The sequence below is a fragment of the Aethina tumida genome, chromosome 7, assembly GCF_024364675.1.
Source record: "Aethina tumida isolate Nest 87 chromosome 7, icAetTumi1.1, whole genome shotgun sequence".
Classification (NCBI taxonomy): Eukaryota; Metazoa; Arthropoda; class Insecta; order Coleoptera; family Nitidulidae; genus Aethina; species Aethina tumida.
Genome location: NC_065441.1, coordinates 7321079 through 7429046, shown reverse-complemented (window position 1 = coordinate 7429046; position 107968 = coordinate 7321079). Strand labels below are relative to the sequence as shown.

Below are 107968 nucleotides of genomic sequence, written 5' to 3'. Positions count from 1 at the left end.
ATTAGGAATATCTAGTTTTATTTGTAGGATATGCATATTATCTACTCCTATTAGACCGTCAAAAATTTCGTGAAATTTAAATAAATGAAATGTTATCACCTCATTACTATTAAATTCTGGAAATGCCTTTATTTGCATGACCTCGTCGTGTTTGGATGATGCAAATGCTGTTGTAACAATAAATGGTTCTTTGATTATTTTGTGAGGGTAATGTTTATGAGCGATTAAAGGATTAAGAAAAGATTTTGTAGAGCCTGTGTCGATAAGTAATTTTAATTGAGGGTTTTTTATTTGGATGTAAGGAAGTTTTTTTCCGTTGGGATTTGTGTGGAATTCAATTACTTTGTCGGTTTTGAATATTGGTCGTCCCGAAAATTTTCATAATAAGGACTCTCTTCGTTAAATTCGTAAGTAGTCTCGTTTTGATTGGTTTTAGTGTCGACTGGATTATTGTTTTCTAAGTTATAGAGCTCTTCAAACTGAAATTTAGGTGACTGATTTTGACGAGAATTGATTGTTTTGGCTCTAACGTGGGATACACCACTCATTGGTGTAGGGTGTTGGGTTCTGTTTTGTTTAGTTCGAAAATTTACAGGGTTACGGGGAAAGTTTTGTTGTCTGTTGGGGACGCCTTGACCATGCTGGCGATTTTGGGAACCTTGGGAAAAATTTTGATTGAGTGGTCTATTATAATTTCTTTGGTTTTGGGAACCTTGGGAAAAATTTTGATTGGGTGATCTATTATAATTTGTTTGAACTTGAGAAGCATAGTAATTGAATTTTTCTTCGCTTTTTACGAATTCAAGAGCTTCTAACATATTTCTTGGACTTTTTACCCTTAACATTGAGGCTAATATAGTTGGTTTTACATTTGCTTGGAATACCGTTAGGGCGCTTTGGTTAAAATGTTCTAATTTCATGTGTCGCATTTCTGGATTCGGTTCATTTAGGGTTACATAATTATTAAAAATATTGCATAATTCGTAAATTTTATTGTAATAATCCGAAGCGGTTTCGCTGCGGCTTTGCCGTAACTGGTGAAGATCGTACAACAAACTATGCTCATTTCTAATATCACCAAAGTGTCTAATCAATTCCGTTCTAATTTGTGTAATCGAAGTTGCGTTTGAGTTTTCAATAACTGCGAGGGCTGGGCCTCGTAGTTTATTAGTAATAGAAGCGGTGATGTAGTCGTTTATTAAACTTTCGGGGTCCTTAATATCATAAAATTTGTTAACTACTTTTTCCAGTCTCCCAATAAAAAATCGAAGTTTGGACGAATCACCATCAAAGGTAGGAATGGTATCCATCATGTCTTTAATTGTAATTTGAGCCATTTTGATTTACTTGTTTGTTTTTACTAGTTAATAAATTTAATTTTGAAATTAATATCGAGTTCTAGCAGTTTTTAGTACTCTAATTCTGAATTGCTTCAATTTCAATTCTTTAAAATGTTAATGGGAAAACATGAGTTACTTACATAAAATTTATAATTTTATCCCCGTTGCGTGGACTTCTCCTCGATGGACGTAGTTCAGCGTGTGGGATGGTTTAATTTGTGGTTTCCTTCTGGTTTCTCCGCGATGGACGTAACTAGTTGGGAGTTCCACTTGTTTGATTTCCTGAATCTCTTCTTACTGGTTTCTCCACGATGGACTTAACTCAGTTGGATTCTCGTAGATTCTTCTTGTTGTGTTGCATCTATGTGTTGCTCTGGATTTCCTCGATGGATGGTCCTCGGCTGATTGTGTTTAATTGTAGTATTTGTTCCTTAGATTTTCCTTAATGGATGCTTCTTCGGAATGTGGTTCTTTCACTTCCAAACGATTGAAATCGACGTGATAGTTTCACTGAAGTGAACCGTACGACTGCGCCAGTTAAATAAGTATATCTAACAGTTTAGATAAAACTTTATTTTCTACAATTTACACTGTTCAATATAGGATGCTTTATGTACAATAATTTCTGCTAGACTGCCATCCATCCCCTTGGATGGGCCTATTTAAAATAGGGAATGTTTACGTTAACCCCATTAAGGGATACTCTTAATAAGTGGGCGAAAACATTCCCATGCCTAAACCACGAAGAGATAAGATAACTAACTATATACAAAACTATATCTAACATAAACACTAATATAAACACTAATACATTTAACTCGCATTATATCTTAATTCATGGGGCCCCAAACACCTTACTAAAGGCAAGCAAATTGACTTGTGACGTGGTCATAACCCAAACAATCTGCACAGTTAAAATATTGCTGAAAGGCAGTTCTCACGGGATAATCTTAAAATGCATAAGTGTGGTTTTTTGCAACCAGCCAAAAATTCGGATGCAACCCCTAAAATATAACATTTTTTATAGAAAATAAAATTTTAATAATCAACCTCGGTTTATATCAAATTAAGTCTAAGAATTAATAATAAAAATACTTGAGAATTTATTTTACTGTTTCCCGCCTTGTGTTATTTTAATATTAACTTTTAATTATGGTAAATTAATTAAAATTTTTGAATAAAAAGGATAAAATATTTTAATCTATAGGTAATTGAATTTTAATTAAAAAAAAAAAAAAAAACAATTACAATGAACATTATAATTTAATTTCAATAATATGAAAATAGAATGGAATTAACTTACTACTAACTCATTAAAAACATCAATTTAATAATTAATTGTTAAAATTTTATTTTTTATTTGTTTTTATGGGAGCTTATTTTTGTATCAGTTTATTAGAAATAAACTTTTTGCTGGTGTCTATTTCATAAATATATTTTATATTGCAACCAGCTACAAATGATCTTGAGAACGTTACATGAGTCACATCCATCATATAAATACGAGCAGATTTCAGCGGAAGATTCATTCCAACGCTTCCTTCCCGAAGTGTTGGATTGGTACTCTAAGTGGCGTTTAGAAATAAACCCCACCAAATCTGTCGCTATATTCATTTCGGATAAGCGACTCACCCCTCCCAAAATCCACATCAATGATCATTTCATTGAGTGGAGCCCCCAAGCCAAATATCTTGGCGTTATCATCGACCGGAAACTTTCCTGGTCAGCCAACATTAAAGCTGTGAGAAACAAAATTCTTGCCGCCTACAATTCCCTAAAATCTTTCTTCAAGTGTAAGAAGATTTCCTTTCCCACAAAATTGCGTACCTTCAAAGCAATCATCCACCCCATTGCCACTTATGCGATCCCAATCTGGGGTACCGCAGATAGTCTCCCCCTTCTTCAAGGAACATATATGCGATTGCTCAGGAATTCCCTGGGCATCCCATATTATGTTCGAAACACTCAGATCAGGAGAGAACTCCAGATCACTTCCCTGGCAGATTCTGCAAAGATTCTCGCCAGAAATCTCCGTGCATCTGTCCTTGCCCACTCCAAACCCGAAATCTCGGGTTTGGTGAACTATCGCCCCCGGAACTATCCAGACAGATACAAGAGGCCCTCCCTCTTGGCTGTCTGAATGAATAAGTTCCCATCTGCCCTTCTGGGTTATAGCTTTTAGAGCTGGTCCCCGATGGAGAGTGGTTTTTAGTGAGAATCGGACACTAGCCTCCGAATTCCGTTCAGGAGTGCGTCTATTAAGATTTTCCACTCTCTAGTCCAAAAACAAAAAAAAAAAAAAAAAAAAAAGCAGAAGATTCATTTACAGTCGACTGTCATCAATAGTTACACTATATTTTCCCTTTGTGAGTTTAATAAGCACTCCGTTTTTAAAATGGATAAATACGCTAAAGACAATAGAGGCAAACAATTAAACCCCAATAATCCTGCGTATAAGGCTGGCTGTAAGTAAATTCCTTTACTTAATTTTGATTCAATTTTTCCTTCTTGATTTATGAATCGTAAGTTTTTATTTTAATTTTAGCTACACTCAAACCAGGTTTCAAAGGTAACAAAAAAACTTTGGACAACCGGACAAATCAAAAGAACCCGAACAACAGCGCTTATAACAGTAGTCGCCAAAACTAGGTAAGTACATTTTTACTGTTACTTGTAGTGATAATGATTATTACTCTTTTCAGACTCTGCCCACCAGATCTACGAAATTTTATATCCATAATGTAAAATTTTATGAAAAATAAAATGTTTTAAATATTTTGTTACGAATGTTTACCAATTTGTACTTTTCACCATTGTAATTCAATAATAATAAATGAAATTACAAATGTGTGCCTTTTTTCTACTTTTAAACCCAATTGACAATTATATTAATATTTTTTTTCTTAAGTTAACAATTTTGATCATCACAAAAAAAATAATTAATTTATATACAATAATTGTCTTATACTAATAAGACAAAGCTAGAAATTTTCTTAAAGTCTTTAAAGATTTTGTTCTAAAATAAAATGAAATGAGCTACGGAATCATAATATACATTTAATAAAGAATACTACTTTAAATTGGTACAAAATTGGCTTGAATGAAGTTGTAGTTCCATCGTTTATTCTTTAATAAACATAATTGCCTATTAGAATCAAAAATAATATGGACATTTATTATTTAATAATTACACTTCTTAATTTTTGAATAAAATAAAAGTTCGATATTCGAAATTTTCCTCTTCAATGATCATTTATATTAATTATAGTCACATAAATAATGTACTTTGGTCCTGACAGGATACATGAAATTTTTGGTCTATAATATATACATGTCTTATCTATATACGATATTCTTACTTCAAAGGTACGCAACCCATATTTGCATTTCTTTTTTATCTTTTATCTTTCGTAATGCTTCTAAATGTGCCATATACTATTATTTTTGAATTAATGAAAAATAGCAACATCGAGTGTTATTCAAATCTGTCCTTTTTATAAGGCAATTTGAATAACACCATTCAACGAAGGCACCAAAATTTTACATTATAAATAAAAAATTTCTATATTTGAAAATTTCAAATCTGTAAACCAGTGATTAAATTTGAATTAACTTTTATGTTCAGCCAATTGACCAAACTAACGTAAAATTTAATCAAAAAAGGAAGTAATTTACAGAAAATAAAAAGAAAAGTTAAAAATAAATATGTACATTTATTTTTCTTAATCATAACCACCTATTTACATTGATAAGATAGTGACAATTACATAAACGTTTAAATATTAATCAGTCATGGCACTCTTACAATATCTTACATTTTGTTTTTGATGATTCCTCAAGCATAATGTCTGCAGCAGTATGAAAAATTTGCCTAACATTAAACATAGTTTTGGCTGAACATTCGAAATATGCCGCTGCTTTTAATTTTTTTGCCATTTTTTTGCCTGTGTTCTCACTAACAGGTTGCAAATTATCATGTTTCAACATAGATACAGTTTTCGGGTCAGTTCTCAGATCTAGTTTGTTGCCTACGAGTATAAAAGGTGTGTGCGGAAGAAAATGCTTTATTTCCGGCAACCACTTCGATGAGACGTTTTCTAAAGAGTCCGGAGCATTAATTGCAAAACATAATAACACTAAATCGGTTCGTGGATACGACAAAGGTCTTAATCGGTCATAATCCTCTTCGCCGGCGGTGTCCCACAGCAATAGTTTGACTTCCTCATCATTAACCGTGATAATTTTTTCACTTGTTTCGTATATGGTCGGAGCATATTCTTCTGGAAATCGACTCTCGGTAAATGTTACCAAAAGACACGTTTTCCCGCAAGCACCGTCCCCAACAACTACGATTTTTTTTGTACGCATTTCACAACAAATCTTTATAAAATCTTAACTCTAAGTGAACGTTATCACGTATAAATTTTTAAATTTTATCTTATCTCATTATTTTCACGAAATCCCCAGAATGTAAATAAATGTAAATACCTTCCTTCCTCTATGACGTATTTAATTTAAACAGTTATTTTTCATTGCCCATAAAATTTGTATTTTTTGTCAGATTTTGACTGAACAGTCCACAAAATAAACTAAAAATAGTACGTATATTTAGTATATTTTTCAACAAAATTCATAAAACTCAAATTTTCGTAAGTTTGTGGTAGAACTGATTCAAAATAATTGACGAAAAAATATAATAAATGTACTGAATTTAATGTTGAATTAGTGAAAGCAAATACAATTTGGGTATTATTATTTGCATCAATAAAGGAAATCTAAGTCTTTAATGAATTTTTAGAAGATTTTTATTTATTTATTCAGAGAAAAATAGAATTAAATAATATATTTTTTAGATGAACCTATTTATTTAATTCTAAAACTTATCAGAACATAATTTAGTGATTTTACTTCTTATGTGTGTTGTGTTTTACTTCATTAAATAAATTAAAAAATAACGTGACGTTATAGTTAACTACATTTTATAGCTGCTTCGTCTAAATTTTAACATTAAGTAATAGTTTTTTTCCTATAATTTTATTTTTAAGGTAATAAAACTAATTTCACCTTAAAATATAATAAAACATATAGTAACTATAGTATTTGAATAGTGCGGAAATTTCTATTAGTGCTGATCAAATCACTTTTCCATTTTATTTTTCTGAAGAATAAAGGTGTCTTTATTTGTACAAACGATTTAATACGGCGAAGTACGAATAGGAATTCTTTAATAACTGAAATAAATAGAAGTAAAAAATATTAATTTAAGAAAATAGCAATATTACTTCCTTTAGTGTAGTTAGAGTGAGTGTAAAAAACTTTCCTGCTGTTAGTATTACTGGCTTTTTTGTACGCTCCATAAATAATATGATCATTTTTCGTAGAGTTACATCGGACTCGTACCAATTTGCTAAATAACATGAAGCAGACAGGCCAGTACTCTATAAATTATTGTTTAAATGTAATAAAACAGCATAAAAAACAAGAAAATAACCACCTGAAACATTATTTCGTGACCATACCAACAGTACATAGAAATCTGGCATAACATGCATGACATATAACTAATATATAAATAAGATTGATTCGTCCCAATGTCGACCTAAAAAAACTTAACCAATACCGAAATAATAACAACATTAACAAATTTTTACCAACGATAGTTGAAAACTTGTAAAGCATAAAACAAAAACAGTCGCCAAAAATTGTACAAATAGACCCATAGAAAATGTTTTTTCTATCAAATCTACATAACTGAAACAATCAAATTAAAAATTTGAGTCATGCAATTTCATTTCAACTTACTCCAAAATCTCGTTATAAAACTTTAAACTCTTGATCAGACTAGTTTTTGCTTCATCTTTGTAATCAATTTTACTCAGACTGACACAAAGAGCATCCAGACTAGCACTTCCAATGGTGATTAGCTTAACAGTTAATATATCCAGACTAGAATTATTATAGGCACTGTGACCCACCATGATAACTTGAATCATGACACACAAATAGTAATGATTTTTAATATCCCAAGGGAAAATGCCCGGATATGGTAGCTTGTACTCATCACCTTCATCAAGTAGAGGAAATAATAAGTAAAAAAGAACCACTAATACACATGAACATCTAAATCCTTTTGCAACCAAATTAACATTGCTAATGTAACCGTTGTAAATTGAGGAATTATTAGATCGAAACTCTTTAAAGAGAACGCTTTCCACCATATTTTCCATTACAATTATGTTATTCCTGTGGATCAGAAAATTTAAAAGCTTACAAAGAAAAGACGTTTGTGTACTGGCGATCAGCAACATTTCAGTCAACTCTGTTAGGTCATAGTCGATTGAAAAGATACCAAGTGAGGAGACGATCATAGAAACAGCCAAAATTCCATTAATTACGCCACCTATTAATTTTATGTAATTAGTTTGTTCGCCTCTGGACGGATAAAAACCAGTAATTGACAATAGAAGTCGTTCAATTGACAAAAAACCGTAGACATCGACATACTGAAAATATCTGATATATATATATATATATATATATATATATATATATATATATATATATATTTGGACAAAATAAATTCTTACCTCAGTCATCTTTGCAATACGATTTTAAATTGAGAGACGTATATGATACTGCGTTTTATATTCTCCTATTTCTTTAATGTTATATTCAGTTATAATTGCTAGAAAATTAATTGCACTTAATAAGTAGTTACCAACCACAATTGACTCAAATTTGCAAAAGTTAGAGCAAATTTTAATTTGATACATTCAAATACAAACAGAATCGTTTAAAAGAGAAATTGACGTATTCTTTAATTAGGACATTCAAGTATTTCAAGTAATTTCCAAATAACACTTTAATTACAAATATAATTGTTAAACAGAAAAATTAATTGAAGTACTTGCAAATAATAGAGCATGTATTTGAATGATAATTACATAAAATATGTCCATAAATATGTCAAAATATCCAGTAATTTGGGACTGATTAGAATTAAACATAATTTATCTGATCAGTTCTGGTTGGATTATAACGTACAAAATACATTTTCGGTTCTATGAGCATAATATACAAGATCATAATACAGATATACACATGGATAAAGTAAACTGCTTAATTTTATTTTATAATACTTTATATTATATACACCTTACATCCTAAAGTATATGTATATATTTTTACAGCAATAAAAAGTCAATATAAATACATCTTTAAAGTTAATTTCAGTCGCAATATTTTAGAAACACAGCAAAATAAATTTAATAAAAAATAATGCTGTTAATTATATTATTATTGAGGTAAGTAATTGTTCGTATATTTTACTTTGTTCCTATTTGATTTGATATTAGATTAATTGACTTTTTTTACATCCACTCTTTTAAGTTCTGTCTTTCGATCAAATCGTATATTTTGAAGTTGTTTATTTTTTTTCTTTTTCGACTTTTTCTGCTTTTTACTGTTGCCAACAACTTGCAAATTTGGATTCTGAAACATCTGATCAAACGACATTAATAATTCTCACTCAAATACAATTAACATTTACCTTTATAAAATCTGGAGTTGTACTAGACACTTCGCTAGCTTGATCAGCTTGTAGATTTTGTGCTGCAGGTATTACAACTTTTTTCGGAACGTTTATGGGTTTAGCTTTTTCAAACATTAGCTTATGGTTTATTGGAACAACATTTGACAATACTAAAAATATCAAAAACATGAGGTAACGTTCATTAAAACGTGACAAAAGTACCCTTTGAAGCCTCATTCTGTGCAATATTGGTAACTTGATTAGATGGATTAATAACTTCAGAAATTTCTATAGGCATCACTATTTTATTATTTCCACTCACACTGTTTTTACAATTAATCCAATCAGCTTTAACATCAGGCAGTGATAGTGTAACGGTGTTTTTTGCTATATCAGGGCTAAAATTTATATATTTATTAATGAATTATTATATGAATATGAAAATGAATACTCTTCGAATGCGTTTTGTGGTATTTTGTCGGCGTCTGAAGAAAATGCCTTCAACGCATTGGAAAGATTAAACTTCTCTTTATGTAAATACCTGATAATGAAAATGTAAAAATTAATTACAAAAAGAAATAGAGGAATTTAACAAGGCTAACTAATATCAAAAATATATAATATAAAAGGATATATATCTTTATTAATATTATTAAATATATACTTTTGGAAAAATATACTACCGTTTACTCCAGAATTTGTTAAGTCCTGTCAATTCAGACATAACTTTAATTGTCAAAGTTTCTTCTTGTTCATTTTTTGGTAATAGATCAGGTTTGACTTTGACTGCTTGAACGAAGTTCTTTTGTGTAACGTCCCGGTTCATTGTTGAAATGTGTAAAAGTTCATTAACAATGCTAAAATCTTGAAAATTTTTACCACTTAATATAAAATGTCGACTGAAAGTGTAATAAGCAGGTTTCTTCAATAAATCTTCGGAATTCTCTCTAAAAACTCCAGTCACCACCAACGATATAAGTGAATCCTTAAACAAATTTGTATTAGTATTAAGATCAATTACCTATATCGAATTTACCTACAGTAAATAACAAAAGATCAACCTTAAACGAACTGTAGTCGTGTTCGGTCAAAGGCAACTTCAAAAACAATTTGAATAAGTCTAACTTGTTTCTCACAAGTGCTTCAGTAGATCTCTTTGAAAGACTTGTATCCCTATTTCGTTTATGTTCCCGAAAATGTGAGGAACTTTGAATCTCAGTCACATTTCGAACAGTCAGCGTAAGGCTCATATATATTGTGGGATTATAAAGATTAGCCAAAAGGTGCCTTCTATTCGAATCGTAAATTTTAAAATAAGTTTGTAAAAATTCATTAACGAATTCGTAACCGTAACCAGAACAAAGAAAGTTGTCCTGGGCGAAGCATAAAGTCGAGGAAATATTTTGACCATCCTAAAACATTAAACTCAACAAAATATTTTGATGATAATTAAGGCAAGTGTACCAATTCCGTTAGGGTAGGAAATTTCGACTTAATCACTTGAATATAACTTAAAGAGTCCACAAAGCCCTCACACAATGGATTACCATCAAGATTTAAACTTTTCAGTGGCACTTGTACATCCTCTATTTGTGTTATACAAGGCAGCTGAAACAAAATAGAACAAAATCCATGTTAAAACAACAAAAAATTGTTCTAAATTGTGTTCAAATTAACACGAAAAAAGTATAAGAGAAATTGTTGTGCTAGAAATTCTCCAGGTCGCCTAATAAAAAAAATTGTTGTGTGCGTATATAAACAAATTACGACGTTGTTGCCGAAAAGTAGCGGTGCCGTCCTTATACAGTTTTAGTAGTAATTAAATAATTATTTATACATTAACGAATATTTAATAATAGGATTCGGATTTTTGGTAACTGCTTAGTTGTAGTCACTTGTTGTCCAACATGAAGAACGTTTTGCTAATCATTTGGTTTTGTATGAGTATACTGGTAAGTTTATAGTATTTTTAATTGTTTTAAAATTTAAAAACTTTAAAAATAATGTTTATTTCATTTATCCTGTTAATTTTAAATCACTAATAGTTTTAGATTAACAAGTTTAATATATATAAACTTAATTATATAATATACTGAATAATTAGCAAATCCATGTTTAATAAAAAACGTTGTTTAATTTTTATATAATTTCTGAATATATCCTAATAATGGTAATAAAATTTAATGCTATCAATATTACTTAAAAATATTATTTTGAGTCTATGTAAAACATGTCCTTGACCAAATTTGAAACTTTTTGATTTCTTTGAGGATTAGTATAAAACATCTTTATCTATTGTATATTATTTGTACAAAAATATAATATAATATTATTTTCAATTAATAAGTACCAATATTTTAATTACTACTATTTTATTAGAAGGAAATATACTTTTTAAGCATATATATATATATATATATATATATATATATATATATATATATATATATATATATATATATATATATATATATATATATACAATATAATATGAAAAAATTAATAAAAAAACATAATTTTTTCTAATTTTTTAATAGGTCCTAGCAACTTCACACCAGGATGACTTCAAATACCATCTTCAAAGCACTCCAACTATAAGCAATGGTAAATTCGATTATTTGTTCTGACGTTTTCATTCGCAATTTCGATTCAATATGTTTTAGAGACACTCAACCACAGAATAACGATTAGAGCCGCTGAAAGCGGACAAAGTTCCACAGGATCTAAATCATCAGAAAACAAATCGACACATAAAACGACCACAACAGCTGCACCCAAAGTGAAGAAAAACATGGGAAAGCGTAGAAGAACTGGTGGAGGTAAACGACGAAACAGAATTGGCTAAACATTTTTTATTTTTTATGTATTATTGATTCAATAATTAGATAAACTTAAAAAGTAATAAAACAATTTAAAATAATTTAAGAAAACTAAATGATTATTAATTTTATTTATTTTTGTACTTGCATTTTAACTTGATATGGGGCTAAACTTACCTAGTTTTATGTGGACAAATTTCTTCATTGTTTAATTACTTGCGTACATTTTTATATACATATATTCTACTATACAAGCATTTTTTACATTGGCTCTAGAGGGAATATTGGTGATAAACATTGCATATATATCAAACTAACCACTCACCTCATTATCATGCAAGTCAAGTTTCTCAAGTGTTGTCAGCTGTTCCCAACATATATCTTTAGGTAAAACTTTGATGTCATTTTTGGCCAAACTAATGGATTTTGGATTAAATTGAGCTGATAAATATAAAATAAAATTTAATAGTTTTGGCTGTGAGAGTGGACAATACTCAACTAATTCTGTAAAGACTTTATAAGTAAAACCAACAACATTAGAAGTTAATTAATTGTACCTGGGTCACTTACAAAATTTTCTAAATTCAAAAATTCAGTATCCCTATTAAACCTCTTATTCAATATTTTGCAAAAGACATCTTGCAAATCTACTTGAATTTTATTTGTGGGACAATATCTTAGAATTATATCAACTTGGAACTAAAATAAAAATAGTGTTAAGTAACTGTATGGTAGAATAAACAGAGTACCTCTTGTTTAACTCCTTGATGCAATATACTGATTTGTAATTTGTTTTCTATTAATTTTTGTATCACTTCTCCACAACACTTGCCTAAAAATTCTGCTGAACCAAATACATCTTTCTTATACTTAACTGGCAATATTTCTGCAGGGTACACAGACTCAGTAAAGCCCTTCATTATCGAATTCCTATCATATTGTCGAACATCTTTTATCTACAAAGATATATTATAAAACATATGATTTGGGTAGTAGCAGTAACTTACAATAAACTTATGCCAGAAATCTTCTTTAAATATTGCTGATTCAAAGTCTTTCAAAACATTTCTTGTTTTTAATATTGTTTTGTTGATGATTATTGTTTTAGTTTCGTTGTCACTCATTTTTAAAGTAATTTATAGAGGCCTATTGTCTCTGATACTAAATTGCGTCAATATTAAAAACACATTGTTTACGAATACAAAATGAAAATAAGTTTATAAGGTTATGTATCTCCTATAGAGCACTTTTTCTGATGGTATTCTAGTACTTGAGCGCAACGCAGGGGGCGCCAAAGCAAACCTATAACCCATTTCAAATACCACAATATTTTCATTTATTGTATATCTACAATTTCTCTGGTATCTAAATTAAGCATCGATGTAATTTTTAGAATTTTTGATAAAGCGTTCAAAAGATTGCTCTTTCATTTAAATTGCAATTTTTTGTACCTTGGCATTAACTTCAAGAACAAAATAAATATTTTAAAAAATATTTCATCTTTAATCTTTGAGTTTGAAACTACAAGAGAAAATGACAAATACTATCAACACAAATATAATGAAAATATGATCAGGGTTTATTTATTGCAACAGCGATGCGGCATCCTATAATTATAATTTATATGAAAATTAAATGAGATATTCTTGTAAAATAAATCTTATAATAAAATATAAACTTTTAAATATACATTTGACAATAAATTATTAATATTTTCTGATAGCTGGAGGTATTGAGGGGCATTCGTCTTCATCTAAGGTTTCATCTACAACCGGCTTATATGTTAAAGCCACCTAAACATTCAATTTATTAAGTCACTATAAATTAATAAAAAACAGTAAATTAATATTTACCTGACCACTTTCTAAATCTATCCAGGACAAAGTGTGTTTTCTCCAATGTTCAGTAATTGGACGTTTTCTTTGCCCCTTTACCGGTTTAGAATAATCATACTCGTCGACTCTTTCCTGTAATAAACATTATAAAGACTATAAATACACTAAGAACGGTTGGTTTACTTTATAATCGTCTCTGGCATGAGCACCTCTGGATTCTTTCCTCGCTTCCATGGAATGGATAGTCTGTAATGCTATTGGGAACAAATTGTGCAATTCAAGACATTCCAAAAAGTCAGTATTCCAAATTAAAGTATCGCCTTCACACTAAATATTATTAAATTATCGCCTTACCCTTAGATTTATATATCGCTATGTTACCTTAAGATATTTCATTTCTTTATATAAATTTCCAACTTGCTTACAACCTTCAGCGAGCAATTCCTGAGTTCTAAACACACCTGCGTATTTCTGCATAGTTTGTTGCAGTTTCAACAGCAACTGATACGGACGGTACTTCCCCCTTTTATTGAATCTAATTGCGTTGATTCTATCAAAACAGCAACTTCCAGAATCCTAATATAGAAGGCAATGAGGGTAAATAAAATATTTAAATTTTCCTTACCGGATTTAGTTTCGGAGTGCAACCTTCATTATAATTCTCCGCAATATGTTTAGCAACGGTTTTTCCAAACACAACCAATTCCAGAAGTGAATTAGCTCCCAACCTGTTTGCTCCATGGACAGAAACACAAGATACTGACCCACAGGCGTACAAACCCGGAATCACAATTTGTTCGCCATCTTCCTATAAAAAAGGATGAAGGGTAACATTGCATTTAAAATATATACAGAATTTACCCCTTGAGATACGACTTGTCCATTTATAGTTGTGGGAATTCCTCCCATTACAAAGTGCACAGTGGGAATAACTGGAATCGGTTCTTTAAATATATTAACTCCAGCGAATTCGTAAGCAGTTTTTGTAATTCCCGGAAGTTGTTTCTTGAGTTTTTCCACTGGCAGATGATGTAATTGTAGAAAAATGTGATCCTTTTTCGGACCGCATCCTCTTCCTAAAAATATTTTCGCTAGTACATTAACTTTCGTTTCTTAACATCAGTTACACCATTTATAAAATTAATATACTAAATCACACCTTCTAATATTTCCATCGTCATGCTTCTAGATACAACGTCTCTGGAAGCCAACTCTTTGGCGTTTGGGGCATACTTTTCCATAAATCGTTCGCCCTTGCCGTTTATCAAGTAACCACCTTCACCTCTTGCACCCTCAGTTACTAAAACTCCAACGCCGTAAATCCCTAATAATATAACAATCATTTCAAAAAATTTTAATTGATAAAATTAATGCCTGTTGGATGGAATTGAATAAATTCAAGATCTTCTAAGGGAATTCCTGCCCTGACTGCCATTGCAATACCATCCCCAGTAGAGGTGTGGCCTGAAGTGCATGAAAAATATGCTCGTTCAAATCCTCCAGTTGCTATTACCGTATTTGCGGCAGCAAATCTATAACCATTGTTTGTAGATCTGCATCCGTATTTAATAAATTTGAACAATACCTATGGAATGTTCCCGTTTCCAAATCCCAAGCTATGACTCCTTTACAAACGTTCTCCTCCATAATCAAATCCAGAGCAATATATTCTATGAAAAATTTACAGTTGTGTTTCACACATTGGCCGTATAATGTGTGCAACATGTAATGACCAGTAGCGTCGGCTGCGGCACAAGTTCTATGAGCCTGTCCCCCTTTTCCTCTATCCAAGGTTTGACCACCAAAGGCCCTCTGATAAATTTTTCCAGTTTTAAAACGTGAAAACGGCATTCCGGCCGCCTCCAGTTCTAAAATAGAAGCAGGCGCCTCTTTGGTCATGTGATGGATCGCATTTTGGTCTCCAAGCCAGTCCGAGCCCTTAACCGTATCATAAAAGTGCCACTTCCAGCAATCTCCTTCAGCGTTTCCTTAAGTAAAATTTTAATCATTTAAATGTCATTTTGAAAGTCATATTTAAAATGTATCTGCTCTGTTTTGTCTCAAAGATTATACCTAAGGATGCATTAATGCCTCCTTGAGCAGCAACAGTGTGAGATCTGGTTGGAAAAATTTTTGTTATACACGCCGTTTCGATGCCTTCCTCTACGAGGCCATAGGCTGCTCTTAACCCGGCGCCACCTCCTCCAACTACCACAGCATCGAAATTATGGTCGATAATATTCGACTTCGTCTAAAATTAATAAGGTTAATCTTAGCAATACTTTAACGATCCATAAAGTTTCTAAATATATGTATTCATTTATCAGGTAATACTTACTCCTTTTGAATAATTTCGTAGAAAAAATCTTAAGTTTAATGCACATCTTGAAAAAATATTCATCATTGTATGCAATTGATTGTAAAATGAAACGTTTAGTTGATTGATGTTGACAGATATTATTTTGTCATTTGCTATTGAGCCTATACTAAATTATTTTTATACGCATATGTGTAATTTTAATTTAGATTATTGAAATTTAATATTTATATGTTTTTCATTTTTTCCGAATTACTTTTTTCTGCGTTTTCCAAAAAATTGCCAAACTTAAAAAATATTTTAGCGAAATCATTAAGCGCAATGAATTAATTGTCATTCCTATTTAGCCATTAAAGTGGTATTCTTATTTTTTCGTTTTACTATATTAATTTCTCAAATGTGAGCAATAAAACTCTTCAATATTCAAAATTTCAACAGGAAAGATAAAAATGTTTTAACGTAGAGGTGTACTAAAAACAGGGAGATTTTCGTAGTTGTGGCTTAACCCATTTTTCATTTTTGCATTTTTTCAGCCCAGAGATGAGAAATTGGCCCCTCAATTGAGGTACTTCGCATTTTTGTAAAGGTATATGTAAAAAAGATATTAAAAACAGTGTTTTTATTGAAAATATATAAATTATATCTATACAATTAAATTTGTACAAAAACAACAAAATTTAGAATCACAATAAATAAATCTGACTCCAAAACATCGCGTTGCCTTGACTCCAAATGAACAATCTGTGGTGTGTAATGAAAACAAGTTTATCCATTTGAAACTATAACAACCATTTTAAGGGGCGACCAACAAAACAACAGAGGTCTTGCACTACAAATAAAATTGCTTTTCTGAAATTAGCACTATTTACAAATATTAATTTGTTCTTGAGTACAAAATTTAACACAAAAACAACTTTAGTTGCATTTTCGATATCTAAGATATCTATATTGATTACACCAGCTGTTCTGTACTGCTGGCTGATAAATCCAGAAGCCGCCAAGCTGCCCTTGGATCTGGTTCAGTTGTGTCCCGGCACAACACCCATACGTATGCCACCCTCATTACTTTATCTGGATCTCCTTCCACAACAGTTCCTTGTTTGTCTTTAACACACATCATTTGCTGTGAGGTGAATGATATGATTAAAACTGGGCCCTGGTCCATAACTTTTCCCATTACTAGGTCTACATTGTCAATGTCCAAAATTTTTGATTCAATTTTGTAACCTGAAATTTAATTAGACATGTATTTAATTCTATGAAGCCTTCATAATATTACCTTTTTTGTAGGCTTCTTGAATAGGAATTGCAAAGATGTTATAGGGTCCTTCATGGCACCAGTCTTTTAAAACTTCCAAATCCCCCCTTGTCATTGCTTCCAATACATTTGGAATAATATCAGTTTCACATTGTTTCAAAAAGCGTTTTGTATCAAATGAACTGTCTATTTTGCAAATCTCAGTTAGTGTTTCAGATAATTCAGTTTTACTAAATAATCCACCAATTACATCAGATACTTTTTCTGTTAACACCCTTGAGGCTCTAATTAATGGGTTGTCACTCTCATCATACTTTAGTTTCCAATTAATTACTTTATGCACATACTGGTTATTGTCTTTAAAATTTTGCCATGATTGATAAAACTTAGAATCCTTGTGTAATTCAACTCCCGTAGCTTCAGTATTGGCTTCATAATACTTAACATTTTGGACTGCAGATGTTTCAGTTCTTTTCCTTAGTTTAGTGGGGCTCACATAAACCCTACCTTCTATACTTGTTGTCTCAATTTCTTTTTTCACAGCTTCTGTAGCCTGAGAAATGCTTTGGAAGGCACTGGTCTTCCCCAGTTCTTGAGCTTTTTCCGTAAATGTGTGAGTAGTTTTACCAATTTCTTCTGATATTTTCCCAGCTTGTTTTGCAATATTCGATTTTCCCACTTCCTCCACAACTTCTTGAACTTTCTCCTTAATCGAACTAAATTTCTCTTTGAACACTTCACTTCCTTTGCTTGCTTCCTTTTCAACGTTTTCAAATTTTTGCCGGGCGGCTTTTAAAGCGTCACTTTGTTCCAATTTTTGTGCTTCCTCTCGAAATTTTTTTAAAGATTCTTTCATCTCCTTGTTTTTTGCCATTTCATCCCGGAAGTTATCGTATAACCGTGATATAAAGGTCTGTCGTCTTTGTTCTTTCGCATAAAACCGCAACTAAAATTTTTCACTGTTAACATCAATCCTGTTGTGTAATATAATACTTACCCCAGTTGGGGTTTTCCGTAATGAATTACGTAGTAAAACATAGTTTAATCGATGCATAATTCCTATTGAACTTGAATTTTGATTAAAGATTACCTGAAATAAGAAAATACATCACGTTTTTAACTATTTGGACATAACCTATGAGTGAAATAGTTTGATTTTATTTTTTGACAATTTAATGAATAAAATATAAGTACTATCACAATTGTAATTGGGGGTGCGGCGACTAATTACCTAATGGTAATCCAGAGTATGTTTCAAAATGAAGGTAATTATTACTAAATGAAAATTTCCAATTGGATTATGACATAAGTGTCACGAAAAATTTTGAGGTTAGGTGACATTCAACTTTCAACCTTGCTTATTAATTGGTTAAATAATTTTTCCGTGAGTATGTTTTTTTATACCTAAACCGAACTATTTAATATTATGTAATTGTTTACTAAATGGAATATATTATATTGTTCACGAGATGTTTAAATTGTGGAAAATATATAAAATAAATAACAAATGTCTAAAATAAAAACCAAAATAATTAAAAATCAATTTGTCAAATTATTTCTAATGAATATCAATAATATTTTAAATAATATTAAAAATTAATATTTCTCTTAATGAAACGTTTATGATTGTTCTTAATTCTATTGTAGTAGCTCCACAGAAAATGTAAGTAGTTCTAACTTACTAATGTTTTCACATAATCGTTGAACAAAAATGGATGTACAAAATGCTGCTATAGAAAATACGAAACTTCAAAATACCTCTAGTGAACCTACTGAAGATAATTTAAACAAAAAATCTGAGGTATGTTTTTTCTGTTTATAAAATATAAAATATAATATTTATTTTTAGGCTTCAGGTTGCCTGAATGCAGATATTGAACACTCAGGAACCACACAAGAAAATGTAAATAATTTTTAAGTAAATAGGTATATTAGTAAAAATGTATGTTTTAAGGAATTGGAAGGTGTGGCCAAATTAAGGTCTTGGTTGAATAAACCATTAAGAATTAAAATGACTGATGGCAGGACTCTCATAGGAGTATTCTTCTGCACAGACAGAGATGCAAATATAATTCTTGGGTCTTGTACTGAGTATTTACCAATTAGCCAGGATAATATCAATGATGACAGGAGAATGCTGGGTTTAGTAATGATACCTGGAAGGCATATTGTGAAAGTTGAACTGGATCTTAATGAAAATTATTCAGTGTACAATATATCTGACCAGGATGATATTGTATGAGACTTTGTAATTTAGACTTGGCAACAAGACTGTTCAGAGAAAGGCTGTATGTCTGATGTTTATGAGTAAATGAGGAAGTAAAAGATTAAGAAAAAAATATACATATAAATACAATAAATATATTACAAAATTAAGATCAAAAATTCTTTTATTCCAAATTTAATTCTATTAATCAATTTTATATATTCTATAGACCAATTTTAAAAAATTAAAGACAAGAATATAGATTTTATTGTTTTAATTGATTTTCTTTAACAAATGTAAATTTTTAGGTCTTTAATTCATTAGCAAAAGTTTCTGAAACTAGACACTACAATTTCAAATATCTATCGATTTTCTTTATTGAGAATAAAATTAAAATTGAAATATAAATGTTACATCAACGTTTTTCGTAAAACATCTATTGCTATATACCAAACTGTTGAAAATTAAATGTGCTTAGCAATTCTAAAATTAGACTTACAACAAAATAATCTGTATTTAAAAATAACCAAATTAAATTAAAATATTACTGAAGCAAAGTTTATTTTATATTTTTATGTTAAATTGATGTTTAATGCATACATTTATATAGGAAGTAAATATTAGTGAAATTAATTTTATATAACAATTATTAAAAATAATTATTTTAGGTAAAAAATGTCAAAAAAAAGTTAACGTTTCTAACATTAATACATATATATTAATAAAAATAGATATATTTGAATAAATACACAAATATAAAAAAAAAAAATAAAATTATAAATAAATCGAATATGTAATGGTTCTTAAAATTTATTTATAAGCACCTCTGAAATGAATCGCACCAACAACAAACAAAATCGCATTCTTATTAGGTTACAGAAACCACAAACTTTTGAATATATTTATACATTTATTGATCCATATCACAGCATCAGTAACTTTGATATTCTAATGACAGGCTATATCCTGATACACCCTCCGCCTTTGAAAACACCCATCTTTTATGATTTTATTTGGAATTCTGTAATACAATAAAACACAGAATAAATCTCACAATTTATTAATTACAATTCTAAGACTACAAAACAACAATTTGCGCTACTTAATGTTATTCTCATTTAAAGGCTCATACCCGTCCTTTTCGATTTTCTCCTTGAATTTCAGATAATCCCGTTTACGGTCGAAATGTTTGACCCACTGTGCCGAACACGATTTTTCATAAAGCTTCCTGAATTCTTGACACACACTTTCTTTTTTCGAATTCGTATCTAGGCACTCCCAGTATTTATCACGGGCACCCCAACATTGAGCGCGCTCCTCCTTTGTAGGAAAAGACATGACTGAAACTAAACATCATCTCGATTTAGTTTATCAATCCCACTTAATATGATGTAAATCGTTTGAAAATATCAGCAAATCAAATATAAGATATGCAGACTTATAAATAGCTCATCTAAATATTTTATATTTACATCGGGACAACCGAAAATAAATATGGTTGACATTTGCTATGGACATTCCAGAAAATTTATGACTGGTTGAAAAGGAACTTTCAAATTTATAAACTCATATATCTGGACGTTGAATTTATTAGATGGTTTAAACATTTAGTTTAAACCAATAAACCTGTGGATATTTACCTAATCTTTAAAAGCATGACGAATTTAATTTTAATTAAACCTATTTACTGATACTATTAATTTACCATACAAATAAAAATAATATGTTTTGCTATTGTTAAATTTATACAATAATTTTTAAATTATAGAGTTTGTTTTAACAAACTCTATTCTATTAAGAAGAACTGTGAACTGTGTAATTGGTCGATTTCGAAACATAATTAATAAAAATTGTACATTAATAAACATTGTACATTTTTACCACTGAAAATGTAAAAATATGACAATTTTTACTACTACAGTATACAAAAATAAGACACTTATTCATAAAACAGCAAATACACCAAAACGTGTACCTGCACGCCAGCTGTTTTACGCCATCATCCTACACTTTTGATTTGATGCCAAGATTATAATTTAACTGAAAAAATATGAATTAATCCGCTGGGTTTTCAAAATAAACCGAGTTGTTTGCTTTGAGTCATTTAATTCTAAAAAAGATATACATAATTTGTAACTATTTAACTAAATTATTAGCCATAAATCTTGTTAATATCCTTTCTGGAAATCTATTATATTTGGAATCGTTTTGTTATTTTCAAATTGTTCTAAATTCTTCTTAAACTGCACAGCAATATCCTTCGCTCTGCTTTGTCCAGAGACGTGGGGCGTAATAAAAACGTTGGGTAAATTCCACAATTCGCTCTTCTTACTCAGTGGTTCACCTTCGAAAACGTCCAAAATAGCAGCCTGAATCCAATTCTCTTTCAGAGCTTTAATGAGCGACTCTTCTGAAATTATATTTCCTCGTCCAATATTGATAAAAACGGTTTGCTTATCCAAGCAATTTTTTAAAATATCCCCACTTAGTAAGTCTGTTGTGTCATTAGTTTTTGGCATTACGTTAATTATGTAATCGCAACTTTTCAAAAGACAAGGCAAAGTTGATTTAGTGAAGTACTGTTCAACAAAATCATATTCATTTTTATCTATGGTTGGTTTCCTTCCGTACCCATAAATTGTCCCTCCTAAACCCTGTAAAATTTTCCCTATCCTGCTTCCAATATTTCCTAAACCCAGTATACCAAAAGTCATATCCCCAATCGCCCTATAATCGGAAATTTTTCCGTCTGTCGACCACATTTGTTCCCTTTGATTATCTTTGACTTTGAAAAAGTCCCGTTCATAGTTGATTACATTGGCTAAAACATATTCTCCCATAAGGGCACCAAAAGCATCTCCGGAAAATCTCGAGATTGGAAATTTCGGCGGATCGCTTTTATTAATGAACGGCATAAGCGCATCCGTCCCCGCCCAAGTGCCTTGTATCCACTGCACGTTTGGTAAGTTGTACAAATGAGGCCCAATCAAGTCGAAATCGGCAACTATAACTTTGGATTGTTTCAAATTTGTGTCGATTTCTGGGTTTATCACTTGACTGAATGTCAAGAGTGGCAATACTCTCTGCAGTTCTTTTAAAAGATTGGTAGTGTTGCTGAGAACAGATATTATTCCAGACATCCTTTAACAAAATAATCCAATCAATGTCGAATTTTTCATCTATGTAACTGTATTTTCTTCTTTGTTATTACTTAATTATAATTATTATTATAATACATTATAATTTATGTAATGTTCCATTTCAAATAAGTTTTGAACAATAAAACTGTTAAAGCAATGAATGTGAATTACTAATACTAATCCTACAGAATGTGTGAAAAAATGGTAATTTCTAACATTATGATGTATAACATAACATTAATTATCTTAATCATCTTAAATAATTGTATGTGATTTTAGAATCATAAATAAATAAATGTATTTTATTTATTCAATATTTTAATGTACAAATATAAATATGTTATTTCGCCATAACTTTATTTTTGTTTGATATACAACACTTTAAATTTCAAAAATTGTTTTAATGTTGGCCAATGTCAAAATATCGTTTTACATTGAGCAGTGTATTTACCATGTTTAAATTTCCCGCTGTCAGCATTACCAACATTTTAACAAAACGTCACTGATTAAATCAACTTCACTGAAAAAATTAAGGTTATGAATAAATTTTAAAAGTTATAATTTAAACCGGAATGAATTAAAATAATCGTAAGTCTGTATTAGTCGTTATAAATAAATATATTTAAATTTACCTTGGCACTGGTTGCGTAGTTTTTTGATCAATCTTGTTTCTCTATTCCAGGAATTAACTTTGACATCTGAAGATAAAACGTAACCTAAAAATCCCTGTCTAGTTCTGAAAATCTCATCAATATGTCCGAAATGAAGATTAGTAATACTTTGTTTTCGTAAACATCGAATTATTTACGCAACTTTTAAGTTCAAACTTCTTTAATTAATTTATAATGAATAAACCTGCTGGAAAGAAAACCAAAGTCAAGTGCCCTTCAACAAAGTATGCGGAAGAGAGCGTTAAAGACGATTTTATCCTCAATGAACACATAAATGGAGTAGTAAACGGCGTCGGGCCTGAGGATAACTTCGACGAGAAAAACAAAAAAAATCAGAAACACCTCAATGAAGATAACTGCCAAGCATACAAAGAAAAAACAATGAATGGACTGGATAGTGATTCTCTAGACTCCAGTAAAGACATTAAACATACAAAAAAGAAGAAAACTAAGTTGAAAGAGACCACAGAACATCTTAGTGATATAGATAGACAAGATCTTAGTGATATGGATTTAAACAAATCAAAAAAATTATTAGATAAGGAGTCTGATTTAAACAAATTAAGTTATAGTGAATCATTAGCATCATGTAGCCAAATTGATCCAGTTCTGCCTTCTATTGACTCAGGTTGCAGTACAAAGGAAATCCTTGATGTAGTTGAAAGTTTAGTGAGTATGCAATTAGAGAATAAAACTGAAGAAACAGGACAGATTGAAGATGATACTCCTGTTCAGTTTATGCAGTATGAGTCAGAATTACAAATGCCAATGATTATGAAGATCATTCAGAAAGATCTTTCAGAACCATATTCAATTTATACTTACAGATATTTTATTCATAACTGGCCAAAATTATGCTTTTTGGTAAGTAAGGAGGGTTACATTTTTTAATATTCTAATAATTTTATTCATATATGAGGGTTTGTTGAAACCAAATTTTAAGAATTTGTATTTTTGAAAGCTACTGTTGAAGTGTAACATTTAAATTTAAAAATATTTTTTTATTATATAATTTTTTATCTAATTAGAGTATGTTATTGTGTCATCATTGTTATCAATATTTATTAATGTTATGTAATCTTTGACACATTGAATTAATATGATTTTAAAACACTTTAATAGTAATTGTACAATTTCAAATATTGTTATTTTCAAGTCATTGAGTGTTGATTTTTTTAATGAAGAAAATTTGTATCAAAAAGAATATTCTGAAATTTATTATAAATTTACATAAAAATATGCTGCCATTGCCTAAAAAATTTGAAACATGAATATGAAAAAATAATATGTTTAATTTACATTTTCAAAATTTTTGTGCTATCCTTATGTTACGAATTCTTGTATCATAATAAAAAATCAATGTTCATGCGAAGAGCCCATTTTGTTATATAATTTTTTTTTACATTTCAGGCAATGAGCGAGGAGAAATGCGTAGGTGCAATAGTTTGTAAGCTGGACACTCACCGTAAAGTAATTAAAAGAGGTTACATTGCGATGCTGGCGGTCGACAAGGATTACCGTAAAAAGCGCATCGGTTCAAAACTGGTGGAATTGGCGATAGAAGAGATGATTCGGGGCGATGCTGACGAAGTGGTATTGGAGACGGAGGTGACCAACAAACCGGCGCTGCAGCTGTATGAGAAATTGGGTTTTGTTAGGGACAAGAGGTTGTTTAGGTACTACTTAAACGGCGTGGACGCGTTACGTTTAAAACTGTGGCTCAGATGAGATTGTGCACCTCAACTGTTCCATCTTCTCAATGCCATATTCGAATCAGTTTTTACTTTTGTTAAATTTAATTTTGAAGTTTTATTGTTGTTGTTTGTTGTATGTTTTTTGTTATAGATTATCAACTTTACAGCAAGTGAATTGGTGCAATTTATTATGAGTTGTTTCAGTTTACCAGTGACTGTACATACACTATTAGATAAATGTATATAAGACAGGTATAATAAAGGTTTAACGTGGTATGATTTTTAAATTTAAGTTTCGTTTTGATTTGATGGAATTTATACACAATTATAAATTTTGATGTTTGGATATTGAGCAATACATATGCCTTTTGGGACTGGTTGTGAAGCTCACAATATTTGACAAATGTTTGCAGTATAATTGATTTTGAATGTAATTTATTTGCTTGGAAACTTTGTCTACTGCATTGTAGTTTTAAACGCTTTATATTTTTTTTTCAAAATTTTATTTAATTTGATATATAATACAAAAAAGTAAGTTTAGTTTAAAGATGTTTTCTTGATAAGGTTGTGTAACATTCATTCAGGTTAGACATTTTAACAGCGCTCTAAGACAAAGTAAATAGGTAAATATTTAATGAATGTCAGTCATAATGTGAAATAGCTTTTGTAACTCAAAAAATATATAATAAACGGGAGAATATGCTATTGGAATTTGAAATTGAAAAATCTCTAAATTGTACTATTGCAAATAGTATAAAATTGTAGGAAAAGCATATTCTCAATAATTTTAAGTATATAATATGCTTGTATATGTTTGTATTTATATGACAATTTGTCTATAATTATGTAAATTTTTGTAAATATTTTAGTATAATATGAAGTGTTATATAGTATACCAAAATTTATAACTACATTTGTGTTTTATTTTACATAACTCATATTTTATAATTCAATAAAACAGTTTTTGATTTAGTTATTGAAATTAAAACGAATTAGTCTGATTTATTTATTTATTTTTAAAGGCTTCAGTTTTTCGTTTAACATTTTTAACAAGTAAACTAAGTTCAGCATTCTTTTTCTTTTTATTCTCCAATTTCGGCCTTTTTGCTTCATTTTCATCATCGTCTGTTCGCCGTTTAATCTTCTCCGTTATAAGTTTTTCCATACCCTTTGTTTTCTTAAAATTAGGGTCAGTGGGATCAATATTGAAATGGTGGCTAGTAAAAAGAGCAGAAAATCTATCATCATTAACATTAACTTCAAAATTATCCTTTGGCTCTTCTTCTTTTCCCTTTTTATTTTTACGTTTCTTTTTACTTTTACTCTCGTTTTCTTCATCTTGAATCTTTTTCAAATTAAAGTGTTTCTTTCCATCTTCTTCATTCATTAATAATAATTCTAACTCTGCATTGTCTTCCTTATCATTATCATCTTTTATTTTATTTTCTTTATTCTTCTTTTTCTTAAATTCTGGATTATTGAACTCTTCAGCAAAGTATGGATCATTCATATCAATATCAGAGGGAATGTCAGAATCTCCATCATCATCACCATCATCTACCATTTTCTTTTTCTGTAGTCTTTTCTCTTTTTTCTTTTCCTTCCTCTTGTCTAAATATTTCTGGAATGGTGTTTTCTCTTCAGCATCTGCTAATTTCTTCTTCACAAGCTTTTCTGCCTCATCCTTAAGACCTAATCCCCATGTAATTTCCATTTCTACATCCTTATTCTTTTTCTGATTTTCTTTTTCTTCAATGTCTTGAAGCAAGGCTTTATACTTGTCCAAAACATTTCCAGGTTCACCTTCCTCTTCTTCATTCTCCTCCACTTCTTCTTCACTCTCTTCATCACTGCTTCCAGCCAAGTAGTTTTGTAAATCATTTTCAGTTACATCATCAATTTTTCCACTGTTCAATTTTTGGGTCATCTCAAGTCTACCAGGGTCAGTTTCATCCCATGTTAAGTCAACTTTAGCTTGCTGTAATGCTGTTGTAGTAAAGAACCTAGGTTCATATTTATTTAATTCAGGTAATTTATCACATGTTTCTTTAGGTTCATCATCAAATGTCATATCATCTGGTATAAAACGCAGATCAATTTTTGTGGCACTTGATTCATACTCCATTCCATCACACTCAGTGTAGATTTTATTGGCTGAATTTGGGTTATCAAATGTCACAACTGCATAATAATACTTCAATCTATTTAGCTGATATTGTCTCAACTTTTCCATGTGATATTTTGATCCTGAAAAGTGTAAAAATATTAAAAATTGTTACAATTTTAAAATATTTTATTTACCTTCTTCAGTTTCATCTTCATTTGCCTCTTCTTGATTGCCATCCACAAGTTCTATAGGCCCTTTAATTTCTTCTTCTGCTAGTCTTTTTTTGCCAAATTCTGATGGGTATATCGCTACAGATTGAATAACTCCTCCAGGTGGTAAAAATGAATTGAACAACACCATTAAATCTGTAGCTCTTATTCTATCCCAATCCATATTACATACAGCTAATCTATATGTAGCTTCTTCCGTCGTTTCCGCATCAGCATCAAGTTCGCCCCATTTGTGATCAATGTCCTCAGTGTCTGAGACTTCACTCTCACTCTCATCATCATCAGAAGAGCTTTCTGAATACAGAGCAGTCTCACCTCTAGCATAATCAACATTTAAATTCTTTAGTTTTGATTTAATGTCACTTGTAAGATTCTTATCACTTTTGTGTTTAACTTTTAGATCATCCTGTTCTTCTTTAGGGGCTTTAACAAACTTGCCACCTTCCTCTTGCTCTTCGTTTTCAGAATCCTCGCTTTCTTCAGAACTTAATTCATAATATCGCTTCAAATCCTCCGTAGAAGTGTAACTTACAGGTCTTCCTCGTTTGTCGGTCGTATATTTTACTTTAAACTTTTTGTCATTGAACATAGACTGAAACCGCTTATCTATTTTCACTTTCTTTTCATGTTTCGGTATTCTGCGAAATTTTGGGTCGCTTGTAATGTGCGAAAAACGTTTATCCTCCATCGTAAACAGATATTAAAACTTTGTGTAAAGAGAGGTTAACTAACGTGTGTTCTAAAATTGCGACGTTGTCAAATTTTTCAAAACTCAACAATAATATGAAATAATATGTACTTAAAATTAGTGTGTTATAAATGTTCATAAAAATGTATTTTTGTATTTAATTTATGAATTATTAATTACAATTTATATTGATAAATATTATGATAATCATCTGAAATGTTACATAATTGACAACTTTGCCCTGTTACGTCGAAATTTATCTAACCTAAATCCCTCATATTGAGGTTATATTATTAAAAATATTATTTCTTGTAATGGTTTTTAATTTTATTAGGTATGTAGTTATAATGGCTCATTTGAATGGTATTATACTAATACATGCTTTGAATCACCTTCAATTAATCTCATAACAAATAACACGATGATTTCTGTTCATCAGTAATGTCTCGAAGTCAGGATGTACTAGGCATTTTAAAAGCTTTCCAACTAATAGCAGAGGCGGGCATTGAGTTACAGAAGCGCAATTCGAAAGTTATATGGCAAAATTCCAGTTTTCGTTCATTGTTGGAAGAATGCATAAAAGGTGAAAATTTAAAAAAAAATCCTGATCTCAATTTAAAAAAAATATCAGAGTCGACCTATGAAGGTGTAGACAGACTTTGTGCAGTCGCACATGGCATTAAGGTTTATTCCACTTTGGATATTGGTAAGTTTTGTATGACTAATCATCTTTTCAAACCTGTTTCTCCTTTTTTGGTAAACATCTGTGGGAAGTGCAATCACTTGAGTAATCTGCTTGTTTTTTTAAGCACAAACTGACAGGAAAAGTAGTAGTTCTGAAAAATTGGAAAATATCAACACAACTAAAGCATATGTTCCTAAAAGTACAATAAATAATACAATTGGTATCAATTTGGATATCAAGTTAAGTGAAAGTGAAAAAGAATTACTGAGAAAATTGGATATGGAGCACAGAGCAAAATTGGTGCGCGAGAAAGACAGAGATGATCTGGATGATGCTGAGTTACAGTCAATAAGTGAACAACAAAAAGTCACTGCCTCCCCTAATCCAAAGTCAAAATTAAAGGTTTGTGCAAATCATTCAATTATCAGCACAGTACACAATAATTATTCTTTAGCTGTCAGAAAACGCCAAGCAAAGAAAAGTTCCATCCTCAAGGATTGGGAGAATGGTCTCATTTGGTACTTTGGCTGCTGGGTTAGGGCTTGGTACTGCTAGTGAATATGCCAAAAGAACTTTGGGAATTTCCCAAACAGATGATCCTGCCACCCTATTTTTAACCAAAGCGAATTTGGAGAGAATTGTTGATACTTTATGCAAAGTTAGAGGTATGAGTGAATGTAAACAGTTTACTAATACTTTAATAAATATTGTTGAATTGTTTTTTTTTATGTTGTATCCTATAAGTTTATTTCTTAACCTTTCTGTTATTACATGAACAGTTAGGAGAAAATACATTCTAGGTAGATGTATTGATGTTAATAACTATTGTTAGAAAATATTCTTAATAAATATTAACCATTATTTTTTATTTAACCATTGGTACAGAAAATTACAAAAAAATAAAAACGCATTTAATAAATATATTTGTTCTTTTGTAGCATTTTTTAATAATGAATACCTTTAGGTGCTGCATTGAAACTAGGTCAGATACTAAGTATCCAGGATGATTCAGTGGTACATCCGGAGTTGGCGAAAGCACTGGAACGTGTTAGAAAATCAGCAGATTTTATGCCAGATTGGCAGGTTGAGCAGGTGATGAGTGGCGAACTCGGTCCGAACTGGCGTGAGAGTTTCGCTGAATTCGATAACCGCCCCTTTGCTGCCGCCTCAATTGGTCAAGTACATTGGGGAAAGACCAAGGATGGTCAAGAGGTGGCTGTAAAGATACAATACCCTGGAGTGGCAAAAGGAATTGAGAGCGATATTGAGAACTTGGCAACAATCATGAAAATGTGGAATGTATTTCCAAAGGGGATGTTTTTGGAAAACTTGATGGCCGTGGCTAAGAGGGAACTTGCTTGGGAAGTCGATTATGTGAGGGAGGCCGAATGCACAAAGAAGTTCCAAGGGATTTTGAAACCCTTCCACGAATATCGTGTGCCGAATGTAATAGGTATGCTTCAGAGAAATTAAAATAAAAATTAGGAAATTACCTTTTAAAGTCTTAAGATTTGATTCTTTTTATTGTGATTGAGTATTAACATAATATTTATTTGTTTATGTTTAGATCAATTGTCCACCAAGCAAGTTTTTACAACAGAACTTATGGACGGCGTACCAGTAGATCAGTGTTTCGACATGGAACTCGAACATCGTGAATTCATTGGAAATAAAATAATGGAGCTCTGTTTAAGAGAAATTATGCAATTTAGATACATGCAAACTGACCCAAACTGGGCAAATTTCTTATACAATCCGACCAAAAAACAAGTAATACAATTTTAATAATTTATAAAAAATACTGAAATTAAAATCTGTACTTTTAGATATTGCTATTGGATTTTGGTGCTAGCAGAGAGTACTCCAAAGAGTTTATGGACAAATACGTGCAAATATTGAAAGCTGCGTGCGACGGAGATCACAATGCTGTCTTAAATGTTTCCAGGGAGCTGGGATTCCTAACTGGATATGAAAGTCCTGTAAGTAGTAAAACGCTGTTTTAATTCAATTTCAAGCAATGCAACACATAAATTATACAGATATTAGAACTTGATATTGATTTAATTTCAGATCATGGAAACAGCCCACGTAGACGCAGTAATGATATTAGGCGAGGTGTTTAGATGTCCGGGAAAGTATGACTTTGCGAACCAGGATATGACCGCTCGAATAACGACTTTGAGTCAGACTATGTTGAATCATAGATTATGTCCACCACCAGAAGAAGTATATTCTTTACACAGAAAACTCTCAGGGGTGTTTTTGTTGTGTACTAAATTACAAATTCAAATTGAGTGCAAGTCAATATTTTTGAAGTTGTATGACAACTATGTGAATACTATTCAATAAGTTTTTAACTAATGGATTTTAACTATATTTATATACGTTGTTAATAAAACTAATATTGTTAATGACGTTAGTTGTTTTATTTCATTAAGTCTCGTCAATTTAGAAGTATTAGAAAAACCTTTCTCAAGTTTAAATAAAGATTATGAAAATATTTAAATATTTGCTCTAGATTTGATTCATTTGAATGAAAATCATTATATTATAAATATTGATTTTTTTAACGTACTACGCAAATATATCAGGAAGGTTTACTTTTTTCTGACATTCTAAACGATTCAGAAGGTAGTTTTTTATAATTCAGATTGAGGAATTTTTTGGAGTAAAATGTATGCAAATTAAATTTTAACTAGACATTTTGGACAGTTCATACAGTTTCCACTATTTTTAATAAAATACCAATATCTTTTCTAAATTTAGATATTGAGTATTTCTCTTTTTATTGAATGAATTGAAGTGATATTAAATTTATACTGGTAGTAATAATAAATAAATTTTTTATATTTACGTTTATTCTTTAATCATTAGAATAGAATTATAATATCCACACAATACGAAAAGTTAAGCCTTACAACGAATACAAAATTGAATGAATTAAGCTTTTTCGAACAGTTCAAACAAAGGAATGAGTACTTCACTAAACCTATCTCGGAAAGTCGGATCGGATGTAAATTCTCTGGTAATGAAGGATGCTCTATCCTGATACATAAATTTTGCAAAGTTCTCCTCGTTGGACATGAGTTCCTTGGATAATTTTTGTGATATTAAGACATTTGTACCGTATAGGCATGCTTCCACTAAGGCTGGTAAATCATATTCTTCGGCAGATTCTGCGAAATTTTCTCTTGAGATTAGTTCTTCTAATTTTATATTGTGTTTAACTAAGACATCTTCCAGTTTGGTGTAATAATATTTAAGCAACCTAGCTTTATTATTACTCAAATATGTTCTTCCTGCATTCAAATATAAAAATAAAAGTACATCAAAAACCGGAGGCGCATATCTCGTCAACTGGTAGTCCACAATTATGCTTTGGTTGTTTTCGTTAAACATAATGTTATTTGAATGAAGGTCGTCATGGACCAACACATTTCGATATTTTTTAGATGGCTTTAAGTAGTCCCTAAGTTCATTAAAGATGTACCTCTTGAATTTTTCTACAGTTTTTGAAGAATCTGAGAAAAATGTTGCTAAATCAGCAATACTGCTTGATGCTGTTTTTAACCAATCATATCTAGGATGTCCTTCTTCATAAGAAAATGTTTTCTCTTCTACTTCATCAGGGTAATGACCGTCGATTCTAAATACTTTCCCATTAACTGATTGTTGTTCCTCAAATATTAAACAAGCTCCATGTAATCCCGCCAGTGATTTTAACACAGACAAACATTGTTCTTCATTCATACGGTTTGTATTCAACACTTTGAAATTTTTTAATGCCATATTTTCCCATACAACTTTCTCATAGTTTTTCTGGTAGATAAACTTTGGTGCAAAAGGTTCATCCAGTAGTTCGTTAAAATATTTCAACAAGTTTTGATACACTTTTACCTCCTTACCGAAAACGCTCATCTTCTTCACAAATTTATTTTGTTTATCGTTAATCATTGGTACCATTTTTAGGAACAATTTGATTTCTTGAATAACTCCGTCCTTTTTATAGGTAATGGTTAAGTTGAAATGTTCCGCTAAATATCCCAATATTTCGTCGAAACTTTTGAGGTCGCAATCCACCAATTCCACTGAGGTGTCACCGAAAACATTTTGAAGAATGTCTTTGCACTCGTCGCAGGTTAATAAATTAGAAGTTAGTCTCATTTTGGCAAACTACTAAAGTATCCATCAGAAAAGAACTTTTTATATAAAATACGTGCGTCAAATGGAAAACTATTTGGACACATCTCTGTCTATAATATTATTTGTTTTAAGAACAATGTGTGAAAATAATGGGCACGTAAATCGCCAGTAAATAACATTAATCTGGATGTGTCTATGAGTAAATTCAATTGCTCATAGTAATTTATCCCTTTGCTCGTAACATGTGCCATCATAATGTCTCATGTGTACATGTGTCTATATAAATAACATTAATAAATATTTGCTAAAATATTAAATGATATTTTAATTTCGTCTGTATAAATAGTTAAGCAAAAATGTATATAAAAACAATCATAAATTTATTTATTGTAATAAGAGATTTCGGTAAGTTTAAACATACACGAATAACAAATATTTTTAGTGTCCATCAAAATTGAATAAAACAGCCTTTGTTAATTAAAGTTAAGCAACATCTTTTGTTTATTCCTTATTAAAAATACTAATTTAAAAATATTCTAAAAACTGTAATAAATTATATTAATTTTTTACTGATTTACGTGAAAATCACATAATTCGTGAATTTATTAATTAAATTTCCGATTGATTTAGGGAGTACCCGACATTTACATATTTCTAATCATAACAACCTACTCAAGTTTATAATTTTTATTGTTTAACGGCGCGTAATACTATTAAACCAGTTGATTTTTCTTTCTGTTCAGCGAATGAACTAAATGCTTGACAATGATATATATCTGACCCCTTTATGACTCCATCGAATACATGATGTAACGTATGATGGTAATTTCAATTAAAATAGTAAATCAAGTTTTTTTTCAATCTGGATTTTTATCAAAACGAAGGTGATCCGTAGGTTCATTTAACCCAAACATTGTAATTATATGTGTACCATTAAAAAAATGTAAAAATTCTATGACTGAGAACCAGTTTTGTTTTTAAAAATGCCCATTCGACACAAGGTCCATGTTTCATTGGTATAAATACCGGGGTGCAATATGAGTTGAAGTGTGTATTAATCTAACTATTGTACAGTTCACAACATCACAAAACAACTTCAATATGAAAACCATTGTAAGTAATTTCATATTATTCTATTTCTGCATTTATATCACAAAATTATCATATTATCAAAATAAAATAGTAGGTTAGATGTTGCTTGAGATGATGAGATTCAATTTGTGTCTTCTCCATTTTAGGTTGCTATTGTAGTTTTCGCAAGCTTCTTAGCTGTATCTTACGCGGGTGTAATAGGAGCACCAATTGCCACCAGTATTGTGGGAGCTCCAATCGGAATTGGAGCACCACTCGGAATTGGAGCACCAATCGGAATTGGAGCACCAATTGGACTTGGAGCACCCATTGGTCTAGGTGGTTCACTTTTAAGTATGTTTTTATCAATATGTTGGTAACATTTTGTTTTAACTTTTACAATATAATTTCAGCCAAATCCGTTTTGGCCGCCCCAGCTATTTCCACCGTAGGAATCGGCGCTCCACTGGGTTTGGGTCTTGGAGGATTGGGGCTTGGAAAGTCAATCATTGCCAGCCCCGGGCTCGCAGTAGCTTCTCCATGGGGTTAAATTTGATTTATTTTATATATATATAACTTATTTATTCAGGTGTATCCAATTAAATAAATGAGATGAGCAGTATAATATTTGTATTAATATTATAAACACGTGACGGTTATTTATGCTTCATATTGTTTTCTGTTGTGTATTGTAATTATTCTGGAATCCACGTATTTTCTCATGTATATGCAATTAATTAAATCTGTGATTAACACATTTTCATTCATTTACAGAATATTACAATTATTAATCTTTTAAAACATAGATGGTAAAAGCTTTAAAAGCTTAAATTATAGTTATAAATAACAATAATTTTTTGATGGGAATTCAGCAAAAATTTTTGTTTATATTATAGTGCAAGAACATTGTGTCTAGATTTATTTATTATTATTATTAGATCATATTGCTCAAAATCTTATAAGAAGAAAATTAGTTTTTGGTGTCTAACATTGCCAAACTACATAATATTCGATCGTGTAAAACACACATTGCTGCACTTTCCATTTGAATTACTTTTTTCCACAGTTTCGTTGCAAAGTTTCGACATAATTTCATAAAATAGCAATTGGGTGGAGCAGTTCGCCTAACCTGCGGTCGAAACATATCCGTGCCATTAAAATCACGAGACATGTAAAACCTGGGGAAATGATTTGCCGGCACGTTGTAATTTCAGCAAATGCTATAAAAATGGATTGAAAAAAAATCAGCCAGCTCGGGCGAGGCTAAATCACGATTCTTGCTAAAACACACTTCAGGTGCTTTTGTTACGATTGCCTTATTTTTTTCTCAATTCGCCAATTATTGCAGAAGGACGAAGTGTTAGTATATATGAAAGGATTTCAGATGGTCTATTCAGTTTGTTTGCGAGTTCATCACAACTGAAATCATGAATACGCTGGTGAGTTTTGTTGGTGGTGTGGTGGTGAGATACGTGAATTAATTGTAATTAAAGGATGTGTCTTAGTGTTAATACAATATCATTAAACATTAATATTAAATTATAACAATTTATTAGATATTAATGTTCTATAGGTTTTTGCTTTGTTGGGGTCGTTGACAGTGGGTAGCTTAGCCGCCCCTGGAGGAACTTATCTTTCAGGACCAGCAGGAGTTGTCACTGATCACGGCGCCTTTGGTCCAGGTGGTCATGGAGGTGGAGTGGGATTTGGATTAGGTATTATATTTTTTATACATGGGAGAAGAGCCATCAAATATTTAATATTAATAGAAATGGAACCTTTTTAACGGGCGTTTCACTATAAAAATAATGGAAAATTTACACTTATAGTGAGTTTAATCCCACTTCGATTTCGTAAGGAATTTCTTTATATATTTTTCTTCTAAAATCAATCTTTCTAATTGTCTAAACCATACTATTGAATACATTATATATGCCTTAATAAATCATCTATTTCTTATGTACATACGTATGTGTCTGTTTTTATAAAAAATATCAAATACATTATTGAAAATACAACCTTTTTGTGTTTAAAAAATCATCTCAAAAAGCAGTAACAATGATTATTCATAAAATTTGATAAACAAACTAATACAAAATACTTAAATTTTAGGAGGTGGTTATGGGGGTGGTGGTTTCGGCGGCGGCGGCGGCGGACATGGTTCCGTAATCGCTGGACCTGTGAATCCTGGTGCCGCTCTAGTAGGCCCACAAGCCGGACCTTCCGCATTAGTTGGACCTCAAATGGGACACGCTTCAGTTGTCGGACCAGTTAATGGAGGAGCCACCTTAGTGGCGCCAGTGCATCATGGAGTTTCATTTGTTGGAGGACATGGAGGCGGTTTCGGAGGGTTAGGCGGTCTAGGATTGGGACTGGGACTTGGTGGTGGTGGTGGTAAGAACACTTCTTTGATTTTTTATCCGGTTTATATAACTTGGTTATGAGCAGGTTATGGAGGTTTTGGTGGGCACGGAGGTTTTGGAGGAGGAGTCGGTATTGGACACGGGGGAGTAACAGTGAAAGGACCGGCTACAGTTCCCGCCACCATTGCTGGACCTGCCGGAAAAATTGTCGCTGATGGGTTGTACGGCGTTCCATCTCATGGACATTGGTGATTGTGTAAATTTTGCAGCCAGTTTAAAAAGCAAATCTTCGAATTAATTTGAGATTTGTCTGTGATTCATTGAGTATTACGACGTTTATTCTTACGACTTATGTATATGTATATTCTTGTATATGATGTGTTTATGTTAATGATAATTAAAAGAACTATCAAGTTTTATTACGCATTTTTTTTTGTATCACGATTTTATCAATTTTCTTCACTTAACACACAATCGTAAATTTTATAACGTTTGGCAACATGCTAATATCTAAAGTGCATCGGTCCATGAAACAGGACAAGTTCATGCAACAGAATTATGCAATTTGATCTTATGCATTTCTCGGTTAACATTTAAAGAATTCTAACAAACGTGCATATCATTCAAATTAATATTTCGTAATTGAATTTTCTTCTTAATATTATTTTCACGACCTTGTACTAATTTGCTAATTAAGTTCTGCGCATTTAAGTTAGTTAGGAAATTAATAATATTATCTTTAAAAAATAAACGAAATTATTTCCATTATTTTGTGAACTTAAAAGATTTAATAAACAAAAGGAATTAACATGCTGCAATCATTGAAGAAACAAAAGAACCAATTGTTTGTTTTATTATCTTTTGTATTATTTCAAAATATATATAATTTAGCATTTTTTGATATTTTTATAAATCAAGTGTTTGATATTAATGTTCTCTCTGTTCATATAATAATTTAATTACGTTTGATTTATCTTATTCAAACTAGAAATATGTTATTAATAATTTAAGTGAGTTGATATTTAAAACTGTAATAAATGCTTGGTAATAAATATGCACCTAATAAACTACAGTATACTTCAATTATAATTATGACTACGTTATTGCAAAATTCACTTTAATTTTTTTACTTTATTTATTTTACTGGTTTATAGTTTAACTATTTTTAATATTCATTAAATATATTAATTTTTTAATTTCACAACAGTAATAATTTTAAATAATTTTTTGTTATAAATTAATTTTAGTTACAGTTAGTTTGTAGGTATTAATAATGAATATATTTCGTTCAAAGATATGGAACAATTAATAAATATCTTAGGAGTTATTTTTAGAAACAGTTTTAACAGTTATGTACTTTAATTATTCAGAAAAGCTTACACGCTAATTTTTTTATCACATTAAATATGTACTGTTTCAATTTACAAATTTATTTCCAATTGTAATAATAATCAGTTGTATAGTTAGTTTAATTTTATTGGTTCACTTTTCTATTTTTTATAAAGAGAGTAATATAAAATTAGCAATGAAAACATAATAATTACTAGGCGAATTTTTAATATTGAATTATATAAATTTACTCACAATTTGATGATATCTACTTTGCCTTGGAATTTATTTTAAAGCTAATTGCAAATTACAGAAATAGGTGGAACAATAATTGGTTAGCCATTTACGTTTTCTTGATTTAGATGACTTTCCTTTCAATTTCTCTCCGGGGAAAGAGACAAGAATATTTTGTAACATTATATATCGCATAAGTATTTGTATTAATTTTTTTCACTACAACTAGAAGAATTCTTTTTGATTCATCACTATTTAACTATGTTTAGTTTAATGAGTTGGAATAATACCTCTTTAGTATGAGTTAAAAAAATTTATTAGCGACAGGAAAACTGGTGTCCTTCCTGTACAACCGTTACATCATACAATTCCTGAAAAGTGTGTAACCACACCACGCGTTTTTGTTTGACAACACATGAATAAATATATTATCGGTGCACCGTTATTGGCACATTTAAAAATATAGTTCAATTACTAATTCCGTACTTGAAACAAGGACGTTTATACGCATATAAATATCCGGGATTTTGTAAAATGCAACACAGTTGTCAACCACAGCTCCCAAACATGAACGCACTGGTAAGACTGAGGCTTTAAACATTAGATTAACAATAAAAAAGATTCATGAAAATAACATACCCTCGAAAAAGTGAGAACATTTTTAATTTGACAAAATAATCTACCCTGAAAAATATCTCTTGCAGCTTATCACAGTTTTGGCCACCTTGTCACTCGCCTCCGGCTCCGGTATCCATGGTGGAGTTATCCTAAAAGGACCATCCGGCATTGTGACCTCAGCCGGTCCAATCGGACCTGAAGGTCCTGCCGGAATTGGCGGAGTTGTAGGCCGTGCCATTATAGCTCCTGCAGCCGCCGCTATTGCTGCTCCTGCTCTTGCCGCACCACTTGCCATTGCTGCCCCTGCCGCTATTGCTGCTCCTGCTATCGCTGCGCCACTTGCCATTGCTGCTCCCGCCGCTATCGGTGTTCCCGCTCTGTCTGCCGGTGCTGTATGGGGTGCCCCCGTTCAAGCTGGTGGCATCGCTGCTGGTGCCGTACAAGCTGGAAGTGTCCTCGCTGGAAGAGTACAAGCTGGAAGTGTCCTCGCTGGAAGAGTACAAGCTGGAAGTGTCCTCGCTGGAGGAGTTCAAGCCGGAAGTATCCTTGCTGGAGGAGTTCAGGCTGGTAGTATCGCAGCCGGACCAGTACAAGCAGGTTCAATTACCACAGGAGGTGTTTCCGCCGGATCCATCACTGCAACTGGGCTTGTAGCTGCCCCCGTTGCCGTTGCCGCCCCTGTAGCAATTGCCGCTCCAGCTATCGCCGCCCCAGCTATCGCTGCTCCTGTTGCCGTAGGCTTAGGTGCCGCTCCAGCTATTGCTGCTCCTGTTGCCATAGGCTTAGGAGCCGGTGTGATTACCAACGGAGGTGGCACTATTGGAGTAAGTGGTCATGGAGCTGTCGTCAGAGGACCACCTACTGTTCCAGTAGCTGTGGCTGGACCCGCCGGCAAGATAGCCGCTGATGGTCTTTGGGGACCAACTTTGGCTGTTGGGGGAAAAGGATGGTAAATAACTACAGGCATGTTTCGTTCTGCTTTTTCCGTCCGACAACATTTGATCTACGAGTCATTAAATAATTTATTTTAGTCTATGTGTGTAAATATGCAAATTTTTATTGTAATTTACTTTTTTAGTTTGAATGTGTATAAATAAAGAATACTTATAAATAATATGAAGTTGTTTTAATAATAATTTCTCATAAATGTACCCATAATAATTAATATTGTTAAAAATCTGTTAATCGAAATTAATGGTAAAATAATTGCGTCTATTTACAATGATAAAATATTTATTTCTTAAAAAAATACTACAATTGTTTTTGTTACTTCATATAATGAAGTATTAACCTTCACATTCAATTCAATTTTATAATTAAATTCTTTACTAGCATGACATATTATTATAAAATTGTCCTCCATGGAAGGTAATGATTTTGCCTAACTCTCCTTCATTGTGAGTTGACTCTGGGGTTAAGCAGCAATTAATCTTAACATAATCCCATAAAGAATCTGATCTTAAAAGATATAATAATTTGTGAACTCCAGAGCCACATTGTCTTTATTAGAAACATAGATATGATTCACATGTTATCTAATTAATATTTTATTGTGTCACCCTTTATGTGTAAGATACGAATGTTTTCAACCATTTTAAACCAGTTTATAGGACAGAGTTTTATCTAATTTTAAAACAAACACTGTTAGATGATTACTGTTTTATTGAAAACTATGATAAATGTAATTTTTGGTTAGCTTAATATTTCAGTAATGATATCAACACACTACTATAGTATTATTTCTAATTAATTTATTAGTCTATTATGGCTTTAGTAATTCAGGTAAATTAGAAAGAAATGTGTAACATTGGTAATTAATGTATATAAGTTTTGAGTGAGAAAAAGTTATTTTTTTTTACTTTCTTTCTCTAAAATCGATATAGTAAAATCTTTCATTTACATTATTTATCAACTTTTAAATAAAACACAATATATATAGGCAGTATATCTTTATACTAATTCAAAACAAAATTTGAAACAATTATTTAAATCCTAGAGAGTTATATACACATACAAACATCAATATAATAAATAGGTTCCAAGTTGAGCAGTCAAAATCATCGATCACATTGCGCAGAACTCTACCACGCCTTTGCAGTCAAACCTGCCAAGGTTGGTCCCCAAAGCCCGCTAGCGGCGACTTTACCGGAAGGACCAGCAATGACCACGGGAGCGGTTGGTGGTCCTCTTACTGCAGCTCCCAAACCAGAAACTCCGATGGTACCACCTCCATTGGTGATGAGACCGGCACCTACAGCACCTACGGCACCAACAGCAACTGGAGCTGCAACAGCAGCTGGAGCAACAAGAGCCGGGCCGGCCACGGCTACACCGGCAGTTGGTCCGATGAGACTAGCACCACCAGTTGCTGGTCCAACGATGGCGGCTCCTGAGGTGGCGGGTCCAACGATAGAGGCACCCAAAGTTGCTGGTCCTACCACAGTGGCACCCAAAGTAGATGGTCCTACGACAGAGGCTCCCAAAGTTGCGGGTCCTACGACAGAGGCTCCTAAAGTAGCGGGTCCAACGACGGTGGCCCCCAGGGTGGCGGGTCCTACAAGGGTGGCACCGAGACCTATCGGGCCAGCCAGACCGACTGCGGGAGCACCCAAACCTACGAGGGAGGCGGAGGAGTAGACTGCCAAACAGGCGAAAACTGCGACAAACTAAAAAGAGAAGTGGCAATTAGGTATATGTTTAAAGAAATTGATAAAGTGAAAATAAAATTTCTACACAAATTAAAACACAAACTAGTAAATATTGAAAAGATTAAGAAAAAGGGGTTGGCTTTTCTTTCTTACCAATGTGTTCATGATTATAGGTTGAGGTGACAACTGGTACAGATTTTGCAAAATCTGATATATTTATATATAACCAAACGGCCTTGTTTCAAGTACGGAATAATAAACGCCCCGACATTTTTCAATCTATATGTCTTACCAAGTATTCCTGTTGCCTTACATCAGATTATTTTTTGAAATGCATCTCATAAAAATTTGTGTTATTCATTTTCATAAAGGCGTAAATCTTATTTTATCATATCATATTGTTCATAAGATTAAGATGCAGTTTTTGGCATTTAAGAGTCAAATTGAGAAATATTAAAAATATCAAGAAAAAAAATGAATTATGAAGTAAACATATTAAAAATTTAAATAAATATGTCTTTTTGGTGTCGCCCGTTATCGAGGAAATTTTATTAAGTATAAGAGACACTTTTTGGAAAAAACAAATTGAAAATGAATATATTAATAAAAATATTGTTGAGGATTTACTTATTTAAGTAAATATATTTCAAAATTAAACAAAGACATTTTTTCTGGTATTTCTGGTTGTTGAGGAAATGCAGTAATATGCATTTTTAAAATAATTCTAATTTTATCGTATAATTAACATTATTTGCCAATAAACAAATAAACAAAGTACAGTATTTGTGGTTTGACAATGAACGTGATTGTCCTATAACAACACAATTCTTCGGTATTACATCATCCAGTTCCTGAAGTCTCGGTACTCTGGAGCCACACCAACATTTTTGTTGGTTATTTTATATTGCACCAAGGATTTCACTCTAATTTTTCGTTAGATTGTAATTAAATCTTAATTACTTATTTATTTATATTTTATGGTTTGTTGATTTAAATTAAACTTGCTTAGATTTAGTATATTGCATAATAATCATTTTACTGTAAAAACATTGAATTGTTTTTACTTAACTTTCTTAATGCAAATTTTCTCTGACGTAAGTGATGAATTAAAATATATTGCTGTTGCACCATATTTTAACAATTTTTAACAATTTTTAAAATTTTTTATTAACAGCATAAATGTTGACAAATATTCAATGTTTTTAAATAAAAAAATATATATTCAGACATATATAAATATATGTCAACCCAATGAGGTAAAAGATATTTCTAATGATTATTTGTTTTATATATTATTTATTCACTGTTTAAAATATATTTTTTGAGAAAATATCCAAAATCGTTTAACTCTGCTTAAATGATAATACGTTTTATTTCTATCTTTGCTACATCACAACGACTCTCATCACTTTTATCAATTATGTTTTTTTATTTGAAGACAATTATTTATTAATTATTATTTATACACTTGTTTTAGGTTTTCAGATGTAAAGTAAGAATAGAAAATAATAATTGAAAATTATTAAATTAACAAAAAATTGTTTAACTAATTTTAGGTAATATTATTATTTAGTACCAAATAAACTTTTATTTCATTGTTTTTATTTATTTTATTATTAAAACAGATATTAATGAGATTAACTCATAATAATTTTTAACCTAATTAACAAATAACAATCAAGATTAAATTTAAAATAAAATACAGATGTTAATTCAAAACATTATATTTATACACATACAAACAATTGAACGACTATAATTCACAAATAAATTACGTATCATTGAGGCCCATTATAAACATCTCACAGTCCTCTACCATCCCTTTAATCCCAATCCCAGTCCCAAACCGAGTGGTGCACGGACAATGCCGGGGGCGGCCACGGCCAGAGCGGGGGCAGCAACAACACCGGTGGCAGTAATCGAACCAGCCACAACTCCTCCAGCGGTAATGGCACCAGCGGACACCGGTCCGGCGGCAATGGAACCAGCGGATACTGGTGCGGCGGCAATAGCTCCAGCGGACACTGGACCGGCGGCAATGGCTCCGGCGGACACTGGTCCGGCGGCAATGGCTCCAGCGGACACTGGTCCGGCGGCGATGGCTCCGGCGGATACTGGGGCGGCGGCGATTGCACCAGCTGAAACTGGAGCGGCGAGGATGCCTCCGGCGGCGACCGGAGCGGCGAGGAGGCCACCGGCGGCGACGGGACCAGCGAGCAGGCCTCCGGCGGCGATTCCGGGCACCGCGATTCCGGCGCGTGCTCCTATCAGTGCGGGGCCGGCGGCGACGGCCAATGGGGCGGCAATGCCGATGCCGGCTGGGCCGATTGGTCCGGCGGAGGTTACGATGCCGGAGGGTCCTTTGAGGATGGCGCCGCCAAGACCGATGCCCGAGCCGGAGGCGTAGACGGCCAAGCAGGCAAGGACTGTGACGAACTAAAAAGGATTCGGTTACTCCAAAATTAGTCGATTTAAATATTATGTATGTTGATAACATAAAATATTTACAATACACATTTCTATTATATAAATATTAATTAATATAAAAATGTTTGTTAGACTTTCTCATAAACTAAAAAAATACACAGTATAAAAAATTAATTTAATCACTTATGTAAAAAATATTTTCTAGGCTAATTGACATAAAATTAAATATATTAAAAGTGTGTGTGTATGAATCTGGGTGTAACAATGATCATTTACATAATGGTACTATTTCTTACCAATGCGTTCATGATTCTAGATTGTGGTGACTGTAACATTTTACAAAATCCCCTGCTATTTATACGAGCATAAACGGCCTTGTTTCATATGCGGAATTAATCACTGAACTATATTATATTATTTGTGTTCTGAAATATTTTTATATGTTAACTCATCTACTCCTTCAAAAAAATATCAAAGTTGATTTAATATGATTATTAAATAAAGAAATTTGGAATTTTATTAGTTAAACTTTAATTTTAATTGTCTTTTATGATTGGTATAGGAAAACTACTACCTAAAAAAATTGTTTCGTAATAAGCAACAGCTTATGTGGCTACACTATTTAAATTTATATTGTTCATTATAAGAAACTTTAATCCGTGGGAAACAAGAAAATATTTTAATTTGAGCATAGAATAATTTTTTTATATCAAAACTGAGAAATAATGTAATTTTGAAATAAGATATTTTTAAAAATTCTGAGCTTAAATATTGTTGTATGTAGATTTTTTGGTATCCATAAGCACCGAATTAAACAGAATAATTTTAATGATATTTATTAATCAGTAAAAATAATTCAAAGATGAAATTGATCCACATAAAATAAATTCTTCCGGAATCTAAATATTGATTGTGTAATTGATTTAATTGATATTTGTTAATAATTTTAACTTATTTAATTAGTTATTTATACAAATACATCTTCAATAATTAAAAATCTGGTATTTTTATCAGCAAATAAAATCTTATCAACCATCTAGCATTATTACATCATTCATTTCTTCCAAGTCAAAGGACTTTAATCCACCTAGCACACTCACCGATTTTTCAGATCACTGATAATGCATATGTTATAAATAATATAACTGTTGTCAATATTAAAAATAAAACTTAATGAATTCTCGAGTCTGGTGCAAGGCCATATGGGCTTGTATAAATTTCCTGGGGTGATAAAATGCGCACACAGTCGCCCTGGCGTTAGCCATCATGAGTATACTGGTAAGAAAGAAAAGTAGTTTTTAATTGTTTTATTTTTGTTTTTATAACAGTCTGATGTTAAAGTATTATGATAAATAGTCAAAATAAAATGTATTATATCAAATATGCTGAATTTCCACTTTTATCTTTGAGATTTACATGTAAAGCCTAATCAAGGAAGAAAGAGCTTCGTAAAAATATTGCATTAACAATTTTTAGCATTAAATTGTAATATGGTCAAATATTTCAAATGTATAGAATATTAAAACAAAGTAAAGACCTAACTTTGATGGTACCTCGTACATGAATTTCTATTAATTTTATGATGATCATTGCCACATTCCATCTCCACTCTCGACTCTTAAAGCTGAATATCATTAAAGTTCAAGGGTTTATAACTACTAAACAACTTTGCCAATTAAATTGATGCAGTATCATCTCAGATTTCTAACCATGAACATATTGGTAAGAAAGCAACGTTTTAAAACTATTAAAATTATCAAGAAATTGCCAAAATGTAATCTGTTCTAGCTTGTATCAGTGATAGCCTCTTTGGCTGTGCACGCATCAGCTTCAGGCATCGGCTTGGATGCCCTCACCTTAAAAGGTGCCGCAGGGTCCATAACAACAGGACCGTTAGCCTTAAATGGTCTTGATCTCAGTTTGGGAGGACTTTTGGCTCCTGGTTGGGCCAACGGCCTCGTTGCTCCAGCAGTTAGTGCCGGTACAGTGATCGCTCCCGCCGTCGCCGCTAAATCACTTGTAGTGCCACCTATTAGTGCCGCGTCCTTAATTGCTCCCGCCGTTGCGGCCACATCACTTATTGCGCCCGCTACGAGTGCCGGTGCTTTAATTGCCCCCGCAGTGGCTGGTAAAACCGTCATCACTCCTGCCGTCTCGTCTGGTGCGACCATTATTGGACCTTCCGTGCTTAAGGGCGCCGCTTTAGCAGCACCTGCTGCCATCACAGCTGGTGGTGCTTCAATCGTTGGCCCTTCGGCAGCTGCTACATCCATAGTGGGTCCATCAGCCGCGCCCGCAAGCATCATTGGACCTTCTGCTGCTCTTGCAGCTCCAGCTGTAGTGGGTAAAGCTGCGGCAGCTCAAGCGATTGTCGGACCAGTCGCACCCGCAGTATCAGTTGTCGGGCCAGTGGCGCCTGGAGCATCAGTTGTCGGACCATCTACTGCACCAGTTAATGTGGTGGGACCCAGCGCAGCTGGAGCTTCAATCATCGGACCATCCGCTTTGGGACTTTTGGGTCTTCCCGGTTTGGTAGCACCAGCTGTTGCTGCTGCATCAGCCGTAGCTGCTGCTCCAGCTCTTGCGTCACCTGCTGCGTTGGGTAAGCTATTTAAAAAATAGTCTTATGGTATGTTATTAATTATTTAATTTGTTGTAGGTTTGGGAAGTCTTCAATTAGGAGGATTAGGTCTCAGAACAGCTGATCTTGGTCTGGGTCTTGGAGCGATTACTGATATTTCCAAAACTATTATCACTAACGGAGGTGGTACCATAAATTTAAGTGCACGAGGTGCTTTGGTTAATGGACCAGCAGTTGCACCAACTGCTTTGAGGGGACCATCTGGAAAAATACTTGCTTAAAGAGGAATAAGATTGTGTGAACTGGCTACATATTTATTATTAATTGTAAATACATATTAGGTAATTATATATTTTTACAAAAAGGTAAAGGGGTTTTATTTAGAATATGTAATATATTTTTCACTTCTATTAAAAAATAGAACTGTTAAGTATTAAATAATGATATAATATCTAGTACTACAAAATACAAATACACAATGATTTAGATCATTTTAAATTACAATAGGATGTATAATTTGTGAGTTTATGAAGTTAATAAAGCAATGAACAAAATTTACTTTTATTGACATTTCATCTAAATTCTAAGAATTAATATTCATATTTGGTAATAGCTGTAAAATTATAATTAAAAACAAATGCAACTATAAATACTGAATACTGAATTATATTTATTCAGTGCATTTTATTTTTAAAATTTATTCTAAAATTATATTTCAATAGACCTGTGAAAGGTATGGTATAGGATTTTTTAACCAAAAACTAATAACTAAATAATAAAATAAAGTTAAATTAAAAATCATATTAAATATTACCATATTTTTTTCTGAAATTTAATTATTTATAATATATAAAATACAAATAAAACAAACTTTAATTGACATTTATTTATTTTTTTTTTCTTTTTTATATTTTGCTTTATAAAAAGTTTTGGGTAGACCCGAACTAAACTAACTTATATACAGGTAACTATTTTTCTTAATCTAATCACACAACCAATAAATTAATGTAATTCAACATTTTTCAGATCAGGCCACCCAAATCCGAGGTAATCATTGACTACGGTAAACATAAATTATAGTATTGCAGTCTACCATCCTTTTCCTCCAAGAGCTAAAGTAGGTCCCCAAAGACCATCGGCAGCTACTTTGCCAGCTGGTCCGGCAACCACGACAGGAGCAGTTGGTGGCCCCCTCACGACGGCACCATGTCCACTTACACCAATAGTACCACCACCGTTGGTGATAAGACCACCTCCCAGACCAACGACAGCACCATGACCAAGTCCCCATCCACCAAGTCCTACTCCACCAAGACCTACGCCTCCATGACCTACGCCTCCAAGACCTATTCCTCCAAGACCTATTCCTCCAAGACCTATTCCTCCAAGACCTACTCCTCCAAGGCCTAATCCAAGTCCATGACCTCCAAGACCTCCAAGTCCAATACCTACAAGTGTTGAAGGAAATAATTGAATTATCTATTAATATAAATTCAAGGGAAAGAAACACTAACCTGGAGCAACAATTCCGGCAGGAGCAGCAATAGGGACCGGCGCTGCGATGGCTGGAGCGGCCAAGATAGCACCATGCCCAAGTCCAACTCCTGCAGGTCCAGTGGGTCCAATAGGACCGGCATCTGTCACAATACCAGATGGACCTTTCAAAATTACTCCTCCAGGTCCTGAAGCGGCCGTGAAAACAACCACAGAGGCAAAGACAGCTACGAACTAAAAATATAAAGTTATAGATGGTAAGGTAGTTTAATAGATAATTTTCGAAATCATTGAAAATAACTAATGGGATAATAACATTTCCTGGTGTATTACCCCGCAGTAATTTCAATAAATTTGCACTGTAAGGTCATTGAATACACACCAAAGTGTTCATGTTTAACTGGAAAGTCTTGTGGTACTAATATGCCTCCTGTATTCAAATGTTAGTTTTATACTTTAACAACGGCCTTGCTTGGACGCATGAAATGGTATTTGTCCATAAAACAATTTTTTCTAACGAACTTGCACTGTTTTGTATCTACATATATTATCGTATATCACAAAATATTATTATTTTAATTACAGATCGGCATATTTTATTGTTTGATCGGCTGCTAGAAGTAACGGGTTTGACCTATGGTAGGAAAAGCACAATTATGCCATTGAGGGAATGATTTATTGGTTTAGTTTATAAGTTGAGTGTGCTTGTATAATACCATATTTTTAGTGCCCTCAGAAACGTTAAATGTCTGTTTTAAATCAATTCAATCTGTAACTACTTTGGATAATTTAACAATTAATAGGAACTGAATATTTAAATCAAACAGTATGAAAATACTAATTATTTCTTCATAAAACAATAAATCATGTAAGTTTTACAATAATTTAGTGTGTTATTTCGCTGTAGAATAGTAAAATTTTGATATAGATATTAAAAATATTGACCAGATTATTTGCGATCGACTTTTTCAATTTTATTTACAATCTGTTAATAAATTGAGTGAATTTTTGTCGTTATACAATAGCAGCAACACACCTACACGGCCTTGAAGGAGTTTCCGTTTTGTTCCAAATAGCTGTGCAAATAGTAAAATGCGATGGATAATTGCATCTTTGATTATTTAAATGAGTCACATTGTGATATTGATATTGTTCTAAGACTATGTAATTACCTTTTTTTATTGCTTTTTTTATTTTCATTCTTTAAGGTTAAATTATTTTATCTAAAATCTTTAATATAATATTAATTTCTCCTGAATCTTCTCAATCTCTGGTTCAACATGTTTAAATTTGTTATGTATTATGTTAAAATATGTAGCTACAATTCAATATAATAAACTTGTTCCATAATGACACAGTAGCGTAGATTGTGGGGGATGTTTCTATTTTTTTGTCTCATTTTACTTACCAATGAATATTTTTTAAAACTATTAAGCTTTTCATATTCTTTACACAATTTAGAAGAAAAAGGTACTCTTTATTCATATTGATTATCATAGCTTTTTTTAAGATATTTCAGTTTAAATCTTGAAAGAAAATTAAAGTCACAATAAATATGTATTATCTCAAAAACGGTTGTGATAATTAAAGTCAAGAGTGCCTTTTACCTTAAAAATTTTTTAAGAATTTGTAAAACTTAATAGTATAAATAAAATATATTCAGTGGCATAGAAAAATGGATGAGGAAAAGAGATGGACCCTTCATAATCAACGCCACTGTAACAGTATGGAAAAAATGTATTACATTGAATTGTGAGCATCTATTTCAGGATAATACATATCAAATGTAAACATACATACATGTTATAGATATATGACAAAGAAATTTAAATTTAGGGGTCTCAAATTGTGACCACCCATTTTAGAAACAATTTATAAAATTAAAAAAAGCATCGTTTTTGAATAAAATATCTTATTTTGTTGTTAAAACAAAGTTGTGAATGTTTTATAAAATTAAATAAAAAAAATATTTTTTGGGTGAATTAATAAAAATTAAACGTTGAACAACTTTTGAGCCTGATCACATTCAATGAGCAATTCAAATAAACTGAAGTGTAACGTACCCAGTTTCTTTTATACATAACTAGTGCAATTTTTATTAAAGGCGTGCCCATCTTGATTTTCCTATTAGCAATTTCCTCCATAAATTATCACCTTCGCAATGATTTGCTGTTTAATAATTAGATCAAGCCCCTCACATAAATGTTCATTGAACATTAATCTATCATATGAAGTCATATAGAAATTTTTTTTTAATGACGATCATTTTCTTGAAGGCCAATGTCACCACACGCACCTAAGATGATTCAAGGTATATATAGGATTCCATAATTCCTATCATCGCAGTTCTTCAGATCGTCAGCTTCCACCAGCCACAACATGAACGCATTGGTAAGTTAAAACCATTTAGTACTACATCACACTGCCATGTGATTTATTTATTGTAGATTTTCACCCTTCTGTGTGCCCTTTCCTACGCCTCAGCCGCACCATCCTGGGGACACGGAGCCATCGTTGCGGGACCCGCTGGAATTGTGACTGGACACGGAGCCATTGGAGCTTGGGGTGGTCATGGTGGCACCATCATTGCCGGTCCTTCATCAGCCGGCGCCGTTGTAGCAGGACCTGGACTCGGTCTTGGATGGGGACACGGCCTTTGGGGACATGGACTGTGGGGCCATGGGGTACGTGTACAGGGACCCGCCGTCGTGCCAGCCACCATTTCTGGACCATCCGGTAATATTATCTTTGGTATGAAATAGATTTTGTGGCTAATGAGCACGTTTATGCTTAGGTACTATTCACTCACCTGGTACTTGGGGCCATCATGGTCACATTTGGTGAGCCTAAATTGTGAGGATATCCAAAAGAACATAATGAGTAAACTTTTTACTAACACTTGGATTCGACTGTTAAAAATCTCTTGTTCACGGTGTTAGTAGATTTGTTTATGACTAAAGAAAACTATGATGACACTGCCTGAAAACTGATTAACGTTTTTATTTATTGTATGTATAGCAAAATTATAGTGTTCAATAAAGAATTAAAGAATTCTCAAATTAATCTTTTATTTGCATTATAAATACATATATAGACACATCTGTCTGTGGTACCCGTAAAACATTATGAAAACTAATAATTCCAAGTAATTAATGGAGTAAGAATAACTTAAAAATCAATTTCTTGTCATTATTTTTTAAATTATTAATATATAATCATAGCTTCTCTCGCTTCTATATAAATACAAAAATAAATTAGTTAACAAATTAACATTAGCAATTGTTTAGAATCATGCCCCCACCTATTTTCAGCCATAAAAAATCCAAAAATTGAGCTTTCGACAAATTTTGAAACTTATATGAAAAAAAAAAAAAAAAAAAAATACTAATTTTTATTTTTTTATGAATTTTTGTATATTTAACAATTTTTATTAAAATGAAGTTTCATAAAAAATCATAAGAGATTATTTGCTATAACACAGATTTAATTTGACGTGTAACAAAATAATGCGATTTCTCTTAAACCACAAGATTTAAATCGCACCTATCTGAAACTTTCATTTGAAATTAACGATCGTGAACGGGAACATTTGGTCGAAAAGTGCCCGGACTTAGTCCGGTGCCCCATAAATAACTTTAACGATAAGCCAAAGCCATTCAACCATGAAACATACCTTTGAAATACGGTAAGGTTGTCTAAACATTGAAAAAAATATGCAGACACAAAAACATTTTTTCCGTTGCCACCATTGTGTAAGTACACGTGAAGTGATCACGATATTGCAAAGTACGCATAATCGTGTTTTTTTTATATTAATAATAAAAAAGATCACGAATTAATTCACGCTTGTATAATTAATAATTGCGAGCTATTAACTTAGATAATTTGCAAGCCTTAATCTACATTACATATTTGTAGGTGTATGTCAGGGATTTCAGTTTTACATGCAAATTGCTGGAAATAAATTAAATTTTTATGTTTGTATTAAAAATTGCCCTAAAAACATTTTATTTTAAAATCTCTGATAATATGTTTAAATTTAATTGTAATCAAGATATTTTTTAAATAATAGTGTTTTAAAACACCCACATTAAATCCTAAATAAGAAATAATTGGTTTTTACATTCAAAATGAATAAAACATATTTATATAAAAACAATCAATATAATCAGAATTAGAAACATTTTATTAAAATACCATAAACACATAATATATAATATATATATATTAAAGAATTAATCAGCATTTACATATAAAATGAATATAAAAACATATTTACATAAAAATAATTAATAATCTTATAAGCTCTACATTTAATTTATTTTATGCAAGGAAACTATGTTAAAAATATTGCATGCCATTGGAAAATTAGAATAATTTGTTAGTTTAAAATAAGCAAAAATAGTGGTTAATAAAATCACTAATAAATTACCCTTCGGGAACAGGTTTTCCTTAAGATTACTATATAATTCATTTCATAATTATTCATTTATTCAGTTTCTGTTACATTATCCTGTTAAAAACTCGCTATACAATGACAACAATTACTTAAGTATAAATTGTTATAGTGCTTAAATTGCATAATAATTATTTTAATTGAGAAAATTATTTTAATATCTCACTTTTTTATCTAAAGTTCAATTAGACTTTTAGCTTTTTGTGTTCCATTTAAATTCTATAGCCAATAAAACAGTACATAGTTATTTTAATTGAAATTTATATACCAGTGGGCAGTTTTATGTGACTGCTTTTTCTAAAACAAATTATTCTCCAATTTAATATTCCATTGTCTGTTTTGCAGGAATATATAATTTAAATATCCGTCGCCATTTCAAATGATCAAAGTAATAATAATTATGTAGATCGATATAGCAAATATTAACAATTATATGTTCCCATGCAAGTCAACCTACTTTGTGAAATAGTTCAAAGCGTTAACTAGAATGTAAAATGAAAATCATGTCCGCATGAACCTTTTTTCAGCGACAATTCCGTATAGTTTAAGCGAAGGTCGTAATTCGAAATGACCAGAGTATATAAGCTGGGGTAAATGGTTCATTCAGCATATTGTTTGGTTACGGACATTATCGATCTCTTAGGAATATGAATACCTTAGTAAGTAATTTAAATTTAATATTAATTTTTGAAAATTATTTAAATTTTCATTAGAAAAGTAACATTAGTTAATATTTTTTAGCTCGTCACTTTGTTCGCCGTTGTGGCCGCAGTCGCAGCTGCTCCATCAGGCATCGGTCTTGGACTTGGACTTGGCCACGGTGTAGGACTTGGACTTGGAGGCGTAGCACTTGGTGGACTTGGACACGGAGGCATAGGACTTGGCGGTCTTGGACACGGTGCCCTCTTGGCAGGACCAGTCGGACATGGTGCACTTTTGGCAGGACCTGTAGGACCAGCTGCTTCTATCGTAGGACCATCCACCCACGGAGCTGCCGTCGTTGGACCAGTAGCCGGACCAGCTTTGGTTTCTGGACCAGTTAACCATGGCGCCGCTATCGTAGGACCAGTGGCTCATGGTGCTGCTCTTGTGGGACCAGTTGCTCACGGTGCTGCTCTTGTTGGTCCAGCTTTGGCTGGCCCAATTGGTTTGGGTGTTGGAATTGGACATGGCGCTGGTTTGATCACCAATGGAGGTGGAGCTATCGGAGTCAGCGGACATGGTGCCGTTGTCAAAGGACCACCAACTGCTCCTGTTACCATCTCTGGACCAGCTGGTATGTTATAACATAACATAGTCAACTGTAATCTTCATGTGACTAATTTATTTTTAGGTGCCGTTCATGCTGACGGTTTATGGGGACCAACTCTTGCTGGACTTCATGGAGCTGCCGGTCATGGGGGTCATGGTTGGTAAATCCATTACCAAACAATAGTATTCCATTCAAAATTATTGTAAACTGTTTTATAACATGTTAGTTAATAGAAAATTTCACTGGAGATGTCGATCTCTTGGAGAGATTTTTGTTTCTGTTTGTTATAAAGCAAGTTACGTTCCGGAAAGACTTACCTATATACAACAACTACTGCCTCTTCCATATGACTATGATTTTGTAAATTGTGTATATTTATTATAATTTATGACTGCAAGTGTAAAGTGTTCAATAAAGGATTTAATTAATATTATGGTTTTATTCTTATTACTTGTGTAAATTTGTTAATAAAACATAAAATTTGGTTTCATATATATATTTTATATAGAATTACATTATTATTTAACATACTCATTATGTTAAATTTCACATTTCATATTTATTTCATACATCCATTCAAAATATTATCGTTTCATAATCTGACTAATTAATTAGTCAGAATAGTCGTACTCCAAAACAATCTCATAACCCTTATAATCCATTTTATCTAATAATGATTTTATTTCCTTCATTATTTGTTTTATGAAGGCAATTTTCATCTTGAATTGTTCGGAAAAAAGGGTCAATCTGAAGCGAAAGTCTTGCCTTTTTATCACAGATTCTTCTATATCATCACAAACAAAGCTCTGGCCAACACTTTTATCATCCAGCTTGATTAGAATATCTCTTATTGATAATTTAACATTATCTATGTCTCCGAGGAAGTCGGATTCGAAGGTCGGTTTCAACGTTGTATCAAGACATTTCACCTCATTCATTTTACCTTTGTCCTCTCTAATTATTAACAACAAATTGAGTCCTACAACGGAATGCGGGTCGAAGTAGTGGAGGTGATTATCAGAATATTTGGTTTCCAAAAATTTTATAATGTTATATAAAAGATTCTTGTCCATCGTGGTGTCTGTTGTCTTGGTAGAAAGCTTGGGTCAATACTCAAATATTAAATATAATTTGGTTCAATATATAGTGCATAGGTATACTTCTAATAGAAACCAGGCAATATTACCTGATTAAAAATAATTTAATCATCTAGGTGAAAAATTTACCACATTAATTGCCTGTGGTGATTAAATGTGTTTTCAACATATGCCTGTCTTAAACCATGTTCTAGTTTACAAAAGAATTATCTTTTCTGATTTTCAAATCTCTTTATTACATTTTAATATTTTCTATTGAATTCTGTTTGCTTCCTTGAATTACAACACCAACTTCAAAAAATAATTTAATTTTTAGTTCTAATATCACTTTTTATTAATTAAACTCAAATTTGAGCTTTTCCTTAACTCAGTAAATATTTGAAGAATTTATAAACTATTTACAATTGGTTGTAGGAAGAAATTAACATTTGTATGAATGATGTAATGGATAATGCAGTAATTGATATTGAATAATGTTGATTCAATGGGTCAATGCATTCTAAAGTAGTACACGAAGACGTTCGTTATGTCTTGATATGTGTTGTATATTAAAAATAAAAAACCTATATAGAACAATTTGATTATTATTTATGATATGTATTAAAACGAAAAACTAATGTTGAATAATGAATAACTTTTAATGATCCCTTTATTGCTCATGTAATACTAATATATGTGTGAGCGTATAAATTATATGACAAAGCTATAAAGTAGTAGTATATTTTCATTTATATATAGGTGGTTATCATGTAATTAAGAATGATAATTTCTTGAAGAAGTAGATACAAAATGTCGCCTCGTAATGAGAAGAAACAAAGAATTCTTTTGCCAATTTATAATTTTCTTCTAATAATTTATTCATTTTCCATAACCACTATAATATTTATTAAAAATTTGTACTTTGTATACAAATGTTAAATTAAATATCACAAATTTAATCGTTAAAAATCACCTACAAAATTAAAATTGCTGTAACCATGCTCAGCTCAATTAAGAAAAATATATGTAAAATTTTATAGAATATGGTAGTTTCTGTTACTCTATAAAACGACAATAAAAAATTAGTATTATTTTAACAGCTCATATTAAATAAAACATTCACTCATTCATTTTAAAAAGTTTCTGTGATAATGGCCACTACTGTATATCTATTCACATTATTTTAATATTCTGTTTTTCAACATATTGCAAGCTCATAAAAATCCATCAACTTTATGATTAACAGTGATTTACTAAAAATATTCTTATATTTTTAAAACGTTGAATCTTTCAATTAGTAATATATGTATTAATATTAATTATAATTTGTAAATAATTAATATTACAGGTCTACGTATACATGTCACATACGGTTAATGACTATTGTGAAAGGTCGTGAGTATATATATATATATATATATATATATATATATATATATATATTAATAATAATTATTATATTATTATAATATAAATTCTTATAAATAATTATAAAATTAAAACTAAAATAAACATTGAAATCTGTACAAGAGAATGAGAAAATATTTTAAGACATTTTATTAATATTAATATATTTAACAATATATATATATATATATATATATATATATATATATATATATATATATATATATATATATATATATATATAAAATATGTAAAAATAAAACAATTAAATTTAATAAATCATTTATTGAACACTTTAGGGTTGCAGTCATTAATTTTTATAAATATACAAAATATACAAATCATAATCCTAAGACAGAGGCAGAAAGTATAGTAGGTTTTCCTTAAGGTAAGTTGTATTGTAAAAAGTAGAAACAAAAATTTCACACAATATATGTGGAATATTTTATATTAACTAACTTGTTACCAAAAAACTTACGGAACTTTTGAAATGATTAATTAAATCATTTACCAACCATGAACACCATGGCCCCAAACTCCACCATGGATGGCACCTAAAAATATAATAAATATATTATAAAGCCAACATTTCAAATACAAATATCTTACCGCCGAGAACTGCTCCATGATGCACGGGTCCTACCAAGGCAGCCCCATGATGAACTGGTGCGACCAAAGCGGCACCATGATGTACCGGGCCGGCGAGAGCGGCGCCATGATGTACTGGCCCGACAAGCGCAGCTCCTTGGTGAACGGGACCGACGAGTGTGGCTCCTTGGTGAACTGGTCCGGCGAGGGCGGCTCCTTGGTGCACGGGACCTACGAGGGTGGCCCCGTGATTGACGGGTCCGGCGAGGACAGCTCCGGGATTGATAGGTCCGGCCAAAACGGCTCCGTGGTTTACCGGTCCGGCCAAAAGGGCTCCGTGACCGAGACCGATGCCGGATGGGGCGGCAGAAGCTGCGGCGACAATTGCGAACAGAGTGACGATCTGAAAGGTATTTTTCGTCTTAGACTACTTGGGTTATATTAATGAATTCACTATTTTGTTAGTGGATTTCTATTCAATGTAGTTCTGCCTTACCAAAGCGTTCATGATTACTGCTGGTTAATGCACAATAAAAATAATTTTACCCCGCATTATATAGTTTAGTAGTATCAATTGTCACTTGACCTTCGTGTTTCATAATTGCCGTTCAAATTTATTCTTATTTTATTAAGATTATTAAGAGACCATGTCAAATTTGCAATGCAAAAGCTTAACAAATGCATAAAAAAATATAAGAAGTATATTGTATTTCTTTTCTCAGTAAGTATTAATAAAAGGTATTAAAGAAATATTATATATATACCAATATATCCTTTATTAGTAAATACTTAAATTACATAATATTGGAACATGAAAAATAATTTCCTTATTTTCAGTTGTATTAATAGAACTCGTTGAGTGAGACGAACTAATCAAATGCATTAACAACTGGAACTTGGGCGATGACCCAAGAAAACTGCATTATTCAATAGTTGTTTCCGCATAGTACGTTACATCATTCATAAAGATGCAAATAAGATCCTACATAAATGATGCATTAAAGATACGAATTTTTGATAAATTATTTAATTAATTTCTGAAAAATTAGTAAAATTATTTTCTGTTTTATTAAATTATTAATGTAATATATAAAATATACTATAATGTTTCAGATATTTTTCTTAAACAAAAAATATTTTTTTAATAATTAAAATAATCATTTAATATGTAAAATTCAGTTTTAACATTTATATCTCAAAATCAAAAGAAAAAGATTATTTTTTTTTTTAAATTCTATCAGTTCATCTCTTCATTATTACTAATTGCATTTCTCCTCTTTTAATTAGTTATTTTACTTTTTGTTCTCTCCTCAATGATCAATTACTATTATAAGTAATTATTTTGCATTCTCTTTTCTTTTTTTTCTTAGTGATAAACATTTCATTTATCATTTCTTTAATACTTATTGCTTATTTAGGTTTAGGTTGACATTATTTACGTATTTAATTCAATTAAAATTATAATTATAATTTTTTACATATCTATTTATTACTTATATAATTTATATATTTATTTTATGTATTTTATATATTTTATATATTTATTTTATATATTTTACATATTTTATATATTTTTTATATTTTATATAATTTATATATTTATTTTATGTATTTTATGTATTTTATCTATTTTATATAGTTTACATATTTTATATACTTTATATATTTTACATATTTTATATATTTTATATATTTTATATATTTTATTTATTTTATATATTTTATATATTTTATATGTTTTATAAATATGTATAAACATATTTTAAATATTTTTATATTTATATATATTTTTTATATATTATGTATTTTATATATTTTACATATTTTATATATTTTACATATTTTATGTATTTTATATATTTTATATATTTTATATATTTTACATATTTTATATATTTTTCATATTTTATATATTTTATATATTTTACATATTTTATATATTTTATCTATTTTATATATTTTATATATCTTATATATTTTATATATTTTATATATTTTATATATTATACATATTTTAAATATTTTGTATATTTATATATTTTTTATTTTACTTTATTTTTTATATAAATTGAACAAAACTAAATGTAAACTTAAATTATCTGAACAAAGTTACTTATAGTTTCTATCAGCAACATTACTTAAGACATACGAATATTAATTGACTTATTTAAATGTCCTATTATTAAGATTATATTCCGCCTATGGGAATAAATTTTAACGGCAATTGTGAAAGGTCGTGTCATGAACTATCTGGACTATATAAAGCAGGGTAAAAATTATTTTTGCAGCACATTAAACTGTTACAAACATGAACACTTTGGTAAGAAAACATTTCTTGTAATTAAATCAATTTTTTTATTATTAATTAGTGTATTATTCTCTTGATAAAAGCTTCTATTTTGTTCACACATAAATCATACAACTCCAGTTATCCAATAATTTATGTATCGTTAAAAGTATCTTGTTTAAATATATTATTTTATATGTAAATATCTATTATAATGCTATTTATTGAAATTTTGATATGTAAATTTCTTTACTTTCTCAATAAAATAATAAATTTTAACGACAATTATGAAGTTTGAAGGTCATCTACCGATATGTGAGATATATATAAATTGAACTGAAGTAAAATTGTAGTACGTAGTAGTAGCAACTAGCAAAATGAACACTTTGGTAAGGCCTTAACACGCCAACCCCATTTTATGTCGATTAAAAATAAACTTGCATTTATATCCGATAGCTCGTCACTTTGTTCGCCCTTGTGGCCGCAGTCTCTGCCGTTCCATCAGGTATCGGTCTTGGACTTGGTCATGGAGCCGTTTTAGCCGGAGGTATTGCACCTGGCGCCCTTCTGGCCGGTCCCGTGAATCCCGGGGCGACCATCGTAGGACCCGTCAATCCGGGAGCGGTGCTTGCCGGACCTGTAAATCACGGAGCTACCCTCGCCGGTCCAGTCAACGGTGGAGCCGCCCTCGTAGGACCAGTCAACGGTGGAGCCGCTCTCGTAGGACCCGTTAACCATGGAGCCACCCTTGTAGGACCCGTGAACGCTGGTGCCGCCATTGCCGGACCAATTGCCGGAGCTGGTTTGATCGGAGCTGGTTTGGCCGGTCCCGCCATCGGTCTTGGAGGTGCCATCGGTCTTGGTGGTGCTGGTTTGATCACCAATGGAGGTGGAGCTATTGCAGTAAGTGGACACGGTGCTGCTGTGAGGGGACCACCAACTGCCCCTGTTACCATTGCTGGACCTGCTGGTAAGATAATTGTACATTATCACAAATGAGTCGAATATCTATTGGAATAATTTAGGTGCCGTACATGCTGCCGGTTTGTGGGGACCAACTCTCGCCGGACTTCACGGTGCTGCTGGCGGACATGGAGGTCATGGATGGTAAACCACCAGATTATAAAAATTTCAAGAAATCTCATGACTGTGCTTAACAAAAATCACTGCTTCTGTTTAGGACAACGACTTTGTACATTTAGTGTATATACGTATGTTAATTTATGACTGCAAATGTAAAGTGTTCAACAAATAAATAAAAAGAGAATATATGCATTATTTATTTTCAAATATTCAAATAAATTAACTGCAACAACTAACAATTTTAAATTGTTAAATCATGGTAAAACGTTCCTCCAGAAAATTAATAACTGAATTAATTATATGAAAACATTTTATATATTGATTATTGTACATTGAGTCTGATTTATTCAAACATTTTTTGGGATCTCCATTTTTTAAGTAAACCAAATGATCGAAGGCTCATTATAAACTAATATTATTGAAACAATTTTTATGAATTTTTTTGTCATTGTGTGCGGCTATTGTTAATTATAAAAGCAACAGAATGCGTTGGCACGCACCTTTCATTACGTTGCCGGATATAAATATATTATTAATTATTAAGCTCGACCTATAAAAATCTAAATATGTCTCCAGGTGTTTTTCGTGACAACTACATATTATGAAGGTCAAGCTACAGATTTTCCTCAAGTATAAAAGCAGGGGTAGCCTGTGAATCACTTATACTGTTGAAGAGACATTATCCATCACTCATCATGAACGCTTTGGTAAGAAAGAAAGCCAATTTTTTAAACATTGAGTAACCATAATCTACATCAAAAAAATAATATTTCAGTTGGTAACGGTGTTGGCTCTCGTGGCAGCGACAGCTGCAGTCCCATCAGGAATTCTCGGTCTTGGACATGGTGCTGTTCTAGCTGGAGCTGTCGGTCACGGAGCTGTGGTAGCTGGACCGGTGGCTCACGGAGCAGTTGTTGCGGGGCCGGCGGTCCCTGGAGCTGTGGTCGCTGGACCGGTTGCTCATGGAGCCGTCGTAGCTGGACCCGTTGCTCATGGTGCTGTTGTTGCCGGACCAGTCGCTCATGGTGCTGTTGTCGCTGGACCTGTAGCTGGTGTTGGTCTTGGACTTGGCCTCGGTGTTGGTCTCGGTCATGGTGTTACCGTTGCTGGACCTGGAACTGTGCCAGCCACTATTGCTGGACCATCCGGTAAGAATTTTAGTTCTTCTACAAAGACGCAAATAAATATATTTGTTTTCCAGGTACTATCCATGCTGCTGGTCTCTGGGGACCCACTCATGCCGGTCTTCACGGAGCAGTTATCGGCCATGGCCATCATTGGTAAATCATATAGCACTGGAAAGAATAAAAAACCTCTTAGTGACATAGGACTTAATATAAAATTTTGATTGAATTTTTGTGATAATATGTCACTGATTGTGTTGAACTGGAACTGAGAAAATTGGACAACAACCACTGCCCGTTAAAATGACTATGAAACTAAATTTAGATTTAATTATTTATTTGACAGCAAATAAGGTGTTCAATAAAAGATTTATTGAGTAATTAAGTATATGTTTTATTATCAAAAATTCATAATTGTCCCATAATGTGTATATAATTTGATTGTGGTATTTTAAATAAATTCATAATAAAAATGAAAAAAAAAATCATTTAGTGTATAGCTATTAAAATATGAATAAAATAATATGAGTCAAATAATTGACTGTATTATTGAATAATATAATTTTTATAATGTATAATACATGAATCTAGTACTGTAGCTCTGCTCTATAGTCATTAGTTAGTCCCCTTACAATTCTGCTCAATAGTTCACATCATTGCAAATAACTTAAAGCATTCTGGATACAGATTCCATTTAATAATGTTTAAGTTTTATGTCAACTTTCCTATATATGTGTTGACTCTTGATTGCCCCCTGTCCCAGAAGCATCCTGAGGGTTGTAAGCAATGATATTCTATATGATTTTTATAATATATTTCACCTAACATTTTCATAATTTTAATTAATTGCATATTTAAGATATTATAATATATTTAGATATTTAAAACCTAAACATGTTTTCATAACATTAATATAATTTTTTTTAAAGGAACGTTAATATTCTACAACTCATGTTATTTAATTATTAAAAATTTACATACTTAATAGAGCAAAAATATAGTCAACAATAAAAATTTGTTATGTGACAGTTACGTATTGCGAAGGTCATGATACAAACAATTGCTGACAATAAGTATAAAAGCAAGGGTTGTTGATAACAATATCGTAGACTTTGAAAAGATCTATTCTCCACTGAAATAATGATGAAATTACTGGTAAGAAACAAGGCAAACCAAACGAAAAAACCAACTTTCATATATATTATTTTTAGCTTGTAACCTTCTTCGCCCTCATCGCCGCTGTGTTGGCCGTTCCCTCCGGTATTATTGGCCACGGCGCTATCCTGGCTGCCCCCGTCCATCACGGAGCTATTCTGGCTGCCCCTGTACACCATGGTGCTATTCTAGCCGCCCCCGTTGCTCACGGAGCTATTATTGGTCATGGCCATCATGGCTGGTAATGAAACTATGAAATTTGTAAACCGCCCAGTGATATATTACTCAATGTAAAATTTTATATTAATTTTTGTGACGATCTATCACTGAGTGTTTTAACTCGTAATTGATTTTACTGAAGCATAAATACCGCCTTAATTTACGGATAATGCTGTTTTAAAAATTATAGTTTAGTAGTTGAAATACGGTGTTTAATAAACATTTATTGAGTACGTTTGTTTTTTTTAAAAAAAGTTCATACATTTTCTATATATTGAAATAAAAAAGCCCGTAGTTATTTTGGTTTCCCCAGTGTCATGTCAGCCATTCCCAATGAGTTGCTTTACTGGTCATAGTCAACATGACTGATATATGAATAAAACCTAAACTTATAAATCATTTGGTGATAAATTCCTCAATGTACATTTTTATTAATTTTTATGACAATTCATTGCTGGTTTAACCCGGTATATGTCGGGGATATTCTAGCCAACCCCCTAGCTCTTTGAGCTATTATTGATCATAGGTAACTATGATCAAAAATTTGAAATCTCCTCATAAAGTTGTAAATCCAGTGATATATTTCTCAATATAAAATTTTTGTGATAATTTACCATTGGGTGTTCAAACCAACGTGATTTTGTTGAAGAAATATCGTCTGATTTTACGAAAAATGTTATAAATATCATATTAATAATCTTTGTAATGTGACTAGGCTTAGGTAAAAAAATAAGCAATAAATTTATGGATTGTATATATGAATCTAAATATTGAGATAAAAAAATACATAATTCAGATATTTTTTTTATTATTTATTGTGATGGTTACATTGCCAAGTACTGTAGAAATATGCAGGATGACTCAATAAAAAAGCGTGTCTAATAAAATTAGGTGTAAATTTAATATTTAATAATGTTCACTATATTTATCCACTAAATTTACCATAACTGTAGTTCTCTTAGGTGCCTAGATATTGATTAACTAATAGTTAATGTCAGATCTTCTTAATAGTTAAGTGAATATATTTATTTACCACACTTAAACGTCGAAATAATAAGAGTCCTTTTACTTTACTTACATTTTACAGCACATTTTAAACATCATAATTATTTCATTACTGCTTATTACCAATTCAACCATATAACTTGGCAAGTTTCGCATAATGTTCTAATCGAGCATTAAATGTAACAAACACCATGGTTCTGCAGTGGACCATTAATATACCCATAATTTAAGGTTAAGGTTTTCATGTTACTGGTAACAGTTACTAGAGATAATGATGAAATAATTGTAGGTTGTTACAGAAAACGAATCAACAAAAAAGCTGCGTGTTATTTATATTAAAGACGACTTTTTTATATTAATTAATATGTGCTTTTTAAAATGAACAACAATAAACAAATTTAAGGGGATTTTTTTGTTTATAAGCCAGTTTATTATTATATAGATTTACTCATTTTATGGATATTAATAGATTTAAAAAGAGATCTTTGAGTGCACAAGTCTTATAAACTTCTTCATCAACAATATTTTTCTTTCCAATGCTTTAAAAAATATTGATACATTTAAGATTTCATTTAAAGAAAGTTATATGAAAAGTAAAAGGCTGTTAAATATTTGGGTATGTACATAATGAATAACTTTCAAAAACATCATCTACATTCGTCTGCATAATTTTCTTGCATCATGTCTTGGATCACGTTGCAAACCGACTAGTTACTATCGCAATTCGCAATTTCTACACAGACAATTAAATATGTAAACATAATTTAAATGGAGAAAAGTATCGCGGCATTTGAATCGGGTGTCACGTGTGGGTAGCAACAACAAAATACATTTACAGTTACAGGGGCTGAAGCAGTTTCCTACGTACTCCTTCAAATGCCAAGTGTGTCGCTTTAACCTGCCTCGGAACCGACAACCGGCCGATTTATACAAAGAAAATTCCGGTATCGTTTGTAATTTCGTAACAGTGAATAATTTTACATTTATGTGGATAAATAGGCGTGGTACGTGGAAGAAAAATGTTGCAAGGTTATGCTCCCGTATAAAACAGAAGAATAAAGATATATGTAATAGTTAAGTTATATATCTTAGTTCACGGATCCGAGATGAAGTATATGGTAATTATTTTTTTATTGTTTTCGTTAAGTGACTGTTCAATGTGGTGGGGGACCGTTTTTCTCTTGGTTTATGTAACGATGGGTGTGGAAAAATTATAAAAAAAACACGGTTTCGTATAAAATAAATTTTCTTGAACTGGAACGCAATTGTTAGTTGCAGGCCATTTACGGGAAAACGTGGCCGTACAACAATTTATATGTTAAAGTATCCGGTTACAGGAAAGGTTTTCCTTACTAATTAAACTAATGCTGTGCTTAAAATAAATCTTATTCTTATTTTATATTTAGTTTACTTAGTCAGTTTATTTTTTATTATTTAAAAAATATTTATACAGATATATATTTAAATATTTTGTTTATATTTAGTATTTGTATTTGTGCAAAATTGTATCATATACATAAATAATTACTAATTAGACACTATTTTTCAAAATTTATAGGTTTTCAATATTTTATTTTATTTATATTATATTATAATATAAATTAATAATGTTTTAGTCTTTTCCAAAAATTAAATATTTTTTATATTCTTATTTATAATTATAAATATTTATTTTATTTCTATTATAAGAGATTATTCAATTGTATAATAAACATTTTAGTTAGTTTTTAAAATAGTTTTAGTTTACTTATGTATATAATTTATAATATATAAAATATTTGTAAGAAGCAAATTAAATAGAAAGGAAATAAATCTATTTTTAATTTAATCCTAGTTCATTATTTAGTTTATCTATATAAACTTTCAGAAATCTTTACATACAGACTTTTTTGCAGTATTTATTTAAACATTAATAAAATTATAAATTTTCAAAAGAAAACTTTCCATGTGGTACATCAATTCAGTTACAAAAGAAAGCTTTGTTCTGTATCAAGCTTTTCAAATTACTCATTTTTAAATCATAATTAATAGTTCCTTCATTATTTTTTTCAATAAATTTTTTATTGATAAATAAACAATTATTGCAGATCTTGCTACTAGCCTTTGGCTACGTAGTAGTTTCAGAGGCGTCTCCTAGCTATGACGAACTGCCAGTTAATCCTGGAGGAATCGGTGGACTGTTTCGAGGACCTAACTCGGAAACCATAATTAAAGGTAATCTAATTGATACTTAATTTTGATAAAATATAGTAATTAAACTTCCTTAAACCTAAAGTTGAATAACTTTTACAGATAAACTCCACATTTCCTCAGTTTGTAACTTTTACAAACATTACTCGTTAAAATTAACTAAATTGGATAAGTTCAAATTTTAAAATAATCAATTTTCTAGGTCCTGATGGAAGTGTAATTACTGCAGAAGCTGAGGGAGGTGCCGTTCACACCGGAACAGGAATAGACACGATTGTAGCAGCAGAACCGGTAGCAGTTGCCCCGGCAATTGCATCCGTACCCCTTGCTATTGAAACAGTGGTATGAACCTTTATATTATTGTTTTCGTCCAATTATAAATTGTTATATTTTTAAGGCACACGCTCTTCCTGTTGTAACTGAAACAATATCGGTTGGGAAGCCCATAGACCTTGAATTAGTTGATGCCCCTGATATAGAGCCAGATCAAGCTTCTGATTTACATGGACCATCCGGGTCTATTTCTACTCGCGGTTCTTCTTCTATAGTATCGGGGCCAGCTTCAACCACTATTTCTGGTAATAACAAAATATATTTTTGTGTAAAAATAACAAATTTTATTTATAGAACCTGTTAGAACAATACCTTTGGTTGCTGCCGGAGTTCCTGTGGTCGCCACTACAGAAATAAGAGGGGCTCCATTAATTGATGCTGGTGTCATTCAGCCACTAGTTGGAAATGTTGGAGGTGTAGCATTGGCAGAACCTTCAGTGGGTATATCAACTGGTACCGTTGTATCAAGCACACTGTCACCCCTGGTTTCTGACTCTGTCTCTTTGGCTCCAAACACTATTTCCTCCACCCTGCGACCAGATTTGTTGCAGCCATTGTCACTTAATATTGGAGAAGTGGCTCCAAGTTTAGACGTTCAAGCTCTGGCCAACGAGAGAAATAGACAGCTGGCTACACAAACAGCTATTCAACAAGCGGAAGCTGAAGCCATTGCTAGAAGCAGACAAGTCGCCGATGACAGCATTGCAAGATCTCAGGCTGCGATTCAACAAGCCGAAGCTGAAGCAATAGCTAGGAGCCAGCAAATTGCTGATGCAAGAGCAAACGAGTTGATTCGTCAACAACTTACGCAGTCTCAACAACAACAACTCGCATTATCTCGAGGACTCCCAGGCCCACAAGAACTTCCACCTCAACAACAGCTCCCATTACCACAGCAACTGCCACCAAATCAACAACTTGTACCACCTCAACAACTTGCATCACCACAACAACTTGCACCACCCCAACAACTTCAACCACCTCAACAACTTCCACCACCTCCACCCCCTCAACAATCATCTCCACAAACAGCACAACAAGAAACAAATCAGGGGGGCCAACAACAAGTTAGCGGTGAAGAAGCTGTCCAACTAGAAGAAACGAGAAGAAAGGCTGAAGCCAAAGCCGTGGAAAGAAACCGGCAAATAGCAGCGCAGGCTGCAGAAATTGAAGAAGCCAAACGAAGAGTTGAGGTGGACACTTTGGAAAGAAATAGACAACTTGCTGCACAAGCTGCTGCCGTTGAAGAAAACAGATTAAGAGTAGAAGCTGAAGTAGCTGCAAGAACCAAAGCACTTGCTGAGGAAGCGGCATTAGAAGATAGCAGACAAAGAGCTGAGGCGGAAGCAATTGAACGAAGCAGACAAATTCTTGAAGTCGCGGCTAAAGAACAAAACAGAAGGGCACAGGTCGCGGCGGACGAGGAAAAAAGACGATCGGAAGCAGCAGCATTAGAGGAAAGGAGGCAGGCGGAGGCTGAGAGAAGTAGGCAACAAGACGTATCGGCGGCCATTGCTGATGAAAGACAACGGCAATTGTCAGCAGCTTCGGTGACGTCACGAGCTCCAGTTCAATTTAGAAACCAACAACCAGTAGTCGACGACAAGTTGGCTAATGTTAATGGACAAACTGCTGCACCATCCAATCAACAGGTTGCTCCAAATGATTTAAGAGTGTTACAAGAACAGTCCGGGCAAAGAGCTGCCTTGCAAATTCAAGCAATTGAGGAAGAAAATCTTAGAGCTAGAAGCCAACTTCAAGCTCAAGAAGAAGCAAGTCGTCAAAGGACTGCACAAATTAACGCAGAAAGTGCCAGACTACAGGAACAGATTAGGCAACAACAAAGTCTTCAGCACGCCGTTTCTAATGATAGGCAATTGAACATTAACCCGGCTTTAATTCCTGCGAATAATATTATTCCACCCGAAGTTGGATTGAGACGCAGTAACCTAATTGTTTCATCAACCATATCTCCAGAAGCAATTGCTGATAATTCGATCAGACCAGATGGTGGATTAGGAATTCCAAATGGACAACTAGCACAGGTGGGGACACAATTAGGTCCATCACCCGATCTTCGCACACTTGGTCCTGAAAATGCTCTACTTCAACCGGAATTAGCTAAATATGGCATAGATCCTTCTCAAATTCAATTGGCTAATATTCCATTGTCAGATGTTGCTCTGGCTGATCACAGACAGCAGAATTTGGCTCATCTGCAAGGTTTAGGGGGTGCCGGTGGATGGAATAGGTTTGGTAGGCACTTGAAGAAGAAGAGGAATTAATTGATCTAGTCAATTTAAACATGGAGGTTTCGGGTTGTGGTGAATGTCTGTATTTATTTATTTAATTATTGTAATTGTGGGATAACAAATAAAATAATTCATTTATTGAGTTTATTTTTATTAATATATTACAATCCAAGACTAATAAACGCATTTTAATATACCTATATTCTAAAAAATAGTTTATAATGAAAATTTTAATTAAATACATAATAGATATGCACTCTAAATTTTCTACAAATACACACAATTTATACCAGAACAAGGATTTTTAGTCACTGACAGACTCAGAGTTTTCTGAATTAGGCAATTTGATTATTTATTAAAATCATAATTATAAAAAATTAGTAAAATTTATATTTATTTCTGGAAGTTAGTTAACAACAAATTATTAGAAAATAAAAAAAGCTAAGTTAATTTTTAGATATTAACTATGACTGAGTTTTATCTCGATTGAGTTTAGAATTGAAGTTGAAATGAACCTGTTGAAGAAATATTAAATTTAAGAAATAATTTGCAGTTTAATGTTAAATCATGTCTTTAACTTTTTAAGACTTTCAAAATACTCTTCTTAAAATAATTTTTAAAGACTTTTCAGTGGACATTTATGATAAATGTACTGAAACATTTTTCAGATGGTGAGAGAGAAGAGTATTTTTAAAAATTTATTCAAAAATATTTTTCATCTTTGTTCATAATTTATTATTTTACTAGGCATTATAGTATATTTCTGCATAATTTAAATGTATAAAAATTACAGCCACACATGATAGTATTCATCTATTTAATTATTTAATATATTTTTATGATATACATATTATACATTTTAAAAATGTTTAAAAAGCATGTTACAATTGATGTATCATTTAATTTGTTAAATTACTGTTTATTTAATTTATGAATATTATTTTTTAATAAATGTATATTATAAATAAAGTAACATTAGTAAACTATAACAAAAATATTTTCATAAATTTTTCACATATGTGTATTAGTTTAAATCATATGAATTTTTATAATGCTAAGCAATTATAACATACATTGTTTACGACAATTCAATCAGACCATTTTATTCCATGAAGGAGTATGTAAATGCAACGCGCAATTAAACGCCATTTTTTCAGCGAAAAATAATACTAACGACGACCTTGCATTTAATCGCAATTATATATAGACTAGGGTGTTGTCTTGCATTGTTAGAAAGGAAAAATTGATATCAGGGCGTAGAATGAGATTTATTTCCCATTTCTATATAAGGGACATGCACGTTGCTGCAGTTAGAAGGTGGAACAGGAAAAATAAATGACATCTTGCATGTGTGTAAATTATGGCGTGAAAGTGAACATGAATAGGTGGAAGTCTGGATCAAACTTACTTGGTTATTTATTGTGCTAGATTAAAATTTTATACCAAATGAATAAATTCATATTTACTGATTATAAATCAGGAAGTATCAAAATATAAAGAATTGCCATAGTTTCTAGTAACAGAATGATCCAAACTAATTAAAAAAAAATAATAACTTGTAAGGTATATATTTTTTTATAGCTTTTAATACAAGTTCAATAATAAAAATGATAAAATAAATACAGAGCGAATGAAAGGCAGATGAACAAGGCAGTTGACTTAGAGATGCACTGGGTAACTGGTCACATCCTATCCCAAAACCTTCACCCCCAGACCTCCCAGTCCCAATCCCAGTGGAGCAGCAAGACCCAAACCGGCTGTGGCGACAGTTCCGGAAGGTCCGGCAAGAATGGCACCACCTAATGGGGCGGCAAGGCCGAGTGGAGCGGCCACAGCTAGTGGGGCTGCTGCTGCCACTATTCCAGGTGAGACGGCGGCGGTGATGGCTCCGCCCAATTTTGGTGGTGACAGAACAGTGCCTCCAATGGCGGCTCCTGAAATAGCGCTACCGTCGGGTCCCAGTACTGCTGCCTTGGCCGATGGTCCTTGGATTGCGACACCGGCTTCCGCAGGACCCACCAAGCCTACTCCCAGTCCGCCAATGATGGAGGCGCTGGCGGAGCAGAGAACTGCGAAGGTGGTTACTACAGTCTAAAATGATAAATTAAATGGCCATTAATTAACTTTCACGTAATTAATTTCGTCATTAGTAGTATGGAATATGTCTTAGAAAAATACTAATAAATATGTAAGAATGTAAATTGTTTCACAAGTAGGTACATAAATTGTGCAATTTTACTTATTGTTTATAAGATTATTAGAACAGACACTGCAAATTTATGCATTTTTTTAATTTTTTGAATTAATCGCATTAGTTAAGAATAAAAAATAATTAAAAATTTAATAAAATTCATAATTTTGGAAAATTTTAAAGTTGCCCTTCGTCAATTTTTTAATTTTTCTCAAAGTTTATTTTTAATAAATTTTCAATTTAGAATTTTTTGAATTTTAAAACTGAATAAAAGAAAGTTATAAGTGAACTAATTACTACAAACACTGCTCAAAAATTTATAAAAAATCTTAACTTACCAATGCGTTCATCTTGAAAAACTAGACACTCTGATGTTTGATGCCTGTGTAAACAACACCCCGTGCTTTATATACTTTTCGCCAACCTTCATCGATATCTTTTTTTATTATTATTGTTCATGTGCGACAGTCAAATGTGGCTCTTCTGTCCTAAGAGCTTAAAGCACTCGTCCTGTTTCATCAACTCGTTGATGCAATATTGCATCAGTTGTTAAGAATCTATCAAACCAAACAAAACAAATCTATATGTGGTAAGAAATGTGGTGAGCTGACGAGGGTAACTTCAGTTCCTTATCAGTTAATTACAATAGTGGTGTTGATTTTCAGAAACATGAATGAGTTCCTTGATGGAGAGTAAATTGAAGTGGAATGGAATAATTATACGGTAGATTTAATTATTGAATATTAGTATGCTACTATAGTAATAATTTCTGTTTATAATCGATGATAAATAGATTTGATAAAAACTACATTATAATTTCATTGTCGTTTCTTTGTATAATAAAATTATGCAAATGGATGCATTATTCTGAAATCTTATTAGATAATTTTAGAAAAATATATCAGAACTTGCATCATTTAAAAAATAATGCAAAGAATGTTCAAATGTTCTTACTATATTATATTAATTATGAATGTAGTAAGTTTATAGTGTTTTAAGATCATGGTCATGACTTGACATGTATGGAATTATTTGCAGGTGATTTGATTGCGTACTCTAGAGAAATGTAATATTATACACAACATATTTATAACTGATAAAGTTCATATTTTGATTAATATATATTGTGAAGTTCTAAATAATTAATGAATTTAATGTAATGTAATTTTTTGTCGTTTAACTTCAAATTGGTAGAGAAAATTTATTCATTCATTCATTTTACATGAAACTGATTCTTAAACGTTTTTAAAAATACTAACTAAAAACATAATTTACAGTTAAAGTTTAACTCTACTTAATTATTTTTTTTAATAAACAAAAATAAAAAAACAATTCAAAATCAATAAAATTGGAATAATTTTTAACTGTTAGTAAGTTATAGAAGTAAAAAGAAAATACTTTTATTTATTTTTATTTCGTTGAAAAATAAGTATCAACCCGAACAATATAATTTACCCCAAATATGAAAAATATCTGTCGAAAATTTTGTTTTAACTTTATATGTATATTTTGAATGGAGAATTTTATTTGAAACATCTCCAAAATTATTTTTTTAGTCATTTATCAAATTCTATAAGGTTATATAATTTTGGTAAGCTCAGCACTTAGGAAAAACGTTTTTTAAAGTTTAACAATCTGAAATGAAAAAAGAGACATATAACATATACATAAATAAATTGTATTTTTTCAAAAATGCCGAATACCAATACCAAAATGCTATAATTAGATGTATGTGTTCATTGTTCATTAGAGTCACTTTTATACCAGATTTTTTCAAATGTTACCACTTCTTTTTGCGACGCCCAGCAAGACGTGCCCAGTTGTCAACCCATGTAATAACTACTGAATGAGCGTAATAACTAGTTGAAGGTTATTTTTTCATTTGAGATTCAATATAAATATCTGGGGTTGGTATTTCATCACAATACAGTACGTAGAAACCGTGTTGTACCACAGACCATCATGAACTCCTTGGTAAGAACGAAACTAATTGGAAGTTCACGTAATGAATGTTTATTTAAATGTTCCTTTATAAAATTACGACAATAATATAATAATATTTAATCAAATTCCAATTTCTAGATTGTACTCTTCGTCCTTTGCGCTGTGGCGTACAGCCAAGCGTCCATTCTCGGTCTCGGTGCGACTTTGGTCGGACCCGCCAACCCCGGCGCCAGTCTCGTCGGTCCCGCCAGTCATGCCGCCGTAGCTGGTCCAGACGGTAGCCACATCGTCGCATCCGCCCAGGCTGGCGCCCTCGGAGCCGCTCCCATAGCTGGAGGAGTCGTCAGCGCTGCCGTATCCCCCGGAGTTGTTGGCATCGGTCATGGATTGGGTCTCGGTCTGGGTTTGGGTCATGGAATCTGGTAATTGATCGGTTACGATGTCTCTCTGTCACCTTTTCTTTTATCGAAATTCCATCTTCTGTACATTTCTTCTTTTCCAATAAAAAATGTTTTAGTTTTCCTTAATATGTGTTTTATTTTTATGAGATTGTGAGTACAAAAAGAATACAGTAAAATGAGTCAAACATTTTCGTACTTATTGTAATATTTATTAATATTTATATCACTGACACAACTTTAGGAAAAAGAAGTTTTCAAAAGTACTTACTAAATTGTAGAATACAAAAGCTGTGTATACTGTAAATTATTAAATATATAATGGTAGAAAATATACAGTAGTTAAAACCAAAAAGTATAGAAGATTTAAGTGTAAGTGACACTTAGGTAAAAAATTGTTAACTGCCCAATTTAAGCTTATGTAAGGAATTTGCCAAATTAAATACCTATAAACGGCTGCCCACATTTGACAATAAAATGTAATATAAATTAAATAGAACGTAATAAACATTGAAACTAAGAAAGCTCCATAAATCACCTTTTATTTAGTGGCATATAAAAACCGATTCATTGTATTTGATTGTGCCCTAAATAGATTACGTCCTCCGTCAACTTGAACGGCAACCACTTATTATGTAAAATCCATCAATTTGCATTCGCGATCCGTTCAACCGTTGAAACTGCACCCGATGCATTCCTGCAAAAGCTTCAAGGTTGATTTCCCACTGTCTACAATTTTTTTTAACCACCCTGACCGTTGGTGCATTGTACGAATTCCGTGATTTCGCGTGACAGTCTTCCAGAGAATTTGATTTTTTAGTGACCTGAATACGAAATGAGAATCGTTGAGCTTTTGCGGCGGTACCAACATGGGCCAATGATAGTGAGTGGTACGAGGTCGCAGTTTAATTAAGCTATAAAACCATTGTAAGTGCATGTCAAGTGTCATTTGAAGTATTGAACATCGCAGTGATTTATTCTATCGGAAATATGAGGAGTCTGGTAAGTTAAAAGCATGGATTTTATTGTTTCATCCATACATATGTCGCTGGACAAAGATTGATAGGCGTGGGGTTTGTCGCAATTATTACGATTTTTGTTAAAAGAATGGATGTTGTCCTTGATTGTGTTATTGTTGGTTAATTGAATAGATCATTCTTAGATAATTATTTTGTCATTGTCACAACTCGTTCGAGAATGTTGTCTGGAATTTTTTCTAAAAACAGGTCCAATTTTTGTTGTCAATTTTGGTGGATGCGCCAGTGTTTTGGCATCTAATAAAAATATTTTAAATATTTTTGTTTCCAGACATTCTTCATACTACTTTTTCTGTTCAGTTTCTTATTTAAATATCATAGAATGAATATGTATACTGAAATTTTTAAATATTTAAAATTAGAATATATGTATGTACAACCTCTTTGACATTAGTTATAAACTTTGATATAAGTTTGGCTGAAATTAATAATTAAATAATTTTAAAAAAATAAGCCTTTCTAGACTTATTCTAAAAATCCCACTCGTTTCTAGATAATCCTTGTAGTTAGTGTTGTTGTTCCCCTTGCCCACTGCAGCATAGGCATCGGCCTTGTGGGTCCCGGCACTCCTGAGATCATAATCCAAGGCCCCGGTAGTAAAACTGCCCTGAACGGCCCCGATGGCAGTCACATTTCCGCAGTGGCAGCGGGCGGTAGAGTGGTAGCGCCCGCAACTCAGGGCGGCGTCGTGGGGGCCGCTGCCGTGGCGCCCGTCGTTGCCGTTGCTGCTGCGCCCGCCGCTCTCGTACCGGCTGGTATTGCTGGTAAGTGGAGTGAAATTGATAGAGGTCAAGTTCTATGATCAAGGCGAAGTACAACTGTGCGTGGTTGTCGGTTGTACAATAAGAAATGTACCAATGATTATGCTTAAGTTCAAAGTATTGATTAAAAACTGGTCAATTGATAATTTTTCATACTTTTTAAAAATATACATTCAATTAATTACATTTAAGGCAACATGTTGATAAATTACACAATTTTTTTAAATAAACATAATTGGAAAAATTTTCTTCGTGTACAAACTTCTCAATAAATTAATAAAAACATATTATTAAGCATTTTTTTAATTACGTGGTTTATTTACCAATTCATTTCATTAACAACGTAATATTTTTAGGAGGAGTAGTTGCAGGAATATCACACGAAGGACTGGAAGGACAGTACATCCATGACAACACTGAAGCCCTATATGATGATGGCTCATACAGAGGGGAACACTAATACCACACTTACTTACCCACAATTACCTCTTGTAACGTACAATTAAATATTACTATATATAATAAACTTATTTTATAACTGATTATTAATAATTGTTCTTTATTATATTAAATTAATTAATGAGAAGAATAAAACATGTTTACGTCCATCCTTATTACAGTCAGATTTAATTATAGATTTAAAAGGCACGCAAATGCAATTCATAGATTGTTGGGTGGAGTCGCGATAATTTCAAAATAAGGAAATAATTTATTAGAGATCGTATAAAAAGTTGATTATGCAAGCCTAGTATTTTACTGGCGTGCAACCGAGCATTAGATACTAAATTCTAATTACAATGTTAAATGTTAAGCAAGTAACGAGATATTTTATGCCTGGCTTTAAATCTTCTATTTATTACCTCCATATTGACAACTGACATAGTTTTTTTATTATTTCAATGAACAAACCTCAAATGAAACTTTATTGAAAAATTTTAAAAATTTCAGAGTAAATAAATACGCACATGTAAACATGATAATTAATAATTATACAAATAATTATTAGGAATATCCATTGACGTTATATATTTTTTTATTAACATGAGGCAAGAAAATTAAGTTATTATTAATGTCATTGAAGATTCATATAAATAAAATTATCGCAACATCATAAACAACAGTGTATTATTTATTATTCAAAGCAATGGAATCATTAATTGTAAGTTAAAAAATAACTTTATCTTGTTTAAAATACTCATTTATTTAATTTAAGAAATTATTGGTCTTTCTTGCTGTTATGGTATCGATAGTACTTTCAAAACCTACACCAGAACCAGGATTTGTAAGTATATAAATTAATTTATTTTGATTTAATTTGTAGTGTATTTGATATTGTATGTAGGTAGCTGCATGGGGATGGCCTTGGGGGTACGGATTTTATGGTTATCCATATTACCCTAGTTTTTCCGCAGGAATAAGGGTGGTAATTTAATAATAAAATGTAATTTAAATAAATGGTGTATTGTTTATATGTATAGTGTTTATTTTCTCACAAGAAATGTGATATAAATTTATTTCTAAAATATACATATTTTGTACTTTTTTTATATGTTTTCAATAAATATAATTTCTGTGAACAAATATTTTTAATACTTTTTTTGTATACCTTTTAAATACGTATTTAATTGTAGCTCGCGAAACATTTCAAATTTTGAAAAATGGCTCCGATTATCAAGGAGCTTGGGCACCCCTGATTATATATATATATATATATATATATATATATATATATATATAATAACTATGTTGTTTTTATCTATACAGAAACCTTTAGGATTTGCTTCTCTATTGCTATTATGTGAGAGATGGCGACTCGAACATATAGTTCAAGCAATAGTTATAAATATTTGTAATTTTTAAATAAAAAATTATAAAAAAATTCCGCCGTAATTACTTTAGGTATTTTTAGGTAAGTAATTATTTAATGCAAATGAAGTAGGCATTAAGAGTTAATTTCGTTTTTATTAATTAAATTTTAATAAAACAATTATGGCTAACATATAAAAGTTTATTTTTTCAAAACATCAATAAAGGTATCTCTAGGTAACTGAATGTTGGCAATCATTCTCATTTTTTTCTTGCCAGCAGCCTGTTGAGCTAACAACTTCATCCTCCTTGTTACATCACCTCCATACTGCAAAAGAAACAATTTAGAACAATTTGTGTGTTATTAAACAATGTATGATCTAGTCTAGAATTTGAATTCATACCAGTTTAGCAGTAACATCCTTTCTAAAGGCCTTAATATTCTCCCTAGCCATGATTTTTCCATTAACCGCAGCTTGAACTGCTATATGAACCATCTGTCTTGGAATTATATCTTTTAATTTTAGCACCATTTGTCTTCCCATCGTTTGCGCCTTTGTTATATGGACAATTGTACTCAGTTCGTCAACAGGTTTACCGTTTAGTAAAATTGCCAACTAAAATATTAAATATGAAGATTATCCAAGTAGAAGGTATATTTTTAATACCTTGACTAAATTGCTTTGTTGATAACCAGCATCTTCGTAATCAAAACTGGCGTAACCGGAGGATATGGTCTTGAGGGTGTCATGAAAGTCTACAACGATCTCGCACAGCGGTAATTCATACTGCAGCATCACTCTCTCATTATCAATATTGGTGGCGTTTTTCTGGACACCACGACGTTCCATACAAAGGGAAATTACTGGGCCTAGATATCTATCTGGTGTTATTATTGTTCCTAAAATACACAAAATTTATTGTTATAATAATTTTATAGAATCATTATCTAACCAATAACAATAGGTTCATAAGTCTCTTCAATGGTGATATGCTCCGGAAACAACGCGGGATTGTTAACAAAAATCTCCTGATTTCCTTGTTTAATATTCTGCTTTGTGGGCTTCAGTTTCACCTTGTAAGTTACTGAAGGTGCCGTTATAATTGCGTCAACATCATACTCCTGTTCCAGCCTTTGGGTGAACACTTCCAAATGCAAAAGCCCCAAAAAACCCAATCGCCAACCAAGACCTAGAGCAGGACTGACTCAAAATAGTGATGGACTATTTTATGATTAGCTCTTACCTTGTGTCAACGTCCACAGACACGGCCGAGTCGTTTAATGTTAATTTTTCTATAGCGCTTCGCAGGTTGACATGCTGGGACTGATCCATGGGATATATACCGGCGAAGACCATAGGACGGGCAGGTTGGAAACCGGGCAAAGGCTCGATTACCTCATTAGTTATGTGGAACGTGTCGCCGATTAAAGCTTCTTTACTAGACCTCATGTTACAACCCACTAAACCTATCTGACCTGCAACACTAAAAATTCACACTTAATAATTCTATAAAAAACAAATAAGCTGAACAATAATATTTTATTTCATTATTAACTTACAGCTTTTCAACAGGAACTTCATGTGGTCTCAGTAATGACAACGTTTTTATTTCGTAGGACTTTTTCGTGTGATACGACGACATCAAGTCTCCAACTTTGACAGTTCCATCTTTAACATAGATCAGAGATAAAACGCCTCTATATCTATCAAAGGAACTATCAAAGAGCAACCCTCTAAACGGAGCGGACCTGTCTACAACTGGTGTTGGTACACGTTCCACCACAGCTTTCAGTACTTCATCAATATTTTTTCCTAACTTTGCTGACACCTAAATTAATTAATATTAATATTAATTTATATGTTAAGAATAATATTTACCTTAATGACTTCTTCTGGATTAATATCAAATAAAGACTCTAATTGACTACAAACTCTTTCAGGGTCGGCGTTTTTTAAGTCAATTTTATTTAACACTGGTATAATTGTTAAATCATTGCCGAATGCCAGATAGAAGTTGGCTACCGTTTGGGCCTGTACCCCACTGTTTGCATCAACCAACAGTACAACCCCTTGACAAGCTGATAATGACCTGGATACCTTAAATGAGAAATTGCATTTAAAATTAGAAATGATAATTATTTTGCAGTATCTTTCTTGTAAACATTTTATGTGTCTATAAACCTTTGATAATATTGTGAAATAAACTTCTTATTTAGAAACATGGAATATTATTATGAAAAATAATACTCCTAATTAAAAAGAGTATTAAAGCAGGCATGAAAATAATAATATTATGAGCATATTATAATACATAATTAAGTTACCTCATTGGAAAAATCTACGTGACCTGGAGTATCTATCAGGTTTAGTAAATATTCTTCACCATCATATTTATATAATAATGAAGCTGTTTGTGCCTTTACAGTAATTCCTCGTTCCCGTTCTACTTGCAGTTTGTCCAATACTTGATTCTGCCCTGAGTTTACTTTGATAGCACCTGTCGATTCTAATAATCTATCAGCCAATGTACTTTTTCCATGATCAATATGAGCTATAATACTAAAATTCCTGATCCTTTCAACAGGAATTTTCGTAAAATCAACATCTTCTTTGGTTTCAGCCTTAACTTTAGTTTCAGAATACTTTCTGACTATAGCATTGCAAAATAACCTAAAATAAATAAAATTAAAATATGCAAATGTTAATATTAAATCCCACTTTTTGCTAATATTTTTGTTAAAAATGTTGTAACTGACACATTTTAATAAATTAACATTTGTTTTTAACATATTTATCAAATCCTTGACATGACGATTTTTAGGTTAGACTTAACCTTTTATTTATATATGGCAGTACTTAAAACGTTTAATCAAGTTTGTATCAACTTTTGAATCAAATTTGCTTCATTTTAGTATTCTATTTACTGCTTCACTTAAATCATTGATGAATTCAATTTTAATATTTACGTTGAACATTCTTAATTAAATTTATATTTACTTTATTTACACAATTTTTAAAAATATATTAATTAAATTATTGAATTAATATTCTGAACTGATAGAAAAATTTATTTATTACTTATTTTATTTTTAAATTTAATTTTAAATTTGAATTTTGACATCTGCAGAAGAAGAAGATATAGTGGCAAATCAAATGATGAAGGGTTAATAATCCTGATATAAACATGCATCAAAATAAACTTTCGCATTCAAGTGCAAAACCAGCGGCCAGATATCTCTTCAGAAACATGTAAAAACTCCGTAATGTACTACTTAATACCCAAGAAGACGAATATTAACCGAGAAACATTTAAAATACTCAGTAAACAAAGGACCATCAACAATGGAGCAGGAAAACGAGCCGAAAGTAAACAATGAGGAGGAGCAGCTGCTTGGATCTGTTACGACGATCAACAACACAGAGGGATCGGAGTTCAAGAACCAGCAGATTCGGTCCAGTGCCAGGGTTTTTAAGAAAATGAAACTTGACAGTGCTCCTATGATAACTGAGAAAAGGGAGAAGAAAGAGGACGTGAAACAGGATATAAACAAGAAATGCTGCAAGCCCCAGTGGACATCAGAAGATAAAAATATATTCTTTGAGGCTCTGTATGAATATGGTAAGAATTTTGACAGTATACACTCCTATATAACAGCAAAATTTAAAAAAAAGGGTACTCCAGAGCGATTGCTCAAAACTAAGGACCAAGTAAGACATTTGTATCATAGAACTTGGCAAAAAATCTCTAAGTACTTAAAGTTTAATGAGGGTATCAAAAAAGTGGTTCAGGAATTGTATGCTTTGATCAATTATGGAGAAATTAGAAGGAGGCTCGGTTCAGTCAGCTCTAAAAGTCTTCAGAAACTAAATGAGTTGATTTACAGTGGTTCAATTGTACTGAGGTGCAAAGGGAAAAATGTCAGAATCAACACTCCAATGTGTAAAGCCTTAAGAAGGCTGAATCAGTTGGATGAAAAACATGATGAACTAATACTTCCTTTTAAAGTCAATGTGGAGATAGTTCCAAAGGATATGGCATCTTTTTTAAAAGTTCAGGGTGCAGCACAAAATCCTAGGTTAAAAGCAACTCTACCTTTACAGAAAAGATTAAGTAGTTTGATATCATGCATTAATAAGAGATGGAGAAGTTTAGATGCAACATTGTATGATAAAGCTGTAATTTCAACCAATGTTGTTACAAATGATTGTGTACCTCCAAAAGAAGCCATTGAGGAAAACAAGAAAATTTTATCACCATCTGTTAGATTAACACCACAAGCTAATTGTCAAATTGAAGTTCCTTCAATCAATTTAAGTGAATATTATACTAGGCAAAGTATTTGTATGGCATCTTACGAGAACCGATTAGGTATAAAATCGGAAGATAAGTCTATATATAAGTCCGCCTCTAAGAAACCACCGCGTGTAAGAAATGATAGTATTAGTGACAAATCACCTCTAAAGACTGAACTGGAAATTACTGAAAATTCTAATGGCAATGACAATAACTTAGTTGATAAAGTTGTAAATGATGCAGTTAATACTCTTTTATCCCTACAGCAGCATGAGCCTGAAATAAAAGAAGAATGTGATAACAAAAAGATTGTACAAGATGATGTAGATGAGATTCAGAAAAAACTGAAAATTGAATCTATACGGAAAGGCTGGACTGAGGAAACTGCAGAGACATTAACCATTGGTGAGATATATTTAATGGTAGGAAATGACTCTAAAGTAGTATTAGAATACAGTTGGGATGAGCCTGAAATTAAAACAGAGACGCAAAATGAAGAGAACGAGGAAAACAAAAACAACGGAGATGTAAGTGCGTCTCTCAACAAGTTATTGTCAGTCGCCAAAATGCATTATAGAAAAAACATAATTAAATGTCCTTGTGGACATGTTTGCGGTGCGAAAACTAACCCCCAGTTGAACAGACAAATGGAATCCAAAATCAGAAAAATGCTAAATGACATTGGTAAATGCACTGATGAAGCTGATGATGGAATTGTGCCAGAAGAGACTGAGGCTGAATCATTTGCACAACCCCAAAGATTTGCACCATCTAAATTCCATGCAATCTCCCCAGCTTCATATTATCAACCTAATCCACCAATGGTGCATCTTATAACCCAACTGAAACCAAGATACTGCAATAGAAAAGGCAGAACGCCAAGATCCAAGCAAGTTGTAGTTGAAAGAAAACTGCCCCTTCTTCCAAACAATTTGGAAAGCGGTCACCAAATCGTGCGCATGAACATTATCTCACAGGATGCATCACAAAAACCGGACGCTGGCGAAGCAAGCACATCATTCAATAATGTCACCTCCATGCCTGAAGTGCAGGTTTACGATACTGAAATGAACACCGTGCCCAGTTTCGGGCAGATAGTTCAATCAGAAACTGAACCGACACTTGATAATGTACCTCTTAACGATGAGCACACATTCGTAGCGGCGAGTCCATCCAGACTGATCGCTGAAAGCGACAATCAATGGATTAATGCCGAAGTTGCCGACTATTCGCTGAGCAGTTTGCTGGGTACTTTGGAGTCGCCGATAAAGTCCTCGATTGCCGAAGATTCTAGGATGTCGGAGGATGTAGATGCTCAGCTGAGGTCGTTACTTACCGAAAGCAGCTTGGATTTTTCCGCAAACTTCGCCGATTTGGCTGCTCAGGTATCGGAAGTGAAGAAGTAGTGCCAAATTTTTTATTTATTTTATTTTCACATTTTTTTTTTATATTTTATCATACATTTGTAAATATGTATAGATTTCGATACTAAATTATTAAAAGAAATTTTGTATAGCTACTATTATGTGAGCACATTAATTGATGTTGTTTTTTACTTTTTAACGGATTATTTTTAAATAAACTATTTTTTATATTATTGGAGTCTTATTGGCATATTTATTTAGGTAGATAATAAAAATAAAAAATTATATATTTTTTATTTTTATTGTCGTTCTATAAATATATCCTTCATTATATTATATACATGTTTACTGTACTCTTTTATAACCAGTTTTAAATTAGTAATTATTATTCAGAGACTTACACATAATTTTGTGGGTGAACCAATTATTTAATATTTACTTATATAATAATCTGTAATAAAAGATACGTAATAACAAATAATCTAATCTACAATATTTGTCATTGTCTAGAAATTTGAAACAATAGATTTTGCTAAATTTAATATTAAATTAGATATCACCATTTCAACAAGATTTAAACATCTTAAATTGATATCTACTTTTCATGTAGTGCTTTTAAAATTGTATATACTAAAAAATATATACACTTACAAAATCGATTTGAATTGGCAGAAAGAAAAATATATACAGTATGAAAAGAGTTTGATCCATCTGAATCCTGAAAGAGACATGATGTACAACAGAGACAGTAAGTCTCCCACTAGATAATTATTATGAAAACAGTTAACTACGTTTTTTTCACTAAAAAACAGATTATGAATACATTGCAAACGTGATTAAATATGAGATAGATTAACAATTGAATAATGTTTCTAGTCAACTTTTTCAAATTAAATTTAGGCAGACGTGATTAAATTTGCGATAGATTGACAATTGAATAATGTTGCTAGACAACCTGTTTATTTTACTATCTTGTTAATTCCATAATCTAGCAACAGCCAAGCAATTGATATGTTGTGAGTGACTTTCAGTTTTTTGGCTGCATTAACATTTAGTACATTCTCACAAAATACATCAGTCTAACAAAAATAAAAACCGTTTATTTTTGATGATGACAATTTGAAAGTGCGCAGTTGCCGCCAGTCTAGCACGGACCAACACCAAACTTAGGATCAAGTGACCGTACGCCGGCTTGTGCGCACTCGAAATGCGCGCCTTTTAAACAATTTGATTCGATGGCAATTCGAACTGACGGCATCGATTCACCGCCGAAAGGTTGTTGTATTTGTGTGGCTTCGGTTTTTGGCGTTATCCCGTAAGAATCCGTAAACAAAAATGTTCGTGGCCAGTGCGGTTTTACGATAATGCTTTGATGTGCTGTTAACACGTTGGTCTGCTAAACAATACAAGACCGCGTCGTTTTGTCATTATTTGACAGGGCCCAAAATGGAGCTGGACGACCGAAAAACTGATCAGCAGCTAACCTCAAACATGGGTAGCGTATTGACTTCGCCTAATGATAAAACTGAAACAGGAGATTCCACACCGACCTCGTCCACCGACGCTTCCACCAAGACGAAGGAGTCGGGATCGGGTGAGTTGTGGTTTGAGTGGTCGCGCTCTTGCATTGATTCAATGACAAATGCAACGCAAGCCGTATATACAAACGATTTGAAAACGTTCCTTCTAATTGGATAAAAGTTGTAAGATAATTTTACGTTTTTTTGCTTATTAGGTATTATTTCTTTCGAGAATTTTTATTATGAGGTGATAATTGAGTATGTGTAATCATGTTATGTAGAGTCATTGGGGGTAAACAAAAATCTTATTTGAATTCAAAGTTATAGAATTTGAAATTATTATATTGATCAAGATTGATTTGTAAATTCTTAGACAAATTATCAAATCAAAACATATTGGATCATAATCATGCATAAGTAAGTGATGACAAACTTTAATATTTCAGATTTTATTTGAATGATCAAAAGAAATGTGTTTGCGTTACCTAAAATTACATCAATCGCCTTTAATTAAGAACTTAAATATATAATTTTGTTAATTGACAAATTAACACTAAACATTTCAGAATGTATCTGTAGTTTGACAAAAAAAAAATTATAAAAAGTGTCAATTTAATTTGGTTACAATATATATTTTCTCCAATCCATTATAAAGGTAAAATCCTAATTAGTATTAAATTAATTAAATAAATTTATAGATTAAATTGAGATTTATGTTTATATTTGATATAAAACAAACTACAAACAATAATAGATGGTTGTGTCTAATAATAGTACACAAAATGTTTTTTCTATGTAACCTAGGATAATTGACAGCTTTTAAAGTGTTGATTTCTAATTAAAATTATTCATCTGTCTTTTTACTGTCCTATTAAAAAGGCAGCAATAAAATCAGTGTATTAATGTTTCATTACATGGTTTTTTAAAATGTAAGTAATATGTTATGTTACCATTTGTTATTCAATCTTCACGTTTAAAAGCTAAAAAATAGTAATAAACATATGTAATTAAAAAATATTGCCCAGTTTATCAAGTTTAAATGTTTCTTCAATTTAAAATTGAATGCTTATTAAAAAATATGGGGAAACTGGCAATCTTTACATTTCCTCTTTTCTCATTTTGAAAATAAATTTTGCGGAGTTTTGCTTTATATGACTACATAAATGAAAATATTGTTTAAACGCCTTAATTAAACGCATTTATGCTTTCAAATATATAACAATGACACTATTTAAAAATAGCAAGTAAGATCGTGGTTCAAATGTATCAGATTAATTTAACAATGATTACCTGTTACATACTTATCATTAGGGTGTATTTTTATATTTTATTGTTACTTTTATTTTTATTTGTTGTATTCTGAACAAATTTTCAGTAATTACCGATTTTCTTCAGTTCCAGATGATCCTATAAGTAGCACATCTTCCGAGGCACCGCTTGTTAAAGTGTCAGAAATGTCCAAAAATGAGGACCCGTGCCTCTCGGATGACTCCGATCAGGATCTGTTGGAAAACATATCCGGCGAAAAGATCACTGAAGATGTGGAAGATTTAGTCCACGATTTGGAAAGTCTCCTCGAAAAATCAACCGACTCATTTAATATATCCAATATAAGGAGCAACAGATCATCGACCAGCGATAAAGCACAGATCGAAGCGGTCGATAGTAGAATAATAAACGATTTGGGCGATTATGTAAAGAACAAAGAGGAACCAGCAACACCTTTAGGTGGGAAAATAGTTACAGTTAAACATACATTGTGCCCTAAAGTTGCTGATTGTAATTCTTCTGTTTTAGATGAGAAGGCGCTTAGTCAGTCTGAGGATGCTTCTTCAACACCAACAGATGAACCTGATAAAGCTGCCTCTCAGGAAATTAAAATTTCACCCATTATTCCTCAGGACACTAAGGATGATATTTCGTCTATGTCCGAAGAGGTTCACGGCACTGTAGCGGAACCTGATAGTCAACAAGAGGACAAGTACAATGAGGTGATTGTGGAAGAACCTAATGATGAGGAGAAAGTGGAGGAAGAGAAAGTCTCAGAATCAGTTGAAATTACTGAAATTCAAAGCGATGCTCAGTGCGGAGAGGATATTACATCAGATCCGGTTGTGGAAGAACCTCAAGAGATTAAAGAACCCACTGAAATTAATAAAAGTTCAATAGAAGAAGCTGCTGAGGTTCAAGAGGTAGTATCAGAAAATCTAATGAAAATTGCAGAAATTAAGTCTTCGGAAATGGACGATAATAAAGAAGTAGATGAAAAACCTAATGAACCAACAATTATTGTGGCGGAATCTTCTGAGGATGCTAAAATTGAACAAGTATATGAGTTGGTTGGTGAATCTCAGAATGATGGTGCAAACACAAAAGACACTTTGGAAAGTGAGAGTGTAGTGCAAGACATTGACCAGGATGCTTCTAAGGCATCTAGTGATAGTGCACCTGAAGAGTGTAGTTCTACTGAAATTGTTGAAAATAATGTACAAGAGATAAATGAAATTACAGAAGTTTTCCAGAATGAGCAGGTTTCCAATGTTGCTCCTTCTAATGCTTCAACACTAATGGAAGTAGATGATGAGTCCAGTTCAGTAGCTGAAACATCTAAAACTGAAGTTTCTGATGACCAAATTACGAAACCAGAGTTAATGGAATCAACAGAATTAATTTCTGATGCAGGAACAATAAATGAGGAAGTACAAGAAGTAAGTGAGAATGAGGTACACAAAGTTTTAATGGAAGTTGAAGAAAGCAAAGAGTCAGTATTGACTAGTTCAGAAATTAATCCTGTGGTTCAAAGTATTGACAAAATAGAATGTGAAATGAATGAAGTGGAGCAAAATAGAGAACAGAATGTGACAAGTGAATCAATGGAAGATTACAAAGAAATAGAGAACAATCCTGTAAAATCTGAAGATGTAAACAATGATGTGGTTCAGGAGGAAGAAAAAGATCAAGAGCAGATTTCTGCACTAGAAATTCAAGAAAATGTCACTCAAGAAGCTTTGAATTCAGAAGACAAGTCAGAAGAATTAGATGAAACAAATATTATTGATAAAGAGTCAGATTTGAAAGCCCAGGATGTAACTAATAATGTTGGGGATGTGCTCCAAGAGTCTACAACAGTTGAAGAAAAGACTGAGATGTCAACAGAAGAAGTAGGGGAAACCCCTGGTGATTTAGTAACTGAAAATTCTCAAGAAAATATAGTAGAAGATAAAGAACTTGAAAAAGAAATACCTAAAGAAATTTCTGCAACTGACAAAGAATTGATAAAAATTGGAGATACCAAAGAAATATCAACTCACACGCCAGAAGAAATTAATGAAACTTTTTTGGGAACTTCGGAAAATAAAATTGACGCAAGTGAAGAAACGTTTAAGGAAGAACTTCCACAATTGTCAGATATTTCACATGAATGTTCCAATTCTCTTGGGGCATCAGAACAACTTGTAAATACAGAATCCAACAAAAATTCAGAAACTGTAATTGCCAATGACGAACGCGATAAACAAGTTGAAAAAGAAACCGTTGCTGAAGAATCATTGGATCAAGAAATTCCAGTATATAGTAAATTGGAGACGAATAGTGAGTACATTGAGTCAGTTGAAAGTACTGAGCTTTCAAAACCTGAACCTTCAAAGCTTCCCGCTAATACTTTGATAGATAATGATTCGGAGATTGAAGATTTTCCTGTTTTGCAATTAAGCCCCCCAGATGATTTGGTAACAGAATTTCCAGATACTGCAAAACTTAAAGAGGAGAAATTTGAGGAGGATATTGCTGTTAATGAAGAAGTTCAAAAATCCAGTATTCCTTCAGAAACACAAGAAGCTGATGTACCAAAAACCGTCCTAACGGAGGAATTAATTGATCAAAAAATAGCGCATGGTATCAAGACAATATTGGAAACAACGCCACCAGGGACTCCTTTATTTAAAAAGGAAGATTTTATTAAAGAATTAATTTCAAAAATATTTGGTGATGATTCCCCTAATGACTCATTAATAAAACAAATTCATGATAAATTACAGGAGCAACTCCACCAAATGTTCCCACTACAAGTGGAGGAATTAGATAAAAAAGAAGTTGTTTCAGAGTCTGAAAGAGAGCAAATAGCTGAAGAATTAATTGAGAAAGAGGAAGTTTCAGAATCTGATAATGTGAAAGTAGAGGAAGGATTAATTCAAAAAGAAACTGCAGTGGATCCAGACCCAAAAGATTTATTAGATAAAGAATCTGTACCTGAATCTGATGTAGTCCCAATAGCAGAAGACCCTCCAATGGAAGAGAAAAGTCAAGCAAATATTATTAACACACTTGTAAAAGACTCCAACATATCACATGAGACTTTGGAACATCAAGAGCTACCAGATGAAACAGCATCAGTAGCTCCATTTGCAGGAGAATCAGATAAATCAATAGTTGTTCAAGAAGCAATACGTCCGAAATTAATAGAAGAACCTTGCTTAAGAAATCAACAAGCAAAAAGCTTATTTGACACACCAAATAGTTCCGAGGCAAATTCTCCCTTGGTTACAGAAAGTATCGAGGCTCCGGAAACCATCGACTCTCAAGATGTTAAGATTCACAAACATCTGGTTGCACATGTTAAAGAGAATGATTCTAATGTACTTGATAATCACACAGATGAATCAGTGTTTCCAGCTTCTGAAGTTGTTTCCAGTCAAGATTTGGAAACTCAACAAGCGGTGGAAAGTTTAAAGAACATTTGTGATAATGAGCCACAAGTTGAAAGCTCTGGAAGCTTCATGGACACAACAGATATGAACAACTCATTTAATGAAATTCCAAGTGCTAGTAATCAGGAATTTGACGTTTCGCCTGATACTTCTGAAGTTGAAAAAAATAGTCAAGACATCGACGAGACACAAATTTTGACAAGAGCGGCAAATGCAGCTAAATTGAGGCAAGGAAAGTTGCACAAGAGCGAACCGTCACTGGAGAAGCCACTATCAATTTCGGTAGAAGAAACCAAGGAGGTGAAACATTATAGTCCGAAATTGATTATTAAGCCTCTTAAAGTTCCAGATGAGGAAATCAGCACTACTAGTAACTTGGAATTGGAGCCAAGGGAGCCCTTGAAAATGACAATTACGAAACAATCAGATAAAATGCATTCCATATTAAAGATTTATAATCCCAATGAAAGTATGGATCAAGAAGTAGATAGTCCAGAACAAACAGTACCGAAGTTAATAATTAAAACGAAGCAAGATCAACAATCAAGTCCCAAAATGGCGACTAGAAGCTCTAAAGCTGCTTACAATTCTCCCACTAGTTCCACTCAGTCTAGATCCTCTAGTCCAAGAGTAACTGCCAAGGCTGAAGCTGTAAGTCCATTCAAAATTACTATTAAACAACCTGTGAAGGAAGAGTCGAAACAAAAACACAGCCCTAAATTGATTATTAAACCCGTGGTGAAAACCGATGACGACATGAAGGAAGAAAAGAGCCCCAAGCTAAACATCAAACCGATAAGACCGCCTGATGAAATAGAACAAGTGCACAGCCCTAAAATTAGGATCAAACCGATTCCCAAGCCCGAAGACGTATCGGAGGGGCCGCACACTCCACGGTTGAACATCAAACCGGTCAAGAGACAGGACAATGAGAAACAAACGGAGGAAACACCACAAAAGTCCAGCCCGAAAGTCACAATAAAACCGGTGGTCAAACCACCAGAGGCCGATGTGCCGAAGAACGACGACGAAGAAGTGAAAGAACGTATCGTTCTGAAAATCAACAAGGGCAACTTAACCACCCCGTCAAAGGAGTCGCGCAAGAGGGAACATTCCGAGGAAAAATCTGAAAAATTGAAAAAGATCAAATTGAAATTTTCCAAAGAGGGTACACCGCACATTGTGCAGCAAGTGTCTGATGAATCCGGCAAGAGATCATCTGACGAATTTGAAGGCGAATCACCGGACAAAGCAAAAAAGTTGAAGGCCGATGAGGCCAAAGAGTCTGAATCGAATGTTGCCACTCCCGTCATGAGGGTCGTGGAACAGAATGTGGAGGTGAAACATGAGACTGTGGTGCCAGCTACATCAGAATCTGTACCAGCAGGTTTGTTTTTTTCTGTTTATTTTTTCAAATATATTTTTTTCTTTTCGACATATTAAGTTTAAGTTACTAAGGTCTCAAGTCTGGTACATTTGAACTGCTGTAATATAAAAATTCATATTTTTAGTAATTTTGAAGAATATTAAGGGGGTAGTAACAAAATATTATATATTTTTTGGTCGTTTCAGAATATTTGAATTTTGTTTGTTAAAAATTATGTAAGATGGGAAATTTGATTAACATTCATTTTATCAATATAAATTGATTTATGTTAATGTGTCAAAATGTGTAACAAGATACATTAATCAAATTCTCGCCCAATATATTAAAGAATTTGTTTATTCCAGATATGGCGACGCCGAAATCGGCACAGGTAACGCCGACGCCCCGTAAACGTGGCCGTCCCAGGAAGCAGCCGATTGAACCGACGCCGGAACCGCCCGCCGAGACCGCCACCCCGCCCTCTGATGTCGAAGCGTTAGCCAAATTGGCCGAGACGCCGCAGCCAGCCGCCACGGAAACTGGCAGGCCGAAGCGCAGCTGTCGTGGCGTTTCGGTATGCGACACGCTGGGCATCAAGCCGAGGAAACCAAGGGGTGGCAAGGCGAGGGGCGCAGCCAGAGGCCAGGGCCAGAGCAGAGCGACACCCATGAAACCGGCTAAGGTGAGTGACTGAGGTGGTTTCGTTATGGGGCTTCGACGTTATTTGTTCGTCCATTGTCTAAGTCGACGAGCCAGTGACGTCGATTGAAGCTAGTTGCTTTATAGTCATAACTTTCTCTTTTTAGCGTTCAAACAAATAAGTCACAGGAACTGTTTTCGGTACCTTAAATGTACATAGAAAGAAAGCTGATCTGAAGTCTGAACAAACTGAAACTAGTATTTTCGGGGCTTCTGGTCTTTCAAATGATTTCTAAAAGTTAATTTATTTATTTTGAGATTATATTTTTTATACAATTTTATTTTTTATATTGATATTCTGATATCATTTACCCCGTACAACGTAAGATGACGTTTGGCTGTGATTAAATTTATCACAAGTATTATTATAAAGATATTTTTTCCACTCTTAAAGAGTGCATTAGATATTTGGAACTATTGAGGTATGATCTCAGTTTTTTGTTTTTTAATTTTTGGCAACTTAAGGAATGTTAGGACGTTCTTCATTGTTTTTTGTAAAAACAAATAAATGAAAAAGATTATTGCTTATAATTAATTATATAATAGGACTGTTAAAATCTCGCATTTGAGAGACCAAAGTCGTGAAATGAACGAGTCTAATCGTGTGTGATGTTGAGAAAACAATCATGGCTTTTATGATTGTAAATGACTTCGTTGGGGTAGCTGTGTAATCTTAAATACTAAGATGTTTTAGTCTTTGTTGTAAAGTTTATGATTTATTGTCCAAAATATAAAAATGTTTTTATTGTACACACAGATTATGTATTTTTTATTTACATGTTACACCCTACGAAATTCCTATTTTTCTACATTACTTTATTATAGTTGAATAAATGTTATATATATATACCTGAAACATCAACTACTTGTTTTATTTTTGTGTAATAAAATAATGCGAGATCAATAAACAATTGGGTGTCTCCTTATTTTTAAATTACGATTATTATCGATATTTTAATAAAAAATCAAATATTAACTTATTATTTTTTGTGAATATATTTAATATTCTTTATGAATCAAATATATTGGTTGAATAATAGATTAAAATGTTCACACTGAAGAAAATATTTTAAAATTTAGTCTGTTAACAAATATACAGTGTCTCAAATTGGTTTTTGTCTGTTTGGACAATTTTCATACTAGATAAACTGTATTAAATGTCCGAAGCTCATATCTTTTTAACTGACTACTCTTTTTGAAAATTTTTGGATATATAAAATTTTCAAATTAAAATTTTCTACAGGAATTTTTAATTAATATATACTATTTACCTAAAAAATATGTATATTATATTAGTGGTTTAAAATTTTAAATGTATTACTTAATGTGAACTGTTAAAAGGATATTAATTTGCTTTTGATTTATACAGTAGTATATATGTTGTATATATTTTTCTGAAGTGTACTGGACATAAACGTAATATTAAATTAAATAACACAAATTTAATTTTTAACACATTGTATATTATCCTTTCTTTTAACCAATCCGTTACAATTTTGGATGTGTTTGTGACAGTTTTCAGGTTGAAACACATTTATTAATATCATTTCTTCATCAAATTATTGTTTAATGTATATTTGTACATAAATCAGTCAAAGGGGAGCAACGACAGAAGTAACGAGCTCCGTACATTTAATCACTTGTTCTCTTCTGAAATGGAGACAACCAATTTGAGACACTCTGTGAATTAAGTTTTTAAATATTATTTTTAATTTTTTCAATTAACATGTTTTTAAATATAAATGGTAACAATTTCGTTGCAACGAATAGTTCCTTCAGTTTAAAATTGATTTAATATTCCATATTCTGGGAACGTGTGCATCCGAACTGGGAATAACGTCGTAATTAAAACGTATTTGTGTTCTTAATTAAGCGTAGCCAAACTCGAGTACGCTCAATCCGACGACACACCCGATTCCGAATCAAACGGCCGGCAAACCGCCACATGGCGAGATCCCTGAACGTAAATACGCCGTACTGTACTATTTTTAGCATCCTTCACCTGCACTTCGGGCGACATGTAGACATGTTTTGCCGCACTCGGCGAAACGTATTGGGGAAAATAACGCGCCGTCTAGGAAAAATTAGTTTGTCATTGACCGCCGCTCTTGACATCAACCGTAATTTGATTGTTGTGGTTCTGATGGAACGTAAGTAGCCATTCGTATGGTGTCCGATATATTTTTTTTACTACATAGATGTTTGAGAGTGGTTTTTAGCGTCCGGTTTGGCTCGTTTGAACATGTTCAGTGTGGTCTTTTAGCCGGTTGATTTATTTTTATTTAGTCGCAACGTAACTCGTTGCGTTACTGTTGTTACGATTAAACTGGAGAAAAAAGTCAGGTCATACTAAAATAACTTGATATTAAATATTATTGAATAATTAATTCATCTGTCAACGTTTTCGTAATGTCAAAAATACAATTTAAATTGGTTTGAAGCAGTGGTGTGTCAGTTTCATATTTATTACTTAGTAGTATAAATATGATAACGTAATAAAATATTTGAGTACACATTCAATGTTTATTTAATAGAGATGACTATTTTGGAAAATAAGTTTTGCTTATTACAAACAAGATTTTATTCTTTTATGTAAAAATTTAATGTTTTGATTATTCATACTTTATCCTTATTTTAAGTTAACTTAAAATGACATGAGGTATGATGCCTAAATTGTCATTGACATTTTAATAACACATTTTACATTACTAATAATTTTAAGTAGTAATTTCTTGACAGAAAGTAACATGAAATAACTTCTTTAAGAACATACTTTCAAATATAACTTCTCAGTTACATTTTTTCATATTGTGGGTCAATTATATTATTTATTACTTTAATATTAAAATTCACATTATATTAAGATTTTTTGAGAACAATTTAAAAAATGTTTCTACAATTAATCTGCGCCGTATCTTTTCATTGCCATTGTCATTTTTTAATCGACCAATCTGTTAGTTCCTGATGGATTTGTTATCCCGCTTATCTTGGCCTTGCTTGTGCTTTATTATACATCTGTGTGCACTGACGTTTTTCTCAGAGTATCATTCTTGGAAGCAGTTTTTACAATTCCCTATTTGGCCCTAAATTTTATCATTAAATAAAATATAATACTTTTCGTTTTGGATTAGTAGCGAATAATTTATATCCCCATCAAAATCCTAAAAAAATATGTACCCACTGTTATAAATTAAAGTTTAACAAATATAAAATGTATAACTTGATCTTTGGTAGAGAGAATATATACTCTATATATTTTCAAACATTAATTGGAGTAAGAATTGCCCAGAATCAAATTAACAAGTGTACAGATGGTTCAATCTTAATAACTACATCAGGTTAGTTGAATATTTATTTAATTTTACTTTCATTATTTTGTTGCCACTTTACATTTTTAATAAATAAAAGCAATCGTTTTAATTCCTTAAAAACAGTTACCATATATAATTTGATGGATTCAAAGTAATTTTAATATATTTATTTTAAATTCGTTGCTCTTTTATTTTTGAGACTTATCAGTGCATCTTTTATTGTACATTAAAAGAATATTAAACAAATAAACTAAAAATAAAATGAGAATGGTTCATCTACTTTCATCGCTATCGAGACAATAGTGTGTTAAGTCTGCTGGAAAATCTGCGTAGGCATACTTCGGACTAACAGGTAAAAATAATGTTACACAAAGTCAGGACAACTATTAAGAGTGCAACACACATGTATGATAGGGGCACCAGTAACTCTTTGATCCATCTCGTTTGCTTATGCCTTCGCTCAATTGTTACTTTGATGGTCGTTGTCCCTTAATTCATTTGTGTCAATGCTCTTAATATTCTAATGACGCGTTACTTTTTCCAGGAGACGAAGCTGAGTAAAGCCCGCTTGAAGTTGTTGGAGAAGAGCGCCAAGGAAGCTTTAGAAGCGCAGGGACAAAGTAATGTTGCCGAATCAGCGGTCGCGGGGGATTCATCGAAGCAGGAACAATCGGAGACTGTGAGAAAGACGGACGATTGCATCGGACCTTTGTCGGAGTTCAGCGGTAATCCCGTACCGTCCGTGGCCGATCCAGTCTGCATCGATTTGACTGCAGAAGACACATCCTCCAATGAAGTTACCTCTACCCAGCTTACAGAGGTTGGTCGTGGCACTTCGACCGAAACTCCGGTGACAAACTTGGAAGAGAAGCTTCCGCATTTGGAGATTTCTGGTGCGGCCAATTTAGATGGTGCTTCTACGTCTAACACGTTGCCGGAGATCGCGATGTTCGAGGAGGAGACTAGAATGAGTGCCGAGGCTAATAGCAGAGCACAAACTCCAGCCAAACAGGTAAATTATTTATTACTACATTTTGATTTTTATTAGATTTCCAGGTCAATTATTATAATATGTTTTCCTTCAGGTGATGGTATCGACTCCGATGGAAGTAGAGGAATCCCAAAGTTCGATTCAGAGTACTGCGACCGTAGAGAGCGGCAAAACACCCGCTTCAAAAGCCAACAAGGGATCCCGGCTGGAAGTGCACCATGATCCCGACCAGAACATAATTTCCGCCGATCAACTCGCCGAGTATCACTGGAACGGCAACGGTCCGTTTATGTTACAAGAACAGGTGGCTCAATTCCTGGGCATAAAATCGTTTAAGAGGAAGTATCCGAATATCCAGCGGAGATTCGTCGACATGCAAGAACGTGACTTTATAAGAGAGAGTGCTCTCGCATCGGAAGCGATGTGTGATCTTGGACTGACTGCGGTGCATTCCGCAGATATATTAGACATAATGTATAGTGATTTTCAGGAGAAATACGAAGAATATTGTAAGCATCAAAGAGACAGACAAACTAAAGAGTTGATTAATAAACAAAGGGCTCTTTCATTGGCGGCGACACAGGAGAAAAATAAGCTCGATATTACAGAGCAAGCTATATCTTCGGCAGCCTCATGGAACGCCAATTTCAACAAGGTTTGTAAATCATTTATGGATAATTTGATTTTCTCTAATTTATTGTTTACGCAGATGAGAAAAGAACAGCGAAAGGCTTCCATGGACCTTCAAACATTGACTGTACATTATCCTAAGGGTAAAATAAAGCAGATAAACAAAGGAAAAATTGGAAACTATCCGGTTTCCTTGGTGCCAGGACAATTTACTGATTTCTATCAGGTAAATTATTTTTATAAATGCATTGATATAATTTATTACCATTTTTTATATTAAATTCAATGTAATAAATAATAAATATTAGACTAACATAAATAAATGTTTGTTTTCAGGAATACACTCCCACAGAAATTAACAACTTGCCCATAAACACAATGTGTTACGACCCCATAAATTACAATGATAGTGATGAATCGGAATCTTCCGGATCCGAGTCCGAATCAGAATCATCAGATACAGATTCTAGTTCATCTGAGTCCTGCTCAGGTGACGATGACTGTAAAATGTGTGTTAAATCGCAGTACCATCAAACAGTTAAGAAAGCTGCTGCCACATCAACTAAGTAAACAGTATTTAATAAGTTTTAATGTTTAGGTAGAACTGCTTAATCTTGGTGTGTTGACGTGTATATATTTTTTACTTTATTGATGTTACACTGAATAAAAATTATATATCATATAAAAGTTGTTTTTAATTAATTCTTTAATACTATTGTAAAAGTAAAAAATTTATGGAGATACAATTAAATTATTGAAATAATCGTGTATATTAATACAATAATTATATATATATTATAATTAGCAGGCTCAGAATAGAGTAAATTTTTAAAATGATTAGTTAATAAAAAAATATCATACTTTGGCTATCACCACTTCTTCTGTTATTAGGTTACCTGCTTTCCCAAAATATTCTAGATAAAAAAATTCTCTTTAAGTATTAATTTATTTTAAAACGTAATTTTTATCTTGTTTTATTATTTAATACAAAAAGAATTTTTAATTAATTTTAGACTAGTAAAAAAAATTATTGTTCAACAGAAAATTGAATTTTTACAATTTTAATTAGTAATTTTATACTTAAAAAAGATTAAATTAAGTTTTGTTTTTACTCTGTCAGAAAAAAATATTAGTATAACATCGATATTTCATACTGGAGAATAAAAAAAGTGATGTCAGAAGTGGGATTCGAACCCACGCCCACAGAGTGGACCAGAACGCTCATTGAACCCGAGTTACTGGGCAAGGTTTACCTTGAGTCTGGCGCCTTAGACCGCTCGGCCATCCTGACATATATTAATACCTTTCCTAACTTCCCAAATGATCAAATTTTGGAAACGAGTGATGTACCTTGTAATGCATTGTTCCGATATTAGTGTCATAGAGGCAGTAAATATGTTTCTACTGATATTGTAGAATATTTAACTAGATGGAAACTTAGTTTAATACTATAAATGGTGCTAATTATAGTATTATAGTATAGTACAGTTTATCAATCAAAATATTTTGTCGTTGTAATTTATCTTTTGTTGATAATTCCAATTAGGCTAATTCGTTTTATTAATTAATTATTAAGTAATTTGTAATATCTGGAAAGCCTGCTCATTTACTTGCAGTGGGATAATTATATATAAATATATCTTAACGTCGTTGTTTTAACAATAGTCTCTTCATTATTGTTAGTTAATAACATTCAAACCAATAATAATTAAAATGAAGCACATTTTGATGTTCGTGTTGGTTATTTCTATGATTGCATTACTTATGGCCCTTCCCGAACCTCAACACCATGGACATAACCACAACTGGCATCATAATGGACATTATGATCACCACCATGGGCACAACCATTACCATCACGGATAAAAATTTGATACGTGCTTGTTTATTATTATTATGTATGAATAATGCATGTGTATTCTATAAATGTGACTTGAATATAATAATTTAAAAAAAGACGAATTTTTATTCATAAATGGAATTTTGGATTATCTTAGATCAAAAAATCTTTTTTTGCTGTAATGCTGTTATATATTTTATATTTTTAATTGGATTAAAGTTTTTTAAGAAAATCGAAGTCCAAAATATAACTTAGAGTGGAGTTTAGTAAAATCAATGATCAATATAATACATTAATATTAAACTGTTATAATATCACATAGTTTATTTAGGATTTAATTAAGGCTTTCATACATGTCAGGATGGCCGAGCGGTCTAAGGCGCCAGACTCAAGGTAAACCTTGCCCAGTAACTCGGGTACAATGAGCGTTCTGGTCCACTCTGTGGGCGTGGGTTCGAATCCCACTTCTGACATTAATTTTTTTATTCTCCAGTATGTAATATTGGTGTTACTATTGTTATAGTAACAATTGTTTTCTGCCACATAGTAAAAACAAAACGTAATTTAATCTATTTTAAGTACAAACTTATTAATTAAAATTGTAAAAATTGAATTTTCTGATGGAGAATAAAAACAAAATATAGTTTAATTTATTTTTTGTATATTGTCTAATTTAAATACAAAATTATTAATTTAAATTGTAAAAACTGAATTACCTGTGACCGAATTAGATTAATTATTAGGTGATCCCGATTGTCTTACACTAAAATATTATTCACTAAAATTACAAATAAAAGTATTGTTAATAAATAATAATCATCTGATTTTGTTCAATTCAGTACTCTTAATACACAAAATTTACTCATTAATACTGTTTGCGTTTTAATAAATTCAAAGAATTAGGAGGTCATTGTTATTGACGATAATTCGTGAACCTCTAATTAGTGATGATTTTAAGAAAAAAGATTATCTTATTATAATATCACTTGTCATTTAGATACCACTATTTACATAATTTATTTTACATTACCAAACAGATTTAAAAAAATAGGAAATCCCTAAAATTTTCTTTATAGAGTGACAGTTCTGTATAAATACCCCAAACATTTCTTGCTTCATCATCAGTTTGTTGTTTGCTTTTATTTCAGAACTTTTAAGTCAACATTAGTTGAAATGAAGTACACTTTGGCTATATTATTGGTAATTTCCATGGTCGCAGTACTTATGGCTCTACCGGAAGCTCAGCATCATGGGTATAACCACCATGGGCATGATCATGGACACTACGATCACGGACATCACAATCATGGATATTATGATCATCACCATGGTTACGATCATGGTCACCACTATGGACATGACCACTACCATCATGGATAAACATTTAAGTTAAATATTTTTGCTACAATATTACTGTACAATGTTGTCTCAGCAATTATAAAAAATAAACTTGTGCTTATCAATTTTGAGTTTGAATTTCAAATATCGACACTAAATGAGTAACATTAATTAATTCCAATTTTATGAAGTATGAGTGAATTGTCGGGGTCATGTTTTAATTAACAGTCACCTAGTTGTGAAGGAAGGAGTAGTGTGCACAGAAGACGAGTATCAGTAGGTATAATCATATAAGAGTTCCAATAAAGTTATAGATGTGACAATATCTTCATCTTATAATAAGATGATTTACTCAAAATAATAAAATATGAAAAAAGACTGTTCTGCATTGAAGTTACTATTTTTAAAATTGATTTTTTATTTACCAAAAATTATTTAAAGTAATAAATCTAAATATATTAAGACAAATATTAATAATGGATGGGTAATTAAAACACAATTTGGGTATTACACTTTGTATTAACATGCCACAAATATATTCCAATTAAAAGAATTTTATGATGTTACAGTATCCCACTATTGGCAGTAGTGTAAAAGTTGGAATGCGAGACACGCTTTGTGAGAGCTTTTAGAGCCACCTGTGGGACACATTTGCTTTTGGTCGTATATTTTTTCGAATACCTTTCTTTTTTTTCGTTTCTTGTATAAATTAAGGCACATTATGCTTTTGAATATTATATATGTATATAGAGACAGTTTTGAATAAAGAAGTAAAATATATGAACACTTTTAGGAAACATTGTTTGTAGTCAATGTCTCGCTAGTTTTTGATTTGTTCAGTCAGTCGCATATTGTATCTGCTTGCGATGATTTCATCGTGATTCTGTACTTAGAAGACGGCAGCTAAAACAGAAAACAATAATCATTAATGTTTTGCTAAGGTTTACACTTAGTAAAAAACGCAGAGAAAAACGGTTTATGCAAGACAAATTATACTATATGTTAGAAAACATAAAATCTAAGTCTAATCTAATAGGTCGTAGATATAATAAATAAATAAAATAGATAAGAATTTGTCGTGCACTAAAAGGACAGCAAAAATTAAAAAGAGGGGAAACGTCTAATTTAAGCTTCAGAAAACAAATGTATTTGGTGTCTTCAGAAGCACTGTTCTAAAAAACACGTGTAAAAATTTCATGCCAAAATAAGAAAAGTTCTAATAAATAGACTAAAAGTTTTCACAATAGAGCAATTATGTTTCATTTTTTGTCGTTACCAGGAAAAAAAATAAAAAATAAATGAAAAATCATTGCTCGTTTTGTTTTACGAAATTTAAAAAAATAAAATAAACTTCGTTAGTAACAATTCTGGTGGTTCCAAAAATTTACCAAATGGTCGCTGTCCGAATTCAAGGGGGACGTCAAGAGGGGGTCAGTGAGGAGCTGCTTTTTTGGGGGAGTTTTTTTTCGTTTGATTAAACACTTGCAATTTTATGTTAAATTCGAGAAAAAGGTAGTTTAATGTTATTCGCAATTTTATGAACGGATTATTGATTTATAAGGACCCTTTTTAGATAGTCTTGTGTTATTGTGTGGCTGTTGAAATTAACAGTAAAATTACAAGCGTTATTGTAAACCAAATATGGCAAGATATTAGTTGGCATTTGACATTAGTTAAGTAAACATTTCTATAAAATTAAGTTCTTGTTGTATGTGATATTTATTTCAAAATTATAATGATATATTATTTTGAGAGTATTCATTATTAAATTATTGATAATTGCAATATAAAGTTGTTTTATATTATAGAAAAATTGTACTTATTTATAATATTATTTGTTTTTTAATAATGGTTTAGTTTATAAATAATTTTTACTATTTGCTATGCCAAATAATATCACAAGAGTAACCAAAACATAGATAGTAAGTGCTAATTACCAAAGTAATTCTGCAACACACAAGTCTATTATTTGGATTACTCCATTGGTTTACGGGTTTTTGATGGGACCCACATGAGGAACCCAAGGTAAAACAGTGGAGGAAGCAGGGGACTTACCAAATGGCCTGACAGGGTGTTTGTCCCACAGGTACGTCCTCTTGACAGGGGAGAGGTATGAGTCACGAAGATAGGATGGGGATCTGCCCCAAGGCGAGAAGGCAGAGAGGGGTTTGAGAGCGGGCGACCTCCACCAGAACGGATCGCGGATGATTGAGGAAATTGGGAGAGATGCGGGAGGGTCGAGAAGGTCACGGAAAATGCTCTTACTTGGGGACAAGCCTCCGCGGGTGTAGATTGGTTGACCGGCGTAGTTAAAGGCTACTTCGGATGGACGGGGAGCCCACGGTCCAGCCTTAAATAGTAATTAATTATTTCAAACTGGTTCCTTTTGTTTCTGTATTATCAAGTACCTTGATTGGGGTGGGAGAGAGCTTGCTGAGTGGCCAAGATTCCAAACCAGCGAGACGGTCTAAGTGGTCCAACCAGGAGCGGTGTGGGTCGTATTTCTCGGAGGCTGGGGACGGTCTCTTGCTGTACACCAAGTAAAGTGGGTAACGGGAGAATGGGTAGGTGGTGTGGAAGATGCTGCTTTGTTGTTCTGGGTCGCGGCCCTTTACACGATCAACATGTTCCCTCCAGGCGGCTTCAGCGTCATAAGGCCTGGCCTTTGACACGTGGAAAGCTACATTGGGAAGCATATTTCGATTAGAAGACTAATTAACATAAAATACACAAACAATAATTGTCATGCACGTAATTTGTGGCGTTTCATTTATGACGAACGGTATAACATGCAAAACTAATAACAAAAGTTCAATGGGTATTCTGAAGTGTACTCCGAGATACAATAAAGTAGAATTAGTTGTACTTTTAAATTTAAGGGTGAGTTATCAAACGAACAAGAATTGGGGGAAGTTCATAATGCTTCCATTTATAAAGAACACACATACCTACGTGCCAAAATAATGTTGAAATAAGGATAAACCTTAAGTTTTGTGACAGAATTTATTTATCGTGGAGTACAAAGTGCCAATGTAAATAATTGACATAACTGAAATAGTTACAATGAAAATACTACAAACCATATCCAGTATATTATGTGACAATAATTCAAAAGCAGATGAGAATAAGAAGCAGTAATCAGAAATTGGGTCTATAAAAAATAAAATTAATAAAAATGTTTTTTTTTAATAATGAATAATGGTTTTATGGAGTATTTAGAATTATTGAAAATAATTTTAAATAATTTATTATAATTTTAAGAAAAAGAATATTAAATAATATTATTTTAATTGTTTAATACTTAGCATGCATTTATTTACATTTACTTTAAAATATAATAATAATGGGATAATATAAACATAAGTTTAACCAGCTTTAAAATTAATGTTTCAAATTATATTGCCATTTATTGTTTTCTTTAATTATTCACGCTTAGCCAACGTCTTGACTAAAAATTATTATTGCCTTCTTTATTTGGGACATGTTAGTCGCATGATGTTAGTTGCGTGATATCGACGTAGAATGCTGTGGGGAAGTTTCATTAATTAAATATTGCTGCTTACCTCCAAGGCGACCTCTCAAAAAACTTCATTAAAAAAATGTGGGAAATAAGAGTTTTAAACAGGGTATGAAAAAAAAAGACCAAAGTGGATCGCCCTGGCAAATGCTGGAGGTTCTGTTAAAAGCTTTGCGAGTTCAGCATACTGACAGAGAGAATTGACGTATTCCACTTGCAACGATAAGTGGTTTTGACTAGGGTTGAAATGATAGGAGATTACTTAAAACTGTAGCATATCGAACTGTTCTCAAAATTGGATGAGATTGGGACAAAATGATTTATTATGGCTTATTGATAGTTTAGATTGAATATTGATTACAACAACAGTTGTTAGTGCAAGCGTACAATTTGTTAATAATGAAATTATCGTCGTTTATAGTTGTCAACCCTAGTTGTGCTGATTCCAAGTAGGATAGGTCAATCGTCTTGGGACACGTAGATAGAACGTAGCTCAAGCGTTTGCGGGGCGTTGCACACCGTCAGTTTCAAATATATAATAATTTATTAATTAAACCAGCTGTACATATTAACATTATCAAAGTGTAACATAGATAGATATACAAAGTAGATGTGCCAGAAGCATCGGTGAGCTAAATTGGACCAGTTTCGTTTGTAGACAAAAGGCACCGCGTCCGAAAGGCAGGAAGACTTAAATAAACGGGGTTGCATCCCTGGGGCGCGGGCTTAGTGCCTGGACGAGGTGGAGGACTTACCGGGCCTGTATCTGTCGAGGGAGCCGTAGTTGTGGGGGTAGATTGGACGTGGGGAGTAGCCGTAGATGTCGCGGTGGACTGGGTCGTATCTGTAGCCGGGGCCGTGGATGCGTTCACCGGCCGCGAGTGGGTCGTCGTAGATGGACTTGCTCCATGGCCAGCTGGAGGACAGCTCGGGGATGTCGCTCAAGGGGCGGAACACGCCACGTGGGCGACTGTGGACCGGATCGGTGGCCCTTATGTCATCAGATCCTACAATCAAAAATATCATTTTTATTATTTTTTCTCCAAACTAAATTATAATTTAATCTATTAAACTATAAGGTAAATTGATTTAGAGTTTTTTTGTTTCTAATAAATGTAAAAAATGCAAATGATTGTTAAATTTATAAAATAAAACCATATAAATATCTAATATTAAAATAAATTTGTTTATAAAAAAGTTTTATTATTTAGTGAAGCTCATTAACTTCGAATAAAAAGTATCTCGCATCCACCATTTTTATAATTTTGAAAAATATAACTTTAACAATAACTTTAGCAATAAATTTTGTAGATATTATTTTATATAAAATTTTTTCATAATTTTATAAATTGTTAATATGGAACGTTAAAAAACAAAATGTGTTCTTGTATTAAACTGGTTTTAATAGATTTATGTCGGATGAACTCGAGTAAAATTAACAATAAATTAATTTTTTAAATTAAAATTAATTTAAATTAAATATTTTATTGCTTTTTAATTTCAAATTAAATAAATTTTTTTTCAATTAATTGACATTAAATATTGTATTGTATTACTTTTTTAATTTTAAATTATTAATTTAAATTAAATATTTTATTGTTTTTTAATTTTAGATCAAATATATTATTTTTTTTACATAAATTTATTTGAATTAAATATTTTATTGCTATATTAATTTTAAATTAAATAAAATATTTTTTTATTTATATTAATTTAAATTAATTATTTTATTACTTTTTAATTTTATTAAATATATTATTTTTTATTTAAATTAAATATTTTATTATTTTTTTAATTATAAATTAAATATATTATTTTTTTATTTATTTTAATTTATATTATTGCTTTTTAATTAAATTAAATAAATTAAGTCTTTTTTGTTTAAATTAATTTAAATTAAATATATTATGATTTTTAATTTAAAATTAAATAAACTAATTTTTTTATTGCTTTTTATTAATTTAAATTAAATATTTTAACTTTTTATAAATTTAAATTAAAAATATATTATGAATATTTTAAATTAAATTAAATTTTAAAAATCAGTTGAAGACAATTTTTATAGTTATGAATTAACTTTTTTTTAATTTAAACTAATATTTTTATAAAAATCTAAATTTAAAAAAAAAAACTCAATAATGTGTTTGTAAATAATAATATTAATTGATTTAGTTTATGTAGGATTGTTTTTCTTAATGTCGTATAATACAATGTTGAAAGTCATAAAACTTGTATATTAAACGTTGATTAAAAATAAAGTTTTGTGAGCTAAACAATTCCAGATTCTTGGAACAACTGCAAACAACGATTCTATTAAAAAATCTGACACAAATATCCGATTTGTTGTATAAATAGATGGATATAATTAATTTTTATGATAATAAACAAAAATTGTGCCAAAATCAATTTCTCACATTTTATTATATAAAAGTCAAGACAATTTAATTAATAATATTTTTATATCTTTGTATTTTATTAGGTAAAAGTTGTCTAGAGATGATATAAAATTTTTGTTTGCTTCCAGTGTTTATGTAAAGTTTGTTTAAAAAGTTGTTTTTGCTGTTGCTTGATGGAGACATAAGTTGTTAAAATTAATAGAAAAATCAATACTGACCTTTTAAGGATCTTACGAAGGACTGCCAGAACTTGGCCTTCTTCGAGGGGGTCTCGTTCAGACCGATCATTTCTAAATGTTCTTTGAAAGACATGGTGAAGGGTTTGATTCGCTGCTACCTCCGCTGGATTCAACTGGTCGTTCGTTTCCTGAAGCAAACAAAAAAGCCCAAATTACCTCGCCGAAAAAACACAATCCAAAAGTATAAGCCTCTTGGAATCGAGTTTCAGTCATAACCTTAGCAAATGATGGCTAGCCACACGCCAACCATTACGATTGCAACGAAATAGATCGCCAATTCTAACAAGTGTTGGGGCGAGATCTCCTTCGACGTCACCATCTTTGTTGTTGCTATGCGCCACCTCGTGTACTCGCCTCGTCGGTTCCCCGTTTTATCTATTTCGGGAGACGTTCGCCACGCGTTACGGCAACGATTTCGCGACACGTTCCCGCTCTCCGTTACGGCTTTTCACTTCGACGTTAGTCTAGTTCATCTATTTCGGTGCAGGTGGGCAGCTCAAGGTAAATCGGATTGTTGCTGCGTTCGGCCGAATCCTGAAAACCTTCAACCAGTTTCACAATGCGGCCGATTCGGAACGGGGTCGAAATCAGATACGGTGGTGGCGGTGCATTTTTGCAAAACGGTTCCGACGCCACTGCCAAAACGGTTCCAATGATGCTCCTGATTGACGTTCATCCCAATCCCGGTTGGGCAAACGATGACGCCTTTCGGTACTGATGTAAACAAGTTGCTTAAGTCGTAGGATTTATTTATTTTTCTGGACAAATATGTTGTTGTTGTTAAACGATTTACGTTCAAAATTTTTATTTTATTTTTAATTCCCTTCTTTCGCATAAATTTATATATATATATAACTTTGCAAGATAAAATAAACATGAAAAATTAAATATAGTTTTCAGTTAGTTCTTTGTTTAATATTATTAATTCAATAAAATAAATAATTTTCCTAATCGAAATAATTATTGTCATATTTTTTCTTAGTACTTTTAAGTAGTAAATATATTTATATTAAACAACATACAAAAATATTACTATTAATAATAATAAAAATATATTAATTATATTATTAATTTTCAAATGATTGATAGAATTAATTATTTTAAGAGAAAATCGTTACATGTTCATTGAAGAATATCATCAAATGTTATTGATGTAAAAAAAAACTGTTACTAACTAGAAATATTTATTTTCTTTAGACATAAATTGTAAAATAAGCATAACTTAGATTAATATCAAAAGAATAACATTTAAATATTAATTAAAATAGCATTAATGAAAAATATCGTGTTGATTCAATTTTATTAATTACCTAATAATACTGGAAGTGGTTTATTAATTAACTACTAATATACAAAAAGATAAATGATTGATTATCATAGTTTTGTAGTAATGGTTTAATGTAAAAATTGTTAAAATTGGTCATACTCTTAAGTAAAGATAAATAAAGATAAATACATATAATAATAAACAAAAACATGAGTACATTTATATTTATATATAAATATTTTCATTTTTAATAAATAAAATATAATTATTTAAATGTTTTTTTATTACTATAATTTTATTAAATATATATTTTTTATTTGTTCCCATACAGAGCAATTATATATCTAAATCAATTTTTTTCAGGAAGAATTATATTTTAAAAAGTGCCCAGTTCAAATTTCACATAAATAGTATTCCGAGAATCGCGAATTTCTGCGCTAATTCCGCCGCCGAAATAAATCGAACCGGGCCCGCGGTATTAAATTCGGGTGCGGACGTCGCGACGCACCAATGTAGGACATGAGCGTCGCCTCTGCCCGGAATAGAAGCGCCAAATTTAGGCGCGACCTCCTGCCGATTTCGCGTTTCGATACCGCTATGGCCGCGTTCGCCGAAAAACAAAACTCTAGCCGTCCCACACACCGTCCGAAACGTGGTCCAACACTTCGGCCATCGACTAACTGTGCGGATGTATTTTCAGTTTAGCCTTCGGTAACCGATTTAGAATTGAAACAGGTTTATTTGGACTTGTTGAGTCCGGTTATGTAATGTTCGATCTCTAAATTTGTAGTTGAGTCATTGACGGATGAGAGGTATTTCAGTCAGTCGTTGCCTTAAAATTACATCTACTGCAGATGGTCGGATTTGTAAGGGCATAAAAGCAATTGTGTGATTGCTGCCTGATTGCTGAGCCAATATTATAAAATTTTTTACAACAAATGAACCAACAAATCTTGTTGGTGTTATATAACCACTTGTCTTAAGATAAAACACGATGAATTGAGCTGGCCCAGAAGCTTGAACGATCAAAAATCATCATCCATCCATGTTCTTATTACTTCGTTACATAAAACCTCCGACCTCTCAAAACCACCTCGATTCCAAAAGCACTTATACTTACAAAACCTCCGACCTCCAAACAATGTCGTGTCGAACGTACTAGTACAATATCAAAATGTTCCCGCACCAATACAAAACCACTGCTGAATTTCAATATCGATAGTTAATGTATGTTAATCGTGTCTGTACTGACCTAAGTTGGTTTTTAATATGCGAGTCGTGTTATGCGACTGCGATGTTCGGCACTGACTGCGTCGGGACGATTGTCGACGGCGTCTTGGGCGTCCGACCGCTGAACGTCAGCGGGCGGGGGCGGTGCGCGTTTACACCGTCGCCGCCGCGACGTAGCGCCATTCACGGCGTATTTTACAAAAAGGCGCGGCGTTTTTGCTCGCGAAATGCGCGGCTCTTGCTCGCGACCCGCGTGCTTATTATTACATTTTTCACGAGCCGGCCAATGTCAGGAAATACGACACTGGAATTGGTCTTGTTGAATTTCAAAAATAAATATAAATATGTATTTATATTATATGTATATCGTAAGCACCACAGTTTCAAGGAATGCCAAGATATTTAGACATCGAAAAATGCTGACGTACATTTTAATGATATTAATAATAACAACTATAACCTGTCAGAGAAGCAGAGTCTGGAAGACACACCACACATACAATATGTTTTTCAAAAAAAAAGATGGTACTGACAATTTCAAAATAATAAGTTTTTTTCAAAAAAAAAAATAATTTTTCTTTGGAAATACTGAGATGCACTGTGACCCACTTGGGATGCTTTGAATCTACAAAACGTATCTACATAAATTTTCAAAAAAAAAAAAGAATTGAAGTTGACACTGTCCATTTCAAATAAATAGAGTTTTAAGAATTGATCAAAAAGAGAACTTGAAGAGTATGGATATTCCAAAAAAAAAGAATTGGATCTAAAATAGATAGAAGTGGTATTGATAATGTCAGCAATGATCCACTTGAGATGCGAAGAACTTAGAAGACATATCTGCATAAATCCTATATGCTTTTCAAAAAAATAATAGAAGAAGAGCACCGAGCGTAGTTAGAGTTGTAGGAATTCGTCAAAAAGAAAACTTAAAATGTGAAGAATTTAAGTACTACGGTTTTCCAAAAAAAAAAACAAAGAAACTGAGATGGCACTAAGGAAATTCTGAGATCACTATAAAGGTGATACTGATAGTCTCAGTAACGACTTGGGATGCGAAGAGACTAGAAGACATATCTACATACATAAAATATTTACTTACAGGATTTAACTAATATAACGCTTCTTCTTTTTTGAGAATCATGAGATAAACTGCACAGTAGGAAAAGCGTTTGACCCGTCTGAATTAAGAGAGAGATTCAGATGGATCAAACTCTTTCCGTACTGTATAACAATTAGGATATAATATTAATATCAATTAATAA

The 107968-nt window shown here is 32.1% G+C and overlaps 29 protein-coding genes, 1 long non-coding RNA gene and 2 other non-coding genes across 39 annotated transcripts; 18 read left to right on the top strand and 14 right to left on the bottom strand.

Moving 5' to 3' along the window:
* Positions 1-5033: 5033 nt before the first annotated feature.
* Positions 5034-5725, bottom strand: LOC109601221 (ras-like GTP-binding protein Rho1). Its single transcript, XM_020017443.2, has one exon. It carries the CDS (start codon positions 5706-5708, stop codon positions 5142-5144), a length of 567 nt encoding a protein of 188 aa, XP_019873002.2. The 5' UTR covers positions 5709-5725; the 3' UTR covers positions 5034-5141.
* Positions 5726-8479: 2754 nt separating this feature from the next.
* LOC109601230 (nuclear RNA export factor 2) lies at positions 8480-12918 on the bottom strand. The gene is made up of 11 exons (XM_020017454.2): positions 12698-12918; positions 12440-12646; positions 12248-12389; positions 12016-12194; positions 10336-10479; positions 9912-10283; positions 9555-9856; positions 9323-9412; positions 9094-9269; positions 8890-9041; positions 8480-8840 (listed from the first exon to the last, which is right to left on the bottom strand). Exons 1-11 carry the CDS (start codon positions 12812-12814, stop codon positions 8697-8699), a joined length of 2025 nt encoding a protein of 674 aa, XP_019873013.1. The 5' UTR covers positions 12815-12918; the 3' UTR covers positions 8480-8696.
* Positions 12919-13333: 415 nt separating this feature from the next.
* On the bottom strand, positions 13334-15962 carry LOC109607726 (succinate dehydrogenase [ubiquinone] flavoprotein subunit, mitochondrial-like). Its single transcript, XM_020024199.2, has 11 exons — positions 15864-15962; positions 15599-15776; positions 15111-15513; positions 14900-15057; positions 14685-14849; positions 14387-14601; positions 14151-14333; positions 13907-14101; positions 13709-13852; positions 13544-13657; positions 13334-13483 (listed from the first exon to the last, which is right to left on the bottom strand). The coding sequence occupies exons 1-11, from the start codon at positions 15927-15929 to the stop codon at positions 13397-13399; spliced, it is 1908 nt and encodes a 635-aa protein (XP_019879758.2). The 5' UTR covers positions 15930-15962; the 3' UTR covers positions 13334-13396.
* A 484-nt stretch (positions 15963-16446) lies between these two features.
* On the bottom strand, positions 16447-18458 carry LOC109607727 (mitochondrial import inner membrane translocase subunit TIM44). Its single transcript, XM_020024201.2, has 4 exons — positions 18332-18458; positions 18098-18190; positions 17122-18046; positions 16447-17069 (listed from the first exon to the last, which is right to left on the bottom strand). The coding sequence occupies exons 2-4, from the start codon at positions 18152-18154 to the stop codon at positions 16795-16797; spliced, it is 1257 nt and encodes a 418-aa protein (XP_019879760.1). The 5' UTR covers positions 18155-18190; positions 18332-18458; the 3' UTR covers positions 16447-16794.
* On the top strand, positions 18404-19451 carry LOC109607728 (N-alpha-acetyltransferase 38, NatC auxiliary subunit). 2 transcript variants are annotated; one of them, XM_049969932.1, is made up of 4 exons: positions 18404-18484; positions 18748-18901; positions 18950-19003; positions 19055-19451. In XM_049969932.1, exons 2-4 carry the CDS (start codon positions 18812-18814, stop codon positions 19340-19342), a joined length of 432 nt encoding a protein of 143 aa, XP_049825889.1. In that variant the 5' UTR covers positions 18404-18484; positions 18748-18811; the 3' UTR covers positions 19343-19451. The 2 variants fall into 2 exon arrangements, with proteins under 2 accessions (XP_049825889.1, XP_019879761.1); XM_020024202.2 differs by lacking the exon at positions 18404-18484 and having other exon boundaries at positions 18676-18901.
* A 708-nt stretch (positions 19452-20159) lies between these two features.
* On the bottom strand, positions 20160-23212 carry LOC109607729 (cytochrome c oxidase assembly factor 6 homolog). 2 transcript variants are annotated; one of them, XM_049970219.1, is made up of 3 exons: positions 23079-23167; positions 20439-20652; positions 20160-20327 (listed from the first exon to the last, which is right to left on the bottom strand). In XM_049970219.1, the coding sequence occupies exons 2-3, from the start codon at positions 20642-20644 to the stop codon at positions 20255-20257; spliced, it is 279 nt and encodes a 92-aa protein (XP_049826176.1). In that variant the 5' UTR covers positions 20645-20652; positions 23079-23167; the 3' UTR covers positions 20160-20254. The 2 variants fall into 2 exon arrangements, with proteins under 2 accessions (XP_049826176.1, XP_019879762.2); XM_020024203.2 differs by lacking the exons at positions 20160-20327; positions 20439-20652 and adding an exon at positions 21214-22447 and having other exon boundaries at positions 23079-23212.
* A 71-nt stretch (positions 23213-23283) lies between these two features.
* Positions 23284-25103, top strand: LOC109601250 (N-alpha-acetyltransferase 30). The gene is made up of 2 exons (XM_020017472.2): positions 23284-23981; positions 24528-25103. Exons 1-2 carry the CDS (start codon positions 23292-23294, stop codon positions 24843-24845), a joined length of 1008 nt encoding a protein of 335 aa, XP_019873031.1. The 5' UTR covers positions 23284-23291; the 3' UTR covers positions 24846-25103.
* Positions 25104-25807: 704 nt separating this feature from the next.
* On the bottom strand, positions 25808-27989 carry LOC109601219 (ESF1 homolog). The gene is made up of 2 exons (XM_020017441.2): positions 27113-27989; positions 25808-27058 (listed from the first exon to the last, which is right to left on the bottom strand). Exons 1-2 carry the CDS (start codon positions 27834-27836, stop codon positions 25818-25820), a joined length of 1965 nt encoding a protein of 654 aa, XP_019873000.2. The 5' UTR covers positions 27837-27989; the 3' UTR covers positions 25808-25817.
* Positions 27990-28051: 62 nt separating this feature from the next.
* Positions 28052-30935, top strand: LOC109601244 (atypical kinase COQ8B, mitochondrial). Of its 2 annotated transcripts, XM_049970218.1 has the most exons (8): positions 28052-28170; positions 28276-28542; positions 28646-28923; positions 28976-29186; positions 29486-29974; positions 30089-30291; positions 30348-30500; positions 30592-30935. In XM_049970218.1, the coding sequence occupies exons 2-8, from the start codon at positions 28278-28280 to the stop codon at positions 30868-30870; spliced, it is 1878 nt and encodes a 625-aa protein (XP_049826175.1). In that variant the 5' UTR covers positions 28052-28170; positions 28276-28277; the 3' UTR covers positions 30871-30935. The 2 variants fall into 2 exon arrangements, with proteins under 2 accessions (XP_049826175.1, XP_049826174.1); XM_049970217.1 differs by having other exon boundaries at positions 28137-28542.
* Positions 30936-31357: 422 nt separating this feature from the next.
* Positions 31358-32702, bottom strand: LOC109601243 (uncharacterized). Its single transcript, XM_020017464.2, has one exon. It carries the CDS (start codon positions 32683-32685, stop codon positions 31462-31464), a length of 1224 nt encoding a protein of 407 aa, XP_019873023.2. The 5' UTR covers positions 32686-32702; the 3' UTR covers positions 31358-31461.
* A 720-nt stretch (positions 32703-33422) lies between these two features.
* On the top strand, positions 33423-34360 carry LOC126266249 (chorion class B protein Ld34-like). Of its 2 annotated transcripts, XM_049969851.1 has the most exons (4): positions 33423-33504; positions 33560-33777; positions 33903-34089; positions 34149-34360. In XM_049969851.1, exons 2-4 carry the CDS (start codon positions 33766-33768, stop codon positions 34283-34285), a joined length of 336 nt encoding a protein of 111 aa, XP_049825808.1. In that variant the 5' UTR covers positions 33423-33504; positions 33560-33765; the 3' UTR covers positions 34286-34360. The 2 variants fall into 2 exon arrangements, with proteins under 2 accessions (XP_049825808.1, XP_049825809.1); XM_049969852.1 differs by lacking the exon at positions 33423-33504 and having other exon boundaries at positions 33557-33777.
* Positions 34361-35149: 789 nt separating this feature from the next.
* On the top strand, positions 35150-36517 carry LOC109601218 (ctenidin-1-like). The gene is made up of 4 exons (XM_020017440.2): positions 35150-35174; positions 35309-35450; positions 35848-36129; positions 36184-36517. Exons 1-4 carry the CDS (start codon positions 35163-35165, stop codon positions 36348-36350), a joined length of 603 nt encoding a protein of 200 aa, XP_019872999.1. The 5' UTR covers positions 35150-35162; the 3' UTR covers positions 36351-36517.
* Positions 36518-38228: 1711 nt separating this feature from the next.
* On the top strand, positions 38229-39375 carry LOC109601217 (cuticle protein 16.5-like). Its single transcript, XM_049969930.1, has 3 exons — positions 38229-38240; positions 38366-39023; positions 39066-39375. The coding sequence occupies exons 1-3, from the start codon at positions 38229-38231 to the stop codon at positions 39230-39232; spliced, it is 837 nt and encodes a 278-aa protein (XP_049825887.1). The 3' UTR covers positions 39233-39375.
* Positions 39376-40215: 840 nt separating this feature from the next.
* LOC109601216 (elastin-like) lies at positions 40216-43689 on the bottom strand. The gene is made up of 5 exons (XM_020017438.2): positions 43651-43689; positions 42744-43363; positions 42671-42680; positions 41081-41134; positions 40216-40945 (listed from the first exon to the last, which is right to left on the bottom strand). The coding sequence occupies exons 1-5, from the start codon at positions 43687-43689 to the stop codon at positions 40361-40363; spliced, it is 1308 nt and encodes a 435-aa protein (XP_019872997.1). The 3' UTR covers positions 40216-40360.
* An 877-nt stretch (positions 43690-44566) lies between these two features.
* Positions 44567-46301, top strand: LOC109601215 (apomucin-like). Its single transcript, XM_049969974.1, has 3 exons — positions 44567-44632; positions 45143-45956; positions 46014-46301. The coding sequence occupies exons 1-3, from the start codon at positions 44621-44623 to the stop codon at positions 46214-46216; spliced, it is 1029 nt and encodes a 342-aa protein (XP_049825931.1). The 5' UTR covers positions 44567-44620; the 3' UTR covers positions 46217-46301.
* Positions 46302-46818: 517 nt separating this feature from the next.
* Positions 46819-47823, bottom strand: LOC109601214 (acanthoscurrin-2-like). Its single transcript, XM_049969925.1, has 3 exons — positions 47812-47823; positions 47450-47663; positions 46819-47383 (listed from the first exon to the last, which is right to left on the bottom strand). Exons 1-3 carry the CDS (start codon positions 47821-47823, stop codon positions 47025-47027), a joined length of 585 nt encoding a protein of 194 aa, XP_049825882.1. The 3' UTR covers positions 46819-47024.
* Positions 47824-49690: 1867 nt separating this feature from the next.
* Positions 49691-50488, top strand: LOC126266286 (PE-PGRS family protein PE_PGRS16-like). The gene is made up of 3 exons (XM_049969975.1): positions 49691-49820; positions 49877-50165; positions 50224-50488. Exons 1-3 carry the CDS (start codon positions 49809-49811, stop codon positions 50271-50273), a joined length of 351 nt encoding a protein of 116 aa, XP_049825932.1. The 5' UTR covers positions 49691-49808; the 3' UTR covers positions 50274-50488.
* Positions 50489-52507: 2019 nt separating this feature from the next.
* Positions 52508-53565, top strand: LOC109601213 (uncharacterized). The gene is made up of 3 exons (XM_020017434.2): positions 52508-52544; positions 52627-53161; positions 53219-53565. The coding sequence occupies exons 1-3, from the start codon at positions 52533-52535 to the stop codon at positions 53299-53301; spliced, it is 630 nt and encodes a 209-aa protein (XP_019872993.2). The 5' UTR covers positions 52508-52532; the 3' UTR covers positions 53302-53565.
* A 2325-nt stretch (positions 53566-55890) lies between these two features.
* Positions 55891-56716, bottom strand: LOC109601247 (RNA-binding protein 12-like). Its single transcript, XM_049969922.1, has 3 exons — positions 56705-56716; positions 56230-56635; positions 55891-56174 (listed from the first exon to the last, which is right to left on the bottom strand). The coding sequence occupies exons 1-3, from the start codon at positions 56714-56716 to the stop codon at positions 56128-56130; spliced, it is 465 nt and encodes a 154-aa protein (XP_049825879.1). The 3' UTR covers positions 55891-56127.
* Positions 56717-58771: 2055 nt separating this feature from the next.
* LOC109601248 (uncharacterized) lies at positions 58772-59770 on the top strand. Its single transcript, XM_020017471.2, has 3 exons — positions 58772-58884; positions 58952-59465; positions 59521-59770. Exons 1-3 carry the CDS (start codon positions 58873-58875, stop codon positions 59604-59606), a joined length of 612 nt encoding a protein of 203 aa, XP_019873030.1. The 5' UTR covers positions 58772-58872; the 3' UTR covers positions 59607-59770.
* Positions 59771-60235: 465 nt separating this feature from the next.
* LOC109601212 (cuticle protein 65-like) lies at positions 60236-61087 on the top strand. Its single transcript, XM_020017433.2, has 3 exons — positions 60236-60285; positions 60354-60726; positions 60780-61087. The coding sequence occupies exons 1-3, from the start codon at positions 60274-60276 to the stop codon at positions 60860-60862; spliced, it is 468 nt and encodes a 155-aa protein (XP_019872992.1). The 5' UTR covers positions 60236-60273; the 3' UTR covers positions 60863-61087.
* A 2871-nt stretch (positions 61088-63958) lies between these two features.
* On the top strand, positions 63959-67999 carry LOC109601246 (mediator of RNA polymerase II transcription subunit 15-like). The gene is made up of 5 exons (XM_020017469.2): positions 63959-64199; positions 65169-65295; positions 65474-65613; positions 65669-65849; positions 65899-67999. Exons 1-5 carry the CDS (start codon positions 64188-64190, stop codon positions 67887-67889), a joined length of 2451 nt encoding a protein of 816 aa, XP_019873028.2. The 5' UTR covers positions 63959-64187; the 3' UTR covers positions 67890-67999.
* Positions 68000-69408: 1409 nt separating this feature from the next.
* LOC109601233 (uncharacterized) lies at positions 69409-70471 on the bottom strand. Its single transcript, XM_020017456.2, has 2 exons — positions 70386-70471; positions 69409-69947 (listed from the first exon to the last, which is right to left on the bottom strand). The coding sequence occupies exons 1-2, from the start codon at positions 70395-70397 to the stop codon at positions 69546-69548; spliced, it is 414 nt and encodes a 137-aa protein (XP_019873015.1). The 5' UTR covers positions 70398-70471; the 3' UTR covers positions 69409-69545.
* A 1472-nt stretch (positions 70472-71943) lies between these two features.
* LOC109601234 (magnetite biomineralization protein Mms6-like) lies at positions 71944-72518 on the top strand. Its single transcript, XM_020017457.2, has 2 exons — positions 71944-72021; positions 72130-72518. Exons 1-2 carry the CDS (start codon positions 72010-72012, stop codon positions 72415-72417), a joined length of 300 nt encoding a protein of 99 aa, XP_019873016.1. The 5' UTR covers positions 71944-72009; the 3' UTR covers positions 72418-72518.
* A 676-nt stretch (positions 72519-73194) lies between these two features.
* LOC109601210 (uncharacterized) lies at positions 73195-74729 on the top strand. Its single transcript, XM_049969713.1, has 3 exons — positions 73195-73391; positions 73920-74190; positions 74544-74729. The coding sequence occupies exons 1-3, from the start codon at positions 73380-73382 to the stop codon at positions 74645-74647; spliced, it is 387 nt and encodes a 128-aa protein (XP_049825670.1). The 5' UTR covers positions 73195-73379; the 3' UTR covers positions 74648-74729.
* A 263-nt stretch (positions 74730-74992) lies between these two features.
* On the top strand, positions 74993-75658 carry LOC109601237 (uncharacterized). Its single transcript, XR_002191657.2, has 3 exons — positions 74993-75346; positions 75401-75469; positions 75530-75658. It is a non-coding gene; the product is annotated as an uncharacterized LOC109601237 (long non-coding RNA).
* Positions 75659-76181: 523 nt separating this feature from the next.
* LOC109601229 (translation factor GUF1 homolog, mitochondrial) lies at positions 76182-78828 on the bottom strand. The gene is made up of 9 exons (XM_020017453.2): positions 78714-78828; positions 78320-78665; positions 77874-78092; positions 77555-77823; positions 77239-77478; positions 76948-77195; positions 76662-76894; positions 76398-76610; positions 76182-76321 (listed from the first exon to the last, which is right to left on the bottom strand). Exons 1-9 carry the CDS (start codon positions 78782-78784, stop codon positions 76196-76198), a joined length of 1965 nt encoding a protein of 654 aa, XP_019873012.1. The 5' UTR covers positions 78785-78828; the 3' UTR covers positions 76182-76195.
* Positions 78829-79152: 324 nt separating this feature from the next.
* LOC109601228 (protein cramped) lies at positions 79153-81883 on the top strand. Its single transcript, XM_020017452.2, has one exon. The coding sequence runs from the start codon at positions 79338-79340 to the stop codon at positions 81693-81695; it is 2358 nt and encodes a 785-aa protein (XP_019873011.2). The 5' UTR covers positions 79153-79337; the 3' UTR covers positions 81696-81883.
* A 1042-nt stretch (positions 81884-82925) lies between these two features.
* Positions 82926-95563, top strand: LOC109601242 (titin). 2 transcript variants are annotated; one of them, XM_049969362.1, is made up of 9 exons: positions 82926-83247; positions 84569-84901; positions 84971-86038; positions 86093-89266; positions 89611-89927; positions 93800-94267; positions 94341-94901; positions 94956-95102; positions 95213-95563. In XM_049969362.1, exons 1-9 carry the CDS (start codon positions 83100-83102, stop codon positions 95444-95446), a joined length of 6450 nt encoding a protein of 2149 aa, XP_049825319.1. In that variant the 5' UTR covers positions 82926-83099; the 3' UTR covers positions 95447-95563. The 2 variants fall into 2 exon arrangements, with proteins under 2 accessions (XP_049825319.1, XP_049825318.1); XM_049969361.1 differs by having other exon boundaries at positions 84971-89266.
* Positions 95564-96049: 486 nt separating this feature from the next.
* Positions 96050-96167, bottom strand: Trnal-caa (transfer RNA leucine (anticodon CAA)). Its single transcript has 2 exons — positions 96130-96167; positions 96050-96094 (listed from the first exon to the last, which is right to left on the bottom strand). It is a non-coding gene; the product is annotated as a tRNA-Leu (tRNA).
* Positions 96168-97071: 904 nt separating this feature from the next.
* Trnal-caa (transfer RNA leucine (anticodon CAA)) lies at positions 97072-97189 on the top strand. Its single transcript has 2 exons — positions 97072-97109; positions 97145-97189. It is a non-coding gene; the product is annotated as a tRNA-Leu (tRNA).
* A 1364-nt stretch (positions 97190-98553) lies between these two features.
* Positions 98554-106885, bottom strand: LOC109601245 (uncharacterized). Of its 3 annotated transcripts, none has more exons than XM_020017466.2 (6): positions 106726-106885; positions 104186-104334; positions 102327-102578; positions 100463-100734; positions 100110-100404; positions 98554-98957 (listed from the first exon to the last, which is right to left on the bottom strand). In XM_020017466.2, exons 2-6 carry the CDS (start codon positions 104277-104279, stop codon positions 98944-98946), a joined length of 927 nt encoding a protein of 308 aa, XP_019873025.1. In that variant the 5' UTR covers positions 104280-104334; positions 106726-106885; the 3' UTR covers positions 98554-98943. The 3 variants fall into 3 exon arrangements, with proteins under 3 accessions (XP_019873025.1, XP_019873027.1, XP_019873026.1); XM_020017468.2 differs by having other exon boundaries at positions 100320-100404; XM_020017467.2 differs by lacking the exon at positions 106726-106885 and adding an exon at positions 104423-104581.
* Positions 106886-107968: the final 1083 nt, after the last annotated feature.

Excerpts from the sequence above, each read along its gene's own strand:
- LOC109601221 (XM_020017443.2), bottom strand. The coding sequence starts at position 5,708 with ATGCGTACAAAAAAAATCGTAGTTGTTGGGGACGGTGCTTGCGGGAAA.
- LOC109601230 (XM_020017454.2), bottom strand. The coding sequence starts at position 12,814 with ATGAGTGACAACGAAACTAAAACAATAATCATCAACAAAACAATATTA. Across the intron at positions 10,284-10,335 it reads TTCCTACCCTAACGGAATTG|GATGGTCAAAATATTTCCTC; the intron begins GTACACTTGCCT and ends TTAATGTTTTAG. Across the intron at positions 8,841-8,889 it reads CAACTCCAGATTTTATAAAG|ATGTTTCAGAATCCAAATTT; the intron begins GTAAATGTTAAT and ends TCGTTTGATCAG.
- LOC109607726 (XM_020024199.2), bottom strand. The coding sequence starts at position 15,929 with ATGATGAATATTTTTTCAAGATGTGCATTAAACTTAAGATTTTTTCTA. Across the intron at positions 14,102-14,150 it reads GCACTCCGAAACTAAATCCG|GATTCTGGAAGTTGCTGTTT; the intron begins GTAAGGAAAATT and ends CTTCTATATTAG. Across the intron at positions 13,658-13,708 it reads ATGCCAGAGACGATTATAAA|GAAAGAGTCGACGAGTATGA; the intron begins GTAAACCAACCG and ends TGTTTATTACAG.
- LOC109607727 (XM_020024201.2), bottom strand. The coding sequence starts at position 18,154 with ATGCATCGATTAAACTATGTTTTACTACGTAATTCATTACGGAAAACC. Across the intron at positions 18,047-18,097 it reads TACGGAAAACCCCAACTGGG|TTGCGGTTTTATGCGAAAGA; the intron begins GTAAGTATTATA and ends GAAAAATTTTAG. Across the intron at positions 17,070-17,121 it reads TCAAGAAGCCTACAAAAAAG|GTTACAAAATTGAATCAAAA; the intron begins GTAATATTATGA and ends ATTAAATTTCAG.
- LOC109607728 (XM_049969932.1), top strand. The coding sequence starts at position 18,812 with ATGGATGTACAAAATGCTGCTATAGAAAATACGAAACTTCAAAATACC. Across the intron at positions 18,902-18,949 it reads ATTTAAACAAAAAATCTGAG|GCTTCAGGTTGCCTGAATGC; the intron begins GTATGTTTTTTC and ends ATTTATTTTTAG. Across the intron at positions 19,004-19,054 it reads CAGGAACCACACAAGAAAAT|GAATTGGAAGGTGTGGCCAA; the intron begins GTAAATAATTTT and ends GTATGTTTTAAG.
- LOC109607729 (XM_020024203.2), bottom strand. The coding sequence starts at position 22,446 with ATGTCTGGAATAATATCTGTTCTCAGCAACACTACCAATCTTTTAAAA.
- LOC109601250 (XM_020017472.2), top strand. The coding sequence starts at position 23,292 with ATGAATAAACCTGCTGGAAAGAAAACCAAAGTCAAGTGCCCTTCAACA. Across the intron at positions 23,982-24,527 it reads GGCCAAAATTATGCTTTTTG|GCAATGAGCGAGGAGAAATG; the intron begins GTAAGTAAGGAG and ends TTTACATTTCAG.
- LOC109601219 (XM_020017441.2), bottom strand. The coding sequence starts at position 27,836 with ATGGAGGATAAACGTTTTTCGCACATTACAAGCGACCCAAAATTTCGC. Across the intron at positions 27,059-27,112 it reads TGAAGATGAAACTGAAGAAG|GATCAAAATATCACATGGAA; the intron begins GTAAATAAAATA and ends TACACTTTTCAG.
- LOC109601244 (XM_049970218.1), top strand. The coding sequence starts at position 28,278 with ATGTCTCGAAGTCAGGATGTACTAGGCATTTTAAAAGCTTTCCAACTA. Across the intron at positions 29,187-29,485 it reads TACTTTATGCAAAGTTAGAG|GTGCTGCATTGAAACTAGGT; the intron begins GTATGAGTGAAT and ends GAATACCTTTAG. Across the intron at positions 30,501-30,591 it reads TAACTGGATATGAAAGTCCT|ATCATGGAAACAGCCCACGT; the intron begins GTAAGTAGTAAA and ends ATTTAATTTCAG.
- LOC109601243 (XM_020017464.2), bottom strand. The coding sequence starts at position 32,685 with ATGAGACTAACTTCTAATTTATTAACCTGCGACGAGTGCAAAGACATT.
- LOC126266249 (XM_049969851.1), top strand. Across the intron at positions 34,090-34,148 it reads TCTAGGTGGTTCACTTTTAA|CCAAATCCGTTTTGGCCGCC; the intron begins GTATGTTTTTAT and ends ATATAATTTCAG.
- LOC109601218 (XM_020017440.2), top strand. Across the intron at positions 35,451-35,847 it reads TGGAGTGGGATTTGGATTAG|GAGGTGGTTATGGGGGTGGT; the intron begins GTATTATATTTT and ends CTTAAATTTTAG. Across the intron at positions 36,130-36,183 it reads GGGACTTGGTGGTGGTGGTG|GTTATGGAGGTTTTGGTGGG; the intron begins GTAAGAACACTT and ends GGTTATGAGCAG.
- LOC109601217 (XM_049969930.1), top strand. Across the intron at positions 39,024-39,065 it reads TCCTGTTGCCGTAGGCTTAG|GAGCCGGTGTGATTACCAAC; the intron begins GTGCCGCTCCAG and ends CCATAGGCTTAG.
- LOC109601216 (XM_020017438.2), bottom strand. The coding sequence starts at position 43,689 with ATGTTACAGTCACCACAATCTAGAATCATGAACGCATTG. Across the intron at positions 43,364-43,650 it reads CTAGAATCATGAACGCATTG|TTCGTCACAGTCCTTGCCTG; the intron begins GTAAGAAATAGT and ends AATCCTTTTTAG. Across the intron at positions 40,946-41,080 it reads CTATAATCATGAACACATTG|TTTGTCGCAGTTTTCGCCTG; the intron begins GTAAGAAAGAAA and ends TTCTCTTTTTAG.
- LOC109601215 (XM_049969974.1), top strand. Across the intron at positions 45,957-46,013 it reads TGCGTCACCTGCTGCGTTGG|GTTTGGGAAGTCTTCAATTA; the intron begins GTAAGCTATTTA and ends AATTTGTTGTAG.
- LOC109601214 (XM_049969925.1), bottom strand. Across the intron at positions 47,384-47,449 it reads TGCCGGAATTGTTGCTCCAG|GTATTGGACTTGGAGGTCTT; the intron begins GTTAGTGTTTCT and ends CAACACTTGTAG.
- LOC126266286 (XM_049969975.1), top strand. Across the intron at positions 50,166-50,223 it reads CACCATTTCTGGACCATCCG|GTACTATTCACTCACCTGGT; the intron begins GTAATATTATCT and ends GTTTATGCTTAG.
- LOC109601213 (XM_020017434.2), top strand. Across the intron at positions 53,162-53,218 it reads TACCATCTCTGGACCAGCTG|GTGCCGTTCATGCTGACGGT; the intron begins GTATGTTATAAC and ends ATTTATTTTTAG.
- LOC109601247 (XM_049969922.1), bottom strand. Across the intron at positions 56,175-56,229 it reads TCATGGAGCAGTTCTCGGCG|GTGCCATCCATGGTGGAGTT; the intron begins GTAAGATATTTG and ends TTATATTTTTAG.
- LOC109601248 (XM_020017471.2), top strand. Across the intron at positions 59,466-59,520 it reads TACCATTGCTGGACCTGCTG|GTGCCGTACATGCTGCCGGT; the intron begins GTAAGATAATTG and ends GGAATAATTTAG.
- LOC109601212 (XM_020017433.2), top strand. Across the intron at positions 60,727-60,779 it reads CACTATTGCTGGACCATCCG|GTACTATCCATGCTGCTGGT; the intron begins GTAAGAATTTTA and ends TTTGTTTTCCAG.
- LOC109601246 (XM_020017469.2), top strand. Across the intron at positions 65,296-65,473 it reads CTCGGAAACCATAATTAAAG|GTCCTGATGGAAGTGTAATT; the intron begins GTAATCTAATTG and ends TCAATTTTCTAG. Across the intron at positions 65,614-65,668 it reads CCCTTGCTATTGAAACAGTG|GCACACGCTCTTCCTGTTGT; the intron begins GTATGAACCTTT and ends TATATTTTTAAG.
- LOC109601210 (XM_049969713.1), top strand. Across the intron at positions 74,191-74,543 it reads CGTACCGGCTGGTATTGCTG|GAGGAGTAGTTGCAGGAATA; the intron begins GTAAGTGGAGTG and ends TAATATTTTTAG.
- LOC109601229 (XM_020017453.2), bottom strand. The coding sequence starts at position 78,784 with ATGTTAAAAACAAATGTTAATTTATTAAAATGTGTCAGTTACAACATT. Across the intron at positions 77,824-77,873 it reads ATCCAGAAGAAGTCATTAAG|GTGTCAGCAAAGTTAGGAAA; the intron begins GTAAATATTATT and ends TAATTAATTTAG. Across the intron at positions 76,611-76,661 it reads AACAAAGCAATTTAGTCAAG|TTGGCAATTTTACTAAACGG; the intron begins GTATTAAAAATA and ends TTAATATTTTAG.
- LOC109601228 (XM_020017452.2), top strand. The coding sequence starts at position 79,338 with ATGGAGCAGGAAAACGAGCCGAAAGTAAACAATGAGGAGGAGCAGCTG.
- LOC109601242 (XM_049969361.1), top strand. The coding sequence starts at position 83,100 with ATGGAGCTGGACGACCGAAAAACTGATCAGCAGCTAACCTCAAACATG. Across the intron at positions 84,902-84,970 it reads GGAACCAGCAACACCTTTAG|ATGAGAAGGCGCTTAGTCAG; the intron begins GTGGGAAAATAG and ends CTTCTGTTTTAG. Across the intron at positions 94,268-94,340 it reads CACAAACTCCAGCCAAACAG|GTGATGGTATCGACTCCGAT; the intron begins GTAAATTATTTA and ends GTTTTCCTTCAG.
- LOC109601245 (XM_020017466.2), bottom strand. The coding sequence starts at position 104,279 with ATGTCTTTCAAAGAACATTTAGAAATGATCGGTCTGAACGAGACCCCC. Across the intron at positions 102,579-104,185 it reads CTTCGTAAGATCCTTAAAAG|GATCTGATGACATAAGGGCC; the intron begins GTCAGTATTGAT and ends TTTTGATTGTAG. Across the intron at positions 100,405-100,462 it reads TCTCTCCCACCCCAATCAAG|GCTGGACCGTGGGCTCCCCG; the intron begins GTACTTGATAAT and ends TTACTATTTAAG.